The sequence below is a fragment of the Oncorhynchus clarkii genome, chromosome 2 (assembly GCF_045791955.1).
Source record: "Oncorhynchus clarkii lewisi isolate Uvic-CL-2024 chromosome 2, UVic_Ocla_1.0, whole genome shotgun sequence".
NCBI lineage: Eukaryota > Metazoa > Chordata > Actinopteri > Salmoniformes > Salmonidae > Oncorhynchus > Oncorhynchus clarkii.
Genome location: NC_092148.1, coordinates 23,256,656 through 23,372,417, shown reverse-complemented (window position 1 = coordinate 23,372,417; position 115,762 = coordinate 23,256,656). Strand labels below are relative to the sequence as shown.

At 42.6% G+C, this 115,762-nt stretch overlaps 5 protein-coding genes across 7 annotated transcripts in view; 4 read left to right on the top strand and 1 right to left on the bottom strand.

Annotated features, from left to right (window-relative positions):
* Positions 1-9,385: 9,385 nt before the first annotated feature.
* Positions 9,386-15,765, bottom strand: LOC139364491 (cyclic AMP-responsive element-binding protein 3-like protein 4). Of its 2 annotated transcripts, none has more exons than XM_071101281.1 (10): positions 15,525-15,765; positions 14,632-14,787; positions 14,200-14,464; positions 13,849-13,991; positions 13,332-13,421; positions 13,009-13,115; positions 12,668-12,736; positions 12,482-12,566; positions 12,290-12,386; positions 9,386-10,564 (listed from the first exon to the last, which is right to left on the bottom strand). In XM_071101281.1, the coding sequence occupies exons 2-10, from the start codon at positions 14,782-14,784 to the stop codon at positions 10,239-10,241; spliced, it is 1,335 nt and encodes a 444-aa protein (XP_070957382.1). In that variant the 5' UTR covers positions 14,785-14,787; positions 15,525-15,765; the 3' UTR covers positions 9,386-10,238. The 2 variants fall into 2 exon arrangements, with proteins under 2 accessions (XP_070957382.1, XP_070957390.1); XM_071101289.1 differs by having other exon boundaries at positions 14,647-14,787; positions 15,525-15,752.
* Positions 15,766-26,560: 10,795 nt separating this feature from the next.
* On the top strand, positions 26,561-30,422 carry LOC139364481 (zinc transporter ZIP1-like). The gene is made up of 4 exons (XM_071101271.1): positions 26,561-26,711; positions 27,151-27,442; positions 28,253-28,383; positions 28,739-30,422. The coding sequence occupies exons 2-4, from the start codon at positions 27,253-27,255 to the stop codon at positions 29,423-29,425; spliced, it is 1,008 nt and encodes a 335-aa protein (XP_070957372.1). The 5' UTR covers positions 26,561-26,711; positions 27,151-27,252; the 3' UTR covers positions 29,426-30,422.
* A 257-nt stretch (positions 30,423-30,679) lies between these two features.
* Positions 30,680-51,417, top strand: LOC139364465 (CREB-regulated transcription coactivator 2-like). 2 transcript variants are annotated; one of them, XM_071101252.1, is made up of 14 exons: positions 30,680-30,962; positions 34,015-34,116; positions 34,342-34,455; positions 34,686-34,747; positions 35,847-35,915; positions 36,325-36,425; positions 36,619-36,645; positions 36,781-36,910; positions 37,811-38,049; positions 39,953-40,431; positions 41,123-41,686; positions 44,413-44,487; positions 44,625-44,826; positions 45,101-51,417. In XM_071101252.1, the coding sequence occupies exons 1-14, from the start codon at positions 30,789-30,791 to the stop codon at positions 45,298-45,300; spliced, it is 2,538 nt and encodes an 845-aa protein (XP_070957353.1). In that variant the 5' UTR covers positions 30,680-30,788; the 3' UTR covers positions 45,301-51,417. The 2 variants fall into 2 exon arrangements, with proteins under 2 accessions (XP_070957353.1, XP_070957361.1); XM_071101260.1 differs by lacking the exon at positions 35,847-35,915.
* Positions 51,418-51,624: 207 nt separating this feature from the next.
* Positions 51,625-98,068, top strand: LOC139424743 (DENN domain-containing protein 4B-like). Its single transcript, XM_071176859.1, has 27 exons — positions 51,625-51,949; positions 71,913-72,227; positions 72,745-72,997; positions 73,117-73,186; positions 73,399-73,568; positions 79,304-79,545; positions 79,669-79,735; positions 80,468-80,526; positions 80,712-80,856; positions 80,982-81,157; positions 81,282-81,382; positions 81,657-81,872; positions 82,047-82,192; positions 82,396-82,529; positions 82,727-82,841; positions 83,341-83,676; positions 83,782-83,926; positions 84,071-84,223; positions 88,008-88,245; positions 88,362-88,644; positions 88,794-89,074; positions 91,039-91,201; positions 91,301-91,540; positions 91,649-91,748; positions 91,843-92,008; positions 94,802-94,860; positions 94,968-98,068. Exons 2-27 carry the CDS (start codon positions 71,929-71,931, stop codon positions 95,111-95,113), a joined length of 4,503 nt encoding a protein of 1,500 aa, XP_071032960.1. The 5' UTR covers positions 51,625-51,949; positions 71,913-71,928; the 3' UTR covers positions 95,114-98,068.
* Positions 98,069-110,025: 11,957 nt separating this feature from the next.
* Positions 110,026-115,762, top strand: part of LOC139380383 (immunoglobulin superfamily DCC subclass member 3-like) — a 19,918-nt gene continuing 14,181 nt past the window's right edge. Inside the window, exon 1 of the mRNA XM_071123018.1 lies at positions 110,026-110,077. Within this exon, the coding sequence (XP_070979119.1) occupies positions 110,026-110,077 (52 nt within the window). The remainder of the gene's footprint in view (positions 110,078-115,762) is intronic.

The window sequence follows — 115,762 nt, the reverse complement described above, 5'->3', positions numbered from 1 at the left end:
CAGGTTTGCACACATCTCAGGAGGGATTTTGTCCCACTCCTCTTTGCAGATCTTCTCCAAGTCATTAAGATTTTGAGGCTGATGTTTGGCAACTCGAACCTTCAGCTCCCTCCACAGATTTACTATGGGATTAAGGTCTGGAGACAGGCTAGGCCACTCCAGGACCTTAATGTGCTTCTTCTTGAGCCACTTCTTTGTTGCCTTGGTCGTGTGTTTTGGGTCATTGTCATGCTGGAATACCCATCCACGACCCATTTTCAATGCCCTGGCTCAGGGAAGGAGGTTCTCACCTAAGATTTGACGGTACATGGCCCCGTCCATCGTCCCTTTTGATGCGGTGAAGTTGTCCTGTCCCCTTAGCAGAAAAACACCCCCAAAGCATAATGTTTCCACCTCCATGTTTGACGGTGTGGATGGAATTCTTGGGGTCATAGGCAGCATTCCTCCTCCTCCAAACACGGCGTGTTGAGTAGATGACAAAGAGCTCCATTTTGGTCTCATCTGACCACAACACTTTCACCCAGTTGTCCTCTGAATCATTCAGATGTTCATTGGAAAACTTCAGACGGGCATGTATATGTGCTTTCTTGAGCAGGGGGACCTTGCGGGCGCTGCAGGATTTCAGTCCTTCACGGCGTAGTGTGTTACCAATTGTGACTATGGTCCCAGCTGCCTTGAGATCATTGACAAAATCCTCCCGTGTAGTTCTGGGCTGATTCCTCACCGTTCTCATGATCATTGTAACTCCACGAGGTGAGATCTTGCATGGAGCCCCAGGCAGAGGGAGATTGACAGTTATTTTGTGTTTCTTCCTTTTGTGAATAATCGCACCAACTGTTGTCACCAAGCTGCTTGGCGATGGTCTTGTAGCCCATTTCAGCCTTGTGTAGGTCTACAATCTTTCCCTGACATCCTTGGAGAGCTCTTTGGTCTTGGCCATGGTGGAGAGTTTGGAATCTGATTGATTGATTGGTTCTGTGGACAGGTGTGTTTTATACAGGTAACAAACTGAGATTAAGAGCACTCCCTTTAATTAAGAGTGTGCTCCTAATCTCAGCTCGTTACTTGTATAAAAGACACCTGGGAGCCTGAAATCTTTCTGATTGAGAGGGGGTAAAATACTTATTTCCCTCATTAAAATCCAAATCAATTTATAACATTTTTGACATGCGTTTTTCTGGATTTCTTTGTTGTTATTCTGTCTCTCTGTAACGGTTGTCTTGGGTGGAAGAAGGAGAGGACCAAAGCGCAGCGTGGTTAGTGTTAATCTTATTTAATAATAATCAAAACTGAACAACAAAAACAACAAAGAAACAACCGAAACAGTTCTGTCTGGTGCAGACACACGAAGACTGAAAATAATCACCCACAAAACACATTGGAAAACAGGCTACCTAAATATGGTTCTCAATCAGGGACAACGATTGACAGCTGCCTCTGATTGAGAACCATATCAGGCCAAACACAGAAATGGAAAATCATAGAAAAACTAACATAGACAACCTCCCAACTCACGCCCTGACCATACAAAGACAAAACAAAGGAACTAAGGTCAGAACGTGACACTCTCACTGTTCAAATAAACCTACCATTAAAATTATAGACTGATCATTTCTTTGTCAGTGGGCAAACGCACAAAATCAGCAGGGGATCAAATACTTTTTTCCCTCACTGTACATCAATGATGTCTCTCTCGCTGCTGGTGATTTTCGCAGACGACACCATTCTGTATACATCTGGCCCATCTTTGGACACTGTTTTAACTAACCTCCAGACGAGCTTCAATGCCATACAACTCTCCTTCCATGGCCTCCAACTGCTCTTAAATGCAAGTAAAACTAAGTGCATGCTCTTCAACCGATCACTGCCCCCACCAGCACTCCCGTCCAGCATCACTACTCTGGACGGTTCTGACTTAGAATATGTGGACAACTACAAATACCTAGGTGTATGGCTAGACTGTAAACTCTCCTTCCAGACTCACATTTAGCATCTCCAATCCAAAATTAAATCTAGAATCGGCTTCCTATATCGCAACAAAGCATCCTTCACTCATGCAGCCAAACATACCCTCGTGAAACTGACCATCCTGCCGATCCTCGACTTCGGTGATGTCCTCTATAAAATAGCTTCCAACACTCTACTCAACAAATTGGAGGCAGTTTATCACGGTGCCATCCGTTTTGTCAGCAAAGCCTCATATATTACCCACCACTGCAACCTGTACACTCTCGTTGGCTGGCCATCGCTTCATACTCGTCGCCAAACCCACTGGCTCCAGGTAATCTACAAGTCTCTGCTAGGTAAACCCCCGCCTTATTTCAGCTCACTGGTCACCATAGCAGCACCCACCCATAGCACGCGCTCCAGCAGGTATATCTCACTGGTCACCCCAAAAGCCAATTCCTCCTTTGGCCGCCTCTCCTTCCAGTTCTCTGCTGCCAATGATTGGAACGAACTGCAAAAATCTCTGAAGCTGGAGACTCCTACCTCCCTCACTAGCTTTAAGCACCAACTGTCAGAGCAGCTCACAGATCACTGCACCTGTACATAGCTCATCTGTAATTAGCCCATCCAATCTACTTCATCCCCATACTGTATTTATTTATCTTGCTCCTTTGCACCCCAGTACCTCTACTTGCACATTCATCTTCTGTACATCCTACCATTCCAGTGTTTAATTGCTGTATTGTAATTACTTCGCCACCATGGCCTATTTATTGCCTTACCTCTCTTATCCTACCTCATTTGCACATGCTGTATATGGATTTTTCTACTGTATTTTTGATTGTATGTTTGTTTTATTCCATGTGTAACTCTTGTGTTGTTGTATGTGTCGAACTGCTTTGCTTTATATTGGCCAGGTCGCAGTTGCAAATGAGAACTTGTTCTCAACTAGCCTGGTTAAATAAAGGTGGAAAAAAAATTCTCCCCTCGACACGCCATCTGATTCAAACAGAACATCCAGTTCCACCATCTTCTCACTTGTGTTTTCCTGTTGACAGCGGCTTCTTCTTCTTTGGATTTTGATGGCAGACTACATCCTATAAGGTGTACAGAAAGTACATGAGTATATATAAGTATATATAAATAACACACAAAGGATAATTGGGCTAGGGGGTACAATATCACATTACACAAGGACCTGATGGGACATACATACACTTATAATTCTAACATATTTTTTGTTAGTAGAGTGTTTAATTGTCTTAAAATACAGTTCAATTTCTTTTTGTAAGGTAAGAAAATGTGGTGTGTTGTTTGTCAATGTACATTTGCGAGTAGAAATTTGGCCAAAAGAATAATGAAATTAATTACATAAAATTGTTTCAATTTATTTCTATCGTAGGTAAATAATCCAAGCAGTACATCTCTCCACAATAGTGTAAAATCTTCATAAATGTGTTCAATTATAAATCTAATGATGTCTTGCCACAGTTTCCTTACATGAATACAATGCCAAAAAGATGCAACGCCGTTTCTGGATGGTCATTACAAAAGGTACAATTTGATATTATGTTTTTCTTAAACTTCTTCATATAGTGGTTGGCAAGATAATATTTATGAATAATTTTAAAGGAAACTTCTTTAATTTTGTTAACGAGTAGGTATGTGTGTAGCAACATCCAAACCTTTTCCAACAGATACTATCAACAAAACCGTTCCAATAAGGCATGACATAAGGTCAACATCCTGCTGACACAAGATTCGTATCACTCTGTTGTTGAATGGACCAAAAGAGAAACAAATCTTTCCTACTAATGAGTCAACAAGGTTCTGAGGGTCAGCTCTTGACACGTTCCTGAATAATAAAGCAAAACCTGAGGGAATGGCATCTAAAACAATTGCAAAATCTTTAGGTGTTACAGGGATATTGTAAAGTAAGAAGAATTCATTATAACGAAGAAAAAACCCTCTGCATTTACAAGTTGGCTCACCAATAAGATATTTATTATTTCGGAACCAATATTCTAAAAACAAAGAAGTTTTTTTATACAATATATCCCGATTATTCCATATATAATATCTATGTGGAGAAAAATTATGCTTATAAATTAAGGACCATGACAAGAAAACCTGCAAATGAAAAGCAGAGAGTTTCACTGGAACTTTGTCAATATTATAATTGCAAATCAACATGAAGTTAAGGCCACCAAAAGTAGAGAAGACATGATGAGGAATAAAATTCCACATAGAAGTGGTTCTTCTTAGGAATTGTTATTTCCAATTGATCTTAAAAGTATTATTTATGGTAGTAAAGTCCAGAAAATTCATTCCACCATACTCATAAGTGTTCATTACAACAGTTTAGCAGTTTTCCCAATGTATTGGGTACGGTTTCTCCACAGAAAGTTGAAAAGCATCTGCTCTATCTCTTTGCTTATTTTACCATCAAGAGATAAAGATAGAGCGCCATATGTTAGCCTAGAGATACTTTAACGCTCGTCGAAATGGGTAGACCAAGGCGCAGCGTGATTTGGGTTCATCATAATTTATTAGAATGTGAACCAGCAACAAAAACAATAAAGAGGATAAAACAAACAAACGAATGTACAGCCTTGTAGGGCTCAAAAGCAGCAATACAAAAACATAGTCAAGATCCCACAAATCACAAATGGGAAATGGCTACCTAAATATGATCCCCAATCAGAGACAATAAACAGCTGCCTCTGATTGGGAACCATATCAGGCCACCATAGAAATACAATTCCCCTAGATAACCCACCCTAAATCACACCCCGACCCAACCAACATAGAGAATAAACCGCTCTCTATGGTCAGGGTGTGACAGATACATTCAGCCTTAGTTATTAGGACTCTTCCTTTCAAAGTTAAGTCACTCTGTAGCCATTGATTTAGCTTCTTCTGGGGTTTTTTAATAAGAGGGTTCAAATGTAGTAAGCCTCTAGACTTCTGATCCTTAGTAATGGATATATGCCTAAATGCCTAAATATGTAAGTTCTTCTTTCACTGGAATACCATAATATGAAGGTGTCACAATCTTTGACAGCCATGAGTTCACGTGTATTCATGTTAGACCAGACGCTTTGGAAAAGGATAGTATCACATTGATTGATATGGGAATTTGGTTAGCGTCTTTCAGAAAAAGTGTAGTATTGCCAGCCAGCTCGCTTTTAAAAATACCTTGTACAGGACTATTAGTTAAAGCATTTGTAAGAAGTTGGGTGATACGGAGAGATAGGACAACCTTGCCTAATTCCTTTCTTTAACTCAAATCTAGGTGAGGTGCCATGTTTCCGTTTGACAGAGCAGTTACCATTTCTATAGAGAGTCTCAATAGCCGTACAGAAAAAATCCCCAAAGACAAATTTCTCAAGGGAGTGGAAGAGGAACTGATGGTCTACTGTGTCAAATGCTTTATAAAAATCCAAAAATAATATGAAGCTATCCTCGGTTATTAGGTCTGAGTAGTCAAGTATGTCTAATATTAGGCTGATTTTGTTAGAAATATGACTGTTCTTCATAAAGCCAGACCGTGTTTCATCAATGATTGCATCCAGGACTTATTTAATTATTTTTGCAAGTAGTAAGGCTTATATCTTAAAGTCATTATTGAGAAGTCAAATTGGACGCCAGTTATCGATGAGCAGTATTTATTTTTTTAGGCTTAGGTATCAGTGTTAATAACCTCTGACTCATTGTAGGAGGGAGAACATTGTTTTTAATACTCGTTAAAAAGACTTCAAGTAGGAAGGGAGCTACTTGTTCAGAAAATAATTTGTCAAATTCTGATGTAATTCCATCAACATCTGGGGATTTATTGTTCTTTCGATGTTTGAAAGACTATAATCTCTTCAACTTTGATGGGTTCATCACACTGTTAGATTCTGTATCACTGATAGAGTGAACATTATTCAGTGAGTCAAAAAACATATATGTGGACTCCTGAGAGTACATAGAGCTATACAATTTCCTGTAAAAATTGCTACAGTATTTAGTGATTCATTTTTGGTAATCTGTAATAACACCATCAATGTTTAATTTATGGATAGTGTTATTTGTAGAGTGAAATTTCTCACGTCTAAAGAACTAGGATCCCCATACTGTTTTTATTTGATTTACTTTTCTGCTATTTTTCACACCAGTATCTCTACCTGCACATGTTCATCTGATCATTTATCACTCCAGTGTTAATCTGCTAAATTATAATTATTCACTCCTATGGCCTATTTATTGCCTACCTCCTCATGCCTTTTGCACACAATGTACTGTATATAGATTTTTATTTTCTACTATGTTATTGACTTGTTTATTGTTTACTCCATGTGTAACTCTGTGTTGTTGTCTGTACAACACTGCTATGCTTTATCTTGGCCAGGTTGCAGTTGCAAATGAGAATGTGTTCTCAACTAGCCTACCTGGTTAAATAAAGGTGAAATAAAAAAATAAAAAATAAAAAATTCTCAAACCATTTTTTCCTATATCTAATGAAGGCTCCTTCTGCTTTTAATCTATATATATTATCCAGTTTATTTAATCTATATATATTATCCAGTTTATTTTGTAACTCAATCAGTTCAATCTTCTCCTCACCCGATAGGCCGGCTGGGGACCTCTGAGAAAGGGAAGTTATCTTAATGATCACCTTTTCCTCCTCAGCTCTTCTGGTCGTAGCAAGATTCCTACCATATTTTCTAAGGTATTTGGACACCTCAAATTTAAAGAGCTCCCAGTTCTTGCAATAAGACTTTTATTCACAAGCCCTTTCCCAAGAAGTGTGAGAGCAGATCTTTAACCTCAAATTTAAAGAGCTCCCAGTTCTTGCAATAAGATTTTTCTTCACAAGTCTTTTCCCAAGAAGTGTGAGAGCAGATCTTTAACCTCAAACTTAACTATATTATTATTTAATTACGAGCTATTTAGCTTCTAGTAGGATGCTCTATCAAGGTCAGTATCAAGGGTAAATATTTTGATATCAATGTAAATGGCCCTATGAACTGTGAGGGGAGTAGCACAAATATTTGTAGTAACACACTATCAGTACATTTGGATATAAGCCAAAAATCTATTCTGGACTCTCTGGAACCTGTTTTGTTACTCCAAGTGAACGATCTGTCAGCCGGAAACCTCTCTCTCCATATATCGGTAAGATCAAACTTTTCCATAAAAGTATTAAAGTATTAAGTATTAAACCCAAAGTATTAAACCCAAATTCTGACTGGTTGGCCTACCTGGGTGCCATCTATCAGATGAATTATCTATAGTAATGTTAAAGTCCCCTCCTATCAATAATAAAGAATTGGGAAATTTAGATAACCAATGAAGTATATGTTTCTCTATAGATTCAAGTAACTCATCACTCTCATGTTTGGTGTTGTACCCGTAGAAGTTTACAGTAATGAGCGTAATGTCATTGTAACTGATCACAAGACAAATAAAGTGACCAAAGGGGTCACATTCCGAGTCTAGAATATTACCACCAAAGATATTTTTCACTGTAGTGACACCAGTGGAGCGTTCAGATCCATATCGTTGTCCCACTGTGACCTCCAGAAGTTGGCATCAGTAGAAATTGTGAAAAAAGCAAAAATCTGTTTGAAATTGTTTAGCAAATAAAAATAAATATAAATACCTTGCGCTTCACATTGTTTCGTAACCCCCTAGCATTAAGAGAAACTATAGACAAAGACAAAACAACAAAGACAATTTAAAAGTATAAACTGTAGAATGAGTCAAAAACGTTGCAGCAGTGAACATAAGCGATAAGGAACCGAGATCTGCACCACTTCACCAAGTCAATTTAAAGAGAAAATAGCTTATACCATAAACTCTGAGCTAGTTGTTATCCGGATTTTGAAATTTAACTTAACAGAAAATTATTTTCAAAACCAAACCAAGGGTTTTCTGTAGTAAGAGAGACTAAAACCCCTATTTAGTGCTATCAGGCACTATTCTGATAAATAAAAATAAAATACAAAATATGAATTTAAAAAATAAAAGAGTACCTACTATTTTAAGTGCATATGAAAACTGATCAGATTTTTTTATATATTTTTTAATGTTTTACATATACATGTTCCTAAGACCTTTCTCACTTGGCAATAACTATTAATAACTAAATAGAACAATAACTGTGTAAAGTCAGAACAGACCTGAATGCCCCTTTAAAACAGTATTTTAGTTACTGTATGCATAAAAAATAAATACAACTTTCAGTCTTCTTCGTGAGTTTGTAAACAAAATACACCTTCTTCTGGTCTGGTCATACAAGCTAATAAATTATTGAGGTACCTGAGTGTTCCGAAAAAGAGTCACCTGAGGCTTGTTAGGTAACGTTAATCAGTACAAGGAAAATGAGAATACCATGGCTGAAACCATCTATCTGTTCCCTCTGGTGAGATTCTAGGGATGAAAATAGATTTCTGAACCGTTGATGAAGCCTTGTCCTCAGACGAAGTAAGCATCCACCGGGCTGAGATGCTCGGCGAAACGCAGACTATGCAGACTAGGCTCTGAAGGAACGAGTTCTTCCTAGCAGCTTTCCAGACGGTATTTCTATAGAATCTGGCAGTGAAGAGGATGATGATACCCCTTGGTCTTGAATCGTTTTGCTGTTGCTTCTTGCCGAGGTGATGCACAACGTCGATGGTATCACCAACTTTGTTCTTCTCTGCAGGCATAACTTATTGGCAGATGCGGGGCGGCAGGGTAGCCTCACAGTAAGAATACAGTAAGTTCACTGTCCAGGGTAGCCTAGCGTTGGACTAGTGACCGGGAGGTTGCAAGTTCAAATCCCCAAGCTGTTGTTCTGCCCCTGGACAGGCAGTTAACCCACTGTTTATAGGCTGTCATTGAAAATAAGAATTTGTTCTTAACTGACTTGCCTAGTTAAATAAAGGTTTTTAAAAAATGCGGATAGCCTCTTGTCGCACATCCTCATTCTCCACCTCTGGCACGCCATAGAGTCTCAGGTTCCATCTTCTTGTGTATTGCTCCAGATCAGTGAGACGTCTATGGTAGACATTGTTATTCTGTTCCACATTTAACACACATTTTCAACTTTAGCCACTCCCATTTTGACATCCTTGATTACAAGACATGCAAACTCCAGTCTTTTTCAAGCCTTTGATAACCACGGTGTTTGCGCCTACCATTGTCTCAATGGCGTCAGACCTGGAGTTGATAAGTAAGGAGAGGGTAGCCACGATGTCAGAGTCCATGTTTGGTTTTTTGGAGGGTGGAGGTTTGCATGGAGTAACCGGTAAAGAGGGGAACTCGTCATCTTCAACAGCATTCAAAAGCATGAGATTATCCTTAGGGCAAGCATAGTTATGGCAGTTGTCAATACATTTTTTAATGGATTTCTTCAATGTTCTGAATACTCAATCTTCAGGTCGGCTATTTAATTACCATAAAGCAAAACCAGTATTGTTCCCATTTAATAAATATAAAAAGTAAAGTAAAGCACATAAAATAGGACACCAGCAACCACTAAAATTAGGATAGCAAGTTCTGTGAAGAGTATACATTTGGACCACAATTCCATGCTTAAGATAAGGACATGTTTGGATTGTACACACTGTTTACCTCTTAACTGAATGAGGGCCAAAGGACATTTTTAAGTGCACGCAAAATATATGACAGTTTGCTTACAGTGCCAAATGAGTCTCTCAGCATTCAATTATGGGAGCTGCAAACTACATTAAGCACAGACGCCAGTCAGAAACTAGCTAGGCAGTTTCACAAACAGTTTGCACACGAGTAAGGTAGTTAGTCCAAAACATAATCCATCGGTGTAGGCTCACTTTCAAGGAGTGTGTGTGTGGTGTACACTAAGACTTGCTGAAAGAATGCATAGCCAAAACAATATATTCATATCTGTGGTGTTTTTGAGGCTACAATCTAACAACCTTCATCCTTCCCACAGGATGTACTAACTAACTCCTCGGAGTTCAAAGTTAGAAATGTACTGAAATCTTTACCATACAAACATTAAGAAGTGGTGCTTAAATAGAAAAGTCAAAACAGTCAAAAATGTTTAATCCATTTTGAGGACTATTCCACCGAATCCCAGATTAGACTTTGTTTGCACCACAGCACCAAAAAAGAGTAAGGCAATGGTTAGGCATTGAAGGCACCCAAAGGGGTCTTGTTGAAAAACAATGTGGTAATGGGGCAGCATATTGGACTTGTCCATTGTTCATAATGAATTCAAGGAGCTTTGAAGAGCTCTATAAAGCAAAAGGAATGTAGTCAAACTAGTTCATCAACAATGTCTACATCTCATCAGTGTGGGCTGGTTTGGTGGGGTCAAGGCTTGCGCTCCCTTTTCCTGTTGCTGACACCAGGGCCAGAGGTTCAGTCTGCCCTTCATCCAGAGTCGAGCTGTTCCCTGGTTGGCTCTCCTCCAGGGCCACATCCTCAATGTCAGTGATTTTGGGACTTTCTATTGGTTGCTTTAGTATTTTGGAAGCATCCGGGGGATCTGATTGGCTGAGGTCACGGGAAACGGGTAGGGAATCGGGCTGAATGATACGGTTGTCCACATCCTCAGCAGCTTGCAAGGATGAAGCAGGATCTGTGAGGATGCTTCTGGAGATAACTGAAATGGTAAAGAAGAGGGAAGGCTATTTAACTTTCATCATTTTCAGAAGAAAAATGATCCATTATTAATTCCTAAATGGATACAGTGCCTTGCGAAAGTATTCGGCCCCCTTGAACTTTGCGACCTTTTGCCACATTTCAGGCTTCAAACATAAAGATATAAAACTGTATTTTTTTGTGAAGAATCAACAACAAGTGGGACACAATCATGAAGTGGAACGACATTTATTGGATACTTCAAACTTTTTTAACAAATCAAAAACTGAAAAATTGGGCGTGCAAAATTATTCAGCCCCTTTACTTTCAGTGCAGTAAACTCTCTCCAGAAGTTCAGTGAGGATCTCTGAATGATCCAATGTTGACCTAAATGACTAATGATGATAAATACAATCCACCTGTGTGTAATCAAGTCTCCGTATAAATGCACCTGCACTGTGATAGTCTCAGAGGTCCGTTAAAAGCACAGAGAGCATCATGAAGAACAAGGAACACACCATGCAGGTCCGAGATACTGTTGTGAAGAAGTTTAAAGCCGGATTTGGATACAAAAAGATTTCCCAAGCTTTAAACATCCCAAGGAGCACTGTGCAAGCGATAATATTGAAATGGAAGGAGTATCAGACCACTGCAAATCTACCAAGACCTGGCCGTCCCTCTAAACTTTCAGCTCATACAAGGAGAAGACTGATCAGAGATGCAGCCAAGAGGCCCATGATCACTCTGGATGAACTGCAGAGATCTACAGCTGAGGTGGGAGACTCTGTCCATAGGACAACAATCAGTCGTATATTGCACAAATCTGGCCTTTATGGAAGAGTGGCAAGAAGAAAGCCATTTCTTAAAGATATCCATAAAAACGTGTTGTTTAAAGTTTGCGACAAGCCACCTGGGAGACACGCCAAACATGTGGAAGAAGGTGCTCTGGTCAGATGAAACCAAAATTAAACTTTTTGGCAACAATGCAAAACGTTATGTTTGGCGTAAAAGCAACACAGCTCATCACCCTGAACACACCATCCCCACTGTCAAACATGGTGGTGGCAGCATCATGGTTTGGGCCTGCTTTTCTTCAGCAGTGACAGGGAAGATGGTTAACATTGATGGGAAGATGGATGGAGCCAAATACAGGACCATTCTGGAAGAAAACCTGATGGAGTCTGCAAAAGACCTGACACTGGGACGGAGATTTGTCTTCCAACAAGACAATGATCCAAAACATAAAGCAAAATCTACAATGGAATGGTTCAAAAATAAACATATCCAGGTGTTAGAATGGCCAAGTCAAAGTCCAGACCTGAATCCAATCGAGAATCTGTGGAAAGAACTGAAAACTGCTGTTCACAAATGCTCTCCATCCAACCTCACTGAGCTCGAGCTGTTTTGCAAGGAGGAATGGGAAAAAATTTCAGTCTCTCGATGTGCAAAACTGATAGAGACATACCCCAAGCGACTTACAGCTGTACTCGCAGCAAAAGGTGGCGCTAGAAAGTATTAACTTAAGGGGGCTGAATAATTTTGCACGCCCAATTTTTCAGTTTTTGATTTGTTAAAGAAGTTTGAAATATCCAATAAATGTCGTTCCACTTCATGATTGTGTCCCACTTGTTGTTGATTCTTCACAAAAAAATACAGTTTTATATCTTTATGTTTGAAGCCTGAAATGTGGATAAAAGGTTGCAAAGTTCAAGGGGGCCGAATACTTTCGCAAGGCACTGTAACTAACCTCCTTTTGGTGTATAGTCCTCTTCTATGGATGAGGCGCCCCAGTGGAAGGGGCTGTAACTTGGGAAGATGATGAGGCCCAGAGAGAAGATGATAATCTGATGGGAAACAACAGACACACGTTCAGGTAACTTTTTTTTAAGATCACCCTGAAAGTACCCAAAGGCATGGATGAAAGACATGTTGATCTCACCATGACGCAGGTGCTGGTCTGTGCTGCTTTAGTGACCGTCTGCTTGATCAGCGACTGTAGTCTGCGCAGCTGAGCCAGGAGAGACCTGTGCATGGAGATATTATAAAAACACCAGAACTAACAAGACACAAACATCTTCATTGAGCATCATCAGTGCAAAAAGGTGATGTTAGCCAATTAACTTACATGTTGTGTTTCTCCAGCTGTTCCACGGTCCTCTGCAGCTCTTTGTTTTGCACTGAGCAAGCTGCTGCCCTGAGACACAGAAAATACCTAGGGTCACTGACAGAAAAGTATTCCTACTGTCCGACAGTGTCACACCATTGGGGAGAGTCAACAATAGCTCAGTGGCAGAATAGAACAGAAGGACCCATTGTCAGGACTTCCTACTGCACATGCCTCACTGTTGTAACACAAATGAAAATGCTAAGGAAATACAAGTGACTTGTTTATAGAGAATATTATCCACCCTGGACTACAAAGTGGGTCCAATTTTCATGAAGCCTAATTGAAGCCTCAGGCCTCACCTGCTCTCAAGCCCATCCACATAGTCCTTCTTCCTGCGACGGCTGTCTTGGGCTGACTGTTTGTTGCGTATTTTGCGTCTCACTTTTTTCAGAATCCGTTCCTCAGCCTAGAAGGGAATTCAGTCCAGTACATTTAGATGCAATTCAACTCAGAGATAAACAATTTCAGTCAATTTCAGTCAAATCATATAAAATATACAGCAAAGTCATTTGTTATGTCAAAGTTGTTATGCAAAAGTAATGTAATCCAAGTGCATGCAGGGAAGTAATGGATTTGGGTACATTGAATAGTGTACCATCTACTGTGTGTGTGTGTGTCTGACCTTGGTGAGGGGCAGGTTGTTGGGCAGAGAGATCCCCTCTTGGTTCAGCAGTTTCTGCTCCTCCTCAGTCAGTGTGAGGTCAGGGTAAAGCTGATCAGGAGAAGAGGATATTGTGTTTATAATCCTCACCGCCATAATCCCATAGAGAGACACTTGAACAACCACCGGGGTCTCAGACTAACAATCCCCCTCCCCCACTATCTTCTTATTGTGCCTATTTATCCATTCATTAGGGATTGAGGCCTATGGATTTCACCACATCTTTACAATAAATTTGCAGGCCTCCTGTATAAATCAGCAGGAAAGATTGTCACTATGTAATTACATCTAATTAGATGGTAAAAACATTCCCTATTAATTTGGGATTGAGCCCTGCAGCTTTGTCCTAATGCATACGGCGAGATCTTCACAACAGATGCCATTGAATATGGACTTATCTTGGCATAAGACCACTTTTGTGGTGTGAAAATATCAAAAACTCTTATTTTGGAGTCAACTTGCCCCTTTTAAGTCTCACCAGCGGGCTGTCTGGACTGGTGGGACCTGAGGTGGTACCAGAGTGGGTAGAAAGATGACCATGGTCAAATCTACCAGCGGATACTAGGGGTAACTCGTTGACGATACAGGACTCCGAGATCAACATCTGAGAACTCCAATCATCTGTAGCAGAAGACATAGGAAAAGAGAGTAAACTCCCACCCAACACACATGGACTCACACACAGAGATACGTGTGCGCTAGCGTACACACACACACACAAACACACACACACACACACACACACACACACACACACACACACACACACACACACACACACACACACACACACACACACACACACACACACACACACACACACACTCACCCAGTTCTATGGAAATGACATCAACACTATGCTGCTCTGGCTCCGTCTTGATGTTGGCCAGGGTGCTGATGTCATAGACCACCTGATAGATAGTTGTGGGGACCTGAGAGGGGTCCACCGTGGCAGTTAGGGGGCTCTTGGAGCAGGGTTCCTCAGAGATGCCACTGTCGCTCTCTGAGGAGGTCTCCACTGGGTCTCTGGTAGGGAAGACGTCATTTGGATTGATGGCATAAAGCACATCCTCTGGCTCGCTGTCGTTTAGACCCTGTAACATATTGAGAGGAATTAGGTAATACTTTAAGCAAATGGGTATAATACATTATTACATGTTAATAATGTTTTAATAAATAAAGTTGAGTAAATATTGCCCCAGGTCTTTACAACTTGGCTCACTATATTGTACAACTAGTCATAATGGGAAACCATCCGCACACTTTGGGAGTCTACCGTGCATTCATCTAGGGGTTTTTCAGAGCCAGCATAGATAACATCAGAGCAAGAAAATGGCCCTTCCAGTCCCCAACTCTCCTCTGTCATACTGTCCTCTTTGTGACAGAAAAACAGCTCTCCATTCTCTACATCCATGTCCTAGAAGAAACAAAACAGCAGTTAGAAGTATTACAAAATATTTATCAATTCAGTTCACTTTTGTGTACTTCTCTTATTGCACTGTCAATGTTACAACTCTTTGTTATTAAAGTGTTTGAAACTCATATCTATGTTGTTGTAAGTGGAGATTTATAAAGCATGAAGAAGGTGTGGCAACTGCTCAGAGAGCTGTTAAAGGGTGGAGCTATATCTATTATTACTGTTTGATCAGTGGGAGTCCTTTCGCAAGAGGATATCAGCATCCTGGTGCACGCACGCACAAACACACACAGTTGTATTAAAAACTGATAGGCTTTCTCAATAGCAATTGTACCCCCTCATAAAATCACAACTGTTACCCTTTTTTGGCCTCGTATTTAATATGTAGGCCTACTAGTTAGGCTAGCAGAAATAATAATATCACGTGACCCACACCAGTAGTCTTTAATAAACTATAGTCTGTCTATACGTATGTTTTCTATATCGTAGGCTATTGCCTGAATATTTCAGCCAAGTGTTCAGATAATGATCTCACGCTATTAAATGTCGGAACTTAAATAAAGTTTATCCATTAAAATTCAACATTCGCAAACGAATGCCTTCTTGGTTCGTATTAGATGTTGAGTTTGACACGACACCTCGGGTCATGTATAGGATTCCGTTCCCTGTCAAGCAGGATAAACAAGTGTTACATTGTACTCTCCAACTATAGCTTCATGACACCACAAACAACTTACTTGTCTGCTGCTGTTTTCAGAAACGATGATTCTTCCGAATATAGTATATATATAGGTCTACTTCAAGAGCATTACAACAATAGAAGGCCCAACGCGAGGAGAAAAATGCAGACGAGTAGTGTTTAAAGATCAACCAGTGTAAAACGCATTTCTCCCAAAAATCCAGCTGGCAATTCTCATGTCAATCATCCCAGAGGGCGAATAACCATACTGACACGGCGGATGTGCGTCGCCTGTACGCAACCGTTGGCTCTAAAATCACTAACTAATAGAGTATGTGGATTTCTCTCTGTATCTTACTTATTCCATAATGCAAAAACATGTCCTTTTTATAAATCAGTACATTTACACCAACGTTGTACAGTTCATAAAACGTCAACAAAAAAACGAAGTCCCTCCCACTTTACCCCTTTGATTCGGCAGGGCAATTTATGTGTGAATACTTCGTGGGCACAATGTAGCAGTGAATTAGATATTGTACTGGACATACTGGAAAAGAACAGTTACAGTATCGTATTGAACTCAAAAGACCTTGACTTTTGCCAACATTCTCTATGGAGACGTTTTTGCAGTAGGAAAGTTAGAGCAAAATCAAAGGATCATGGCAAAATCTAAAAGTCTGTCACACCATCTGGAGTTCTGACTTTGAACAGGTCATGATATCTCAAAGCAGTGTTGATGGTTTGTAATACATGGCTGGCACGTCAATGATGGCTGGAAGAGCCTGGTCGGTTGGTGTTCCTTGCAAAAATGGATAGCAGGGTGGTGAGTCAATCTTTGTATGTGTTCACTGCTCTCTTTGCACTTATCTATTTACAATAGACACTTATATTTTTGTCTCACCATTCTTTGTAGTTGATTGACTGATCAAGAATGGAAAAGGCAGCCAAATGTTGCGATCTTGAATGTAACTTTGTGAAATTGTATCATTCCCTTTACCCTGTAGGTGGCGTTAGAGTCTGTCCTGCTGGTGGATGGTGGGGAGACCATTGTGGTGCAAGGGCTGTGGGTGGCTCCTAGTGTGAGTGGCCAGGGGATTACTGGTGCCATCCAGAGATATGTGACAATGTTTTCCTGCAGTCACTTTCCACAGGTCCCTTGCCTGAAGACTGTGCCGAGGACACGACCCAACACCTGAAAAACTGTATAGATATCACCTGTTGGCCAAAGAGGTAGGCCTACATAGTTTGCATGCCAGTGTGGTTTGTATTGAGCAGGGACGTGCACAACTGTAGTCCTTGATGGCCACAGTTCTGAGGCCCAGTCATTTGACATATAACATTCTCTAGTTTACAATTCTCTAGTTTATAATTTACAATTATACACTACCATTCAAAAGTTTAGGGTCACTTAGAAATGTCCTTGTTTTTGAAAGAAAAGCACATTTTTTGTCCATTAAAATAACATCAAATTGATCAGAAATACAGTGTAGACATTGTTAATGTTGCAAATGACTATTGTAACAGGAAACAGCAGATTTTTTTATGGAATATCTACATAGGCGTACAGAGGCCCATTATCAGCAACCATCACTCCTGTGTTCTAATTTGAACTTGTACTTTTAAAAATCCAACTCTCTAAAAACAAGTCTCTCACCGTTGCCGCCTGCAATAGACCACCCTCTGCCCCCAGCTGTGCTCTGGACAACATATGTGAACTGATTGCCACCCATCTATCTTCAGAGCTCGTGCTGCTAGGTGACCTAAACTGGAACATGCTTAACACCCCAGCCATCCTACAATCTAAGCATGATGCCTTCCATCTCACACAAATTATCAATGAACCTACCAGGTACCACCCCAAAGCCGTTAACACGGGCACCCTCATAGATATCATACTAACCATCTTGCTCTCTAAATACACCTTTGCTGTTTTCAACCAAGATCTCAGCGATCACTGCCTCATTGCCTGCATCCGTAATGGGTCAGCGGTCAAGCGACCTCCACTCATCACTGTCAAGCGCTCCCTGAAACACTTCAGCGAGCAGGCCTTTCTAATCGACCTGGCCCGGGTATCCTGGAAGGATATTGACCTCATCCCGTCAGTAGAGGATGCCTGGTTATTTTTTTTAATGCCTTCCTCACCATCTTAAATAAGCATGCCCCTTCAAGAAATGAACCAGGAACAGATATAGCCCTCGGTTCTCTCCAGACCTGACTGCCCTTAACCAACACAAAAACATCCTATGGAGTTCTGCATTAGCATCGAAAAGCCCCCGTGATATGCAACTTTTCAGGGAAGTTAGAAACCAATATACACAGGCAGTTAGAAAAGCCAAGGCTAGCTTTTTCAAGCAGAAATTTGCTTCCTGCAACACAAACTCAAAAAAGTTCTGGGACACTGTAAAGTCCATGGAGAATAAAAACACCTCCTCCCAGCTGCCCACTGCACTGAGGATAGGAAACTCTGTCACCACCGATAAATCCACTATAATTGAGAATTACAATAAGCATTTTTCTACGGCTGGCCATGCTTTCCACCTGGCTACCCCTACCCCGGTCAACTGCACTGTACCCCCCACAGCAACTTGCCAGAGCCTTCCCAATTTCTCCTTCTCCCAAATCCAGTCAGCTGATGTTCTGTAAGTGCTGCAAAATCTGGACCCCTACAAATCAGCCGGGCTAGACAATCTGGACCCTTTCTTTCTAAAATTATCTGCCAAAATTGTTGCAAACCTTATTACTAGCCTGTTCAACCTCTCTTTCGTGTCGTCTGAGATTCCCCAAGATTGGAAAGCAGCTGCGGTCATCCCCCTCTTCAAAGGGGGGGACACTCTAGACCCAAACTACTACAGACCTATGTCTATCCTACCCTGCCTTTCCAAGGTCTTCGAAAGCCAAGTCAACAAACAGATTACCGACCATTTCGAATCCCACCACACCTTCTCCGCTATGCAATCTGGTTTCAGAGCTGGTCATGGGTGCACCTCAGCCACGCTCAAGGTCCTAAATGATATCTTAACCGCCATCGATAAGAAACAATACTGTGCAGCCGTATTCATTGACCTGGCTTTTGACTCTGTCAATCACCACATCCTCATCGGCAGACTCGATAGCCTTGGTTTCTCAAATGATTGCCTCGCCTGGTTTACCAACTACTTCTCTGATAGAGTTCAGTGTGTCAAATCTGAGGGCCTGTTGTCTGGGCCTCTGGCAGTCTCTATGAGGGTGCCACAGGGTTCAATTTTTGGGCCGACTCTCTTCTCTGTATACATCAATGATGTCGCTCTTGCTGCTGGTGAGTCACTGATCCACCTCTACTCAGTCGACACCATTCTGTATACTTCTGGCCCTTCTTTGGACACTGTGTTAACAACCCTCCAGACGAGCTTCAATGCCATACAACTCTCCTTCCGTGGCCTCCAACTGCTCTTAATGCAAGTAAAACTAAATGCATGCTTTTAAACCAATCGCTGCCCGCACCCGCCTGCCCGTCTAGCATTACTACTCTGGACGGTTCTGACTTAGAAAATGTGGACAACTACAAATACCTAGGTGTCTGGTTAGACTGTAAACTCTCCTTCCAGACTCGCATCAAACTTCTCCAATCCAAAGTTAAATCTAGAATTGGCTTCCTATTTCGCAACAAAGCATCCTTCACTCATGCTGCCAAACATACCCTCGTAAAACTGACCATCCTACCGATCCTCGACTTCGGCGATGTCATTTACAAAATAGCTTTCAATACCCTACTCAATAAATGGGATGCAGTCTATCACAGTGCCATCCGTTTTGTCACCAAAGCCCCATATATTACCCACCACTGCGACCTGTACGCTCTCATTGGCTGGCCCTCGCTTCATACTCGTCGCCAAACCCACTGGCTCCAGGTCATCCACAAGACCCTGCTAGGTAAAGTCCCCCCTTATCTCAGCTCGCTGGTCACCATGGCAGCACCCACCTGTAGCACGCGCTCCAGCAGGTTTATCTCTCTGGTCACCCCCAAAACCAATTCTTCCTTTGGCCGCCTTTCCTTCCAGTTCTCTCCGGGACAATGACTGGAACGAACTACAAAAATCTCTGAAACTGGAAACACTTATCTCCCTCACTAGCTTTAAGCACCAGCTGTCAGAGCAGTTCACAGATTACTGCACCTGTACATAGCCCATCTATAATTTAGACCAAACAACTACCTTTTCCCCTACTGTATCTACTTTGCACATTCTTCCACTGCAAATCTACCATTCCAGTACTTGCTATATTGTATTTACTTCGCCACCATTGCCTTTTTTCGCCTTTACCTCCCTTATCTCACCTCATTTGCTCACATCATATATAGACTTGTTTATACTGTATTATTGACTGTATGTTTGTTTTACTCCATGTGTAACTCTGTGTTGTTGTATGTGTCAAACTGCTTTGCTTTATCTTGGCCAGGTCGCAATTGTAAATGAGAACTTGTTCTCAACTTGCCTACCTGGTTAAATAAAGGTGAAATAAAAAATAAAAAAAATGGCACATTGTGTTAGGTAATCCAAGTTTATCATTTTAAAAGGCTAATTGATCATTAGAAAACCCTTTTGTAATTATGTTAGCACAGCTGAAAACTGTTGTTCTGATTAAAGAAGCAATAAAACTGTAATTATTTCGACTAGTTGAGTATCTGTAGCATCAGCATTTGTGGGTTCGATTAAAGTCTCAAAATGGCCAGAGACAAAGCACTTTCTTCTGAAACTCGTCAGTCTATTCTTTTTCTGAGAAATGAAGGCTGGCTCTAAACTGGCTCTAACCAGAATAGAAAGAGGAGTGGGAAGCCCCAGTGCACAACCGAGCAAGAGGACAAGTACATTAGAGTGTCTAGTTTGAGAAACAGATGCCTCACAAGTCCTCAACTGGCAGCTTTATTAAATAGTACCCGCAAAACACCAGTCTCAATGTCAACAGTGAAGAGGCCAATAAAAAGAAAATATTAAGACGGGCAAAAGAACACAGACACTGGACAGAGGGACTCTGCCTAGAAGGCCAGCATCCCCAAAGTGAAATATACCTGCTGGAGCGCGTTCTACGGGTGGGTGCTGCTATGGTGACCAGTGAGCTGAGAAAAGGCGAGGCTTTACCTAGCAAAGACTTATAGATGACCTGGCGCCAGTGGGTTTGGCAACAAATATGAAGCGAGGGCCAGCCAACGAAAGCATACAGGTCGCAGAGGTGGGTAGTATATGGGGCTTTGGTGACAAAACAGATGGCACTGTGATAGCAAATTGGATGTAGTCTATGTAGAGTGTTGGAGGCTATTTTGTAAATGACATCGCCGAAGTCAAGGATCGGTAGGATAGTCAGTTTTACGAGGGTATGTGTGGCAGCATGAGTGAAGGATGCATTGTTGCAAAATAGGAAGCCGATTCTAGATTTAATTTTGGATTGGAAATGCTTAATGTGAGTCTGGATGGAGAGTTTACAGTCTAACCAGACACCTAGGTATTTGTAGTTGTCCACATTTTCTAAGTCAGAACCGTCCAGAGTAGTAATGCTAGACGGGCAGACGGGTGCTGGCAGCGATTGGGTGAAAAGCAAGCATTTAGTTTTACTTGCATTAAGAACAGTTGGAGGCCACGGAAGGAGAGTTGTATGGCATTGAAGCTCGTCTGGAGGTTGTTAACACAGTGTCCAAAAAAGGGCTAGAAGTATACAGAATGGTGTCGTCTGCGTAGAGGTGGATCAGAGAATCACCAGCAGCAAGAACGACATCATTGATGTATACAGAGAAGAGAGTCTGCCCGATAATTGAACCCTGTGGCACCCCCATAGAGACTTCCAGAGGTCCGGACAACAGGCACTCAGATTTGACACACTGAACTCTATCAGAGAAGTAGTTGGTGAACCAGGCGAGGCAGTCATTTGAAACCAAGGCTGTTGAGTCTGCTGATAAGAATGCAGAATAGCGGAGGTATTGTATCCCTAGAATTAGCTGCTATATGGGCCTAGCTCGAGGCTAGCTCAAGGCTAGATGGTGCTTGCTTCGGGACAGAGGTGTTAGCTAACAGTAGCCACTCGTTTGCAGCTAGCTAGCTGCGATGATCCGGTGTAATGATCCAGAGCAGCAGGAATCCGGTGTTGTGGTAGAGAGAAGCAGTCCGATATGGTCTGGGTTGATATCGCGCTGTGCAGATTGACAGGTGTTGTCCGAGCTAAGGCTGACTGAAGACTGCTAGCCATGGCTAACAAGGACTAGTAGCTAGTTAGTTGGCTAGCTCCTGATGGAAGTTCCAGTTATAAGGAATAAAAATAGCAGAGCCGGACCAGCCGTACCACATTGAGTGAGGCGGGTTGCAAGAAAGTCTATTTAGTTCGTAGATAGAAAGTGAGATTAAGATATATACGAAATAGACCGGCTATTTACACAGGATAAGATACGGGATAAAACAAAGACAAACATCCCACTGCTACGCCATCTTGGATCCGGTGTGTCGGATTGTGTCGTTGAGCATTCATGTACATATAATAACACCGTAAATTCAAAAGCTGTATCTACATACTAAATTCCAAACCAGGCCTTTAGCCAAAATGTCAGACAAAATGTTTAATATATTCATGTCCTTTATACTGTATTTCGTGGTTTATTCGTATTATGGAAAATTTCAATTGGATAGGATCTCCTGTATACTATGGCAAAATAGGACAGTTATTTATGGCATCAGGGGCAGAATGACAGATGTGTGCCTTGTCAGGTAGGGGGTTTGAACTTGCAAGCTTCCATTTACTAGTCCAACGCTCTAACCACTAGGCTACCCTGCCTGTTTTTCTCTTTTTTTATACAAGGCAAGGTTTGCCTCTTTATGATCTCACATGATCTCACCTCATAAGAACTGGGTTGTGGCATCAGCAATTTCTGCCTCAATAAATACATAAAAAAATTGTGTTGTGATCTTTTGAAAAACACAGAACAATATACTATGTAATCAATATATTTTTATTCTATACAGGAAGTAATAACATACATTACCCAGTGAGCAAAATTACTTTGAAAATACTTTTCCATACGTTGACATCACGTGCATTTCAGGTGCCGAATGAAAGGTTAGAAGACGTCTTATACAGACACCAACGCCGCTCTACCGGATGAGCTGTTTTGTTGCCTTACAACCTGGAATTAAAATGTATTTTTTGGAGGTTTGTATCATTTGATTTACCCAACCTGCCTACCTCTTTTAAGATGCAAAATATGTTTTATTGTGAAACAAACAAGAAATAAGACAACAAAAAGTCAACTTGAGAGTGCATAACTATTCATCCCCCCAAAGTCAATAATTTTTAGAGCCACCTTTTGCAGCAATTACAGCAGTTTCCCAGTCCCTGCTGATGAAAAACATCCCCACATGCTTCCACCGCCATGCTTCACGGTGAGGATGGTGTTCTCCAAATGATGAGAGGTGTTAGGTTTGCGCCAGACATAGCGTTTTCCTTGATGGCCCAAAAGCTCAATTTTAGTCTCATCTACCTTCTTCCATTTATTTAACTAGGCAAGTCAGTTAAGAACAAACTCTTATTTTCAATGACAGCCTAGGAACAGTGGGTTAACTACCTTGTTCAGGAGCAGAACAACAGATTTTTACCTTGTCAGCTCCTTCCGGTTACTAGTCCAACGCTCTAACCACTCGAGTCTCCCACATGCCTTTTGGCGAACACCAAAGGTGTTTGCTTATTTTTTTCCTTAAGCAATGGCTTTTTTTCTGGCCACTCTTCTATAAAGCTCAGCTCTGTGAAGTGTACAGCTTAAAGTGGTCCTATGGACAGATACTCCAATCTCCGTTGTGGAGCTTTGCAGCTCCTTCAGGGTTATCTTTGGTCTTTTTTTGCCTCTGATTAACGCCCTCCTTGCCTGGTACGTGGGTTTTGGTGGGCGGCCCTCTCTTGGCAGGTATGTTTTGGTGCCATATTCTTTCAATTTTTTAATAATGGATTTAATGGTGCTCTGTGGGATGTTCAAAGTTTCTGATATTTTTTATAACCCAACCCTGATCAGTACTTCACAACTTTGTACCTGACCTGTTTGGAGAGCTCCTTGATCTTCATGGTGCCACTTGCTTGTTTGTGCCCCTTGCTTAGTGGTGTTACAGACTCTGGGGCCTTTCAGAACAGGTGTATATCTACTGAGTTCATGTGACAAATCAAATCAAAGTTTATTTGTCACGTGCGCCGAATACAACAGGTGTAGGTAGACCTTACAGTGAAATGCTTACTTACAGGCTCTAACCAATGGTGCGAAAAAAAGGTATGTGTGTGTGTAGGTAAGTAAAGAAATAAAACAACAGTAAAAAGACATTTGAAAAAACAGTAGCAAGGCTATATACAGACACATGTTAGTCAGGCTTATTGAGGTAGTATGTACATGTAGGTATTGTTAAAGTGACTATGCATATATAAAGAACAGAGAGTAGCAGAAGCGTAAAAAGAGGGGTTGGCGGGTGGTGGAACACAATGCAGATAGCCAATGTGCGGGAGCACTGGTTGGTCGGGCCAATTTAGGTAGTATGTACATGAATGTATAGTTAAAGTGACAGAGAGTAGCAACAGTGTAAAAGAGGGGTTGGGGGAGGCACAATGCAAATAGTCCGGGTAACCATTTGGTTACCTGTTCAGGAGTCTTATGGCTTGGGGGTAAAAACTGTTGAGAAGCCTTTTTGTCCTAGACTTGGCACTCCGGTACCTCTTGCCATGCGGTAGTAGAGAGAACAGTCTATGACTGGGGTGGCTGGGGTCTTTGACCATTTTTAGGGCCTTCCTCTGACACCGCCTGGTGTAGAGGTCCTGGATGGCAGGCAGCTTTGCCCCGAGCAATTGCCGTACCAGGCAGTGATGCAACCGGTCAGGATGCTCTCAATGTTGCAGAACCTTTTGAGGATCTCAGGACCCATGCCAAATCTTTTTAGTTTCTTAGTTTCATGAGGGGGAATAGGCTTTGTCGTGCCCTCTTCACGACTTGGTGTATTTGGACAAATCTAGTTTGTTGTTGATGTGGACACCAAGGAATTTGAAGCTCTCAACCTGCTCCACTACAGCCCTGTCGATGAGAATGGGGACGTGCTCGGTCCTCCTTTTCCTGTAGTCCACAATCATCTCCTTAGTCTTGGTTATGTTGAGGGATAGGTTGTTATTCTGGCACCACCCGGCCAGGTCTCTGACCTCATCCCTATAGACTGTCTTGTCGTTGTCGGTGATCAGGCCTACAACTGTTGTGTCATCAGCAAACTTAATGATGGTGTTGGAGTTGTGCCTGGCCATGCAGTCGTGGGTGAACATGGAGTACAGGAGGCGACTGAGCACGCACCCCTGGGGAGCTCCAGTGTTGAGGATCAGCGTGGCAGATGTGTTGCTACCTACCCTCACCACATGGGGGCGGTCTGTCAGGAAGTCCAGGATCCAGTTGCAGAGGGAGGTGTTTAGTCCCAGGTTCCTTAGCTTGGTGATGAGCTTTGAATAAGGTCCACCTGTGTGCAATCTAACTAATTATGTGACTTCTGAAGGTAATTGGTTGCACCAGATCTTATTTAGGGGCTTCATAGCAAAGTGGGTGAATACATATGCATGCACCACTTTTCAGTAATTTTTTTTTTAAACAAGTCCTTTTTTCGTTTCACTTCACCAATGTGGACTATTTTGTGTATGTCCATTATATGAAATCCAAATTGAAATCCATTTAAATTACAGGATGTAATGCAACAAGATAGGAAAAATGCCAAGGGGATGAATACTTTTGCAAGGCACTGTAAACACCTTTTTCTCACAAGGAGATCCCCAAGGAGGCTACGTGCTTAGGTCTCCACAGAAGACATATATATGTAAGTCATTCAAACGTGTTAACCCTCGCAAGGCTGCCGGCCCAGACGGCATCCCGAGCCGCAACCTCAGAGCTGATGTGTTTTCTGACATTTTCATCTCTCTAGCTTAGGCCGTTATCCCCTCCTGCTTTAAGATGTCCACTATCATCCCAATCTGTAGCACTCACACTTTGAGAGGCTAGTCAAAGACCACATCACCTCCTCCGTCCCTGACACACTCGACCCTGCACCACAGCCTGGTATGGCTACTCCACAGTCGCTGACCTCATGGCTCTACAGAGGGTGGTACGCTCGGCCAGTATGTTTAACAAGTTTAAACATCACATTAGAGTATGGCAGTTTAGCACAGTACGGTATGGCCCGGTACAGGACAGTCACGTTTTATTCAATAGAGTACAGGTAGAGTATATTAGAGTAAAGCAGGGTACAATACAGAGCACTATTAAAAAAAAATTAAAAAAAATTAAAGACATCAACGTCTGTAAATGCTTGGTTGGGAAGTGTAGGCCTATACTCGTTCACTACAGTACTTCCCACAAATCTAAAAGCAGGATCAGTGGAATTTTGGGATAGTAGAAAGAGATTCCAACATTTTTCTTAGTCTACTCGTCATGTTTCATGGTCATGGCTGTCATCCCATTTCTGACACCAGTGGAGCAAACAACAAACTCGGTTCTTGGTCCTATCGGACCAATCATAGAACTCTGTATGTAGCCAAATCAATGCCAGCCTGGACCAGATCAAATCTAAACCGATCATAGCCGTTGACGTTGAAATCAAGGCCAGTCCGGACCGCAACAAAAAAATATATAAATACCACAGGACCAGAAAAAACGACGTCCAAATTACATTGCCTGACGGTAAATGCTTAGCTAGTATGTAGCCTACTAGGTTAGGGAATGCAGCAGAGGTGTGGTACTGGAACGCATGCGATTGTCATATTTCGCACATTTACTGGAATGATACAAAGTCTAGAGATGGCACATGATGTCCCCTCAATCCTTCATCTGTTGCAATTGTGTGCGATTTAATAAGTGATACAATGTACATAATTTCTTGTATCAAAAGTCCACGAATGAATAGACCGCGATAGTTCGAAGTTGCTCCGAAACAACTGATAAATGACCTGTTTAGCGGACCCCCAATCTTGAGATGAACTATCGACAGCTAAAACGCAGATCTGACTCGAGATCAGATTTCACTGAGCGTTGATGAATCCGGGATATGCCCCTCCCTCGAGGTCGTCCCAGCCTCATTCTGATCAGTTGAATCATCACTTCCCGTACAGAGTGCAGTTTTTTGGCATAGCAGTAATGTAATTTTGCTGCCTTTTTCCCACTTGTTATTAAGTCTGTGCCAATACAAGCTGCTCACCAAGGTTGTCCTTTTATGAGAGAATACGACAGAAGGTAGTACATTATTTATTGCTTGCTATTTGTAATGTGAGAGACGCCATAGGTAGAAAGCTATACGTTTAGTCATATTGTTTAAAACTTTTTATGGACTAGCGATAGTTTTTAACTTTCTAAACAGCTGTACAGGATATTATAACAGTCCCGGTAAAGCAATTTAATATTATCTGATGTTAGATCAGTCACATGCTTTCTATGCCCCCCCTTTCCTTCACTAACTGTACGTTTTCTATCCTTTCACATACTGTATCTGGGAATTCATGTTATTTGTTTGCCAAGATCCCAGAGCAGATGCTACAATGTGACATTGTCACAGAAGTCTCTCACCCTAAACCATGGGCACTATGAAAATGTATGCAATAAATGTCAAACTGCGTTTATTTGTCTTGAATTGATTTGAATGTAGGCAAATGTTACTCAAACTTCTCTGATGCAGGTGGTCTACCCCTCCCCATTCGACTGTAAGCCAATGGAGGGCGTCTGAGAGCTACTCTTTGCTGTTTCACTCAAAAGTGAAAGAGAAGCAGGGAGTGCAGAGATGGCTCTCAGAAAAGGATCTTCTGTTGCCCTCTCCGGGTGGCCATCTGAAGTGCAGATGAACCCAGCTTATGTCCCTGGCCTGGAGGTAAAGCTGGGAGCACTGGTTGTTCTTTTCTCCATCACACTGGTCTGTGGCTTCGCCCCTTTGTGCTTAGTCAGGGGGGCAGGGAGGTGCAATGTAGACCCAGGTAAGTGGTACTTTAGATCAGAATGAATTTTGAGAATGTGATTTAAAGGTAAAACCATTTGCATTAAATAAACATTTGACAGTACCCCTTTTAAATTTAATAGAACCTGCCTTACATTTTTTTCCCCATTGTAGAAGTCCTCAGAAAGTTACTTTTTGGACCTGATTGGCAAAATAGTCAAGAGATAAAAAGTACTCAGTTGACCTATTTTGCATACACACCATACCATGAGACATCCATCTCTTTATCACTGGAAAAGATAAAAACAGTTGAGATTTACATGTTTAAAAGCTTATGAACATGTTTTTTGAACTTTCTCCCTTAAATGTCAATTACACACAATGTTGACTTGGATGGGAATATCAGTAGTTTTATATTATACTGTCAATCCTCCATAGGAAACCTTTTGAGAAATAGATCATAGTATAGACATGACCATTTAAATTGACATTCGACAATGGGTGGACCAGCAGAAATCTTTGTTAGTAATTAGAAGTACAAATGTCATTTAAATTAAAATGTCAATGGTGTACCAGCTAAATTGCAGAGGTCTGAAGGGATAGGTCCATTCTATGAAATATATTTCTATGATTGAAATGACACCCACCCTGTATTCAAGAGCATGTTGCGTCTCAACCGATGACGGGCACAACACAAAAACCTCAGATGTAAAAATATGGTCTAAGCTACAACATACAGTACCAGTCAAAAGTTTGGACACATTGACCTTACTTGTTGTAGAGCCTTTCAATAGACTTGCATGACTGGCTGATACATTTGTGGCTGAGTTGAGTCTATTGTATTCCACAGAAACGCGTCACAAGGTAGTGAGCTTGGTGAGCTGCTTCGCTGGAGGAGTGTTCTTTGCTACTTGCCTTCTGGACCTGGTGCCTGACTACCTATCTGGGATCAATGAAGCATTTAGTAGCCTGGGCATCACAGTAAGAATTTGGGGAAGTCCCCATTAGCGGTGTCTTTTTTTGGTTTCTGCCCTTCGGTTAGTCATTTCACATCTGATTAGTATTTAGGAAGTACAGCGTTATCTTGGCCTGCCCTGTATTACTTGATGTCAGAATTACATTTTTAATCTTTGTCAAATTTGAATGCTGAGAAAAATATAGATGAATGACTGTGTAGACTCATCAATTTCTGTTCGCAGACACCTTTTTTTAATAGATTTTTTAAATGCTACACTTGTCAGCTTAATCTGACTGATTAGGCTATCTTTGCGGTAGTTAGTTCTTCCAAGTAACTTATAAAGTGTGTGTTATCCTCTTGTCTATCTACCCCTTCCAGCTTCAGTTCCCTCTACCTGAGTTTATCATAGCCATGGGATTCTTCTTGGTCCTGGTGCTGGAGCAAATAGTCTTGGCCCTCAGAGACCGATCGGCGGGCCACTCTGAAGAAAGACGCGCACTATTGGTGGACTCCAGCGTCCAATCACATGACAGAGATGGCCGGAGACACTCCCATGGTAGGGAGGAATTAGGGGGAGAGGATGCCCACTTCCATGTGGACTTTAACTCCACCTCGGCCATCCGGGCCTTCATTCTAGTATTTTCCTTATCTCTGCACTCAGTGTTCGAGGGTCTGGCTGTGGGGTTACAGGAGGACAGTCAAGAGGTGCTGGAGATCTGTGTTGCTCTACTCCTCCACAAGAGTATCATCTCTTTCAGTCTAGCCCTAAAGCTGGCCCAGGGCAAGCTGCGGCGGGCAGCCGTGGTAGGTTGCCTCCTGCTCTTTGCCATCATGTCCCCAATGGGCATTGGGCTGGGCATTGCCCTCACCGAGACCAAGTCATCCCCCCAGCACCAGCTGGCCAGGTCCACCTTAGAAGGCCTGGCGTCTGGCACCTTTATGTATATCACCTTCATGGAGATCCTGCCCCATGAGCTAAGCTCCCCGCAGAACCGCATCCCCAAGGTGGCCATGATTCTCACTGGGTTCGCAGTGGTCACTGGGATGCTGTTCATCAAAATGTAAATATTCTGTAGATCAATTCTTTGGGTCTGATTCGATCACAAACAAAAACAAATTTCCTCTTTTGCCGTGAGAATGCAATTTGGACTGATAAGCATTAAACAATGTTTACAGCATGAGACCAAAAGATACTCAAGCGTGTCATTAATTCAAACAAGTTTTCTTAAGGTGCAGGGAAAATGCTGGTTTGCCTTACACTGGAAACTTGATTCTTTTAGTTTTAATATGTAGATGAATGTTATTCATTCAGATTTAAAAAAGGATATATGCTAATCCTGCCATGCTTTGAAATTAACATCATATAACGTTTTCTATTTTAGATATGAGAATTTGAATGTATCTATATTTTTTATATAAACAATGACATACTTCACAAACGGCTTTCTGTATACCGTGATGTGGTCAAAATTACCTGATTTTAAAAAAGGTAATATGAGCATTATAAAACTCCTGGTTTGATATTATAACATACCTAATGTTTTGCTAGCTGTGAAATCTGACTAGCTGTGTCCTGAATTGTGTACACATTTGTTTGTTCAGTAGTATGACTGCCTAGCCCCTAAAAAAAAAAATAAGAGCATATACAGCTGGCTACTACTTTAAATGCTTAAAAAGATACATGGAGTGGTTGCTCTTTGTCAGGCCCTTATTTCACTGCCATGTGGTGAGAGCTTTGAATTAGTCCTATATTCTCTTGTAAAACTTGAGTTTGAATAATTGAAATGGCTGCTCTTGTTTTTTATGTTCACTTTTATATCAGCACTTGTTTATCTGTACCTGGTTTACTGATTTAAAAGTAATCTGAAATAATTGAACATGTTTCCTAGTTCTTTTTCACCTGGAGAGCAATAGGATTAGTGATGAGTATGATAGTGATCAGACAACCAGTCTGGCAGTGTATTTTACTACTGAATCATGGTTTATATGCAGCCTTTTTATTTTGAGAAAACCAACCAATACAATAGTTGTATTTTGGAACAATTTAACGTTTTAAAAAAAATCTATATCCATTACACAGTACTGTAATTTCTGTGTTGACCTAGCTTTACATAAAAAAATTAAAAAAACTACATGCCCCAGATTGGCTTGGGCGCTCACTTTCTCCTCCCCCCCACCAAGTCAGATGGTTTCGACTAGCTAGTTACCACAGCTACAAAGTCGAAATTGTGTGTCGTACAAATTCATGAAAACAAAAATAACTTTTTGGTCTTCACTTATGGTTAACTGTGTTAATGTTAGGTTTAAAATCACATTTTAAGAAGATAAATTGTAGAAATAGGCGGCCCGTATCACTTTGTGGCTATAGCAACTAACGTTAGTGACAACCAAGTCAGATCATCCCACTGCGTGAAGTCGTTCGGCAAATATGTCTGCTACGGATGTAGGCGGTTGTGGACCCGGAGCAGGACCCAGTTCGGGTGCTGGGTCCGGGGCATCAAACCCTCGAAAATTTAGCGAGAAAATAGCTCTACATACCCAACGTCAGGCTGAAGAGACTGCTGCTTTTCAGGAGGTTATGATGGACATCACCTCTACCAGGGTAAGTCGGAGGGGGAGGCAGGAGAGGAAAGCTGGAGTAAGTACAGGCCCGGGGCTTGTCAAGAGGGTAAACAAAAAATACGAAAATGATAAACCAATAGAAGTTTAGCGAACTAACTCTAGCCAAGAATGAACGGTATCCACGATTTGCCTTTATCTGTTGGAGTTTGAATGTCTTTCTATTTATTTCACCTATCTAACGTTAACTACGATGTTGATTGCTATCTTATCTAACTTGTCAAAAGTGTAATGCGAACCAGCTACCTAGTTAACTAAAGTTAACGTAAATTGACTAGTTAGCTAGCCCTAAGTTAGCCATATGTGGCTAAGTAGTATTTCAAATTCAGTAGCTAATGTTAACTAGTTCGTTACGTTACTTAACGTTAGCTTGCTAACTACTTAGCAAGCTAATGTTAACGAGACATTGTAACGTTATAACTAACTGTTTTAATACATCTTCAAACCTGATGAACTGTGTGACTGGTTGATAATGTTAGTTACCAGCCATGTTTTGGCTTAACGTTAGTTTTTCAGTGCTTAGCGAACTAGTTGGTCAGACAGACGGTGCATCAAGTGAAGTGGCACATATTGGTTGCTGTCAACCACCACAGCAGAACAGATTGCAAACTATTGGCATAACTGCAACCCACTCCATTATTTTTCAACTGAGTTTAACATTCACAAAATGGTGTGTTTATAGGAACTCCACGTCTGTTCCAAAACGTTTAGCAACGTTAACCGTTTACTCCAAACATTTTTGTTCAACGAAAACTAGTTTCTATTGGACAAATTCAGGTAGGTCCCTCCCCGTTTTTCATCGTTTGCGCTGTTCGTGTACGTTTGATTCTTTAACGTGTTTCCGTTGCAAGACATAATAAATACACCCCAGGGTTCATTCTAAGGATCTTTCAATTTGAAGTGAATACAGTTTGAACTGCTTTTCAAACAGATACTAATTAATAATTTGGTTATTAATGAATTCAACATATTTTTTTGAACATTCAATCTTTTAGAAGCATGATAATGGCCAGAATTTCCCCCCTCTATGAATATCCTATATATTTTGAGGTGACTGTGATACAGACTGAGTGGGAGGAATAGAAAGGAGAAGAGTGGGCAAATCAAATTCAGTGACGACTCACCCTCCTAAATTGCATTTTTGGGCAGCACATTCAAGGGCTCAAGTCTTACACTGACTCATCCAAACCCCTCATACCACCCCACTTTCTTCATTCATGGTAATTCCCCTTTGCCATCTCAACCACTGTCGTTTCTGGGAATTCCTTTGAGTCCTGTCCTTTACAACCTCCCCATCTAATATACTTTTTATCAGTGTGGTCAGCCTAATAGCAAGGCAGGCATGCGGTTACCGGTAAATGGAGACGGAGCATGCTGTGAAACTGATGTGCTATGTGTGTGCGAGTAGAGTAATGCAGAATTACGCTGAGACTTCACTTTAAAATGTATTCCAAACAAAAACCATTGATTTAAAAGTTTAACAAACCATACAATTCTATGCACAATGACTACTTTGAACAATTTTCACAGTAAATAAAAAAACATTTTACTTTAAAAACTGTACAGGTGCAAAGTTTCGTAACAGAATTATGGAAAATTCTCACTCAGTTTTATTTGTTTCCAGACTTTGGAACCCCATCCTGTAAATGTGCTTTTGTAAAATGTTCAGTGGAAATTGTTAAAAGTAGTACTTGTGAATAGAGTTCTATGGTTTGTCAAACTTAGAAATCATTGTTTGTTTGTTTTGGTATACATTTTAAAGTGAAAAATCTGAGTCTGTAAATCCGTTACCATGGATTTACCCACTTCCATTCATTCATTGTATTTATTAATCAATTTGGTTGTACAACCTGTATATGTGTGGAGAATTCATATTGTCATCAGTGTAAGGAATACTGAAAGCGCTAGCTACTTAAATCGTCTTCGCCTGCAAAAGAGAAAGGGGATTTAAAGATGGAATCCGCAGTAGGGGAAACAGCGCCACCTTCCGCCCCATGGCCATTGTTATTGTTTTTGTTTTGTTGACGAAGCGAAGGTGAGGAGCGTCACCCATAGAACAGCAGAATATGTGATACAATTTTTTCTATCGCTCGTGCAATGTCAGAGGGGAAAGAAACTGTGTTAACTTCTTTGTTGTTGTAATATCACAGTTTCACAATGAAGGATTCAAGCTTTAAGGCTTTTGGACATTTTTAGATGGGTTTGTAAAATATGACACAGTCGGCCTATCTTATTTGTATGCTGGAACAGTAGTGGTTCATATGAATCCATTTCAGAAGGGAACTTTGTAAGGGCAGATTTAATCTTAAGTCATATGAAGACCTTGTCTCATTCTTCTGCTGTCATAATATTTTACACTGCCAATGTCACATTTGGGAGGTACACAAAGCAGTATTTTCTCACTGTCACCTCACTGGAAATGTTTTGTCCTACTTGGAATGTATTAGGCAACTCCTGGTTGTTATTAGCAATATCCAATATCCTGGTGGGGATATTGTTGCTTTGTGACTGTTTTCAAAGTTCTTATTTTTCTTAGAAATAATAATTTAACAGCTTTTCCTCAATACTTGTGGTTTTCTTTTTTTAAAATATTTTTTTTTACAGTGATGAACTCACTGCCATCTGTTTTAAAGGTTGAGAGACTGCATGAAAGATGTCAGAGGCAGGACAGCGCATTTTATAAAATGTCAAGCTTTTACTCAAAAGAACAAGGTCTGAAAAGACACCAAGGTGTTTGGCTGTCATTAATGAAAATGGACAGATAGTGTCTTACTAAAAGAACCGGCCAGCTCATTTCAAACATTCTATCGTGACATAGGACAACCACAGCTTTGCAGCTGATAAAGCACACTACAACAAACTCTTGAGGATCTTGTTACCCACTTGATTATCTCAATCCACTGATGTGGCTTCTGTCTCTGTGTAGGCTATGCAGCAATCCAGCAGTGAAGTATGTCAAGGGCACAAGTATTACAGTTTGTCTTACAAAAGACATTAGGTATTCATAAAGTCTTCATCTCCTCTTTGTTCTCCAGATCCAGGCTCAGAAAGTGCGTCTGGCTAGAACCCAGGGCCCGTACTATGGGGGCTCTCTACCCAACGTTAATCAGATCGGCAGGAACCCAGGCGACTTTCAGGTGAGAGAGGTTCACCTTTTTGTATCCTCAGTGTGTGTGCGTGCGTGTGTGTGTGTGTGTGTGGGTCCACATTAATATATAGCCTAAAAATCTATCCATACAATCACTTGACGCCAATTTAAACACCATGGCGTCTCTCCCTCTTCTCTTGCACCCCTCTTTATCCTCTCTCCCTTTGTTTCTCTGTTCTCCTACTTGTTTCCATCATCGGTCCCCCTCTCTTAGGGTTTATTCCCCTCTAACCTGGACTCCAGTCGCTCCACACGGCACCACGGCCTGGTAGAGCGGGTCCAGAGGGACAGACGCTTCATCTCCCCAGGGCGTCCCTACAGGAAACAAGTATCCTTCACAATACCTCTGAGACCAGAACATCTTCAGACCTTGTTGCACAATCTTGGAGCTAATCCAGAGTTTTGCTCTACTTAGGCAAAGGACTGCTTTGATAATATATTATTTTGTCATTTTCTGTGTTGTGCTGACCAAATCCCTTGTTGTTAATCTCTGATTGTGGATGAGAAGAGTAAAAAGTGTAACAATTTAGTTGTCGCCTTAACTTGTGTGCTCCTCAGGTGGACAGCTCTCCGTACAACTCAGCCTATCTGTCCCCGCCTCCGGACACCAGTTGGAGAAGGTAATGATCTGGAGTGGAACCCAATCTGCAGAGACTTGGGTGTCCTCAGGGAGCCTGTTTTATTTTTTATGTATTGTGCTTAGTTTTTTTTCTCTGCAGCATTATAGCTTGGTCTCACGGTAACAATGCATGCTAACGCGATTGGGACTGACTAACAAGACACCTGATTTTAGCTTTCCTTCATAGCCTTGAATTTAGTTGCTTTTCAGAACTTTGTTGTTTTATTTTCTCCACTTTCCTCCCTTTTGTCTGGCATCTGAATACACTTACACTCTTTTTTTTCTTCAAGTTTTGGAAAGAAACTCGCACCTCTTTTCCCTTCTTGCCAATCCTCTTTTTTCTTTCTTTTTTCTTTTCTTTCTTTCTCTGCTAAATGGAAAAGGACAAACTCTTTGAGAAAGGGAAACTGGTTTTGACATGAAATTATACGACTTTTACACACCTCCCAACAGTTCCGTTTTATCTTATTCTCTGAAAAAATAAAGGCATATCGAGATGACTTATAAAGCAGCGTTGATGCATGAATGAAATGAAGGCCGCTCTAAACCAGCGTTTCTCATCCCTGCTTGCTTGGATGCTGCGCTTTGGGAAATAGCCTCCATCAATCAGGTGAATGGAGGGAGCTGCTCCTGAAGTTTGTTTGTGGTGGATTTGGCACAAGTCTGTCCGATTCTTTCCAGATCAGCACTGGGGCTGGAAACACTGATAAACATCTTTGTAAATTCAACTAACGTGAACCGATCGCTGCGAGACCCCAGTTTAGCAGAGAATTTAACAGCCTCTTTCATAATAGCCAGTCTTACATGATCACACACGCATGAGCGCAAGCTCACTCTTGTGAATGCATACATTTGTGCAGATGAGCATGCAGTAACACACACCCACAAATGCACTCAATTCACTCAATATTCTCTGTATCCAAAAAACAGCATCTATGGATGGGCCATGTGTTCTGTAGAATGTCAGTATCCCTCTCTTCCTCCCTCTATCTCTGCGTCTCCTATGCTCGCCGTTCGTCCCAAGCCTTCAATCTCTTTGATTTCTCTCTTTTAATCCTTCTCTGGAGAATAACGGCCATTTTTGTTGTTGATCACAAAAGGAACTGTTCGGGCAACTTCCCAGGAGACAAAAGCCCGTTGTTTCGCCTCCCCACCATGGCACTCAACAGGTGAATCCCACCCTCTCCATCTATCTTCTCTTCTCCCCCTCAACATAAGGCATCAACTCACTGTCCTGGGGCAGACATTAATAGACGATTGTGCCAGTGCAAGATATGACCATTCAAAGATCTTCCAAGAGCTTGTATATTGAATGAGTTTTTCCTTTTTATATTGAATGAATTTATATTTAAGACTGAGTTCCAATATATCATGGATGGAGTTAGTTTGTGGCTGAGCAGAAACAAAAGTAAGGTAGTGATGTCATGATGTGGTTACCGGAGGACTTTTCTAATGAGTCATGGATTGACTTGAGTAGTTGGTTCCTGTTTGGTGAATGTGTATGTGCGTTGATGTGGCAATGGAAAGAGACCCCCTGGATACATCTTTCTCCTCTCCTAATGCTTTTTCTCTATGCAGGACCAACTCAGACTCTGCCCTCCACACCAGTGTGATGAACCCCCCTGCAGGAGACCCCTTCAACGCTGGACACACACTCACCCTTCAGGGCAGACTCACTGGTGAGGACTCACTAAAGACTAAACCAACAGCATATGTGTTTAGTTAACACATCGGAGTGGGAGTTGGGGGTTTGCCACTGAGAAGTGTCTGCTAAATTACCATATTGTTATAATTGTTTAAGTGTGATTGTGCCTTAAGCCCATTCCCAGTTTGCCTCGGTACTCTGACTTGTATCTCTCTGTGCTCCTCTAGGTCAGAGTGAAGGAGAGGGGAGAAGAAGTGAGTCTAACAGTCACACTCACTGTACACTAACAATTCTGTCCTACTTTAAACACACCACAAATAATCTTGACAATGGAAAAAAATCCTTATGACTTGGAGACATTGATTTGTGATCATGTTTGTCATCCACAGTGTTTCCGTACCCAGTTCCCCCCATTGAGGAGAACATTATGGATCAGGGCAAACTGCTCAAACCCTGGGACACCAAGAAGTTGCCCCTGCTGTCTTCTCGACCCAAGTCCTGTGAAGTTCCCGGTATCAAGTAAGTAAATCCTTCTGAAACACATCCAAGTCATTTCTACAGCTTTTCCCACAGGAGAGAATAACTTATGTGAAAATGTCTGTGGCTCTAGAAGTTTGCACACAATTATCTACAGAATTCTGTTTCAGTGCAGACACAGTTATTAAAAACCTGCGATGTTGTGCGTTCATTTAGACCTAATGTAATTTGTTGTTGCTGCTTACATTAATGTAATTTGTTTAATGTGAAGCAGCAATATATGGAGGGGAGTCTGATAGGAGACATAGTATTGTACTATGGCTAGCGTGTGCCCTCAGTTATGACATATGAATGCATGGCTGATTTTCTGTTGAACACTTTCTGCTGATGTAAAAGCCTCAAGCTCAAGCTCCATTTGTTTTCCATTGAAACATCCATTTGAAATATCTTACTCCGTTTTCAGCCTCTGTTTGTCTATCCTCTTCTTCTTCGTCATGACTAGCATGACTTTCGTTGCGCATTCTTTTATCTTTCTCTCATAGCTGGGGTTTAGATTGGAACGTGTGTGTAGTGAACATTCTTAATTTTTTTCTCATTCACTTGCTCTCTATCTCTCCATTTCTTTTTTAAAATTCTCTTTCTCTCTCTGTAATTTATTCTCTCGCTCGCTTTCTCCCCTCTTGGTCTATTCTGTTATTTTTCTCTGTTGTGTTCTCTCTCTCTCTCTCTCTCTCTCTCTGTCTCTGTCTCTGTCTCTGTCTCTGTCTCTGTGTGTGTGCGTGTGTCTGGAGGCTGCTGTTGGGTGTGGATCAGTTTAGCTCTGGGACGCTGAGGTCATCCTGTCTGTAAATGACACGCCCCAGTGTCTAATTCTTGACGAATGTGAGACACCACTGTGGTTTCTCTTGTCTAACTAAATAGTTTCTCCATCTCCTCCTCCAGTATCTTCCCCTCCCCTGACCAGCAGTCCAGCACCCCCCATGCTCCCTCAGCCCTGAACACGGGGGGCTCCCTGCCCGACCTCTCCAGCCTGCACTTCCCGTCACCGCTGCCCACCCCGCTGGACCCAGACGAGCCGGGGTACCCCTCATCCCTGAGTGGGGGCAGCAGCACGGGCAACCTGGCCTCCACCCTGACCCAGCTGGGCATCAATGCTAGCAACGCCTTCTGCCACTCGCCAGGTACAGGGAGGTACTGTGGGACAGAGGCTGAAGCTTGTGTGTGTGTGTGCCATGTTGATCTTCAGCACTTCTCTCTTGCGTGTATGTTAGTGTGTGCGCTCATGCAGGCATGCTAGGAACAATTACAACCCTTTCCGTCACACTAGTTAAAATGTCTAAGTTGTGACTCAAACGGAGGAAGCTAGTGGGTGTTGGTGCAAGAGGGAGACAGGCCAATATTCATTTAGGTGGGCGCGTGCATGTAAGATGTATTTAGAAAGTGGAGGTAAAGTGCAGGGCTGTGCATTCTGAAAAAGTAGCTGTCCTTGGGCCCTATAAAATCCCTGATGCGGACAGAATCAGAGAATCCAGACAAAACGGAATTCAACAATATAAAAAAAATTGTATTGAACTTAGTAGGGAGTCAACTAACTGTATTGAACATTTATTAATTAGCCCAGGTTTATCATAAGACATGAACAGAATGCATCAGTGATTCGTATTTCCTGCAAATTTCTGAAGAGGCAATGAGAATTCCCCCATCTGTGTATGTGTGGTGCGTGCAGTTACCACTTTGTGTAGCTATTACCGTTGATGCTAATGAAACAGTCTTCTTGTAGATGGAAAGGCTTTCCCAAAAACCTACATTAAATGTTAACAACAAAGCCTATGCCTACCTGGCAGAATATCATGATTATTTGCATCAGTCCAGTGGGTGTTTGTTTTGCAAACTATCATAACAAAAACACAGCTGAACCGCTTCAAAAATCTAAATTTCAAAAACAATTCCCAGACCTCAAAAGTGGTAACCTAATGTGGTTTAAGCATTGTTGTGGACTTAAAATCCTATTTAGTTGTTTTTCAATTCAAGTGTCGTTTGGAGAGTAAAAGCCTGAAAGAAACCGGCGGAAACAGAGACCTGTAAAACTCAACGGAATGTGTAAAATTAACTAACCGCAATCAGGAAAGAAATTAAACAGATTTTATATGGCCTTACTGACCTTATCTGTGTTGAGGTGATTTGGCTGACCACACACAGGTAATGGTAACTTCAGTCTAGAGGCAAGGCCTAGGGTGCATGTCAATAGTCTGAGGTGGCTTGCTCTTCTCGTCTCTTGAGAAAACAGTATGGTGAATGCTTACCAGATATTTGCTGGTATTATTCTAGTTCTTTCACATCAGTGCAAATTAAGGATAGGAGATGATGAAAGGAAACCTAGTTTGACTCTTGAGATGCACCCTGCAGATCAGGGCCTCTTCAGGGGACTGAGCTAGCGTTGTACCTCCTGATATGATCGCCAGGAGACAAACTGTGTTTGCAGTTTGTCATATTAAATGTTAAAACGATGAAATGTTGCAATACATTTTCATTGAATTTTAGATGTTTGTAGTCTTCTACACTGAACAAAAATATAAACGCAACATGCAACAATTTCAAAGATTTTAGTTATTTGAAATGTAAGGAAACCAGTCAATTGAAATAAATTCCTAATCAATGGATTTCACATGACTGGAAATACAGATATGCCTCACAGATAAAGTACCTTAAAAAAAGGTAAGGGCGTGGAACAGAAAACCCAGTCAGTATCCGGTGTGACCACCATTTCCCACATCTCCTTTGCATAGAGTTGATCAGGCTGTTGATTGTGGCCTGTACTATTTTTGTCCCACTCCTTTTCAATGGCAAACAAATTTGTGCGCAAATTTGAGAGAAATAATATTTTTGTGCAAATGGAACATTTCTGGGATGGTTTATTTTAGCTCATGAAACATGGGACCAACACTTTACATGTTGTGTTTATATTTTTGTTCAGTCTATTATGTACTCATTACCACAACTTTTCACACCAGGACTGAAAATGTGTGTATTATTTTATGTAGCTCTATATTCAAATCTGTTTATCGGTCTTGTTTATTTGAACAGGTCTCCTGGCATCTCTTCAGGGGACTCTCAGTAACCCCTCCCTGCAGTCCTCGTTAAGCAACCCCAACATCCAATCATCTCTCAGCAGCCACTCCTTCCCCAACTCCCTCAGCTCCACCTCCTTGCACTCGTCGCTTAGCAACCCTTCCCTGCAGTCCTCCCTTAGCTCCTCCCCCTCCCTCCAGTCTTCCCTGAGCAACCAATCCCTGCACTCCTCCCTCAGCAACTCCTCCCTGAGTGGCCAGTCCCTCCACACCGCATCCAGTAACCCTAGTTACAATAGCGGGGTGGGAGGGTCCGGCTCGTGCTCCTCTTATTCGCCACTGCTAACTAACCAGGGGCAGTCGCCTCTCAGCACGTTGCCACGGAGACGAGCTCAGCTCTCCCCTCTGATCCTACCCATGGGAGGGGAGTCTCGCCGACACCACTCCAAACAGTTCTCCCCCACCATCTCTCCTAACTTGTCCTCCATAACACAGGTAATGTCTACCTACGTTCTCCTTTTACCATGATTTAATCACAGGCCAGAATAAGCACTGCCCTGGGGTTGGGCGGTATCCAGATGTTCATACCTTAATGCCGTTCCTGTGCTGCACACACAACACAAATAGTAGACGTCAGGGATGCTGACTCTTGATCCAGGAGGGGATTTGTCTCTGCTGTAACCAAGAAGATTGATCTTGCAAGCTAGCCACTTAGTTAGCCTAAAGAACCTGACTAGACGTTAATTACTTCTCTCTCTGGTTGGAACTGTGCCCTGCCAGAATGTGGACGCCACGGAGCCGGCGCGAGATATGGCTCGGAAAACGTACATCTATCCAGGAATGGGAGATGGCGCTGTACTCCTAATTATGATGAATCGAGTAGATTGAAATACTGCTAGTTTTTAACTAGCATGCAAGGGTAGTTGATGCTGCTATATTTATTAACCCACAGCACAAGTTGACTGTAGGTATTAAAAAATATATATATTCAAATTGATGAAAAAAAATTGCCCAATTGTTTTGACGGTATTGAAAATCATACCATGAGTATTTCAAAATACCCTGGTGTGTATATATAGTTTATACTGTAAACCGCCCAAGCCTACACGGCACCATAACATTGGCCGACTTGCATGCCAATTGAGTTTGTATTCCATTTCCAATCAATGTGTTTATCTCCTCCCAGGGTGTCCCTCTGGACACCAGCAAACTTCCCATGGACCAGAGGCTCCCTCCCTACCCCTTCAGCCAACCCCAGCAGCAGCTTCATCAGCCAGGTCCTCCAGCATCCCATCAGCCCCAGCAGGCCTCTCAGGTAGGACAACAGCTCTCCCAGCCGTCCGTGGTACTGCAACAACAAAATCAACAACAGCATCAACACCAACACCATCAGCTGCATTTGCAACACCAGCTGCACCAGCAGCAATGTGCCCAGTCTCAGCAGGCCCTCCAGCAGCTGCACCTGCAGAACCTGCGCAATGCCCAGAACCAGCAGATGCAGCACCTGCAGCAGCACCATAGGGTGTCGGTCAAAATTGAGAAGCAGGGTGATCAGGGCCAGAACTCTCAGTGCCTGCAGACGCAAGACCTGCAGTCAACCCAGCAGCAGCAACAACAACAGCAGCAGCAGCAACAACAACAGGACCAGCAAGACCAACTGCAGCAGATGGAGCAGCAAAGGCAGCAGCGATGTCTTCCCCAGCTGCAGAACATCAGCCAGTCCCTGGCCACAGACCTGGGCCTCTACAACGTGAGTGGAGTCAGTGCTAGCCCATACACACAACACACTACCACCAATTGGCCCAATAAAGCCACAATTTCCTCTGTCCTCCTACTATCGGTCTGTCACGGTTAACCTACCTCGCCTCTCTGGGGCAGAGGGGCATGACGGCCACCATGGCTAGATGTTTTTGTAAACACATGGTGTTTAAAGCAAGCGCAATGTTGTAAACATTGGTTATGATAGAAACTGAGGTCTACTAGAATGATCCGGATGATGTAATCATCTGTACAGCTATTATCAAGACAATAACTAGTGACCTCCTGATGGCTTCTGGTCACACCAGGACATATTTTTTTAAAGAGTTTACTCTGTCATCTAGCTAGAATTAGCTCACTATTTTGTATTGCATATTTGTGTAATCAGTTAATTTATTTATACTTTTGGCCATGCAAATGTATCACTGTTCAGCCTCTTAGTGTGTGACATCCTCAAGTATCAAATAGTATAATATCATCTCTTTACAGTTGACACATTACTCTGCTGTCATGGGCTATATAGTACCAGTCAAAAGTTTGGACACCTACTCATTACAGGGTTTTTCTTTATTTTTACTATTTTCTACATTGTAGCATAATAGTGAATACATCAAAACCATGAAATAACACACATGGAATCATGTAGTAACCAAAAAAGTGTTAAACAAATCAAAATATATTTTATATTTGAGATTCTTCAAAGTAGTCACTCTTTGTCTTGATTACAGCTTTTCACACTCTCTGCATTCTCTCAACTAGCTTCATGAGGTAGTTACCTGGAATGAATTTCAATTTGTTAAAAGTTCATTTGTGGAATTTCTTTCCTTAATGCGTTTGAGGCAATCAGTTGTGTTGACAAGGTAGGGGTGGTATACAGAAGATAGCCCTATTTGGTAAAAGACCAAGTCCAGCTCAAATAAGCAAAGAGAAATGACAGTCCATCATTACTTTAAGACATGAAGGTCAGTCAATCCAAAACATTTCAAGAACTTTGAAAGTTTCTTGAAGTGCAGTAGCAAAAACCATCAAGCGCTATGATGACACTGGCTTTCATGAGGACCGCCACAGGAAAGGACGACCCAGAGTTACCGCTGCTGCAGAGGATAAGTTCATTACAGTTAACTGCACCTCAGAAATCGGCAATTAACTGCACCTCAGATTGCACCTCAAAGAGTTCAAGTAACAGACACATCTCAACATCAACTGTAAAGAGGAGACTGTGTGAATCAGGCCATCATGGTCGAATTTCTGCAAATAAACAACTACCAAAGGACACCAATAAGAAGAAGAGACTTGCTTGGGCCAAGAAACATGAGCAATGGACATTAGACTGGTAGAAATCTGTCCTTTGGTCTGATGAGTCCAAATTTGAGAATTTTGGTTCCAACGGATGATGAACGGATGATCTCTGCATGTGTGGTTCCCACCGTGAAGTATGGAGGTGTGGGGGTGCTTCAAGGCACACTTAACCAGCATAGCTACCATAGCATTCTGCAGCAATATGCCATCTCATCTGGTTTGCGCTTAGGGAAAGGGGGATACCTAGTCAGTTGTACAACTGAATGCATTCAACTGAAATGTGTCTAACGCATTTAACCCAACCCCTCTGAATCTGAGAGGTGTGGGAGGCTGCCATAATCGATCTACTATAATCGATCTACTTCTTTGGTGCCCGGGGAACAGTGGGTTAACTGCCTTGCTCGGGCAGAACGACAGATTCTTACCTTGTCAGCTCGGGCTTAGTGGGACAATCATTTGTTTTTCAACAGGACAATGACCCAACACACCTCCAGGCTGTGTAAGGGCTATTTGACCAAGAAGGAGAGTGATGGAGTGCTACTTCAGATGACTTGGCCTCCACAATCACCCAACCTCAACCCAATTGAGATGGTTTGGAATGAGTTGGACTATAGAGTAAAGGAAAAGCAGCCAACAAGTTCTCAGCATATGTGGGAACTCCTTCCAGACTGTTGGGAAAGCATTCCAAGCATACCTCATGAAGCTGGTTGAAAGAATACAAAGCTGTCATCAAGGCAAAGAGTGTCTACTTTAAAGAATCTCAAATATATTTTGATTTGTTTAACACTTTTTTTAGTTACTACATGATTCCATATGTGTTATTTCATAGTTTTGATGTCTTCACTATTATCTACAATGCAGAAAATAGTAAAAAATATAGAAAAACCCTTGAATGAGTAGGTGCGTCAACTTTTAACTGGTACTGTATTTAAAACAGAACTTAGGCTATTCAAGAGGCCATCTTGTTATAACTGTGGCTCAATAATTTCCTACTTGATGCTTCACATTTCCTGGACCTGTATAGCTTCTCAATACATTTCCAATGCTCACTCAAGTCTCAACTTGGTTCCATAACTTGCCACTGGAGATTGTTTCACAACATCCTTCTGACTTTGAACATGCTCACAATTTTTTTAGCTGCAGAATGCGGTGTGTGAAACTTGAGAGGGAACGCTGATGTCAAGGTGAAATGGATCCTGGGCTCTGTTGTTGAATGTCTCTATTAATAGCAGTCCAGAGAGCTGACTGTCTTAGTGTGCTGAAGGGCTGTGACATTGGGACCACAGTGAAATTGGCCTGTAGCATCAATGAAGCCCCACTTCACTGCTACAGTCATGTTGTAGGTGATGTCACTCAACATAACTTGGTATGACGTGTCGTTCTGTCTTTACACTAAAGTACCTGTGTTTTGTGTTGTAGGACACATTACTGTTAAACTCTCTGTTGGATGATCCCTACCTGGGCCTGCAGATCGCCTCCAGACAGAACCAGCAGGTATACCATTTCTGCAGACACTATTTCTCTCAGGTTCATATTTGTATTGACTACTGCACCTCTGCTTTCATTGCTGAGTTCTGTTGTACTGTATTTGTTTGCCTGAGTTCACGTTTGGTGTTTTGTCCCCGTCTCAGTTCAACATGGAGACTCCGGGAGACAGCCTGTCGTTCAACCACGGTGGCTTGGGCTGTGGGAGTGGTAGAAAAGGCCAGGAGGAATCCTACCACCCCAACCATGGCTTCCTGGAGCTCCACGACTCAGGGGATAGGCAGCACCTTAACAACCAGAACTTTGGGGGAGAGGGATGCCACAACGTCCCTAACATCATCCTCACAGGTGAGGTCTGGGCTACTACTTCAGCTATTACTCCCCTGTAGGAGATAAATGCTTTCCAAGTACATAATTATAACTACAACTAACACTAACCCTGAGTGGCTCAGTTGGTAGAATATGGCACTTACAATGTAAAGGGTTGTGGATTTGGTTCCCGCTGGGGCCACCCATTCGAAAACGTATGCACACATGACTGAAAGTCCCTTTGGATAAAAGCGTCTGCTAAATGGCACATTTATTATTATGTATTATTAGCCCTCTTTTCTTTCTTCACCAGGAGACAGTTCGTTGGGCCTTTCCAAGGAGATCGCCAGCGCCCTGTCCCACGTGCCAGGGTTTGAGATGGACTCCTTTGCTCTGGACGACCCCCTCAGGATGGACCCCCTGGCCCTTGAGGGGCTGGGCATGCTGGACGGAGACTTCATGCTGACCGACCCCGCCGTGGAAGACTCCTTCCGCTCCGACCGCCTCAAGTGACCCCCCCCCAGGAGTGGATACGGAGGAGTGAGGAGGGAAGGGGGTTGGAACGACCCCAGACTGAAGTGGAACAGGTGGGGTTGAGCCCTGCTTTGTTTCCCCCTCCTTGGCGATTGACCCAACCACAGCATCTGCGAATAAAAGGTCAGGTGGGAGGTTTTTGACAGTCTAGTGCAGGGATCTCTGACTGGTCCCGGAGAGAAACTGGGAAGCAGGCTGTTGTTCTACCACAGCACTAACACACCTGTTAAATAATCAGCTAATCACTGTCTTAAATCTGGATCTTGATTATTTGAATCGGGTGTGTTAGTGCTGGGCTTGAATAGAATTCTACATGCTCTCCAGGACCAGAGTTGGAGGCACCTGGTCTAGTGGGGACCTCTCCACATGCTTTTTGTGAGGTGATGTGGTGGTGGGGAAGGTTGGAGGACAGGACTGACATGTCAGTGGTGGAGCAAGTTCGTTTACGGTTCTTTCCGCTACATCCAGGCAGTTATCGAAAATGCACTTGTGATGCTTAAGAGAAAAAAAGAAAATATAGGCATTAGCTTGTACGAGTCTTATCTGCATGTAAACAAATGCACTTCGGATAATGCATAAACGCAGGGATCACGCATGAGGTCAGTTACACTTGAAAATGCTGTCTTAAAAACCATACCATATGCATTCTATGAGACAGGACTTTCCCGACTGGTCTTTCGGCTTTGTCTGTCGGTGTTCCATCATTCCAACGCCAGTATGGGGAGGCTGGAATATCGGCCATGTTCGCCATCTTTCTACTGCAAGAACATACAGTAGATCTGGGGTATTTTCTGGATTACATCAACCCAACCAGAGACTGTTCAACCAATAGTTGCCAATTTACATGTCATTAAGTGTTTCCATTTTATTTAAGTTTGGTGAAGGTAATTCAATGGCGGGCCTTGCTAGCTATAATTCGGATATAGTTCAGTCTTTCAACGGACAAGAGAAGAAAGTGTTTTTTTGAGAGGTGACTTTCTCAGTCCCTCGGGACAAGTTGGCACTTACGGGGCCATTTTAGTGACTGGATGGCATATTCGTCTGTAAGATTATCACTGTGTCTGTGTTCAAGACCCAGCTAAATTGACCTTTCTCATTTAACGTCTGTTAACTTGAATCGTCTTGATGGTTCCGAATTGAAAAAAAATGACTAAATCAATCGTCTAAGGATATTGTCCTCATATTGAACCAAGTAGTCCACAGAATCCATTATCCAACTCTCCTGTCTATAAAAACAACACAGAAAATAACACATTTCATTGCACCTGTCTGGTGTGTGACAAAATATTTTTGTATTCTTTTTTTATTTTTTTTAATATGTCCCAACATGACAGCTGTTGCCATTCTGCCAGCCTGCTTCTATACCATTGAGCTTCTCAGTAAGTATAACCTTTTGCTATGTACCACCCCGGTGTGCCTGCTATCTTCCCCTCAGATCTTAGACCTACCCTCTTCTGCACATTTCCTTTAAAGCAACTAGGGACTGTTTGTTTTTAAATGTGTGCTATTGACAAAGTGTCTGCCTTCCATCAAGAGAATTGGCATTGTTGATATGAAAAAGGCAGAGGAAAACGAAAAGCCCTCAATACATTTCAATTACATGAATTGGAGTTGTATGTTTTATCATTGAGTAGTTGGGAAACGGCAAGGCCAAAACCAAGTAGACTAATGCATAGCAACATTTTTGCCATAGTATATATTTTAACTGCTACTACTATCCTAATGCCTTGGAGCTTTAGTGTCCGTTTTAGTCAGGTAATCCTAGCCACTGTGATTGACACCTCTAACCCCTCCCACCTGTAGCACCTGTCTTGCAAGGGCCAGAGCCAGATTATAGTAACATATTTTTATGTAACAAAGTAGTTATTACTATTAAGTTTTATTTTTTAATTAAAGGTGGTCTGTCTTTGTATATAAATGGATAAATAATTGAGAGTATATTTAAGAAGAGAAGCCTTTTGGTTCCGCAACACCCTGAAACCGGTTGCATGATTTGAAAAGCAACAGGTTCTGAAAAATGTAGTCCATTTGCTATGCAAAGTGTTCTTGTACATGTCTCGTGTGACTGTCTGGGAGTTGCCAAATATATATTTTCATTTAGTACATTTGCATCATACTATTGTAGTGAAAATACATTTTTTTTTTTACTAATTTTTTGGGGCTTTTTATCGTTTTTTAAATGGTCATATTTTGCTTTGGTGACAATGTTTGATATTGGTGTCTGACGACTACTGTAAGTTTGACATTGTGTGGCAGCAACAGGAAGTTAGTGCTTGAGATAATATCGTTAAACTTTCATAATGACAAAGGTTATGGAAATCAGCCCTTCTTTCCAGTGTGGACTGAAAGAGGCCATGTAAGCATTGCAATTTGGATATAGAAAGCTGTATGCAACTGTTACATCATAGATTGGTGGTAACATCCATCCTAAAATTAAGTAGTGCTGTTCTGAAGTTGTGTTAACATAGAGTTTAACCCCCTTATTGACAGATATTGAAGTACCTCTAATTACCGGTATGCTTTATTTCAACCATATTGCTTTTATCATATGAGCCGAATGCAAATCTTTTTTGACAGGAGTGGTGGTTGAAGTGGTTTGAGTATCAAACCTATGGTAAAACCCATTCACTACTGCCCTCTATCCAACAGTAATAGTGTGGGTTTGCAAAGTCTCCTTTTACCACTGTGAGCCAATGTTGTGCCTCGATGTAAACTCAGCAAAAAAAGAAACGTCCTCACTGTCAACTGCGTTTATTTTCAGCAAACTTAACATGTGTAAATATTTGTATGAACATAAGATTCAACAACTGAGACAAACTGAACAAGTTCCACAGACATGTGACTAACAGAAATTGAATAATATGTCCCTGAACAAAGAGGGAGGGAGGGAGGGGGGGGGGGGGGGGTCAAAATCAAAAGTAACAGTCAGTATCTGGTGTGGCCACCAGCTGCATTAAGTACTGCAGTGCATCTCCCCCTCAAGGATTGCACCAGATTTCCAAGTTCTTGCTGTGCGATTTCTGGGGGGGAATGGCCCTAGCCCTCACTCTCCAATCCAACAGGTCCCCAGACATGCTCAATAGGATTGAGATCTGGGCTCTTTGCTGGTCATGGCAGAACACTGACATTCCTTTCTTGCAGGAAATTACTCACAGAACGAGCAGTATGGCTGGTGGCATTGTCATGCTGGAGGGTCATGTCAGGATGAGCATGCAGGAAGGGTACCACATGAGAGAGGAGGATGTCTTCCCTGTAAGGCACAGGGTTGAGATTGCCTGCAATGACAACAAGCTCAGTCCGATGATGCTGTGACCGCTCCAGAGTACAGACCTCGTTGTAACGCTCATTCTTTCAATGATAAACGCAAATCCGACCATCACCTCCGGTGAGACAAAACCGCGACTCGTCAGTGAAGAGCACTTTTTTGCCAGTCCTGTCTGGTCCAGTGACGGTGGGTTTGTGCCCGTAGGTGACGTTGTTGCCGGTGATGTCTGGTGAGGACAACAGGCCTACAAGCCCTCAGTCCAGCCTCTCTCAACCTATTGCGGACAGTCTGAGCACTGATGGAGGGATTGTGCGTTCCTGGTGTAACTCGGGCAGTTGTTGTTGCCATCCCGTACCTGTCCTGCAGGTGTGTTGTTTGGATGTACCAATCTTGTGCAGGTGTTGTTACACCTGGTCTGCCACTGCGAGGACGATCAGCTGTCCGTCCTGTCTCCCTGCAGCGCTGTCTTAGGCTTCTCATAGTACGGACATTGCAATTTATTGCCCTGGTTACATCTGCAGTTCTCATGCCTCCTTGTAGCATGCCTAAGGCACATTCACGCAGATGAGCAGGGACCCTGGGCATCTTTCTTTTGGTGTTTTTCAGAGTCATTAGAAAGGCCTCTTTAGTGTCCTAAGTTTTCATAACTGTGACCTTAATTGCCTACTGTCTGTAAGCTGTTAGTGTCTTAACGACCGTTCCACAGGTGCATGTTCATTAATTGTTTATGGTTCATTGAACAAGCATGGGAAACAGTGTTTAAACCCTTTTACAATGAAGATCTGTGAAGTTATTTAGATTGTTACGAATTATCTTTGGAGACGGTGTCCTGAAAAAGGGAATGTTTCTTTTTTTGCTGAGTTTATATCTTGCTTCTTACTAGGCTGGTGGTGTTGGTAAGACCACAAGTCATTTTGAAGAGTCATAATAATGCATTTCCAATTTAGCCATTAATGAGGAGGTTTAAAAAATATCAAGTTAGCGTGAAAATCATATTTGAAAGTGTTAGAAGTTTTTCTGCATTGCTTAGTCCTGTGTTCCCTATTTTCTGTGGCAGGTTTCCTGTATTTTCTGATTTTGTTTAGTTCTGCACTGTGGACCATTCCCAACCAAAACTGAAAAGATTATTTTGAAATTATATTTGAATTGATAGGCTATATAATGGAGATTTGAATGAGTCCTTTTTTAAGTGGACTGTAGGGTAGAGTGGATGAAATGTCTTGTCTGTTTAGAAGGAATCATGTAAGTGTGGCTAGTATATTTTAGATTGGGTCTGAAGGGTATTCTGATGAAGTACCAGTTAGTTTCAGGGTCAGCGCTGGCTGTTGACTCGAGAGGTGTGATGATCTTCACCTGGTGTGAGAACAGACTTGAAATGCAGAGAAAGTAATTTTATTGTTTTCACTGTTATTCTGCACTTTGTCATTTAAAAACCAAAGAGCACGCCCGCCATTGGTTGTCTTGCTTGATTAGTCCATGGTGATGCATGTTTGCTCTACCAGTTGTTTGATTTAGAATCTGTGACAATGTTACGCAATGCCTCAGCGATATCGGTCACTTTGCCAATATAGTTGGCTTTTTGAAATTTTTTCTTAAGGCAATTATTTAATGTTTTTTATTTTACTTTTATTTAACTAGGCAAGTTAGTTAAGAACAAATTATTATTTACATTGACGGCCTGCCCCGGCCAAAGCCTAACCCGGACGACGCTGGGCCAACTGTGTACCGCCCTATGGGACTCCCCATCACGGCCGGTTATGATACAGCCTGGAATCGAACCAGGGTCTGTAGTGACGCCTCTAGCACTGTGATGCAGTGCCATAGACAGCTGCGCCACTCAGGAGCCCAAAATTATCACTGCAGTTTTTAGTTACTGAGGAAAGTAGAAATATTTGCTAATTTATGTTTTCCCCCTCAGTATTAGTTAGTTATACCAAGTGAATTTGTCTAACGTCTTGGCAATTCTTCACAGCTGCAATTTGATGTTTCAGCTGTCATGCTTATAGAGAGCAATAGTAATGTGATATTTTTGTAGGCACTAATGGAGCTAGGCTTACTCCACCATGGCTTGTTGGCCAAAGCCTATGGATAAATTATTTTGGGGTTTGTTTTGATAAATACAAAAAACAAGGCCTGTGTGATCTTATGTTTTGTTCTATGAGATCATCTTCATCACCTAAAGTTAATTTTTTGTCAATTTTGAAGCATTTATGTAATCAAAATAAGCACATAAAGGGTTCATAATTCATAAAGGTCATGTTAACAGACACATATCTCATCGAACAAAGCATATAAAATCATCAAAGGATGTGTTAATTAACCTCGGACCTTATTTGCGGCGTTTAGCCCCAAACCTCAGTAATTTCCACTATAGGAACGGCTGAACGAACCTGAGGTTTCATTTCCGATATTTAGGACTACATGGAGGCTCTGCGCTCACAACTTCATAGATCTCTCAGCATCTGTCTTATGCAATAACATTGTAGTTGAAGACCATGCACGGCAATAACATTGCCAGTAGGGGTTGCTGTTGAACAGTGAAGTTATGTGTGATAGGGATTAGTCAGATGGCCATGTTAATTGCTGTTATTGTTCAGTGTATTTTACGGTTGTAATAAAAACATTTTTGCTTTATGTTTAGGGTCAAAACCATATGTATTTTGCGTTTTCAGAGGAATACATTTAAATGTTTATTTTACATTTTTAATTTGTAATATCCAGGGAACCCATGTATGTTGTAAATACTGTTCCTAAACCACTGTGCATCTTAAACCTAACAAGAACATTTGTACCTTAACATTATTTTACAAAAAATAAAAAATCCTGTCAAAGGCTTGTTTTATATTGTATTATTATTATCCGCGTTGTCTTAACAGATTCACTGGTCTCCAGTAGAGTGGCAGCTGTAAACAAAACCCAACAGCTGCATGCACGCGGGGGTGTCCACCAATTGTTTTTACCCTCGCAATTTCCTTTAGTTTTATAATGAATATTGCCACAGCAAACGTGCTTTTAAATGCACAACAATAGACGGCAGGGTGTTGAACAAATTAATAACTCGTTTGTATGTATTAGTAAAATAGAAGCGCACTACCAAGGCGCAATGTTCTGAGAGCTCTTTCAGTCTGTAGCACTGAAAGTACGACAGTGTTTTAGTTTCCCATCTCGACCGAAGGAGCTGTTTGCAGCTAACCTCACAGCCAGCAAGAAGCGGACTGATACGAGAGACATCTGCACTGGCTCTAGTTAGAAACCGACTCTATGGTACACACGACCGCAAACATGGACGCTAAATGTCTAAATATGTCCTAAACAGGATGATATCCAAAGTGAGCAATCGGAACTGCCAGCAAGGATTACAAGGTAAATTATATTGCTAGTTAAATAGTGGTAGTAGCGTTAGTGTCTCCACAATATTTTGTTTGTTAGCTAGCTAGGAAGCTAAGTAACGTCAGCTAGCTAATGCTTGTCTCTGCTCTGGGTTAATGTCACACAATTCAGTTATGGTGACAACTCAAACCCCCCCTCGAGTTTTTTTTATTCGAAACCCACAGTAATAGTTAGCCAAAATACCAAAGTATCTGTGGCCGTAGTGCTGCGCTAACCGGTTAATGTGCGAAGCGATAAAACAGTAGTGTGGTGTGTGTAACGTTAGGCTATTTCTCATGCTGGCCCGTGTCGTGATCCAGTGAGTGGTACCAAGCACTGACCAAAATGTATATGGTACAACCGATTTTAAAGCAGTTAAAGGTTGGTAGTAATACTACATCGCCTGGTGCTCCCTGCCCCTAGTCCAAAATGTTAAAATATGTTGCCCGCGCGGACATTGATCAAGGATATTTGACGTTGTACTGCGCGTGCATCATGTTTTGCATTGGAACGCATTTCTCTGCATTTGCCATCTCATATACTGTGTTGTCCATTCATGGTACTTTGTGGATTTAGAAAATGCATTGTGCATTTATCGTGTTTCTGCTTGAGTATTAAGCATACCCACATCCTGCAAATGCATCATTTTCCACAACGATATGGGATTAACAAATCGTGTAGCGTGGTTTCGTGGGCCCCTCAAGGTCCGAGGAATATTTATTCAGAATATTGACCAGAAAAAAATTGACTTCAAATATTGACGGAGTTGACAACAGACATTCAAGACAGGCATATTTGTGTCTCAAAAAAAAGATAAATACATTTGTAAAATATAGAATATTATTCATTTTAAAATACCCTATTAAAAACACCCATTCTGTCTGATCTTTCAGCGTTCTGATGGAGTTGACATTAGACAAAAATCTGGAGTTTTTTACGGAGTTGAATAGTACGTTTTTCGTCTTTTCAAGTGGTATACACAGACCGTATCAATTTTGTTTTTCCACAGTTAAACAATATATAACACTTTTTGGACTGTTTGAAATTGGAAGGGCATTTCTAGGCATAGAGCCGACATGGAAATGAGTAATAATGAAAGTATTTTTAAACAAATCTTTTCCCAGGTGGCGCAACGGTCTAAGGCACTGCATCTCAGTGCAAGAGACGTCACTACAGTACCTGGTTCGAATCAAATCAAAATCAAATCAAATTTATTTATATAGCCCTTCGTACATCAGCTGATATCTCAAAGTGCTGTACAGAAACCCAGCCTAAAACCCCAAACAGCAAGCAATGCAGGTGTAGAAGCACGGTGGCTAGGAAAAACTCCCTAGAATCCAGGCTGCGTCACATCCAGCTGTGATTGGGAGTCCCATAGGGCAGCGCACAATTGGCCCAGTGTCCCCAGTGTCGTCCTGGTTTGGCCGGGGTAGACTGTCATTGTAAATAAGAATTTGTTCTTAACTGACTTGCCTAGTTAAATAAAGGATGAATAAATATTATGATCCCCCCACAAAATGTAAATTTTAATCTCAAATAACTATATAAATAAAGCTTCCTTGCTCGGACCAGAATCACTGAGCTATCCTTGCGGGGGTGTGTGCTATGCCAGGATTTCTTTTAGCTAAATATGCAGGTTTAAATATATATACTTCTGTGTATTGATTTTAAGAAAGGCATTGGTGTTTATGGTTAGTACCTAAGTCGTCCAACGATTGTGCTTTTTTCGCAAATGCGCTTTTGTTAAATCATCCCCCAACGTTGCATCGATTATATGCAACGCAGGACATGCTAGATAAACGAGTAATATCATCAACCATGTGTAGTTAGTTATAACTAGTGATTATGATTGATTGTTTGTTTTTTACAAGATAAGTTTAATGCTAGCTAGCAACTTACCTTGGCTTCTACTGCATTCGAGTAACAGGCAGGCTCCTCGTGGAGTGCAATGAGAGGCAGGTGGTTAGAGCGTTGGACTAGTTAACTGTAAGGTTGCAAGATTGAATCCCCCGAGCTGACAAGGTGAAAATCTGTCGTTCTGCCCCTGAACAAGGCAGCTAACCCACCGTTCCTAGGCCGTCATTGAAAATAAGAATGTGTTCTTAACTGACTTGCCTAGTTAAATAAAGGTATCAAAAATATATATTTTTTTTTAAATCGTCGCTCAAAAATACCGATTTCCGATTTGAAATCGGCCCTAATTAATCGTCCATTCCGATTAATCGGTCGACCTCTACTCTCAATGCGCAACGTTACTATTTTGACAGCGTCATGCATCTTGCCTCACATCTGTCATTGATTAGATTTATCTTATCATTTTGACAATACGGTTGTTTGGATATTCTTCCCCATTTACAATGTTTCAAACAAATGTTTCATGTTTCAGCATATGGAATAAAATCATTTGCCAGTAGCAATTTTTGTGCTGATATTGAATAGGGACCAATAATAGAGCTGTTTAAAGCTCATAGGTGATATTTAGGGTCAAATATCTGTTGGCAGGGAGAATTGTAGGCTAAACACATAAACATGACTTTTGGAATGCTCATGCGATGTTATCTTCTACAACACTTAGCCTGAACATCTTCCTAATATTGAGTTGCAACCCCCTGCTTTTGCCCTCAGGACAGCCTCAATTCGTCGGGGCATAGACTCTACAAGGTGTCAAGCGTTCCACAGGAACTGCGTCCCACAGTTGTGTCAAGTTGGCTGGATGTCCTTTGGGTGGAGAACCATTCTTGATACACACAGGAACTGTTGAGTGTGAAAAACCCAGCATCGTTGCAGTTCTTGACCCAAACGGTGCGCCTGGCACCTACTACCATATCCTGTTCAAAGGCACTTAAATATTTTGTCTTGCCCATTCACCGTCTGAATGGCACACATACACAATCCATGTCTCAAGGCTTAAAAATCTGTCTTTAAACTGTCTCCTCCCCTTCATCTACACTGATTGAAGTGGTTTTAACAAGTGACATCAACAAGGGATCATAGCTTTCACCTGGATTCACCAGGTCAGTCTATGTCATGGAATGTTTTGTATAGTGTTGGTCTCATGACATGGCCTCGCTATCTGTTCCTGATGTTTAAACATTGCTGTGTTACAAACCCCTGTTGTTAAAATAACAATTTGCACATGTCAATTGAGCTTAACATCAACATGCTGTCAGTAATACTCAGCATGTATTCTTGCCCATTCATTCCTTACAGATGACTCAATTCCAGACAAAATATAATAAATATGATTTCAACTTGACACACCTAGATTTTCATGTAGGGGAAAATAAGCTGTAGGTTTGTAGGCCTACTTTGTTGTGGTGTACTGAGCTCGCACAGAGAAGCACTCATGCTGCCTAACATACTCTCGTTAAACTGACTATCCTACCGATCCTTGACTTCGGCGATGTCATTTACAAAATAGCCTCCAACACTCTACGCAGCAAACTGGATGTAGTCTATCACAGTGCCATCCGTTTTTATCACCAAAGCCCCATATACTACCCACCACTGCTACCTCTATGCTCTCGTTGGCTGGCCCTTACTACATATCCGTCGCCAAACCCACTGGCTCCAGGTCATCTATAAGTCTTTGCTAGGTAAAGCCCCGCCTTATTTCAGCTCACTGGTCACCATAGCAACACCCACCCGTAGCACGTGCTCCAGCAGGTATATTGCACTGGTTACCCCCAAAGCCAACACTTACTTTGGCCGCCTTTCCTTCCAGTTCTCTGCTGCCAATGACTGGAACGAATTGCAAAAATCACTGAAACTGGCGACTTATATCTCCCTCTCTAACTTTAAGCATCAGCTGTCAGAGCAGCTTACCGATCACTGTACCTGTACACAGCCAATCTGTAAATAGCACACCCAACTACCTCATCCCCATATTGTTATTTATTTTCTTGCTCTTTTGCACCCCAGTAACTCTACTTGCACATCATCTGCACATCTATCACTCCAGTGTTAATGCTAAATTTTAATTATTTTGTCTCTATGGCCTATTTATTGCCTTTCCTCCCTACTCTTCTACATTTGCACACACTGTACATAGATTTTTCTATTGTTATTGACTGTATGTTTGTTTATGTGTAACTCTGTTGTTTTTGTCGCTCTGCTTTGCTTTAATGAGAAATTGTTCCCAACTGGCCTACCTGGTTAAATACAAAAATAGCACAGTTAGTCTAGATGTATCTGTAGATGTTGTGGGTACAGGTTTGGACAGATGGTTTAGATGATTAATTTCTTTACACTAATTTCTAAAATGAAGAGAAGCTGTTCTAAGTATAGGAACTGAGCCTACAGCTAGCTACCTGACATGAAATGAGTAATATAATATTACAACTGCTATTCGCTGCTGGCAGTCCTACTTAGCTACTCCTCTGCATAGACAACAGAGGCTTGCATTGTTGATTGTTCCATATCCTCACCACTTACACTAGTGGAAAATTAGTGACTAGTTAGGTTAGCCATGCACAACTAAAAGTCCACTGACTGTTTCCACTTATCGTCACAACCCATAAAGGCATAGAGGCAACTTTCTCAAAGCCCCTCATGTATCTAAAGCACTCAATGTAACCTTGTAGTTGAATTTGGGACATAGTTTCCGGAGGGTACTTTGTCCTCATTTAGGCTTGCTTATCAGCTTTTGCTAACTATACCTCTCTATGGCTATCCAGTGTTCTTTCACAGCCGCCTCTTCCTCATGTCAGTAGACAGTAGTCTGTCTGCATGATACCTGAGATTGCGATCACACTTGGGACCTGTCACCTCTTGTTAGGGGTTTGCTACAGCTGGGGAACGTTTCTTGAAGAAAGGAACCTCAAAGCAACACATTGTCAGTGTTTATAACTCTCTGAGCACTAGGGTTGGGAGTCAATTACATTTAAATTCAGTCAAGAAACTCAAATTCCAGAATTGAAGGTTGCTATTTACTTTGAATTGTGATTTCTCAATAGAAGCCGAATGCTCAAGGTATAGTCTGATCAGTAGTGTTAGAGCGTTCCGTAAAGAATGTTTATCTGAAATCATGTCTCCCAACCGTCTGCCTCACTCAGACTATCTCCTCAGTGTAAACACTAAAGGTGGAATGCTATCTCCAGGACTCCCAGTTCCCTTTTCACATCATATCTCATTGCAGAGGTAGGCTATGCTTTGTGCATGAGGGATTGCGTATGTTTCTGCTTAACCTTTCACACTAGTGCTACATTTACATAACCTGTAAGTTAATGCAAAATATAATGGTCCATGTTGAATGTCATAACAATGAAATGGAAACGGAATGTTTAGAAGGAGGAACCAGGGTTTGTCTTGAGACATGTTCAGTTGGCTAATACATTTAGGATGTCAGTATGATGTCATCGTACCAGCCAGCAGTTATATACCATTTAATCTCAATAGTGAAATTTGGCCTCATTCCTCACCAACTTTATCAAACCACTGACCTTTGCTTTATGACCCAGTGTCGCACAGATTGTCCCTCGCCCTCCGTTTGTAAAATCGGACCATAATTATATCCTCCTGACTCCTGCTTTCAAGCTCAAATTAAAGCAGGAAGTACCAGTTACTCACTCAACCCGGAAGTGGTCCGATGTCGCGGATGCTACGCTACAGGACTGTTTTGCTTGCACAGATTGGAATATCTTCTGGGATTCATCCAATAGCATTGAGTATACCACCTCAGTCACCGGCTTCATCAATAAGTGCCTCGATGACGGCGTCCATACAGTGACCGTACTTATATTTCCCAACCAGAAGCCATGGATTACAGGCAACATCCGCACCGAGCTAAAGGCTAGAGCTGCCACTTTCAATGAGCAGGACAATAATCCGGATGCTTATAAGAAATCTCGCTATGACCCCAGAGGAACCATCAAACAGGTAAAGCATCAATACAGGACAAAGATTGAATCCTACTACACCGGCTCTGACACTCATCGGATGTGACAGGGCTTGAAAACTATTACGGACTGCAAAAAGAAACCCAGCTGCAAGCTGCCCAGTGACGCGAGCCTACCGGATGAGCTAAATGCCTTTTATGCTTGCTTTGAGGCAAGCAACACTGAAGCATGCATGAGAGCACCAGATGTTCCAGACGACTGTGTGATCACACTCGCTGTAGCCAATGTGAGCAAGATCTTTAAACATGCCAACATTCACAAGGCCGCAGGGTCAGACGGATTACCAGGCCGTGTACTCTGAGGATGCACGGACCAACTGCCAACTGTCTTCACTGACATTTTCAACCTCCCCTGACCAAGTCTGTAATACCTACATGTTTCAAACAGACCACCATAGTCCCTGTGCCCAAGAAAGCAAAGGTAACCTCCCTAAATGATTGCCGCCCCGTAGTACTCACGTCAGTAGCCATGAAGTGCTTTGAAAGGTTGGTCATGGCTCACATCCACACCATCATGCCGGAGTCCCTAGACCCACTCGAATTTGCATACCGCCCCAACAGATCCACAGATGACAATCTCAATTGCACTCCACACTGCCCTTTCCCACCTGGACAAAATTAACACCTATGTGAGAATGCTGTTCATTGATTACAGCTCAGAGTTCAACACCATAGTGCCCTCAAAGCTCATCACTAAGCTAAGGACCCTGGGATTAAACACCTCCCTCTGGATCCTGAACTTCCTGACGGGCTGCCCACAGGTGGTAAGTGTAGGTTACACCACATCTGCCACGCTGATCCTCAACACTGGGGCCCCTCAGGGTTGCGTGCTTAGTCTCCTCCTGTACTCCCTGTTCACCCACGACTGCATGGCCAAGCATGATTCAAACACCACCATTAAGTTTGCTGACGACAATAGTGGTAGGCCTGACAGCCTATATGGAGGAGGTCAGACACCTGGCAGTGTGGTAACAGGACAACAACCTCTCTCTCAATGTGAACAAGACAAAGGAGCCGATCCTGGACTATAGGAATACGAGGGCCGAACACGCCCCCATTCACATCGACTGGAATGGAGTGGAGCGGGTAGAGAGCTTCAGGTTCCTTAGTATCCACATCACCAACAAACTATCATGGTCCAAACACACCAAGACGGTTGTGAAGAGGGCACACCAACACCTTTTCCCCCTCAGGAGACTGAAAAGATTTGGCATGGGTCCTCAGATCCTCAAAAGATTTTACAGCTGCACCATCAAGAGCATCCTGACCGGTTGCATCACCTTCTAGTATGGCAACTGCTTGCCACCCAGGACCAGTATACTAGACATGTCAGAGGAAGGCCCAAAAAATTGTCAGACTACAGTCACCCAAATCATAGACTGTTCTCTCTGCTACTGCATGGCAAGCGGTACCAGAGCGCCAAGTCTTGGACCAAAAGGCTCCTTAACAGCTCCTACCCCCAAGCCATAAGACTGCTGAATAACTAATCAAATGGCCACCCAGACTGTCTACACTTTGTTTTTACACTGCTGCTACTCTCTGTTTATTAACTATTCATAGTCACTTTACAAATGACTTTGAGTAACCTGTACCCACAGTCATTGACTCGGTACCAGTACCCCCTTTATATAGCCTCATTATTATGTACATTTCTTGTTACTTTTTGATTGTTTTTATTTATTTTTACTTTATTTTGTAAATATTTTAACTTTATTTCTTGAACTGCATTGTTGGTTAAGGGCTTGTAAGTACCGTATGCATTTCACCGTAATGTGACAAATACAATTTGATTCTGAGGAAAGGCTAGAGAGTCCTTCCCAGATGTGTATGGCCCTCCCCCGTCATCATAATAGAAGAGGAATGAGGTCTTACATTCATGGGTTGAAAGTGCTTAGGCAGCTGGCAATCTGAGGAAGTGGCACGTCATCCAACTAGTGAATATCGGATTAGGAAGTGGGTGTAGTGTTGGGAGAATGTGATGTGAATAGATTTGCGGGATGAAGCAGGTTGGGTCTACTTTTCCTGGTGGAGCCCAGGTGCACTGTGATCACTGATAATGCAGATGGAAAGCAAACAGACTTTGTTATTCCTCACTCCACAATGAAGTCAGGTTGGGAGGCCATTGACACTCATGTAACCCCTCTGTCAGCCTAAATCTGTGTATAGTTGTCAGCCTCTCTAAACGGGTTACTCCTAAAAGCAAACCTGATGCTGTTGTAGAAACAGGCTTAGTAACAGTCAGCCAGTCTGTCACCTGTCCAAGAATCTGTCCTTTGTACTGCTGTAACAGCCGCATTATACACTGTGCTATAGGGCCTTGTTCACAATGCTTAGCCTCGTATTGCTACTGTTGGATTGTCTGCACTCACATACACTGATTCTTTTTGAGAACAGCTCTATAGCCTAGAGCCCCATTGGTAAATGGCCAGTGTCAAGATTATGTATCCATCTGTGATGGATGTCTCCTCTTTTCACTTGCATTCTGTATCTTTTCCTCACTAGCTATGGCTAACGCAGTGTAAATTACTGTTCTCAAAACAGAGCATCACTTAAGCCTCATACCGTGTGTAATATGTAGGCCTACTGTATGCTGCATTATGCAACACAGAGGAGAAATTATGTAAAGTTTTAGTAGAGAAATAGCCACATTTTATAGTCCACCTCGTTCAAGGTCAAGGAATATATTTGTCCACTGCAATGTAATGATCATCCCACTTGTGCTGGCTAAATCAAACCTGGCAACTGCTCAAAATAAACCTCTCTCTACACTTCCTTTCTCTCCTCTCCTTTTCTCTTTCTGTCTATCATTCTCTCTGCCTCTTCCCTGTCATCTATCCCTTCAATCCTGTCTTCCTCTGTTGCTTTTACTTTCTGTCAGCCCTAGCTGACTTTGCAACCTTCAGTGTGTCACCTATACACACACACACACTTTGTCTATCCCCCCTGTCGTACACACACAAATCCAGTTCCCTTGCTACAGTCTGTAGTTCATCCCTCCTTCCTCGACCTTTCTTTCTCTTTCCGAACTTCAAAGCCCAGTGCTCCACAACAAGGAATATATGGGCATTCTATCTTGGTAGAACAATCACAGTAATTGGCTATTGCCCACACCAAAATCTCTAACATTGTCTAGTACCCTATAAACTGTTAAATGTGGATGGATACATCTTGGTTCTAGCATTTAAAAAAATTACGGACACTTTTATTTTCATGGATAGTATCCAAGTTCGAGATAATGAGATCGTTGCTTGGTGCATCATATTGTACACTTAAGCCAGCATTGACTGAAGAGCCTTTCATGATGCTCTCAGCCTCGCCCAGAAGGCAGTCTTGGATGTTTATAACTTTATCTTAATCTCCAAGTGTCTGTCATTATTTTTTCTCTCATTTCAACAGTTAGGTCTCGTGTCTTTCCATGTTGTTTGCCAGTTTGGCAATAGGCTAATCCTTTACATTTTGACGAGGCCCACGGGGGAGACAGTTTTCCAGAAATTCTGGGAAGATGCTGTATGTTGAAGTGCAAGTCAGTTATCAAACCAATACCTGGAGATGTTTGAATTTGAATTCTAATACTTCAGCAGCAACAGAGAGAGAAGAGTGCTGCTGAAGCCATTTGAAGCGAGAGGCTTCAGAGAGGGGCAGAACCGACTCTCTGAGCAGGCTTTAAATAGAAGCGTCATTTGAAATAACCATTTCTCAGGAGTGCTGACAGTAAGAGACAGTGCCAGCCACGTGGCTCAATGGACGCTGCTGGAGTGGAATTAACAGCGCTGGTAGCATGAACCCTGGTGTTAGGGCCACTGAGGCCTAGGAATCTGTTTGGCTCTCTGACTTTGAGTGAACCAACCAGAACTGTTATTAGAATCTTCTGTGGTCTTGAGAGTGGTGTGTCTTCCTTGCCCTGAGGTATTACCAGGGTGAATTCAGACACCCTGGACAATGTTGCGTTGTGACATGGTCTGGGAACTATGCAGCCTGAGAGGCTCTCTGTGTTGGTTTTGTTCTCGACCCCTTTTAGTTTGTTATGGCCTAGGAAAGTGAGTAGGAGGAGAGTGACTAACAGAGGAAAACCTTTTGTTTGAATTGAGACTAAGTAGGCCTAGTCGTGTTGTTTTTTTTGGAGTAAGCGAAATGACTAACCTTTCCCACTGTGGTTGCCTGTATCAAGTTTCCTGAATTTAATTGTGGATGGCATTTAGATTGATCAAAGCATTATCAAGGATCAACTCTGGAAGTTATCCACATCGAAGACACTCTTGCTCCCTGATCATTTTAGTTCTGCCAGTCTGTGTTGCAACATCAGCGAGACAATGTTTAGGAACTACTTTGAAAATCCCAGAGTCAAATATTGAACAACACATGGTGCGTGCTGTTTACTATTGACTTGCTGAATACAGGGTGATGAATTAAAAATTAAACACAGTATCCACATGAAGCTTATTAGGTAGGCTTAGGCCTAATCTGTATCAACCTTATACCTCAGTTAGAATGTCTCAGCCAGGACATGTTTAGGTTGGATTGTTGACCTAGTTTGTCTACTATCCCCAGCCCGCTATTTATGAATCCCCCCCCCCCCCCCCCCCCCTTGCCGAGTCATGACTCATGTGTCATCTAGAGAGGTGTCATTAAGTGTTTCTCAACCCCTGGACTGGCACTGGCCCATGAGTTGTCACTTACTCGTACATCCGATGATCTAACACCAATTTTAGTCTACCCTCTAGTGCTAGTTTTAGTTAAGTACCACTGACTCCAAGAAGGAGGAGCATAGCTTGTCGAATCCTGATAACTGCCAAAAACACTGGTGTAGGTCATGCCTTCTCTTTGGTGGTCTAATGGGCCAAGATCACCTTCATAACAACATGCTGACTGGACAGAGAAGGATTTGTCCCCCCACCACCCTACAATATTTAATCATCATACCCTTCACACTAATGGAAGGGTCCCCTATCGTGTTGTTCCACTATCGCTCTTCTAGGCCTACACTTTTTTTTCTCCAAGGAGCTCTGTTAAGTCAGAGTTGTGGTCTTTGGTAAACAGTGTGTGATAATGGCTTTTTCACACTGTCAACACTTTGGATAATGCTATTTATTGTGGTGAGCTTGTGAAATGACCATTGTGGTACAGTACTTCCCTCTGGGCCTCACTCTGTTCACGGTGTGTGTGTGTAGGCTATGCACGCGTGTGTGTGAATGTATGTCCCCTCTTAACGTCATCACGTGCTTGCCCCGTGCACACAAAAGGGGCATTGTGGGGCGGCCGGGCCTCCATTTTAGAATGGTATTGTGGCGATGCCCCTGAGTTGGCGTGGGCGTGGCTGTACCAGCTACCAAGCATCTCTCCCTGTCTCTGACTTCCAGCATCATCTCACTGGGAAGAGCGACCCTGAATACCTCCTCTGTTACTAGCTGTGGCTCTGGTTGAAGGCCAGCTATGGGCAGCAGCATTCTGACAAGAGCAAAGGCACTGCCTCTGGACAGCATTCATCGCTAACAACTTTATCTTAAGCATTGTTTTGACAGGCAAATCAATCAAATTTATTTCAATCAATCAAATGTATTTATGAAGCCCTTCTTACATTAGCTGATGTCACAAAGTGCTGTACAGAAACCCAGCCTAAAACCCCAAACAGCAAGCAATGCAGGTGTAGAAGCACGGTGGCTAGGAAAAACTCCCCAAATCAGCTGGCAAGCGTATTTTGAGGAAGAATGTATGGCATTAAGTTGCAAGTGTTCATAAAGATCTGTTAGCACTGTACATTCTGCTGTATTTCAAATACATTTTGTGAGTGCTGTGGTGAGTATTGGAAATTATCTGGAAGTTTTTTTTTTTTAAGATCTCCACACTTTTGTGCTGTCAATGTTCCCCTAGGTATTACATAACACAAAGTAAAGATCTGTTCTTTCGAGGGTGTTATTGACAAAGCTATGAAGAAATGTTGACGTGTGAAATGATGCGTGTAGCACCTCTTCACACACATCATTTCACACATTCTCAAACATGTCAGGAGTTTGAGAACCTGCTGTATAGGAAGAGTGAGAGTGTCAGTCTGCCAGTTCAGGGGCAGGATTTCTAGCTGCCAAGCCTGAACAGAGCTCTCCTTGTCCGTTTGGGGTGTCCTTATCAGGAGCTCACACCTGTAGAGATGTGGGTTCGGGTTCGGGTTGAGTGTTGTCACTGCACAGGCTCAGAAATAACTCTTCTTAATCAGTTGGAGACAAAGCTACACTGTAATTCACATACACAGTGAGCTATAACTAACTGCTTTATTTGACTGATATGGGGATTTAACCTACGTAAGGTAGAGTAAATTTCTCCTTTCCTAGACAATGTTCATTGAAATGACTCATTCCTCAGTAGCTTGCATTAGGTTTATAATCTTTTGGAAATATATAGGCAGGCCTTCCAGCCCGGCTGGTGCTCAATAATAGCAGGTGAATTAAAAGAAGAACCAAACTCATGACCTGTTTTAAATATCTTGTGGCTCTTTTTATTTCCTGCTTGTTTGAAACTACGTTTCTGAGGAGGTTGAGGTATGATGTGAGTGGCTGGAAGGCTTTCAGTTGCAGTTTTGTTTCTGAGCATTAGCTAGCCTATTTTGACAAATTGTTTAAGCCACTGTTTCTCAATGATTTCTTGGTGAACTCTCAGGTTGCACACAAGACTTTGTTTTTGTATGTTTAAGTATTCAAATCAAATGTATTTATATAGCCCTTTGTACATCAGCTGATATCTCAAAGTGCTGTACAGAAATCCAGCCTAAAACCCCAAACAGCAAGCAATGCAGGTGTAGAAGCACGGTGGCTAGAAAAACTCCCTAGAAAGGCCAAAACCTAGGAAGAAACCTAGAGAGGAACCAGGCTATGAGGTGTGGCCAGTCCTCTTCTGGCTGTGCCGGGTAGAGATTATAACAGAACATGGCCAAGATGTTCAAGTATTGTATCACCTCACTGAATAATAATATAAGTCAATTATTATAATATCTGGAAAAGCAGCCAGAGGGAGAGGCTGGCTGATATGTTCAAGATGCAATACAGACTAGATGGCGAAGTGGGTAGCGACCCGAATTCATGTGCTCAACTTGTTTTAATCTTATGTCATCTGTGTACGCCTGTGGATGTTTTTCAAGAGTTATGACTCAGAAAGTCTGACATTAGTTCAACCAAGCAGGGATGCACAACTCTAGTCCTTGACGGCCTCACTTGTTATCAGTCAGGGAGGAAAGAACTAGCAGAATGACAGACCAAACCCCTGTCCTAAAACAACCCATCTTCTTCAGTAGTAGGCCATGGTCTAATACTTCACATTGATGTCAGCTCGTATGATCATGGTGGTGGTCCACTGCTTCAAGGCTGAAGTGCACTGTCAGACATGTCATAATTCTGGGGAATAAGACCTTTACTTCTCTCTAGTTGCTTGTCTAAATATGGCGTATTCAATTCTATATCTATGATGCACTGGGTTTCATACGAATGGGACTTCAAAAGCCTCTTGTCAGTATGTGGGCGCTCTAGTCCCAGAGCTTGCTCTCTCTTTTGCGCTCTCTCTCTCGCTCAAACCACTGACAGTTTTAATGAATTCATTTCTTAGTTATATTGACAAACATATTGAAATAACTTGCAGTCGCAGGGATTGTGACTACTATTAAGACATGTTGGACATTGGGGCAATCCAGTACTCAAAAGGGGTTTTCCAGTGTGTGTGTGTACATTCGCAAGCGTGTGTGTGAGAGATAGAAAGTTAATGTTACCATGCACGTAGGGTATTATGAAAAAGGGAACCAGCAATTATTAGCCTACATCAGCAATTTCTGAAAAACCCAGAGGTTCAGTGTCCTTGACAAGCTCCCAGCAGGGCAACACCCTTTTATTATAGTACCATTGTAGGCCTTATGGCCTAACAGATCCTTTATACTGGTGTGTTTGTTTTGCATCAAATACTGCACTGAAATATTTATTTTCATAAGACATTAATAATACTCAAAAGCTCAAACTTTTGGGACAGTTACACATTTTTTTATTGTTTTGGCTCTGTACTCCAGCACATAGTCATTGTATCATTTCAAATCATATGTAGTTAAAGTGCAGACTGTCTTCTTTAATTTGAGGGTATTTTAATACATATCGGGTGAACTGTTTATGAATTGGATGACATTTTGATGCTACCATTATTACAGATAATCCTGGATGAATCGTGAATAATGATGAGTGAGAGTTAGAGATGCACACATATCATACCCCGAACGAAGACGTGCTAACCTCTCAACATTACAATAACGGGAGGTCAGCATTATGGGGGGGGGTTATTATATATGTGCGTCTAACTTGCTCACTCATCGTTGTTCACAATTCATTCAGGATTGTCTGTAGTCATGCTAGAATCCTCATATAATACACATATAAGTGAATTTGTCCCAATACTTTTGGTCCCCTAAAATGGGGGAACTATGTACAAAAACAGTTCTAAACGGTTCACCGATATGGATGAAAATACCCGCAAATTAAAGCTGACAGTCTGCACTTTAACCTCAAAGTTATTGTATTTGTTGTATAATTTCAAATCCAAAGTGCTGGAGTACAGAGCCAAAACAACAAAAAATTGTCATTTTGGAGCTCACTGAATATTATTACCTCCTGTAGCCTGTCATAATTTCCCCCCCAGGACAAGTGTCACCGTGCTCCAGTGTCACAAGGAAGCTACTGATGAACTCTTGGAATATAACAGGAAACAGGCTGCCAGTGGCCACTTCCTGTTTGCCAGTCAACCTTTGGAGCCCAACCTCCATCGATTTCCTCTACTCTCACTTTTCAAAGGCCCTTTTAGTAATTATCTCACACTCTAGGCATGCATATGTACTCTTACGCGTTAGATGTGCTAAATACTAGTGATTAGAGGTCGACCGATTAATCGGAATGGCCGATTTCAAGTTTTATAACAATCGGTAATCGGCATTTCTGGACACCGATTATGGCCGATTACATTGCACTCCACAAGGAGACTCCGTGGCAAGCTGACCACCTGTTATACGAGTGCAGCAAGGAGCCGAGGTAAGGTGCTAGTTAGCATTAAACTTTGTTTTTTATAAAAAACAGTCTTAACATAATCACTAGTTAACTACACATGGTTGACGATATTACTAGTTTATCTAGCTTGTCCTGCGTTGCATGTAATCAATGCGGTGCCTGTTAATTTATCATTGAATCACAAACTACTTCGCCAAACGGGTGATTTAACAAGCGCATTCGCGAAAAAAGCACTGTCGTTGCACCAAGGTGTACCTAACCATAAACATCAATGCCTTTCTTAAAATCAATACACAAGTATATATTTTTAAACCTGCATATTTAGTTAATATTGCCTGCTAACATGAACTAGGGAAATTGTGTCACTACTATTGCGTTCCGTGCAAGCAGAGTCATGGTATATGCAGCAGTTTGGGCTGCCTGGCTCGTTGCGAAGTGTGTGAAGACCATTTCTTCCTAACAATGACCGTAATTAATTTGCCAGACTTGTACATAATTATGACATAGCATTGAAGGTTGTGCAATGTAACAGCAATATTTAGACTTAGGGATGCCCCCCGTTAGATAAAATACAGAACGGTTCCGTATTTTTGTTTTCGAAATGATAGTTTCCGGATTTTACCATATTAATTAATATGACCTAACGATTGTATTTCTGTGTTATTGTATTATAATTAAGTCTATGATTTGATAGAGCAGTCTGACTGAGCGGTGGTAGGCAGCAGTAGGCTCGTAAGCATTCATTCAAACAGCACTTTCCTGCATTTGCCAGCAGCTCTTCGCTGTGCTTCAAGCATTGCGCTGTTTATGACTTCAAGCCTATCAACTCCCGAGATTAGACTGGCAATACTAAAGTACCTATTAGAACATCCAATAGTCAAAGGTATATGAAATACAAATGGTATAGAGAGCAATAGTCTTAATAATAACTACAACCTAAAACTTCTTACCTAGGAATATTGAAGACTCATGTTAAAAGGAACCACCAGCTTTCATATGTTCTGAGCAAGGAACTTCAACATTAGCTTTTTTACATGGCACATATTGCACTTTTACTTTCTTCTCCAACACTTTGGTTTTGCATTATTTAAACCAAATTGAACATGTTTCATTATTTTTTAGACTAAATTGATTTTATTGATGTATTATATTACGTTAAAATAAGTGTTCATTCAGTATTGTTGTAATTGTCATTATTACAAATATATATATATATATATATATATATATATATATATATATATATATATAAATTGGCTGATTTTAATCTGCATTTTTTTGTCCTTCAGTAATCGGTATCGCCGTAGAAAAATCTTAATCGGTCGACCTCTACTAGTGATGCACCAATATGACATTTTTGGTCGATTACCAATATCCAATATATCCAATATTTTTCTTACAAAAAAAACGATATCGATAACCGATATAAAAATGTTTAGCAGCCTTTTAAGCATTCTAGTACAGTTAAATAGTTAACACACGCACACATGGATGCAGCTGTTTAAGGCACTGCATCTCAGTGCAAAAGGCGTCACTACAGTCCCTGGGTCGAATCTAGGCTGTATATACACAATTTGGCTGGGGTAGGCTGTCATTGTAAATAATACTTTGTTCTTAACTGACTTGCCTAGTTAAATAAAGGTTACACACCACACACTGACCAAAAAGTTATTTTGTTGGCATGTACGTATGTCCCCATTACCAGTAAAACATAATCGAAACCTATTTATTTCACTTACTTGCTGTGCTATTTCGTTGTTCAGTTGCTTCATTCTCAACCAGGATTTCTATGGAACGCGTTTGGGTTTTTGCGTGTCAAAAAATATACGATTTAACGTGTCAAACCGGTTTGTTGACCAATGCAGACCTTAATATGACTGCACGTCACATAATAATTTAACATACATTTTTTACGTAGTTATTACACTATCATTTCATATGTCACAACGATTCATCGATACGTATGCAATGATGCTGGTAAAGTTGTCTCGCTCACCTACAGTGCTGGTCATAAAGAAAAGCTAGCTAGCTCATGGATGCAAACAATGTTCTTCCCCTAAATCATAGCAAAACGACATATGTTTCAGTAGCAATAGTTAGCTAGCTAACTATATAGCTAGGTGTCATCATCTAAAATAACCCTAATATATAAGACAGTTCTTATTTGATTAATGGTGGTCGGACAATAGTGGACTTTGCGGCTAGCCTTCAAAATAAAAGTATGGCATAATTCTACTATGTATTCATTTGTATCACTGTCAATGACATACTTTTATTTTGAAGGAAAACTGCAAATTCCACTTGTGCCTAATCCTTACTATGGCTAGCTTCACATGGTCGAGCCTCACTAGCCAGATAACGTTATAAGCAGCCAGCTAGCTTTATCTTTGGACAACAGGGTTAAGTAGCTGGCTAGCTATTTATTTTAATGAACTGAAGCTAAATTTCAATTGGCTAACAACAAGTGGCAACCTAGCTAATACTTACTCACAAGGATTCCTAAATCATTGCTAAGAATAATAAAAATGACTTCAGTTTCCTGCACTGTCCTGTCTTCCTAGCAGTGACTTATCGACTCATCCACTCTGTGAGGAAGGCCTATCCATCCTGTATAAATGCTCTCTAGACAGTAATGCTCCCTCTGAAATGATTGCAGAAGGAATCCACATTATTTGTTTCTAATGATTCGCTGAATCGCTTTTAGTTTTTTGATTAGCATTTAAATAGATTGGACATGTTTGGTTTGGTTTACCTTACTAGCGATGTTGGCTAGCTAGCTTTGAATGCCCCAACACTACAGAAGTAAATAGGACTGCATTAGCAGAGATGGCTTGCAGTAGTGAAGATTGTCCACTACTCTGACAGTCACAAAATGTATTGTGAGCCTGTGCGCCAGTGGCAGGATTGGCATCTATAAAGGGTTAGGGTAGGGATAGACTTATCTACGAAGCCCAAAGCACAGAGAGGAAGTTGGGAATGGAGAGGTGCGCTCTGTGCTGCTGAGGCTACGGACCTCGGCTGACCATCCGAAGTGCAAGCCTGATCTCATCCACGACTTCTTAACTTTCTTGATTTGCCAACTGTATCACATTTATTGTTTTGTTTTCTTGTTGTATTTCCTGATGCAAATGAAATCCAACTTTTAGTTGCCATGTATACTGAAATAAACAAACTCAACTAATGGGTGGGGAGAAGATGAGTGGTAATTGGTTGGCTCTCCCATCTCAGCAGAATTTAGAAGGTTATTGTTGATCCTCAGACTACCTCTCAGACGGGTCATATCTGTATGAAATGCGAATGACGCAAGGCCTTTGAGTCAAAAATATATATTTGTGTGTGTGGGACTGTGTGGAAACCACATGCAGTGATATTGTTATCACTCTCCTGGTTGTTTATCTATTGCCAATGATGAGAACCAAATATTGTCAGTCTGAATAATAAGGTTTTGTTTCTATAAGACTGTCGGAAGGAAGAAATCCATTCATCATCAACTGCTCAGCCAGATGTACTGAAAAAAACTGAAAAATTGGGCGTGCAAAATTATTCAGCCCCCTTAAGTTAATACTTTGTAGCGCCACCTTTTGCTGCGATTACCGCTGTAAGTCGCTTGGGGTATGTCTCTATCAGTTTTGCACATCGAGAGACTGAATTTTTTCCCCATTCCTCCTTGCAAAACAGCTCGAGCTCAGTGAGGTTGGATGGAGAGCATTTGTGAACAGCAGTTTTCAGTTCTTTCCACAGATTCTCGATTGGATTCAGGTCTGGACTTTGACTTGGCCATTCTAACACCTGGATATGTTTATTTTTGAACCATTCCATTGTAGATTTTGCTTTATGTTTTGGATCATTGTCTTGTTGAAAGACAAATCTCCGTCCCAGTCGCAGGTCTTTTGCAGACTCCATCAGGTTTTCTTCCAGAATGGTCCTGTATTTGGCTCCATCCATCTTCCCATCAATTTTAACCATCTTCCCTGTCCCTGCTGAAGAAAAGCAGGCCCAAACCATGATGCTGCCACCACCATGTTTGACAGTGGGGATGGTGTGTTCAGCTGTGTTGCTTTTACGCCAAACATAACGTTTTGCATTGTTGCCAAAAAGTTCAATTTTGGTTTCATCTGACCAGAGCACCTTCTTCCACATGTTTGGTGTGTCTCCCAGGTGGCTTGTGGCAAACTTTAAACAACACTTTTTATGGATATCTTTAAGAAATGGCTTTCTTCTTGCCACTCTTCCATAAAGGCCAGATTTGTGCAATATACGACTGATTGTTGTCCTATGGACAGAGTCTCCCACCTCAGCTGTAGATCTCTGCAGTTCATCCAGAGTGATCATGGGCCTCTTGGCTGCATATCTGATCAGTCTTCTCCTTGTATGAGTTGAAAGTTTAGAGGGACGGCCAGGTCTTGGTAGATTTGCAGTGGTCTGATACTCCTTCCATTTCAATATTATCGCTTGCACAGTGCTCCTTGGGATGTTTAAAGCTTGGGAAATCTTTTTGTATCCAAATCCGGCTTTAAACTTCTTCACAACAGTATCTCGGACCTGCCTGGTGTGTTCCTTGTTCTTCATGATGCTCTCTGCGCTTTTAACGGACCTCTGAGACTATCACAGTGCATGTGCATTTATACGGAGACTTGATTACACACAGGTGGATTGTATTTATCATCATTAGTCATTTAGGTCAACATTGGATCATTCAGAGATCCTCACTGAACTTCTGGAGAGAGTTTGCTGCACTGAAAGTAAAGGGGCTGAATAATTTTGCACGCCCAATTTTTCAGTTTTTGATTTGTTAAAAAAGTTTGAAATATCCAATAAATGTCGTTCCACTTCATGATTGTGTCCCACTTGTTGTTGATTCTTCACAAAAAAAATAAGTTTTATATCTTTGTTTGAAGCCTGAAATGTGGCAAAAGGTTGCAAAGTTCAAGGGGGCCGAATACTTTCGCAAGGCACTGTATGTTTACATAAGCAAGATCGCACAATCTCAATTTGGTTCCCTCTACTTCTCGCTCTCTTTTTCTCCCCCTCTCCACACCAGTTGGCAGACAGGCGGCATGACGGAGGAGAAATGCCCCCAGCTAGTGGACTACTTTGTGGTGGCAGGGCTGGCTCCGGGGGGCTCGGCCCCACTGGACGAAGAGGGCCAGCAGAGAGGGGGCCGGGTGGTGGAGCCGGTCATAGACCTGGCGGTAATCGCCCGGGGCTTGGGGGAGGAGGTGCCTGAGGGCTTCACCTGCATCGAGAAGACCCAGGGGGGCCACCCGGCCGAGCTGAGCACCGGACTCATCAACAACCCCCACATGTACCTGTGTTACCGCCGTGGGCATGACAAGCCACCCATCCTCGACCTCGGGTGAGACACTCCAGCAGTGATGAAAAAAATTATCATTCTATTCTAATGTGTGCTGGAGTCAGACATTAGCCACAGCATCAATTTAAAGCTATGCATGGTGCTTGGAGTTCACATACTGGAGTTCACATTCTGTAGCTAATGTATAACAATGCTTTGAGCTTGTATTATGCAATTATCGACAAACTGCATGCTGTAACCATGTACGTGTGACCACGAAGGTTTTATTGTATGCTATTGCTATGTAGCCCTGAACCGCCATATTCATTAAATTAAGCATGTCTGGCCAAGCCATACATGACTGCAAAATGTAATTGTATACATACCCATAGATTCTTTAATGGAAAGAGCTATGCACGTCACATGATACATTCATTCTGGACAAAGTGCGAGATGTCTTCTAAACATGAAAAGAAAAGCTTTCCTTGAATAAGTGATAGAAATTGGTTTCTGTTAACTGTATAACTAGTGACATTGACTGACTCATTGTCCTGACTCTGCCCCCTCCCCCGGTCCCCAGGGTGCTGTACGAGGGCAAAGAGGTGGTGAAGCAGGGCTGGTATGTGATCGAGACCACCCCCTACAGCCGCTCAGCCAGCCTGAGCTCCGGGGGGCCCGCCACCCACCGCACCTTCCTGACTTACCGCCGGGCCCCAGAGTCCCAGGCCCTCCACACCCTGGGGGTCACAGACATCTCCCTCCTGCTGCCCAGTAAGGGGGAGGTGGCCCCCCACACCTTCTGCCGGGTGGAGAAGAACCTCAACACTGGCATAGTGGGTTTGAAACACTCTGTTTTTCTACTGTTTTTTAAATTTATTTTTTAACTTAATTCTTTATCTTTCTCCCTCCATCCCTCTCTCTCTCACTGTGCTTTGTTGTTTTGGCTCCACAGTGGGGTCCAGCCTTATACCTGTGCTACAAGAGAGCTGTAGCCAAAGCCAATGCCCTAGTCTATGAAGCAGGTGAGTGTAGACTGTTCCATTATGACGGTATCACAGCACTCATTCTGCTGCGTCGCGATATGTGACATTGTAAACAGAGGCCTATTGACCTACTTCTCACAATTAAATACATTTAGAAGTAGAAAGATCTACCAAAAATGAAAGTCTCTCTGTAGTCACTAATCAAAATGGAACTTTTATTAACCGTCTGTCTCTGTGTGTGTGTTTCCCAGGTCTGATCAGTCGGTATCCTGAAGCGGACGTGGAGTCGTTCCCCCTGCCAGAGTCTGTGCCTATGTTCTGTCTGCCCATGGGTGTGACGGTGGAGAGTTGGCCCCTCAACACCAAGTACCAGCTCCCTGTCTTCTCTACCTTTGTCCTCACTAGCGCCTGTGGCGACAAGGTGTGTCCGCCTACCTGCCTTCTTCTCACACACACTCTCCAACACTCTTAACACTGCGCAGTGGCTGAGCTATTGAGTCCATTGGGTTATGTGTTAAGCTGTATAGGAATTTTCTCTAGATAATATCAGGTGAATGTATAATCTATTGTAGCTCGTTGCAAGTCACCGGTTTAGTCAATTTCAACAAATGACAAAGATGTCATTATTTGTCAGACATTGAAATACTTCACTCCATCCATGATGCCTGCAGTAACAGTGACAATCATAATGGTAATAGTAAAGTTTCCTAATTCATATTAAATCCAGACAACAAGCAAAAATAATTCTAATAAAAGCCCAGTTTATTCCAAAATATAAATCATATCATCCTATTAGGATGTTCCCAGGATGAACTTGACCCCTTTCTTCAACTGTTTCCAGAACCTCCTCAGACCTATTTCAAGCCAAATCACCCCTGTACTCTTTCCCTGCACCATCATCTCCATCACCAGCCTCTTCCCCTTTCCTTTCTGTGTTCCCTATTATTCCTTTTCTGCTCTTTCCTCTCAGCCTTGCTCTCAAGCCGTGTTTTCTTATCCTCTGCCTTGTCCTGTCACCTGGGGGACCTGCCCATTATTTTTCTGAGATAGATAACAAGTATTGTTTAACTGCAATAACAACAGAATACTAGTATAGCTACTAATTCTTGTTTAGTTGTACTGCTGCTACTACTGGATTCGTTCTAAAATGGTTACGTTGAAGAGATGATAGTTTACTAAACAGAAGGATAGTACAGTAAAAACAACATTATAGCGCTGAAAGAAACTCAGCAAAAAAAGAAACGTCCTCTCACTGTCAACTGTATTTACTTTCAGAAAACTTAACATGTAAATATTTGTATGAACATAAGATTCAACAACTGAGACATGAACTGAACAAGTTCCACAGACATGTGATTAACAGAAATGGAATAATGTGTCCCTGAACAAAGGGGTGGTCAAAATCAAAAGTTACAGTCAGTATCTGGTGTGGCCACCAGCTGCATTAAGTACTGCAGTGCATCTCCTCCTCATGGACTGCACCAGATTTGCCCGTTCTTGCTGTGAGATGTTACCCCACTCTTCCACCTAGGCACCTGCAAAGGAATGGCCCTAGCCCTCACCCTCCGATCCAACAGGTCCCAGACGTGCTCAATGGGATTGAGATCCGGGCTCTTCACTGGCCATGGCAGAACACTGACATTCCTGTCTTGCAGGAAATCAAGCACAGAATGAGCAGTATGGCTGGTGGCGTTGTCATGCTGGAGGGTCATGTCAGGATGAGCCTGCAGGAAGGGTACCACTTGAGTGAGGAGGATGTCTTCCCTGTAACGCACAGCGTTGAGATTGCCTGCAATGACAACAAGCTCAGTCCAATGATGCTGTGACACACCGCCCCAGACCATGACGGACCCTCCACCTCCAAATCGATCCCACTCCAGAGTACAGGCCTCCGTGTAACGCTCATTCCTTCAACGATAAATACGAATCCGACCATCACCCCAGGTGAGACAAAACCGCGACTCGTCAGTGAAAAGCACTTTTTGCCAGTCCTGTCTGGGCCAGTGACGGTGGGTTTGTGCCCATAGGCGACGTTGTTGCCGGTGATGTCTGGTGAGGACCTGCTTTACAGCAGGCCTTCAAGCCCTCAGTCCAACCTCTCTCAGCCTATTGCGGACAGTCTGAGCACTGATGGAGGGTTTGTGCGTTCCTGGTGTAACTCTGGAAGTTGTTATTGCCATCCTGTACTTGTCCCGCAGATGTGATGTTCGGCTGTATCAATCCTGTGCAGGTGTTGTTACACGTGGTCTGCCATTGCGAGGTCGATTAGCTGTCCGTCCTGTTTCCCTGTAGCGCTGTCTTAGGCATCTCACAGTATGGACATTGCAATTTATTGCCCTGGCCACATCTGCTGTCCTCATGCCTCCTTGCAGCATACTTAAGGCACATTCACGCAGATGAGCAGGGACATTGGGCGTCTTTCTTTGGTGTTTTTCAGAGTCAGTAGAAAGGCCTCTTTAGTGTCCTAAGTTTTCATAACTGTGACCTTAATTGCCTACCGTCTGTAAGCTGCTTAACGACCGTTCCACAGGTGTATGTTCATTAATTGTTTAAGGTTCATTGAACATGCATGGGAAACAGTGTTTAAACCCTTTACAATGAAGTTCTGTGAAGTTATTTGGGTTTTTACAAATTATTTTTGAAGACAGGGTCCTGAAAAAGGGACATTTATTTTTTTGCTGAGTTTAGTCACTAAAGTTCACCTTTGATTGACCACCCTTTGTTATTCTGTCTTTCTCTGGACAAATCCTGGACTCGCCAAGCCATCCCCTCCATCCTGGCCCTCTACTTCCAGTTTTCTGTCTCCATAGGATCTCCCTCTTTCTGATCTCTCTCCTCTTGTCCTCTAACCACTCCCTCTCTCTCTTGAACATTCTGTCACATTTCTGTTCAAAAAGGCTTAGGTCCAGTTTTTTCCTCATGTGTTCTCCCTCTGCCTTCTGAGGGTGCTCTACTGTTTGGGAGTCAGTGCAGGTTCCACTGTTTGGGAATCAGTGGGCGTCAGTGCAGGTTCCACTGTTTGGGAATCAGTGGGCGTCAGTGCAGGTTCCACTGTTTGGGAATCAGTGGGCGTCAGTGCAGGTTCCACTGTTTGGGAGTCAGTGGGCGTCAGTGCAGGTTCCACTGTTTGGGAGTCAGTAGGCGTCAGTGCAGGTTCCACTGTTTGGGAGTCAGTAGGCGTCAGTGCAGGTTCCACTGATTGGGAGTCAGTAGGCGTCAGTGCAGGTTTCACTGTTTGGGAGTCTGTGCCATCTCTCTCCTTTGCATGGATCTGTTAAGACAAAATGAAACTACTATAAGCCTATATGGAAAATTAACCGAGACCACTTTCACATGTGCCTTCACTTGAAACAGAGCAGAAAAGCTAATCAGAAAATGCCCGTGTTTACCGAAGTTGGGCAGTGGTGTCTGGTCCTGGAATGACCTCTCTGATGGCAGACAATTTTCTTGTCGTCCTGAAAAAAGAAAAGGTTTCCATATAATCATGCAAACAAGACCGTTACATTGATCAAGAATGGTTAGCATATGGCAATAGGCTGTAGTGTTTTGGCAATATTTGATTTTAATTGTTTTTTTAAATTCACAGTTATTGGCCTTGGGCGGTAGACGCACTGCGTTATCGATTCATTACATTCCCCTCTGCCTTCTGTGGGTGTTCCACTGTTTGGGTCACAGAGTCAGTGCAAATGGAACAACACTTAGCCTATATGGAGAGTATAGACAAGACCACTCTCACATTTGCCTTCACTTGAAACAGATCTGAAAAAATGGAAATGCCAGTGCCATAATGAATGTATGGGCTGGTTTACCGAAGATGGGCAGTGATGTCTGGTCCTGGATCTGCCTCTTTCATGGCAGACAGTTTTCTCGTCTTCCTGAAAAAAAAGGTTTCAATTATCATTATGACAAGAACATGACATGGATCAAGAATGATTTGCGTATGGCATGCGATGAAGAATTTGAGATTAGGGTAGCATGTTTTTAAAGGTTTTTAAAACTTTTTTAAACTCAGTTATTGGCATTCTTTGAGGGATAGATGACACACTCCGTCCGCAAGTCATAACGTCCCTCTCTGCATTCTGAGAGTAGTCCACTTTTTGGGACACAGTCAGTGCCATCTCTCTCTTTTGTATGGATCTGTTAAGACAATGAAATAACTGTTTATTTTATTTCTTGTTTACTGTAGATTGAAAGTTGAGGCGGAACCAGGTGTAAAAAATAAATAAATTATAACTTTTCAGAAAATGTCAGTCTTCTTCCATACTGTATTAACCAATGAGTATAAGGGCTGGTTTGTCCAAATTGGGCAGGGGCGTCTGATCCTGGATCTGCGCTTCTCACGCAGACAGATTTCTCATCCTCCTGAAAATATAATGTTTTATTACCATGAACATGACAGGAATCAGGAATTCCTTGTTAATGTCATCAGAATTATTTGTTAATGGCATCAGTTTAAGAAATCTAACATTAGGCTATCGTGTTAAAACAACATTTTCATATGATTTTTTTTTAAACTTACAGATCTTCCCCTTCTTCGAGGGACACACTCACTACGTCCATGATTCATTATGTCCTTTTCTGCCTTCTGAGGGTGTTTCACTGTTTGGGTCACAGAGTCAGTGCCTTCTCTCCTTTGTATGGACAAAATTAAACAACTCTCAGCCAAGACCACTCTCAAATTTGCTTTCATTTGAAACAGAACTGAAAAAGTTTATTACAGAACCTCTGTGTTACTAATAAGTACAGTCTTATGTATTGGCTGGTTTACCAATGTAGGGCAGTGGCATCTAGCCCTGGATCGACCTCTCGCACGGCTGACAATTTTCTCTTCATCAGAAACTGCAGTTCTTCGGGACATGGACACACTTAGTTCTCAATTCATTGCTTTGTTGAACAGAGGGTCCTATGAATGTGAAAAATCAGCTTGAAAAAATCTGCAGAAATAGCAAGGTTGTCTCTTCAAATTATTTTTCATAAACTGACGATTTTGGAATATGATGTTCCATTAATTTTGTTTGATATAGTAATCATCACTATGGTAACTCAGAACTCATCTGATTATGATTAGGGAATAGCGTCATGAGTGATGACATCACAATCACAAGGTATATCTCACTGATCATCCCCAAAGCCAACACCTCATTTGGCTGCCTTTCCTTCCAGTTCTCTGCTGCCAGTGCCTGGAATGAATTGCAAAAATCGATGAAGTTGGATACTTTTATTTCCCTCACCAACTTTAAACATCTGAGCAGCTAACCGATCACTGCATAGTCCATCTGTAAATAGCCCACCCAATCTACCTACCTCATCCCCTTACTGTTTTTATTTTATTTACTTTTCTGCTCTTTTGCACACCAGTATCTCTACTTGCACATCATCATCTGCTAAATTCTAATTATTCGCTCCTATGGCCTATTTATTGCCTACCTCCTCATGCCTTTTGAACACACTGTATATAGACTTTCTTTTCTCTACTGTGTTATTGACCTGTTTGTGTTATTGGCTTGTTTATTGTTTACTCCATGTGTAACTCTGTTGTTGTCTGTGTCACACTGCTTTGCTTTATCTTGGCCAGGTCGCAGTTGCAAATGAGAATTTGTTCTCAAGTAGCCTACCTGGTTAAATAAAGGTGAAATATTTTTTTTTTAAATTACACCCCAGTGTCATGTTGCTAATTCTATGATTGCGACAACAAAAACTAATTCTAGATGGGCTGAAGTATTTCTAATTCTACAAAATGCCATGACCTACAGTGGCTGACAAGGTTCACAAATACACACTCACAAAGAAATGCATATCAAGTGTGATATATGAACATTGACAAGTTCTAATGTTGATAAATACCAACTATCTGTTGATTGAGTTGTGCGTAGTTATTTACCAATGCAGCTTTTCAATATCATGCTTGTCTACTTAAATTACAAGTTTTAAATTGGCCCACTATATAGACTTTGTCTGCGACAGCAGCAAGAAGCTATAAAAACAACAACAAAAACATTGAGATGCAAATGACTCCAGTATGAACTCGCTCACAGTTTAATAAAAAAAAATCTATCTAGCATTTGCTAAATGCTAACTGTTCACACAGTTCATAGCATCTAACGTTAGCTGAATCCTTAGTTTTTAACATTCCCGTTTCTCCTCTTCTCGTCCCAGGTTTACGGTGCTGCCATCCAGTTCTATGAGGCGTTCCCACGGGAGTGCCTCTCGGAGCGGCAGAGCGTCCGTCTTGGCCTGGTGAGCGTGGTGGACCGGCGGCCTATCACCAACCGCACCCTGCAAGTGAAGAAGAGCGTGTGTGTTCTCTCCCACTGGCCCTTCTTCACCGTCTTCCAGAAGTTCCTCACCTTTGTCTACCGATACTCCATATCCGGACCCCACGTGCTACCCCTCGAGAAGTCAGTGGCCCTTCTTTATGAACCTAAACTGGCTGATCTAGTTGCTAACAAACCGTAGGCCTATTGGCTATTGATTCATGTTATGGTTGGTTGATTTATTAACAGGAACTCTGCTCTCTCCAGGCACATCTCCAGCTTCATGCACAACGTCCCATTCCCTTCCCCTCAGCGGCCTCGCATCCTAGTGCAGGTAGGGACACCTGTCTTTAACTCAATTAACTCAAATCACATTATCTTTATTCCTTATTAACACATCAAAGCACTTGAAATAATCAGAAAGGTGGAATGGAAAACCTTGCTAAGCATTGGTTTAGCTCCGGGCTACACAGAAGGCAGCATTAAAACTGCTAATTCAAGTAAGGCATGACTGTGATTATTAGTTGAGTCAGGTGTTTTAGTGCTAGTTTAGAACAAAAGCTTGCTTTCTCTGTGTGTGCTTGTATATGCCTGTGTGTGTGTTACAAGCGGAAACTCAGCTTGAGTTCTATTTGAACTTGACACCAGTAGCATTGTGGTGTTTCTCACTAAAGATTTGACTTCCTCCCCCACAGGAAATGGGTGTTGAATTAATTGAATGTTTCACTGGTTAGTGTGTGCAGATGGACAGGGTAAAAATAACACCCAATCAAAACAATCTATAATTTACTCTGGATTTAAAATAATTTCACATCACTGAATGATCCTTCCGGCACTAGAAAGTAGAGACCGTTGTTTAAGTTGTTTGGGGTTTTCTCAAACACAAATCGAGTCAAATGAGGCTTTTCAAACTTGATTCCTTATGGCTTGTTTCAAAGCAACATATATCAATTTGGTGAATGGTGGTCTATGAAATTGAAGCATGGCTGAAATTTCTTTCTTAGACCTGTAGATTATTGTCCACCATGTTGGTTTGTTAATGAAAAATGTGTGTGTGTCATTTCAGCTCTCCCCCTATGACAACCTTCTCCTCTGTCAGCCTGTCTCCTCCCCCTTACTGCTCAGGTCAGTACAGTAAATCTGCATTAGGTCGAGTCGCAATAAACTGTAGTGGAATGCGTTATTTTGCGCTAGGAGCTATCACTCCAACAATGGCTTAGTTTCCCCTGAGGGATTTCTAGTATCATATTGAAGTGAATCCATGAAAACAATAATGAATTGATAAATAGGCTGTTCTTTTCTGTCTGTAGTGGTGCTAGCTTTGTGAAGCTGCTGCAGAACCTGGGCCCTGAGAACGCCTGTGTCCTGCTGCTGGCCGTGCTGACGGAGCACAAACTACTGCTACACTCCCTCCGCCCCGACGTCCTCACCTCCGTCAGCGAGGCCCTGGTGTCTGTGAGTTACACACACACGCCAAACCTACACCAACGTATGCAATCACACACACACCGCCACACACACAAAGACATATAGGTACACACACACTCATTCCAATCAAAGAATGCACTCTATCCCTCCAGATGACGTTCCCTCTGCGTTGGCACTGCCCGTACATCCCCCTGTGCCCGCTGCGGCTGGCAGACGTACTGTGTGCCCCCATGCCCTTCATCGTGGGCGTCCACTCCAGCTACTTTGACCTCTATGACCCCCCTACTGACGTGGTGTGTGTTGACCTGGACACCAACACCATCTTTCAGTGAGTACACTGACCTTGAAGGACCTGGACCAGGATGTAACTGATGGAAGAGGAAGCAACAAAACCAAACATACGCACGTTTGAAAGGATGAAATCCATAGTTTTGTTTTCTCTTCTCCTGCAGAGCAGAGGACAAGAAGCCGTTGTCATGGCGATCGCTACCAAGGAAGCATGGCAAGATGCTGGTGAATACCCTCACCAACTTGATGAAGACTCTGGAGAAAAGTGGGTGATGGCTGGAGACTCCATGCATTCTCTTCTCATCTCCCTTCTGTCAATCATTTTACATCATCTAGTCTACTTATTCTGAAGCCCATCTAGGGACCGATGCTGGAATATTAGTACAAGCTGAAACATATTGGTGCAATACATCTGACTCTTGATAATTCAATGTGCCAATCCTTTTTGTCTTCATAATTTTATCTTTGTGCCTTTCTCCACCACTATCCCCATTTCCCTCACTTTTCCTCTCCCCCCTCCCCACATTCCCCTCCATCAGTCTACACCACTGGCCAAGAGGAGGCCACCCTGGAGTTCCTGCTGACGGACTATGACCTGATCTACGGGCGTCAGAAGCAGCTGGAGCTGGAGATCCAGGAGGCCTTCCTGCGCTTCATGAGCTGCTTGCTGAAGGGCTACCGTGCCTTCCTGCTGCCCATCACCCAGGCCCCCTCAGACAGGACCACCGACTGCAGCTCCCTCTTCAACCTGCAGGGTCAGTGGGGGGGTGACTGCCTGTGGGTGTGACTCATAACTCACAAAAAAATGTACACAAGTGTACACAAATATTATAGAACTTTCTAGCTGAGTACGTGTGTGTGGGTGTTTTACAGCACCTATGAAGCTAGTGTTTTAATGTGTGAAGTTAACCACTCCCTGGCTCTTGCAGGCTTCCTGAAGTCTCGTGAACGCACCCACCAGAAGTTCTACACCCAGCTGACCAGGACCCAGATGTTCACTCAGTTCATCGAGGAGTGCTCATTCGTCAGTGACCGCCACGCCTGTCTGGAGTTCTTCGATGAGTGTGTCCAGAAGGTCAAAATCACATCTTTGTGTTTTACAGGATGTTTAGTGATGCACCATATCTTATGGAAGCCTTTAGTGTGTTGATTCTAATACTGAAACCGGATGAGCCTTTTTGTATTTGCGCAGCTAATGGAAATGTGTGTGATCCATTCCTGCCAACATTGTCAATGTTTGTGTCTACCTGTGTATATATGTGGTGTGTGTGTAAGCAGTCGGATGTGGAGAAGCCTGAGGAGGTGCGTCTGATAGACCTGGACGAGGCCCACAGTGGGGAGCACACGGTCTTCATCATGCCCCCAGAGGAACCCCAGGAGCCAGACGGTTCAGAGTGCCCCACTCACTACAGGTAACACAGGCGCTACATATAGCAGGGTATGTGTTTACTAAGCTTCTCAGAGTAGGGCTGGGACTAGGATGAGTTTAGTCTTTTAAATGATAAAGAATAAGAGGGTTGATCTGATTCTAGATGAGCACAAATAAGGGCCCCGGCACTTTGTACTGTCTGATGCTGTGACCAGTGACGGCGTGTTTGTCTGTTTACAGCTATGAGACGTTCCCTGTGCTCTGCATGGATCTGTTTGACCAGCCTCAGGACCAGCTACGTGTCCCTACCAAGGGGAGTGCCCCCAGCAGCCCTGCCCCGCGACGGACTAAACAGGTACAGACCCCAACCGCCGCACCAGAGCCCCAATGCAACCCCACTGAAAGCCAACACAACCCCAGTGGATCCACTTTATCAAAACCACTAGGAACTATACAATAATAAGAGGCTGACTCACGCTGTTTCATTTCAATCTTTATTATTTTATTAAGAGCATTACCCTGCCCGCAAATCAAAATGTATTAGCATCAATCAACTTGATCTGTTCAAGACTCCCCAGTTAGCTTTATGATAACCCAGTTTTCCACAGCTAAAGAGGGAACATGCTTCACTGTTTTTCTGTGCCATTTGAATTTAATGAGCATTCATATTTCATTCTTCATTCAATATTTAAAAGCAGAAGCACAGTGGCGGCTGTGTATTTTGGGTGAATACCCCAAGCACCCTTCAGGGTTGTTAAGTTTGCCTTCTAGGACACAGAGGAACCACATTATTACAGCTTTAGTAAATCTAGATTGGATGATCTAACTCCTCTGAATCCCTCTCTCTCCTTTAGGAGATTAAGCTGGCACAGAAGCGGGCACAGATATACTCGGCAGTGCCCGACATGTGGTCCAAATGCCTGCTGGGCCACTGCTATGGGCTGTGGTTCATATACCTGCCCACCTTTGTGCGGGCGGAGAGTGCCAAGGTGCGTGCCTTGCAAACGGCATACGAGGTGCTCAAGCACATGGAGACCAGGAAGGTGGTACTACCGGATGAGGTGTGTTACAGGATCCTGATGCAGCTGTGTGGGCAGTACGGGCAGCCTGTGCTCGCTGTTAGGGTACTTCTGGAGATGAAGAAAGCTGGGATCACACCCAACACCATCACCTATGCATACTACAACAAGGTGAGACATTATTTACTTCAATTAAAAGTTGAACCCCGTCTGTGATCTCATCTGTATTTTTTTTCTCCATATTGACTCACCTCTGGCTCGGCCCACTCTCCTCAGGCAGTGCTGGAGAGCAAGTGGCCCTCTACCAATCAGGGTGGCCGTCTACGCTGGGCCAAGTTGCGTAACGTTCTGATGGCCGTGGCGCAGTTCAGACAGCCAGTCAGACAATGGCAGAAAAGTGGTTCAGTAGGTTCGCGGACAGGTCAGGACATTATTTATTTATATTTTACTATTGTTTGTAACAAAAAATTGTAATTGGTTTTAGTGGCCTTTTTAATGGTTTAAAAAAACAAACATATTATATAAGTAAAAACAGAGGTGAAACATGTTTTGTCTTTTTAAAAAGATACAATGGACAGTAACCAACGATCCCGCCCACAATCTAACCTGATTCGTCAGTCCAGCTGGAGCGGCCTGAGTGAAAGCTCCAGCCACGAATCGCTGACGGGGTCTATGGTGAAGAGCAACAGCCTGAACAGCATGAGAGGCTCAACAGACAGTGAGTGATGGATATCTATTATATAGAAATAGCACTGTCATTGGAATGTTATACACTGCTCAAAAAAATAAAGGGAATACTTAAACAACACAATGTAACTCCAAGTCAATCACACTTCTGTGAAATCAAACTGTCCACTTAGGAAGCAACACTGACTGACAATACATTTCACATGCTGTTGTGCAAATGGAATAGACAACAGGTGGAACTTATAGGCATTTAGCAAGACACCCCCAATAAAGGAGTGGTTCTGCAGGTGGTGACCAGACCACTTCTCAGTTCCTATGCTTCCTGGCTGATGTTTTGGTCACTTTTGAATGCTGGCGGTGCATTCACTCTAGTGGTAGCATGAGACGGAGTCTACAACCCACACAAGTGGCTCAGGTAGTGCAGCTCATCCAGGATGGCACATCAATGCGAGCTGTGGCAAGAAGGTTTGCTGTGTTTGTCAGCGTAGTGTCCAGAGCATGGAGGCGCTACCAGAAGACAGGCCAGTGCATCAGGAGACGTGGAGGAGGCCGTAGGAGGGCAACAACCCAGCAGCAGGACCGCTACCTCCGCCTTTGTGCAAGGAGGAGCAGGAGGAGCACTGAGAGAGCCCTGCAAAATGACCTCCAGCAGGCCACAAATGTGCATGTGTCTGCTCAAACGGTCAGAAACAGACTCCATGAGGGTGGTATGAGGGTCCTACGTCCACAGGTGGGGGTTGTGCTTACAGCCTAACACCGTGCAGGACATTTGGCATTTGCCAGAGAACACCAAGATTGGCAAATTCGCCACTGGCGCCCTGTGCTCTTCACAGATGAAAGCAGGTTCACACTGAGCACGTGACAGACGTGACAGAGTCTGGAGACGCCGTGGAGAACGTTCTGCTGCCTGCAACATCCTCCAGCATGACCGGTTTGGCGGTGGGTCAGTCATGGTGTGGGGTGGCATTTCTTTGGGGGGCCGCACAGCCCTCCATGTGCTCGCCAGAGGTAGCCTGACTACCATTAGATACCTAGATGAGATCCTCAGACCCCTTGTGAGACCATATGCTGGTGCGGTTGGCCCTGGGTTCCTCCTAATGCAAGGCAATGCTAGACCTCATGTGGCTGGAGTGTGTCAGCAGTTCCTGCAAGAGGAAGCCATTGATGCTATGGACTGGCCTGCCCGTTCCCCAGTCCTGAATCCAATTGAGCATATCTGGGACATCATGTCTCGCTCCATCCACCAACGCTGCACCACAGACTGTCCAGGAGTTGGCGGATGCTTTAGTCCAGGTCTGGGAGGAGATCCCTCAGGAGACCATCTGCCACCTCATTAGGAGCATGCCCAGGCGTTGTAGGGAGGTCATACAGGCACGTGGAGGCCACACACACTACTAAGCCACATTTTGACTTGTTTTAAGGACATTACAGTTGGATCAGCCTGTAGTGTGGTTTTCCACTTTAATTTTGTGTGACTCCAAATCCAGACCTCCATGGGTTGATAAATTTGATTTCCATTGATAATTTTTTGTGTGATTTTGTTGTCAGCACATTCAAATATGTAAAGAAAAAAGTATTTCATAAGAATATTTTGTTCATTCAGATCTAGGATGTGTTATTTTAGTGTTCCCTTTATTTTTTTGAGCAGTGTATAATGGCATTGAGGAGTACACCAACTCAGTCACCAGCTTCATCAACGTCATCCCCACAGTGACCATATGTACATATCCCAGCCAGAAGCCATGGATTACAGGCAACATCTGCGCCGAGTTAAATGCAGCCTTTTTCAAGGAGCAGGACACTAATCCGGATGCTTATAAGAAATCCCCCTATGCCCTCAGACGAACCATCAAACAGGAAAAGCAACAATACAGGACAAAGATTGAATCCTTCTACACCAGCTCTGACGCTCGTTGGATATGGCAGGGATGGCAAACTATTACAAACTACAAAGGGAAACCCAGCCGCGAGCTGCCCAGTGACGCGAGCCTACCAAATGGGCTAAATGCCTTTCATGCTCGCTTCAAAGCAAAAAACACTGGAGCATGCATGAGAGCACCAGCTTTTCCGGACGACTGTGTGATAACTCTCTCCGTAGCCAATGTGAGCAAGACCTTTAAACGGGTCAACATTCACAAGGCCTTTGGGCCATATGGATTACCAGGACGTGTACTCAAAGCATGCACGGACCAACTGGCAAGTGTCTTGATTTACATTTTCAACCTCTCCATGACCAAGTCTGTTTCAAGCAGACCACCATAGTCCCTGTTCCCAAGAACACAAAGTTAACCTGCCTAAATGACCTCCGCCCCGTAGCACTGACGTCGGTAGCCATGAAGTACTTTGAAAGGCTGGTCATGGCTTACATCAACACCATCATCCTGGAAACCTTAGACCCACTCAAATTTGCATACTGACCCATCCGATCCACAGACAATCTCAGTTGCACTCCACACTGCCATTTCCCACCTGGACAAAAGGAACACATGTGAGAATGCTGTTCATTGACTACAGCTCAGCGTTCAACACCATAGTTCCCATAAAGCTCATCACTAAGCTAAGGACCCGGGGACTAAACACCTTCCTCTGCAACTGGATCCTGGACTTCCTGACAGGCCGCCCCCAGGTGGTAAGGGTAGGCAACAACACATCTGCCACGCTGATCCTCATAACGGGGGCCGCTCAGGGGTGCATGCTTAGTCCCCTCCTGTACTCCCCGTTCACCCACAACTGCATGGCCAAGCACAAATCCAACACCATCATTAAGTTTGCTGATGACGCAACAGTGGTAGGCCTGATCACCAACAGCGATGAAACAGCCTATAGGGAGAATGTGAGAGACATGGCAGTGTGTGTGTGAGCAAGACAAAGGAGCTGATCGTGGACTACAGGAAAAGGAGGGCATAACACTCCCTCGTTGACATCGACGGGGCTGTAGTGGAGCAGGTCGAGAGTTTCAAGTTCCTTGGTGTCCACACCACCAACAAACTATCATGGTCGAAACACACCAAGACAGTCGTGAAAAGGGCATGACACCGTCTTTTCCCCCGAAGCAAACAGTGTCAGAGGAAGGCCCAAAAAATGGTCAAAGACTCCAGTTACCCAAGTCATAGACTGTTCTCTCTGCTACCACATGGCAAGCACCAAGTCTAGGTCCAAAAACATCCTTAACAGCTTCTACCCCCAAGCTATAAGACTGCTGAACAATTAATCAAATGGCCACTCTGACTATTTCCATTGACACCCCCACTCCCCCTTCGTTTTTACACTGTCTATTCGCTGTTTATTATCTACGCATAGTCACTTTACCAGGACCTACATGTACAAATTACCTCGACTAACCTGTACCCCCGCACATTGACTCGGTACCGGTACCCCCAATATATAGCCTCGTTATTGTTATTTTATTGTTACTTTATTTAGTAAATCATTTCTTAACTCTATTTCTTTATTTTTTTGGGGCGGCAGGGTAGCCTAGTGGTTAGAGTGTTGGGCTAGAAAGGTTGCAAGTTCAAATCCCCGAGCTGACAAGGTACAAATGTGTCGTTCTGCCCCTGAACAGGCAGTTAACTCACTGTTCCTAGGCCGTCATTGAAAATAAGAATTTGTTCTTAACTGACTTGCCTAGTTAAATAAAGGTAAAAAAAAAATAAAAAATTAAATACATTGTTGGTTAAGGGCTTTCGAGTAAGCATTTCACGGTATTTTGTTGTATTTGGCGCATTGGATTTGGTTTAATGTTTAATGTAACAACACTCTCATCAAACAGCTGTGTCTGTTTGGGAACCACCCTCCTAACAATTTCCACCCCACAGAGTCTAAGCTCTCAATGAAGGCGGTGCTCCGGAACGCAGGTGCCAATGGCTGCAGCGATCCCGCCTCCCGTAAACCCCCCGTGGGGCCACGAGACACCTCCACCCCTTCTCCCTTTCCCCCTAGTGGTGTCCTGGTGCACCGCGACCAGGTGTGCCTGTCCACCTTCTACAAAGACTGTGCCGAGATGGCCGACTCTGACCCTGACTCCAGCTGCCAGCCTGGGGAGAGAGATGGCAGGTGAGGGGGTGGAGAAGCTGGGACTGATATGTTCTGGTATGTTTTTGGATTACAGTTTGAATATCACTTTGATATACTATAAGAGTATATCTCCCATTTATCTGTTCTCAATGTAGGCCACCTGGGCCTAGAGACACTGTGAGCCGCAAGGCCGTGGACGAGAACTACAACAATGTGTCACCACCGAGTCGGGGCAGCCTGACGGGGAAACTGCAGCAGCTGCTCACGCCTACTCGCCATCGAGTCTCGGGGCGGCGGGCCGCCAGTGTAGACGCCCGGCGCTCGGGGGGAGAAAACGGGCCTGTGAGCCGGGTGTCAGAACAGAGACAGTCCCGAAAAGCCCAGGTGGCTGAGAGCCTACTGAAGGCTAAGGAGAGGCTCTACAATGCTACCTCTGAGGTGAGGGGACAACATGTGGGTTATAGTGTAACTACACTGTATTGGCCATCTGATTTAGTTTACTGTGGTAAAATGCATTTGTAGATGTAGGGAGAGTTATCAAACCTGTCAAAACATGCTTAATGTTCCACCATCCTTTTCCTCTGTAGAGTTCTCTGTCGGTGGGGAGTGACGTTGACCTCCCTGAAACCACCAATTTGGCCTTTCCTCTCCGCAAGTCCTGGGACACCAACCAAGAGGGAGCGGGACTACAGGTGTTGATGTCGAGCTGCTCCTTGTGTCGGAGCTGTAACTCCCTGGTCTATGATGAGGAGATAATGGCCGGGTGGACGTCTGACGACTCCAACCTCAACTCCAGCTGTCCCTTCTGCTCGACCACCTTCGTCCCCCTTCTCAACGCTGAGATCTGTGACCTAGGACCCATCAGCAGGTAGGACTACTCCTCTCATCATAACATCACCCTAACGTTTGTGTGTGTCCCAAATGGCACCCTATTCCCTATATACAGTGCCTTGCGAAAGTATTCGGCCCCCTTGAACTTTGCGACCTTTTGCCACATTTCAGGCTTCAAACATAAAGATATAAAACTGTATTTTTTTGTGAAGAATCAACAACAAGTGGGACACAATCATGAAGTGGAACGACATTTATTGGATATTTCAAACTTTTTTAACAAATCAAAAACGGAAAAATTGGGCGTGCAAAATTATTCAGCCCCCTTAAGTTAATACTTTGTAGCGCCACCTTTTGCTGCGATTACAGCTGTAAGTCGCTTGGGGTATGCCTCTATCAGTTTTGCACATCGAGAGACTGAAATTTCTTCCCATTCCTCCTTGCAAAACAGCTCGAGCTCAGTGAGGTTGGATGGAGAGCATTTGTGAACAGCAGTTTTCAGTTCTTTCCACAGATTCTCGATTGGATTCAGGTCTGGACTTTGACTTGGCCATTCTAACACCTGGATATGTTTATTTTTGAACCATTCCATTGTAGATTTTGCTTTATGTTTTGGATCATTGTCTTGTTGGAAGACAAATCTCCGTCCCAGTCTCAGGTCTTTTGCAGACTCCATCAGGTTTTCTTCCAGAATGGTCCTGTATTTGGCTCCATCCATCTTCCCATCAATTTTAACCATCTTCCCTGTCCCTGCTGAAGAAAAGCAGGCCCAAACCATGATGCTGCCACCACCATGTTTGACAGTGGGGATGGTGTGTTCAGCTGTGTTGCTTTTACGCCAAACATAACGTTTTGCATTGTTGCCAAAAAGTTCAATTTTGGTTTCATCTGACCAGAGCACCTTCTTCCACATGTTTGGTGTGTCTCCCAGGTGGCTTGTGGCAAACTTTAAACAACACTTTTTATGGATATCTTTAAGAAATGGCTTTCTTCTTGCCACTCTTCCATAAAGGCCAGATTTGTGCAATATACGACTGACTGATTGTTGTCCTATGGACAGAGTCTCCCACCTCAGCTGTAGATCTCTTGCAGTTCATCCAGAGTGATCATGGGCCTCTTGGCTGCATCTCTGATCAGTCTTCTCCTTGCATGAGCTGAAATTTTAGAGGGACGGCCAGGTCTTGGTAGATTTGCAGTGGTCTGATACTCCTTCCATTTCAATATTATCACTTGCACAGTGCTCCTTGGGATGTTTAAAGCTTGGGAAATCTTTTTGTATCCAAATCCAGCTTTAAACTTCTTCACAACAGTATCTCGGACCTGCCTGGTGTGTTCCTTGTTCTTCATGATGCTCTCTGCGCTTTTAACGGACCTCTGAGACTATCACAGTGCAGGTGCATTTATACGGAGACTTGATTACACACAGGTGGATTGTATTTATCATAATTAGTCATTTAGGTCAACATTGGATCATTCAGAGATCCTCACTGAACTTCTGGAGAGAGTTTGCTGCACTGAAAGTAAAGGGGCTGAATAATTTTGCACGCCCAATTTTTCAGTTTTTGATTTGTTAAAAAAGTTTGAAATATCCAATAAATGTCGTTCCACTTCATGATTGTGTCCCACTTGTTGTTGATTCTTCACAAAAAAATACAGTTTTATATCTTTATGTTTGAAGCCTGAAATGTGGCAAAAGGGCCGAATACTTTCGCAAGGCACTGTAGTGCACTACTTTTGACCAGGGCCCGTAGAAGTCAAAATCCCTTCATTTTGACTCCTATTCTTATTCAATCTGTCTATTCAGGGCCATGTACAGTCCTCACCATATGTATTTGGAAAGTGAAGCCACAGTTTTACTGGCTAAATACAAAAAAATGGTGAGGACTGTGTCATGTATGGTGAGGACTGTGTCATGTATGGTGAGGACTGTGTAATGTATGGTGAGGACTGTATGATTCTTAAACTGAATGAAAGTTAGACTTTTTTATTACCCTAACAAAGCACTCACCACAGCCTGGAACGTACCAACTGGAACATGGAGGAGGAGGTGGAGAGCGCAGCCAAGCCCCCTTGTGGCCAGGAGGCCATCCTGGGTCACAACGGTGTGAGTGAGGACTCCAGTTCTGAGACCAGCAGTTATTCTGAGAGCAGCAGCGCTACCATGGTACTCTACCAACACTGGTTTATTTCTCATCTTTATCTGTTGGCTTCTGGGAAATATTCAGTCTTGCTATAACCACAGTTAACGTGTTATGGACTCCAGGGTTCATCGGTGGGCGAGTCTCCCCAGGTGACGGTGGCCTACCTGAGCCCATTGGTGCTGCGCAAGGAGCTTGAGAGCCTGCTGGAGAACGAGGGCGAGGCGGTGCTGGCACAGGGCCAGCTCCTGGACAGCCACTCCATCATCTTCTGGAACCTAGTGTGGTACTTCCATCGCCTGGGCCTGCCTAGCAACCTGCTGCAGCTGGTTCGCTCCTCACCGCTGGCCAACCAACTAGCACAGGTAACTCTGCTCCCAGGTTTCTCTTGGGGCCTAGTGATGAATTATTAGTATGTTACAATACATAATGTCCTCATTCTAATGTTGAGCTCCTGTCTGTGTGTATGTCAGACTTCAGAGAACTCAGCAGTGAGGGTGAGGCTGCTGTGGGACACACTGACCCCTGACACAGACCACTGGCCCCCCCTCTACATCCTGTGGAGGATACACAGTAAGATTACACACGTTATTCACAAGGAAATACTCAGATGAGGTTAAGATCCTTTCATGAATTACATATCTCTCTCTTTCTCTCTCTCTCTCAGGTGGCGTACCCATGCGGAACCACAGCTGGCGGAGGCACAACCACCCCTTCACCCTGGCCTTCCTGGAGGAAGTGCTGCGCTGGGTCGGCATGAACGAGATACACAAGGGAATCACCCTCTTCCTGGAAACCATTGCTAAGCAACCGGGCACGCCCAAGATACAAAGGTGAGTGCAGGAAATGGCCTCTGAATCATCAGTTGTTTGTGTGATTAATAGTGGCTTCAGAAATTATTCACACCCCTTGACTTTTTCCACGTTTTGATGTTATACTCAGAATTTTAAATGGATTAAATTTCAATTGTTTTGTAACTGCCCTACACACAATTCCCCATATTGGCAAAGTTTTTCGAAAATTCTACAAATTAATAAAAACGAAAAGCTGGGCCTCCCGGGTGGCGCAGTGGATAAGGGCAGTGCCATCAGAGACTCTGGGTTCGCGCCCAGGCTCTGTCGTAACCGGCCGCGACCGGGAGGTCCGTGGGGCGACACACAATTGGCCTAGCGTCGCCCGGGTTAGGGAGGGTTTGGCCGGTAGGGATGTCCTTGTCTCATCGTGCACCAGCGACTCCTGTGGCGGGCCGGGCGCAGTGCGCGCTAACCAGGTTGCCAGGTGCACGGTGTTTCCTCCGACACATTGGTACGGCTGGCTTCCGGGTTGGATGCGCGCTGTGTTAAGAAGCAGCGCGGCTTGGTTGGGTTGTGTATCGGAGGACGCATGACTTTCAACCTTCGTCTCTCCCGAGCCCGTACGGGAGTTGTAGCGATGAGACGAGATAGTAGCTACTAAAACAATTGGATACCACGAAATTGGGGAGAAAACAGGGTAAAATTTAAAATGAAAAAATAATAATAATAATGAAAAGCTGAAATGTCTTCAGTCAATAAGTATTCAATCCCTTTGTTATGGCAAGCCTAAATATACTGAACAAAAATATAAACACAACATGTAAAGTGTTGGTCCCATGTTTCATGAGCTGAAATAAACCATCCCAGAAATTATCTATATGCACAAATGCAATTTCTCTAAAATGTTGTGCACAAATTTGTTTATATCCCTGTTAGTGAGCATTTCTCCTTTGACAAGATATGCCACACCTGTCAGGTGGATAGACTATCAAGAAGCTGATTAAACAGCATAACCACTACACAGGTGCACCTTGTGCCCAGGACAATGAAAGGCCACTCTAAAATGTGCCGTTGTCACACAACACAATGCCACAGATGTCTCAAGTTTTGTGAGAGGGTGCAATTGGTATGCTGACTGCAGGAATGTCCACTGTTGCCAGAGAATTGAATGTTAATTTCTCTACCATTAGCTGGCTCCAACATCGTTTTAGAGAATTTGGCAGTACGTCCAACCAGCCTCACAACCGCAGACCACATGTAAATACTCCTGCCCAGGACCTTCACATCTGACTTCTGAGGAGTATTTCTGTCTGTAATAAAGTCCTTTTGTCGGGAAAAACTCATTCTGATTGGCTGGGCCTGGCTCCCCAGTGGGTGGGCCTATCTATAGATTAGGGCCTAATTTATTTATTTCAATTGACTGATTTCCTTATATGAACTGTAACTCAGTAAAATCATTGAAATTGTTGCATGTTGTGTTTATACAGGCTAAAGTTCATGAGTAAAAATGTTGAATGAATAGTGTTTAACATGATTTTTGGTACCTCATCTCTGCACCCCACACATACTGTAAGGTCCCTCAGTTGAGCAGTGAATTTTAAACACAGATTAAACAACAAAGACCAGGGAGGTTTTGCAATGCCTCGCAACGAAGGGCACCTATTGGTAGATTGGTAAAACATTTAAAATATGACATTGAATATCCTTGATGAAGTTAATAATTACACTTTGGAAGGTGTATCAGTAAACCCAGTCACTACAAAGATACAGGCGTCCTCTCTAACTCAGTTGTCAGAGAGAAAGGAAACCACTCAGGGATTTTCCCATGAGGCCAATGGTGACTTTAAAACAGTTTGAGTTTAATGGCTGTGATAGGAAAAAACAGAGAATGGATCAACAACATTGTAGTTACTGTGCAATATTAACCTAATTGACAGAGTGAAAAGAAGGAAGCTTGTACATAATAAAAATATTCCAAAACATACATCCTATTTGCAACAAGGCATTAAAGTAATACTGCAAAAAATGTGGCAAAGCAATTCACTTTTGTATTGAATACAAAGTGTTTTGTTTGGTGCAAATCCAATACAACACATTACTGAGTATCATTCTCCCTATTTTCAAGCATAGTGGTGGCTGCATCATGATATGGGAATGCTTGTAATCATTAAGGACTGGGGAGTTTTTCAGGATAAAAAAGAAACGGAATGGAGCTAAGCACAGAGGAAAACCTGGTTGTCTGCTTTTCACCAGACACTGGGAGAGGAATTCACCTTTCAGCAGGATAATAACCTAAAACACAAGGCCAAATATACACTGGAGTTGTTTACCAAGAAGACAGTGAATGTTCTTGAGTGGCCGAGTTAGTTTTGACTTAAATCTACTTGAAAATCTATGGCAAGACCTGAAAATGGTTGTCTAGCAATGATCAGCAAACTTAACAGATCTTGAAGAATTTTGAAAAGAATGAGCAAATGTTGCACAATCCAGGTGTGGAAAGCGCTTTGAGATTTACCTAGAAATAGCTGTAATCGCTGCCAAAAATGCTTCTACAAAGTATTGACTCGGGTATGAATACTTATGAAAATGAGATTTCTGTATTTCATTTTCAATATATTGGCAAACATTTCTAAACATGGTTTCAGTTTGTCATTATTGGGTATTGTGTGTAGATGGGTGAAAAAAATCAATTTAATCCATTTTGACTTCAGGCTGTAACACAACATAATGTGGAAGAAGTCGAGGGGTATGAATACTCTACTTTGTCAAGGCAATGTTTTGGTTATGTGATTGCACAATTGTGATCGATAGTACTTTGTGTTGTTTGTCCAGGAGTCTGTACAGAGAGATGCTCTTCCTCACGCTGGCTGCCATGGGTAGAGATCACGTTGGTAAGCAGCCTTTTTAAGACACTTTAAACACAGTTGGAGTACTAGAACTTCAGTATAGTTTCAGACCAACCAGGCTTATTGCTTACAGCACTTTCTCTGTCTTTTAGCTGCGTTTGATAAGAAATACAAGGCTGCGTACCAACGGCTGAGTGGCTCCTTGGGGCGCGGGGAGCTCCGCAGGAAGCGAGCCCAGCCACCCAGCCCCAAGGCTGTGGACTGCAGACGGAGCTTCCTGCTGCCCCTCGAGTGCTGATACCACCTCTAGCCTGCAGCCTCCACCCACCCACTCCAATCCAGATCCACCCCCATCGCTGCTGCCTCCGCTCCCTCGGAACACTGATACCCAGCTGCCAAGAAGAGTGGATGAGAAAAGCTAGACAGAAAACAACAGACAGAAAATTCTGCCTTCACCTTTCACTTTGGACTTATTTGCTCTGCTGCCCCTAGCACAGCCTGGCCACACTATAAAATCCCCCAACTGTGCAACTGTACCTCACTGTCCTTGTTTGTGTGAATCAGATATCTACATTTGACCTTCATTCATTTTCATTGTTCAACTGGACTTTGGACCGCTTCCTCAACAACTTAACACAACCCTCTCAGCCTATAGTTTAGCTACAGGGATTATTGGACCTGGTACTGTACATACAACCCAGCCCCCTTGGACTTTGCTCATTGCTCGTATATACATGGTCTCTGCCTCACCAATATAACTCATACTGGTTTGTAGGTCATAAACCATGCATTTCATATGTATGCAATTTGTAAGGATTATTACCGACCTGCAATCTATGCATTCAATGTGAACATATTCTATAACTTGCATTGCTTTGCTTTCAGACAGAAAATCTCATAAGAGTGGAAGATGTCTAGTGATTCTTGATGTGATGGGAAGTGCCAATATCATCGAACTGTAACATACATTACATTGCAAGGGTACATGCCAATCACTCACAGTCAGTCAAAACTCAGTCAGTCAAAACTTTTAGGCATTTCATGCCCTCTTGCTATTTTTCACTCTCTGGAAAGAATTCTGTCAACTGGACATTGGTGGTAAAGTCTAACTTTGGGATGAGACCGCTTCAGCAAGTCTCAGCCAATCCAAACGAGGATGTTTACTCTGGGAGAGGGGGTTGTTGATTATTGACTTCGGGAGGAATATGTCAACTCTGGGAGAGAATTATGTCAACTAAAAAAGGATGTCGACTGGGAAAGGATGATGTCAAACCTGGGAGAAGATTATGCCAACTCCGGAAATTATGTCAACTCTGGGAAAGGATGATGTCAAACCTGGGAGAGGATTATGCCAACTCCGGAAAAGATGTCAACTCTGGGAAAGGAGGATGTCGACTTGGAAAGGATGTTGTTTCCTATTGATTTTAGGAGATGATGTTAACTCGGTTTTGGGAGCAGATGGTAGCAGTGTGGATCAGCAATGTAATGGTTTGATCGCTATCACTATGGTTTCCTTAGTGTGTGTTTTCCAGCTCACGGTGTGGAATGGAGCTATGGTCAAACTTTGGGTAAGGCAGGAAATAGCCTATGTAGAATCGCCAGAAAATGCTAACATCCAGTTTTCAGGGATACAGTATTTTCGGAAGTGGGAACTCTGCACAGGCATCTCTATGCCTGCAACATTATGTTAGGCAGGAAGTGGAGAGAGGGTGTGACTGGGAACAGACATTGACAGTCAAGGATAATCCACAAGTCACAACCAGGAAGGACTTTTCATACACGGACACACATACATATCGCATACAAGATTTATCAGTTGTATTGTGTTTTTAATTACCTGTACTGTTCTTGTGAATTCGAAGTGTGATAGGGGGTTCTCAGTTAGGTATTTGTACCAGAAAAGTGGCTGACAGAAGAAACAAATAAAAACGTGTGGAAGGGGGGTTTATTATGGTATGTACGATGTCATGTGTTTTCTCACGTTTTATGCTTATTTACCTCACCTATTTTCCCATGTTAAACGGGAGTGATTTGTCTGGGAGGATGGTCCACAAGGAATGACTGTTCACCACACATTTAGGCAGTATGTTATGGATTGTTGGCAGAGATTAAAGAACTTCAGAAGATCCACTTGAGTGGAAGGATTTAAAGAGAGGAAGGTACTTCACCGTGGAGCCCATACTTACCTACTAGCTTCTTGTTTCCATGTACAATACCTGTGAGGCCTTCCCCTCATATTTTAACCCTTTATTTGTTCAGCTTTGTATATGAAAGCATATCAATTGCACAACGGATTTTTCATTTTCTTTCGATTTCATGTCACACTGTTAAATACCTCTGTTTACCGTCATACCTTGTTTTTGTTCTTGCAGTGTTATATAGCAGCGTCACGAGAGAATACCTTGTGTTCTGCCTTTGAAGATTGTGTGAGTGACATAAATTATTGTCCCACCTGGGGAGTAATGCTGTAATTACAACTAGGGATGTGAAGTTGTATGGAGAACAATTTTCAGATCTCATATTTTAGTCTTAACCTTAGGGTGAGAGATTTCAGATGCCACTGATATCATTGTGTGATAATGTACCCATATATCATTAAAGTACAAGAGAGACATTGTTTGCACACAGCCATCCAGTCAACAGGGATATACAGACTGGAGCAAAGCATTGAGCATTCTCAACCAGTAGAGGGCAGTAGGGCATACAGAGTCCAGTTCTAGCCATTGGCAGTGGAATTGGGCTTGAACAGGCTAAGGCAACCCTGGTCTTGGAATTGACATGTCTTTAGTAATAACATGGTGGGAACCTGTTTATTCAAATGACCTATCAGTGGTCATGACGTAAAGGAGACCCAAGACGGAATGCTGTTTAAAAGCTAAGACTGAGTTATCATCAGCGTCTCAAATTACACCCTATTTGGCTCTGGTCAAAAGTAGTGAACTGTATGGCTAGTAGGTTGATAAAATGGTGTATAATTTAAGATTTCCCAGCCCAGAGTTAGATAAAAAATAATGGAGGTAGATTTGTTCCCCAACGTAGGCAATATTACATTTATGGCTGCTATTTGAATGCATCTGACTGCAAGTGAATATAAGGGACATTTATATTGTATGTTCTTTTATTGGTCAAGTGAGCAAAGGAATGAAGGAGATCTGTATTTAAAATATATTGTGTTTGCTGTTGTAATTTATATGGATGTGACTTCAGTTGTAAATGTCTTGTTTTATAGAAGAAAATATACAGATTCCCCAAAGCTCAGTTTTCTTGTGATTTAATGTACAGTATGATTTTCTCTATGCCTAACAATAGTATTAGAGCTGCTCTAAATTACATCCCCAAATAGTATTCTCTGATCCATCTTTGAAAAGCTTTCAGGCTAGATAAAGCCGCAAATATTATTCAATTGTGTGTATATTACAAACGTGTGTGTGTATGTATGTATGTATGTATGTGTGTGTGTGTGTGTGTGTGTGTGTGTGTGTGTGTGTGTGTGTGTGTGTGTGTGTGTGTGTGTGTGTGTGTGTGTGTGTGTATACACACACACACAGTGAGGGGAAAAAAGTATTTGATCCCCTGCTGATTTTGTACATTTGCCCACTGACAAAGAAATGATCAGTCTATAATTTTAATGGTAGGTTGATTTGAACAGTGAGAGACAGAATAACAACAACAAAATCCAGAAAACCGCATGTCAAAAATGTTATAAATTGATTTGCATTTTAATGAGGGAAATAAGTATTTGACCCCCTCTCAATCAGAAAGATTTCTGGCTCCAAGGTGTCTTTTATACAGGTAACGAGCTGAGATTAGGAGCACACTCTTAAAGGGAGTGCCCCTAATCTCAGCTTGTTACCTGTATAAAAGACACCTGTCCACAGAAGCAATCAATATTGCAATCAGATTCCAAAGAGCTCTCCAAGGATGTCAGGGACAAGATTGTAGACCAACACAAGGCTGGAATGGGCTACAAGACCATCGCCAAGCAGCTTGGTGACAACAGTTGGTGCGATTATTCACAAATGGAAAAAACACAAAATAACTGTCAATCTCCCTCGGCCTGGGGGCTCCGTGCAAGATCTCACCTCGTGGAGATGCAATAATCATGAGAACGGTGAGGAATCAGCCCAGAACTACACAGGAGGATCTTGTCAATGATCTCAAGGCAGCTGGAACCATAGTCACCAAGAAAACAATTGGTAACACAATACACTGTGAAGGACTGAAATCCTGCAGCGCCCGCAAGGTCCCCCTGCTCAAGAAAGCACATATACATGTTAATTGGAAAACTTCAGATGGGCATCTGAATGATTCAGAGGACAACTGGGTGAAATTGTTGTGGTCAGATGAGACCAAAATGGAGCTCTTTGACATCAACTCAACACAACGTGTTTGGAAGAGGAATGCTGCCTATGACCCCAAGAACACCATCCCCACCGTCAAACATGGAGGTCGAAACATTATGCTTTGGGGGTGTTTTTCTGCTAAGGGGATTGGACAACTTCACCGCATCAAAGGGACGATGGACGGGGCCATGTACTGTCTAATCTTGGGTGAGAACCTCCTTCCCTCAGCCAGGACATTGAAAATGGGTCGTGGATGGGTATTCCAGCATGACAATGACCCAAAACACACGGCCAAGGCAACAGAGGAGTGGTTCAAGAAGAAGCACATTAAGGTCCTGGAGTGGCCTAGCCTGTCTCCAGACCTTAATCCCATAGAAAATCTATGGAGGGAGCTGAAGGTTCCAGTTGCTAAACATCAGCCTCAACCTTAATGACATGGAGACGATCTGCAAAGAGGAGTGGGACAAAATCCCTCCTGAGATGTGTGCAAACCTGGTGGCCAACTACAAGAAACGTCTGACCTCTGTGATTGCCAACAAGGGTTTTGCTACCAAGTACTAAGTCATGTTTTGCAGAGGAGTCAAATACTTATTTCCCTCATTAAAATGCAAATAAATGTATAACATTTTTAACATGTGTTTTTCTGGATTTTGTTGTTGTTGTTATTCTGTCTCTCACTGTTCAAATAAACCTACCATTAAAATTATAGACTGATCATTTCATAGTCAGTGGGCAAACGTACAAAATCAGCAAAGGATCAAATACTTTTTTCCCTCACTGTGTATATATTAATAGTCAAAAGTTTGGACACACCTACTCATTTTATTTTGGCTATTTTCTACATTGTAGAATAATAGTGAAGACATCAGAATTATGGAATCATGTAGCAACCAAACAAGTGTTAAACTGCTCCCGAGTGGAGCAGCGGTCTAAGGCACTGAATCTCAGTGGAAGAGGTGTCACTACAGTCCCTGGTTTTGATTCCAGGCTGTATCACATCTGGCTGTGATTGGGAGTCCCATAGGGCAGCGCGGTTTGCTTTAAAATTTTATTTGTATGGAATTTCTTTCCTTAATGCGTTTGAGCCAATCAGTTGTGTTGACAAGGTAGGGATGGTATACTTTGGTAAAAGACCATATTACGGCAAGAACAGCTCAAATAAGCCATGAGAAATGACAGTCCATCATTACTATAAGACATGAAGGCCAGTCAATCCAGAAAATGTCAAGACCTTTTGAAGTTTCTTGAAGTGCAGTCGCAAAAACCTTCAAGAGCTATGATGAAACTGGCTCTCATGAGGAATGCCACAGGAAAGGAAAACACAGAGCTACCTCTGCTGCAGAGGATAAGTTCATTAGAGTTAACTGCACCTCAGAAATGGTAGCCCAAAAAATAAGTGCTTCACAGAGTTCGAGTAACAGACACATCTCAACATCAACTGTTCAGAGGAGACTGCGTGAATCAGGCTTTCATGGTCAATTCCTGCAAAGAAACCACTACTAAAGGACAATGATAAGGAGAAGAGACTAGCTTGGGCGAAGAAACACGAGCAATGGACATTAGACCGGTGGAAATCTGTCCTGGCCTCCACAATCACCCGGCCACAACCCAGTTAAGATGGTTTGGGATGAGTTGGACCGCAGAGTGAAGGAAAAGCAGCCAAAAAGTGCTCACCGTATGTGGGAACTATGTATAGTCAGTATGAGATCATCATATCCTGCATAAGGTTAGGTAGCGGTGTCATCGTACAGTAAAGCTCTGTCTGATCTACATTGTACAGTAGTTGTAACAGCCCAGTGGGGTATACATTCCCAACCAATTAATCTGGTCCAGTTGACATGGACCTTTTTATTCCACAGTCAGTATAAGTCTGTACATGACACCTTTATTTCAAAAACAATATCTCAAAGTGGTCTTTTTTCCCTGGCGGTTGGGCACGAAATGTGTTGGGGTTGTTTTGCCCCTGTTTTTTTGGTCTTCTTTATACGCCTCAACTTGTTTATTTTCTGACGACGTACTATTCCATGAAATGGAATGTAGTTTCTGGTACATTGTGTAGTCAAGGACAAGTCTGCTGCAGGAAACAGTGTTTTTCTAAAATGTAAACAGGGAAAAGACAAAGGTGGGGAAGCAAATAATCTTCATCTTTATCTCTACTCTTCTCCTCCGTCCTATTTCCTCCATGACCACAAGCCTTGTAGAGAGGAATGGTGTAAAAATCTGAGCCGTATGCATGCAGTGAGAGGAGGTCTTGCCAGGCCAGCTCAGATTAGACCACTGTGATCGTCACTATGTGAAACCCTAAACCCCATTATGTGGCTAATAGGATAAAGCTTCGCTACTGCTGGGCGGACAATGAGCTACAAAGGGTTCTCAATACAGCCATGCTTACTGCACACTGTTTAACCACAGAGGCCTGGGAATAACTCTATTAGTCTCTGTATGCATACTATGGAGGATAAGATTCACATTTGCCATTTTCTCTTGGGTGAAATATCATAGGCTATAAACTGATGTACCTGTAGGGTAAGATTATTGATTCACATCGTCTGATGCATTACAGGTTGAAAGTTTATGTCAGTTTGTTGAGTGTTGAGCATCCCTGTAATTTGAATGTTGAATCCTAAGTAACTTCATTCTGAAGCGCTGAATTTCTTTAATTTGTGATAACATATACAGAAGTGTATGTGCTACAAAATATGAATCTGACCAATTTAAGTAATATATGAGGTTAGGTGTTTTGTTCTTAAAGTAACTGCATCATACAGAGGTTTATTGTCAATGAGGGATATTTGAGTGATGTTGTACAGTATAGCCTGATCGGCTTTACTACAAGTCTACAAAACATTATGTACACATTGACACCATATGATACTTGCAGTATGTAGATTTAAACATACTGGGCTCAGCAGATGAAAGTACATTTTCAGTAAGAACTGATTTAATGGTGGTGAGAAGAACCAGGGTGATTATGAGAAATCACAAAAGCTGCTTTTAGACAGGCAGCGCAATTCTGATATTTATTTTCCACTAATTGGTCTTTTGACCAATCAGATCAGCTCTGAAAAAGAGCTGATGTGAAAGATCTGATGTGATTGGTCAAAGACCATTTAGTGGGGGAAAAATATCAGAATTGGGCTGCCTAATGAGTTAGCTATGAAAATCACAAGGGGGGGGGGGGGGGGGGGGCTGAGGGAGGACTATGTCTATACCCTTTCAAAGAACCTGGAATGGGTAGACATGTTTTGTCTCTTTCTCTCTGACTGCATGTATATATCTCAGGACATTCCCAGTTGGATCAGACCCCTGATTATATATTTTTTTCATGTCCTCTAACCTTTCTATCTCCCTAGCAACTTTAATGGCCAGATTAGGAGAATGTATGATATGAGATGCTGATACAGCTGTAGTATAGTTTTAACGAGCCCATGGGGGACAGTTGATTGATGCTGTCCAGTATAATTGGCAAGCATGACCACCTTCACTCTCTTACCAGACTGTGTAAAACATTATATTTGGTGTTCAAGATGTGTAAAAAATATATATTAAATGGGGACTACATTGTATGGTGAGTTTAATAAAGTTGTACTGTGGGTGGGGAGCATGGGAACATAAGCTTGATTATAGGGTAGGATGAGTGACCAGATGATCAGATCATTTTTGATGGTTTAATGATGGTGAGAACCAGGGGGATTAGGATAGGAACAGTCACTGAGCTACTTACTAATGAGCTAGTTAAGAAGATAACAACAACTGTGTGTGTAGGTAGGATCTATGCCTCTTCCCTCAGATGGCTAAAAAACATGCATCTCATTCTCCTCCCAGATCCTTGTTTTGCATGTTGATATCTCCCTCATAATAGACCAGGCCATTCCCACTTGGACCGATCCCCAATTAGATCCCTTTATATGAACAGAAGACCACCTAATGAATAGCACGCTGCTACTAGCCTGTTGTTCTCTCTTAAGAGGGGTGCGTATTGTGTGTGTTAGGGGGGCTGATGCCTGTTAATTGGCTGGTCTGTCCTGCTGTGAGCCGCACCGCATTCCAACAGCTTGGGTAATGGAGCCCCTTCCTTTACAACTCCATAGTGAGGACCGTTGGGGCAGAGGGTGGCTGAATGTGTTTTTCTTTTTAAACATTCGTTATTGTACCCAAGGTTGAGAACTTCTTTGAGGCTGGTGGAGTTGAGACGATGAGATGATTTGAGTTGGTGAATGGTCTTCATTGAACAGACCTTCAACTTGCTTGTAGCTACTATGACTGTGTTTTTAGTAAAGCTGCAGTAAAATATTTTATTTTTTTAATTTTTTATTTCACCTTTATTTAATAACCTGGTAGGCTAGTTGAGAACAAGTTCTCATTTACAACTGCGACCTGGCCAAGATAAAGCATAGCAGTATATGCTTCCCCTTATCATCACAAATCCATTTTTTTAGGGGAGAAAAAAACCACCAAACATGATGACAAATACCTATGTTGTAATTTCATGTTAAATGTTCTTACTTCACTACCTGTATGGGTGACACTTTACTTGACACCCAGTGCCATAACACGTTATGGCACGGTCATAACGATGTCATAATATGGTCATAACACTGTCATAACCCATATATTTACTCCTGTTGTGACATATATTGTGTTATTTTATGGCTGGTTTTGACACCTGCGTACAGTGAGAGAGTCAAAACCCACATTTATTCAAATGAGTTTTTCCCTTGCTAACAAGTTTCCTTTCGTTTGAAAGTTTGTTTCTTAAATGCTTTGTTGTTGTTGTGAGGAATTCTTCACAGTGATGTTTTTTTTCATCATATTTTAAATAGCTTGTAGAAAATACACTTTATGACACTGTCATGAAGCATTATGACTGTCCTGTGTCACTTTACTTTGACCAAGAAAATACACTTTATGACACTGTCAAGAAGCATTATTATTTTGCCGTACATGGCCTTATATCAATCAGTCTTCAGTCAAAAAGCGTGTGTCTTGTCCTGCTCCTGATATTTGCTCCTGCATTCATCCCAGTCATCAGCAACAGAGCATTGGGATACGTGCATGTCTGACATCAATGTGTGTGCAATTACAATGATCATTTAACATGGTCAATTTAACAAAATATTATACAACATAAACATACTGTTGAAATGTAGGTTAGGGTTTAATGGAATGTTTTGCCTTGTGTGGTAGGTTTTGTGGGTTTTTGCACTCTTAATGTAGGTGTTATAACCAGACAATAATACAATATACAGTACTGTGCAAAAGTTTTAGGCAGGTGTGAAAAAATGCTGTAAAGTAAGAATGTTTTCAAAAATAGACATGTTAATAGTTTATATTTATCAATTAACAAAATGCAAAGTGAGTGAACAGGGGAAAAATCTAAATCAAATCAATATTTGGTGTGACCACCCCTTGCCTTCAAAACAGCATCAATTCTTCTAGGTACACTTGCACACAGTTTTTGAAGGAACTCGGCAGGTAGGTTGGCCCAACATCTTGGAGAACTAATCACGTTTATTCTATGGATTTAGGCAGCCTCAGATGCTTCTCTCTCTTCATGTAATCCCAGACAGGCTCGATGATGTTGAGATCAGGGCTCTGTGGGGGCCATACCATCACTTCCATGACTCCTTATTCTTCTTTATGCTGAGATAGTTCTTTATGACTTTCGCTGTATGTTTGGGGTTGTTGTCATGCTGCAGATTACATTTCGGCCAATCAGATGCCTCCCTGATGGTATTGCATGATGGATAAGTATCTGCCTGTACTTCTCAGCATTGAGGAGACCATTTGTTACGGATACAGTTATCCTGTGTGTGTATCCTGTGTGTGTGTGTTTCTTTTCTCTCCTTCTCCCCTCACAGGTGAAAATCATCACTCATTAATCAGTCAACAATCAACCCATCAATCAGAAGACACACCTCATCCTGTTTCCTACCCTATCACAGTTCCTTCCCCATGGTTTAAAAACCCCATCATTTGTTTGCTCTAGAGCTCAATCTCTTTGTAAATGCCATGTTGGTAGATCTCTGTTCTTCATAGATTTCAGTAGCTCAATCTCTTTGTAAATGCCATGTTTGTAGATCTCTGTTCTTCATAGATTTCAGTAGCTCAATCTCTTTGTAAATGCCATGTTTGTAGATCTCTGTTCTTTGTAGATTTCAGGAGCTCAATCTCTTTGTAAATGCCATGTTGGTAGATCTCTGTTCTTCATAGATTTCAGTAGCTCAATCTCTTTGTAAATGCCATGTTTGTAGATCTCTGTTCTTCATAGATTTCAGTAGCTCAATCTCTTTGTAAATGCCATGTTTGTAGATCTCTGTTCTTCGCTCGCTCTCTGTGTATTAATTAACCTCTCTTTTGTTTGAGCACCTCCAAATCACTTTGTCATCTCCTGTGAGTATTGTTTTGGTTATGGTGTTTGTTGCTGGTGGGAAAAGGGGAAACCAAGACAAGTCGCCCATGGGCATACACTACCCGTAGGTAAACTTTGTTAAAAACACTAGTTAGAACTGGGCGGACCACCCACTATATTTTTGGTTAGTTAGTTAGCTGTTAAAGTAGGCTAGTCTAGTTTAGGGGTGTTTTTGCATATTTGTTTCTTTCCTTGGGTCCAGCTCAGCCCCTTTTCCTGCTCCCCCCATTACCGTGTGTTTATCAAATAAACCTTGAGTTTGACGGTAGATTTCAGTTGTCCTGGTTATTACGTTCACACTTTTACTTTGTCACAATTATAATTTGCATGAGTTATGTTACGCGTCTCATTACCATCCCCCCTAGACTGTCGGGCCAAAAGGGATTCGTAACACCATTAATTCTGACCAAATCCCCAACTCCATTTGCAGAAATGCAACCTCAACTTGCAAGGAACCTCCCCGTGCTTCACTGTTGCCTGCCGACACTCATTCGTGTACCGCTCTCCAGCCCTTCAGTGAACAAACTGCCTTCTGCTACAGCCAAATATTTCAAAATTTGACTCATCAGTCCAGAGCACCTGCTGCCATTTTTCTGCAACCCAGTTCCTATGTTTTTGTGCATAGTTGAGTCGCTTGGCCTTGTTTCCATGTCAGAGGTATGGCTTTTTGGCCGCAAGTCTTCCATGAAGGCCATTTCTGACCAGACTTCTCTGGACAGTAGATGGGTGTACCAGGTTCCCACTGTTTTCTGCCAATTCTGAGCTGATAGTCCTGCTGGACATCTCATGATTGCGAACGGAAGTAAGCACGATGTGTCTTTCATCTGCTGCAGTAAGTTTCCTTGGCCGACCACTGCGTCTACGATCCTCAACGTTGTCCGTTTCTTTGTGTTTTTTCAAAAGAGCTTTGGCAGCACATCTGGAAACCCCTGTCTGCCTTGACATTTCTGTCTGGGAGAGATCTTGCTGATGCAATATAACTAACTACCTTGTGTCTTGTTGCTGTGCTCAGTCTTGCCATGGTGTATGACTTTAGACAGTAAACTGTCTTCAGCAACCTCACCTTGTTAGCTGAGTTTGGCTGGTCCTCACCCAGTTGTATTCCTCCTACACAGCTGTTTCTGTTTCAGTTAATGATTGTGTTTCAACCTACATGTTGGATTGATGATCGTTGGCACCTGTTTGGTGTACTTGTTTAATTATACACCTAACCATATGCCTAGCAAACCTCTGACTTTGTGCAAGTGTACCTACATGAATTGATGCTGTTTTGAAGGAAAAGGGTGGTCACACCAAATATGGATTTGATTTAGATTGTTCTACTCTTCACTCACTTTGCATTTAGTTAATTGATGAATATAGTCTATTAACGTATCCGTTTTTGAAAGCATTCTTACTTTACAGCATCTTTTTCACACCTGCCTAAAACTTTTGCATGGTACTGTATGTCACAACAGGTCTAAATATATATGTGTGGGGTGCCAGGATAATAACCTCTGACTCAGTGGGATCAAGACAAAGGAGATGATCGTGGACTACATGAAAAAGAGGGCCGAGCACGCCCCTAATCTCATCGACGGGGCTGTAGTGGAGCAGGTTGAGAGCTTCAAGTTCCTTGGTGTCCACATCACCAACGAACTATCATGGTCCAAGCACACCAAGACAGTCATAAAGAGGGCACAACAACGCCAATTCCCCCTCAGGAGACTGAAAAGATTTGGCATGGGTCCTCAGATCCTCAAAAAGCTCTACAGCTGCACCATTAAGAGCATCCTGACTGGTTGCATCATGGCCTGGTATGGCAACTGCTCAGCCTCCGACCACAAGGCACTACAGAGGGTAGTGCGTACAGCCCAGGACATCACTAGGGCCAAGTTTCCTGCCATCCACCCACCCTAGTCATAGACTGTTCTCTCTGTTACCACACGGCAAGCAGTATCGGAGCACCAAATCTAGGTCCAAAAGGCTTCTTAACAGCTTCTACCCCAAGCCATAAGACTGCTGAACAATTCATCAAATGGCGACCTGGACTATTTGCGTTGCATTTCTTTTCTTTATTTCTTTTTTACTTTAGTTTATTTTAGTAAATACTTTAACACTTATTTTTCTTAAAACGGCATTGTTGGTTAATGGCTTGTAAGTAAGCATTTTACTGTATGGTCTACACCTGTTGCATTTGGCGCATGTCACAAATAACATTTGATTTGATATGTCATGACAGTCTTATGACTATATTATAACAGGTTATGTCAGCTGTTATGACATGACATGGTTATGACCGTGTCATAACATACTATGATGCTGGGTGTCAAGTTAAGTGTTAACATATAGGATATATATATATATACAGTGCATTTGGAAAGTATTCAGACACCTTCACTTTTCCACATTTTGTTATGTCACAGCATTATTCTAAAATGTATGAAATTGTTTGATTTTCTTCATCAATCTACACATAATACCCCATAATTACAAAGGAAAAACAGTTTTTTAGAAATGTTTGCTAATGTATTAAAAATAAAAAACTGAAATATTACATTTACACAAGTATTCAGAGCCTTTACTCATACTTTGTTGAAGCACCTTTTGGCAGCGAATACAGCCTCGAGTCCCTTAGGTATGACGCTACAAGCTGGGCACACCTGTTTTTGGGGAGTTTCTCTCATTATTCTCTGCAGATCCACTCCTGCGTTGTCTTGGCTGTGTGCTTAGGGTCGTTGTCCTGTTGGAAGGTGAACCTTCACCCCAGTCTGAGGTCCTGAGCGCTCTGGAACAGGTTTTCATCAAGGATCTCTGTACTTTCCTTTGTTCATCTTGCCCTCGATCCTGACTAGTCTCCCAGTCCCTGCCGCTGAAAAACATCCACACAGCATTATTCTGGCACCACCATGCTTCACCGTAGGGATGGTTCCAGGTTTCCTCCAGATGTGACGCTTGGCATTCAGGCCAAAGAGTTCAATCTTGTTTCTCGTGGTCTGAGGGTCCTTTAGGTGACTTTTGTCAAACTCCAGGCAGGCTGTCATGTGCTTTTAGTGAGGAGTGGCTTCAGTCTGGCCACTCTACCATAAATGCCTGATTGGTGGAATGCTGGAGAGATGGTTGTCCTTCTGGAAGGTTCTCCCATCTCCACAGAGGAACTCTAGAGCTCTGTCAGAGTGGCCATCGGGTTCTCCCTGACCAAGGCCCTTCTCCCCCGATTGCTCAGTTTGGCCGGGCTCTATGAAGTGTTTTGGTGGTTCCAAACTTCTTCCATTAAAGAATGATGGAAGCCACTGTGTTCTTGGGGACATTCAAGGCTGCAGAAATGTGCTGGTACCTTTCCCCAGATCGATGCCTCGACACAATCCTGCCTCGGCGCTCTACCGACAATTCCTTCGACCTCAAAAACCTTGGTTTTTGCTCTGACATGCTCTGTCAACTGTGGAACCTTAAATAGACAGGTGTATGCCTTTCCAAATCATGTATAATCAATTGAATTTACCACAGGTGGACTCCAATCAAGTTGTAGAAACATCTCAAGGATGGTCCATGGAAACAGGCTGCACCTGAGCTCAATTTTGTATCCCACAGCAAGGGTCTGAATACTTATGTAAATAAGGTATTTCTGTTTTTTTTAATTTTTATACATTTGCATACATTTCTAAACCTGTTTTTGCTTTCTCATTATTGAGTATTGTGTGGAAATTGGTGAGGAACATTTTTTATTTAATCAATTTTAGAATAAAGCTGTAACGTAAGCTGTAACATTTTAATGTGGAAAAGTCAAGGGGTCTAAATACTTTCTGAATGCACTGTATATATATATATATATATATATTTTTTTTTTATTATTATTTTTTTTAAATTTTTTTACAGATGCTCACAATGTAATTTGGAAAGTGGTTACTGGAGTACCAGTAACATTGTCATTCCCAGCACCTCCACAACTGACAGCAATAACCACTATGACAGCATTAAAGTGTATGTATAGAGTTGTAGGTTGAGAATATAATGATGATGACCTGCATATTAAGACAACATTTTGTTTTTGGAGCTTCTATATAGCAGGTCCCCTCAAGTGATGCTTTGGGGTGCAGAAGGGGCCACCCCTTTTGACTGGCCCCCATCCTGCCATTGGCTCGTTTACATGCCCCAGTCTCCGCTGGCCAGTTCTATTGTTGTATCAGTGTCCATTCATTGACCGGGATGTCAGCGGGGACAACAATACCTTACGCATAACTAATAGCCCCAGAACCCCGCGAGGGCCCTTCTACAATAGCAAACGGGACATTCTCAAAGCAGCCTTGAACGAGTCCAGAAGCCAGCCGTTCGCTGGACAGTGGAACTTAAACTGCGGAAATGATTTTTTGAGATTTTGTTGGGATTTTTATTTAATACATTTTAAGGAGTGAAGCTCGCTATTAAAGCGTTGCTATAATAGTTAGACCTCAAACTAAAAGGGATTAATACTAAAACATGAACCAAACGAGGAATGTTCAGCTTTTTCTATTGATGGTCATATCTTCAGGTAATGCTTTTCATATTTAAGCGGATGAGTGTTCGAGCTTTGAATGGGTAACGGTAGTAAACGTCAAGTAAATGTACTCCATGCGGAACCCACTGAATGTCTTGCTACTTGCATGAGACTTTGAAATGAGTTTAGCATGCCGCCTCACTATCTCCTGTATTTGAGGTGAACGTGAAGCCATGCGTCTTTAGTGTGCACCCGACTCTCTAGCCTATTGCAGTGCGTAAAAGCTATTTTTTCCTTTCCTGTCGACTCCATCTCGTCTGTGTATGTCTTCCATAAAGTCATTGGTGTCGATTAGGGGACATGTGTAGTTTGCAACCTCTGGGATACCATGAGTGTAATGAGATAAATCAATGGGGGCTGTTAAGGCGCGCGTAAAGATGAATGGCCAAGTTGGAACCGTTAGGATATTTACAACTATGTCTTTGGAGGGAAGCTTTTGACCTTCAACATACATGTCTATAGTGTTAAAATGTATATTATGCGTGGAAATCAGAATGGAGAGCATTCAAAAAAATAAAATAAATGTTGTTATTGATTCGGGTAAGGTGAAATACAAGAGCATTAGATACTTATTTTAAACGTGTTTCATTCCAATATGTTTCATTAATTGTGTGTTATCAGCACAAAAGTTGACATATGTTTGATCAAAGATTTCAACGGTGTGCTAGTATGATGCACCATTCAGCCGGTGCGTAAAGATACTAGCCATTTCTCTCTCCTTTTACGCACAAGTTTACTTCGCTATAAGGCAATTTGAGGACAGGAACTCACGGCGCTTTATCATGTCAGGCTTCAAGTTATTAACTTTAGTCAGCTCCCACATTATTTTCTCTGATTGCACCACTTAATACCAAATAATGACCCGGAAGGTTGCAAGTTCAAACCACCGAGCTGACGTTCTGTCGTTCTGCCCCTGAACAGGCAGTTAACCCACTGTTCCTAGGCCGTCATTGAAAATAAGAATTTGTTCTTAACTGACTTGCCTAGTTAAATAAAGGTTTAAAAAATATATTTAAAAAAATAAAATAAAAAATGGCTATCCATCAAACAAACTTCACATAATCATCACAACACTAATCCAATACAACCTTTCAATACTAACCTTGAACATGCTAGTAAATTTGACTCATCCTCTGAACCTGACTATTGCCTCTCATGCATTTATTCCTTAATTAGGTATTGGCTGTTCAAGTCTCCATCTGATTCAAAACACTGTACCATCTTTAACCAAGATGTGCAGTTTGTAACTGTTTCCATAAGAACCATGTTTACACTTCTCATAAAATAGTGTTAAACTCAGGCAAGGAACATATCTGTAAATCCAGTAACTATAGGATGGGAAATGGCAATGTTTTGGCTACCACTTGTGTATTGAAATCTCAGGGATATTTGGTCAGGGATATTTGGTAAGATCAGACTCATCTACCATGGTCAGACACAGGGCAGCCAGGAACATTGGGGTCAAACAATGATTGGCGTCCTCACACCTTAATTTACATAAAACAGACCGACCCTCTCTGTCTGCCTCCCACCCGACACCTCATTTGGGGGTATGGTGGTGTGTGTGATTGGGTGTTCAGTAATCCCCCTGCAGCCGCCTTACTAGACATCCCCTAAAACCTAGGCAAACACACACAAACATTCTCCCCCAGCCTGCACAGACAGTGTTCTCCTACTCTCAACCAGACACCCTTCTGACTGGGGGTGTTAATCCCAAAGATCTACAATGAGGTAGAATCAGGGCCAAGGCGCTACTCTGCCATGAGGCTCAAAAGCTTGGCCTGTTCCTTCAGACATATTTGCTCTCTGTGCCATAGCCTCATAGCCTTCCCTGTTGGCCTCCCCACTTCTTCACCTCTTATGTGGCTGGACCCACCCTGGGTTCATATATAACAAATAAGACTGACGTTGGTGCATAGAAACAGTGCTGCTGGCTGTTATTGCTGTGTGTATGAGGGATAAGAAAGTTCCCCACAGTTTAATTAGTTGGTTAATTACATGCATAGACCAAATAAAAAATGCAGGTATTCAACCCTTTTGGACAGCAGTTATGAATGACATATAGTTTTTAGGTATGCGCTTCAATATGTATTACATTTTATAGGACTTTAAGCAAGACCTAAAGGCAACACTGGCCATTGTTTTGATGCAATATTGCAGAGCAATGTTGCCAGTAATGGTTACCGAAACCTTTTCCATTGTAAATGAGAATCGTTTTATTATCTGGGTAAATTTAATCGGCAGGGCCACCTAGTCAATAAGATGAATATTGCCAAAACAAATTGCCTGTGTATCATGGGCTTGGTGAAAGAACAATTTACACCACGAGTCTCATACATTGAGAGCATAATTCTCCCAAGGCCCTTTGAGGTGGGATGTATAGAGACTGAACATAACATTGTGTTCACTATACAATGAAACCTTTTATAAGAGAAAGAGAAAGACACACTGAGGTTTATTGACCTCAAGAAAGAAAGTTATCAAGAAAGTGTGTGAAAGTGAATTTTAAGGACAGTATCGGAAAAACATGTCCATCTCTATCTATCAGTTTAATTGAAACAATACCGAAACATGGAGCAACCTTCGTTCTGGCATTGTTTTCGATTAAAGATAAACTAGACTTCCTGTTCTTAAAAGTGAAATCCATTCAATCAACTGCTGGTGGTCAATGAGACCTGATATTGACTTCTTGACAGAAGCCACTTTCACAAGCAGCAGTACAAGATGACATAGGCCATTTCTGTCCAACAATGTCAATACATTTTGGTCATCCCGATTCGGGGTTGCAATTACTTTGACAAAATGCGCTCCACTGCATCTCTATAACATGTTTCTGAGGAACTCAGGCTGAGGCAAAGGGAAAGCAAAGTTGGTTAGTTTAGGATCTGTCTTATTTTGATTGTGCTGTTTTTACATGGCCACAGAGTGCTGAACGAAGTATAGGCCTATCCCACTTACAGAAAACTGGGGGTGAGAAAAATGGAGGAAAGTGATTTTCGCTTTAATACAGACTCTGGCCAAAATAAATAAAAAATATGCTTGGAGCATATTCTAAGTAGTTAGAACAAGTGTTAAAATACTGATGAATTCACCATCACAGTGTGTTGTCATTAGAATATATTGTCATTAACTAGGCCATTAAGGGTTGTAGAATGATGAATAACAGACAAGCTAAATATGTTATCTCAAAACGTTGCATAATGGCTGCTTGGTCTGTTGCCAACATTGCCCACATTCCTACAATGCCACCCCTTGTAATTGGTCCTTAAATGCCCCCTACACTTGCTGAACGAACCCATGGGTGTGTAAGGAAGTGCTTGTAGGCGGAAGTGAATTAATTAGCGCAATGGGAAAAGGGTCTCGTGTTCACACACACGCTAATGCCAAATTGGCTGGCAATTAATGAAGAAGTGGCTGTTTAAACAATAGGAGAGGAGCTATGCTCTGAGCAGATCTGCTGGTGCACCATCACCAGCCATAAAGGTTGGGGCTGGGAGAGGGGTAGAGAGGGGAGTTTAACTCCTATTAGTGGGACAATAGGCCCAGCCCTGCGACGTCAGTCCCCAAATCCATAGCCCCCTGCCCCAGCACCCCCAATCCTCAATCCCAGCTGGGCCTAGGAGTCAGACCCCAATACTTATACAGGCCTTTCTACCCCCCTCCCCTCCATCCATTATGCCTGCCTGCCTGCCTGCATGGGCCTAATTCAGTAGACATCATCTGTGCCTATCCCTCTGCTATGATGAAGAGTGAAGGAGGCTAGTGAAGGAAAAGGTGAAAGGAGAGAGGGAGAGCTGCTGGCTGTAGCAATATCCACTGCTAATAAGACATGTTTAAGCCTATACCAGAGGGTCTGCCTGTGGTGCGACTTGAGCTGATAATACAACTAAGCCTGTAGAATTCTATGCTTATTATAGCATGGTCATTGATCTTATCCATTTCACCTAATGGAGCTTATCAACACTGTAAACATTTAGGAAAGCACATAAAGTGAAGCGCACATAAAATACGTTCATTTTCACAATGGCATCCTTCTATCTCCAAAGTCGGCCTCTCCTCTTCATGCAGGGGTTTCCAGGGTCAGGGAGAGGGGATAGTATGGGACAAGTCAATTAAGGATTCAGCGACAGACCTGCAACTGGGCTTGACTCGCTAGCAGCCCCCCCCCCCACACACACACACACTCACACACAAAAAACATGCAAACCCGCACAGGGAAAAATATAGAGGACGCAACCAATGAAGGGATTTACTTGTGTTTGCCTTCTCTGCCTCGACCCTGAACCCCCTTTTCATCGTCCTGGGGGGCTTAGCCACCTTCACGCCACAGTCACAATGGAAACTGTGAAGTTCACTGCCAAGTCTGAGGCGACAATAAACAATGAAGGGACTGGGGTAGGGGGGTGGTTTGGTGACCGAATGCAAGCTGTCCTCCACCCCGGCCCCCTCAGTCCCCTCAGCCAACTCTCTCATGACCTTTTAGGGTTCTGGGGTCACAGTCTGGGGCTGAGGGGTGGAGATTTGGGATTTTGGTGGGGTGGAGTGTGAGGGAAAGCTGGGGGATGGGGGCGGGGGACCCTGTCCTTAGTGTTCTGGATAGCCCCCCTTCTGCTTATTATGAGCACCCAGATGGGTGGCGAATTTATCCCTAAACTTAACACTTAATCACACTCCGCGGCACAGGGGCGAATGCCGGGCTGCAGTGGTAAAGATGGGCTTTGCATTTTGACTGTGTAGAATACGGCTGGGAATTTATAAGGCAGCTTGGCTGCTTTTATATGGCATACATACATGTAGATGATAAATAATATCATAATTCGCTTTATGTCTCTGATTTCAAGTACAAATGAATGATTAAGGTTTCCTTATTGAGCAACCCAAAAATAATGAACTGATTACAGCGCTCTCACCCCTCAAAGCCTCAATCAACACAATTTGACATCAGTCTTAACTGTGCACTTAACTGTTTCCCTCATAGTCCCTTCTTCTTACATTCCACTCTCCCTCTTTCCCCAGCATGGAAGTCCCCAGATATCTCTAATCCAATATGTCCCCACAGAAGATTTGACACGCAGCTAATCCTTAGTTACCGTGACCGACATCTCACTCTCTTTACATCCCCAGCATTGCATCCCCAGGTATTCCATTATCCACTGCTACCCCTTACATCAGATGTTAAGCTTGACTGAGTGTCTCTGGGTAGTGCAAGCAGTCGTTCTGAACTACAAAGACCTGGGGCCCAAGCTTCCCAGCTGTGTCAGGCAGTGTGACTTGGGGCCTGTTCTAAGACGCCAGGCCAGAGTGACTTAAGCTTCGACCTGGTCCTGGGTCATAGTATTGAAATCCAGAATTTATATATATTTGCAGAGCAGATATGAAGGAGATTGTAAAATAAGTTTGAAGGGTTTAAGATTCCTTGTACTGTGGCTGCTTGTTTGGCATGCATCCACGTGTGCATTGATTGTGTAAATTATGGAGTTTTACCCTGAATGGCCCAAGTACTCATATAATATATAGTTGTTGGAAGGTGCAGGGGATTGAGAATAATTGTATGTCAGTGATTAAAAGGTGTATAACCCGAATCTAAATGTAATGATCAGGTATCTACTGGAACGAGAAGATATCTTCATTTAGATTACGATGCTTTAAGGATCAGTCCAGTGGATGCGCAGCTATACT

Bases quoted from the DNA above. Each gene is read 5' to 3' on its own strand.
- LOC139424743 (XM_071176859.1), top strand. From the start codon at position 71,929: ATGACGGAGGAGAAATGCCCCCAGCTAGTGGACTACTTTGTGGTGGCA. The intron at 73,187-73,398 runs GTGAGTGTAGAC...TGTGTTTCCCAG, and splicing joins TGCCCTAGTCTATGAAGCAG to GTCTGATCAGTCGGTATCCT. The intron at 82,193-82,395 runs GTCAAAATCACA...GTGTGTAAGCAG, and splicing joins TCGATGAGTGTGTCCAGAAG to TCGGATGTGGAGAAGCCTGA.
- LOC139364481 (XM_071101271.1), top strand. From the start codon at position 27,253: ATGGCTCTCAGAAAAGGATCTTCTGTTGCCCTCTCCGGGTGGCCATCT. The intron at 27,443-28,252 runs GTAAGTGGTACT...TGTATTCCACAG, and splicing joins GAGGTGCAATGTAGACCCAG to AAACGCGTCACAAGGTAGTG. The intron at 28,384-28,738 runs GTAAGAATTTGG...TACCCCTTCCAG, and splicing joins TTAGTAGCCTGGGCATCACA to CTTCAGTTCCCTCTACCTGA.
- LOC139364491 (XM_071101281.1), bottom strand. From the start codon at position 14,784: ATGGATGTAGAGAATGGAGAGCTGTTTTTCTGTCACAAAGAGGACAGT. The intron at 12,567-12,667 runs GTAAGTTAATTG...CTCCATGCACAG, and splicing joins CAGCTGGAGAAACACAACAT to GTCTCTCCTGGCTCAGCTGC. The intron at 12,387-12,481 runs GTGAGATCAACA...GTTTCCCATCAG, and splicing joins AGACCAGCACCTGCGTCATG to ATTATCATCTTCTCTCTGGG.
- LOC139364465 (XM_071101252.1), top strand. From the start codon at position 30,789: ATGTCTGCTACGGATGTAGGCGGTTGTGGACCCGGAGCAGGACCCAGT. The intron at 30,963-34,014 runs GTAAGTCGGAGG...TTTGTTCTCCAG, and splicing joins TGGACATCACCTCTACCAGG to ATCCAGGCTCAGAAAGTGCG. The intron at 44,827-45,100 runs GTGAGGTCTGGG...TTTCTTCACCAG, and splicing joins CCCTAACATCATCCTCACAG to GAGACAGTTCGTTGGGCCTT.